The sequence below is a fragment of the Saimiri boliviensis genome, chromosome X (genome assembly GCF_048565385.1).
Source record: "Saimiri boliviensis isolate mSaiBol1 chromosome X, mSaiBol1.pri, whole genome shotgun sequence".
Taxonomy (NCBI): domain Eukaryota; kingdom Metazoa; phylum Chordata; class Mammalia; order Primates; family Cebidae; genus Saimiri; species Saimiri boliviensis.
Genome location: NC_133470.1, coordinates 81842159 through 81986337, shown reverse-complemented (window position 1 = coordinate 81986337; position 144179 = coordinate 81842159).

Sequence of the window (144179 nt, the reverse complement as noted above, 5' to 3'; positions counted from 1 at the left end):
CGTTTCTTTTAAAAGCTGCGTTTGGACATACCAGAATGGATGGGAGAACAGGCTGTAAAGAGAAATACCTTGCTCTAAAACCAAAACGGAGCTATCTAGCAGAATGGTTGTCAATATGTGTATTCAACTTCCAGAGTTAAACTGATGTGTGTTTGCAGCAGTTCAGAAACCCTTTTTTGGAAAATGTTGAAACAGTCATTTCTAGCCCTAGAGACGCATATAAGAGTTAGCAGTAAGAATGCGTTTAAAACACAGAAGACTCGCTTCGTACAAACTCATCTGCTGTGTGTTGGTTCCTTTTAGGAAGTTGCATCTATGTTTAGATTCTGTGAGGTAGAAACACGTTTCTTCTAAAAGCTAAGTTTGGACATTCCAGAGTGGATGGGAGAACAGGCTATAAAGAGAAATACCTTGCTCTAAAACCAAAAAGGAGCTATCTAGCTGAATGGTTTTCAATGTTTGTATTCAACTTCCAGAGATAAACTGATGTGTGTTTGCAGTAGTTCAGAAACCCTTTCTTTGGAGAATGAAGAAACAGTTATTTCCAGCACTAGAGACGCATATAAGAGTTAGCAGTAAGAATGCATTTAAAACACAGAAGACCCGCTTCGTACAAACTCATCTGCTGTGTATTGGTTCCTATTAGGAGGTTGCATCTATGTTTAGAATCAGCGAGGTTGCAACACGTTTCTTTTAAAGGCTGCGTTTGGACATTCCAGAGTGGATGGGAGAACAGGCTGTATAGAGAAATACCTTGCTCTAAAACCAAAACGGAGCTATCTAGCAGAATGGTTTTCAATGTTTGTATTCAACTTCCAGAGATAAACTGATGTGTGTTTGCAGCAGTTCAGAAACCCTTTTTTGGAAAATGTAGAAACAGTCATTTCCAGCCATAGAGATGCATATAAGAGTTAGCAGTAAGAATGCCTTGAAAACACAGAAGACCCGCTTCGTACAAACTCATCTGCTGTGTGTTGGGTCCTTTTAGGAAGTTGCATCTATGTTTAGATTCAGCGAGGTAGAAACACGTTTTTTCTAAAAGCTGCGTTTGGACCTTCCAGAGTGGATGGGAGAACAGGCTGTGAAGAGAAATACCTTTCTCTGAAACCAAAACGCAGCTATCTAGCTGAATGGTTTTCAATGTGTATATTCAACTTCCAGAGATAAACTGATGTGGGTTTGCAGCAGTTCACAAACCCTTTCTTTGGAGAATGTAGAAACAGTCATTTCCAGTCATAGAGACACATATAAGAGTTAGAAATAAGAAAGCGTTTAAAACACAGAAGACCCGATTCGTACTTACTCATATGCTGTGTGTTGGTTTTCTTTAGGAAGTTGCATCTATGTTTAGATTCAGCGAGGTTGCAACCCGATTCTTCTGAAAGCTGCGTTTGGACATTCCAGAGTGGATGGGAGAAAAGGATGTAAAGAGAAATACCTTGCTCTAAATCCAAAACGGAGGTATCTAGCAGAATGGTTTTCAATATGTGTATTCAACTTCCAGAGTTAAACTGATGTGTGTTTGCAGCAGTTCAGAAACCCTTTTTTGGAAAATGTTGAAACAGTCATTTCTAGCCCTAGAGACGCATATAAGAGTTAGCAGTAAGAATGCGTTTAAAACACAGAAGACTCGCTTCGTACAAACTCATCTGCTGTGTGTTGGTTCCTTTTAGGAAGTTGCATCTATGTTTAGATTCTGTGAGGTAGAAACACGTTTCTTCTAAAAGCTAAGTTTGGACATTCCAGAGTGGATGGGAGAACAGGCTATAAAGAGAAATACCTTGCTCTAAAACCAAAAAGGAGCTATCTAGCTGAATGGTTTTCAATGTGTGTATTCAACTTCCAGAGATAAACTGATGTGTGTTTGCAGTAGTTCAGAAACCCTTTCTTTGGAGAATGAAGAAACAGTTATTTCCAGCACTAGAGACGCATATAAGAGTTAGCAGTAAGAATGCATTTAAAACACAGAAGACCCGCTTCGTACAAACTCATCTGCTGTGTATTGGTTCCTATTAGGAGGTTGCATCTATGTTTAGAATCAGCGAGGTTGCAACACGTTTCTTTTAAAGGCTGCGTTTGGACATTCCAGAGTGGATGGGAGAACAGGCTGTATAGAGAAATACCTTGCTCTAAAACCAAAACGGAGCTATCTAGCAGAATGGTTTTCAATGTTTGTATTCAACTTCCAGAGATAAACTGATGTGTGTTTGCAGCAGTTCAGAAACCCTTTTTTGGAAAATGTAGAAACAGTCATTTCCAGCCATAGAGATGCATATAAGAGTTAGCAGTAAGAATGCCTTGAAAACACAGAAGACCCGCTTCGTACAAACTCATCTGCTGTGTGTTGGGTCCTTTTAGGAAGTTGCATCTATGTTTAGATTCAGCGAGGTAGAAACACGTTTTTTCTAAAAGCTGCGTTTGGACCTTCCAGAGTGGATGGGAGAACAGGCTGTAAAGAGAAATACCTTTCTCTGAAACCAAAACGGAGCTATCTAGCTGAATGGTTTTCAATGTGTATATTCAACTTCCAGAGATAAACTGATGTGGGTTTGCAGCAGTTCACAAACCCTTTCTTTGGAGAATGTAGAAACAGTCATTTCCAGTCATAGAGACACATATAAGAGTTAGAAATAAGAAAGCGTTTAAAACACAGAAGACCCGATTCGTAGAAACTCATCTGCTGTGTATTGGTTCCTATTAGGAAGTTGCATCTATGTTTAGATTCAGCGAGGTTGCAACCCGTTTCTTCTGAAAGCTGCGTTTGGACATTCCAGAGTGGATGGGAGAAAAGGATGTAAAGAGAAATACCTTGCTCTAAATCCAAAACGGTGGTATCTAGCAGAATGGTTTTCAATGTGTGTATTCTACTTCCAGAGATAAACTGATGTGTGTTTGCAGAAGTTGAGAAACCCTTTCTTTGGAGAATGTAGAAACAGTCATTTCCAGCCCTAGAGACGCATATAAGAGTTAGCAGTAAGAATGCGTTTAAAACACAGAAGACCCGCTTCGTACAAACTCATCTGCTGTGTATTGGTTTCTATTAGGAAGTTGCATATATGTTTAGAATCAGCGAGGTTGCAACACGTTTCTTCTAAAAGCTGCATTTGGACATTCCAGAGTGGATGGGAGAACAGGCTGTAAAGAGAAATACCTTGCTCTAAAACCAAAACGGAGCTATCTAGCAGAATGGTTTTCAATGTGTATATTCAAATCCGGAGATAAAGTGATGTGTGTTTGCAGCAGTTCAGAAACCCTTTCTTTGGAGAATGTAGAAACAGTCATTTCCAGCCATAGAGACGCATATAAGAGTTAGCAGTAAGAATGCGTTTAAAACACAGAAGACTCGCTTCGTACAAACTCATCTGCTGTGTGTTGGTTCCTTTTAGGAAGTTGCATCTATGTTTAGATTCTGTGAGGTAGAAACACGTTTCTTCTAAAAGCTGCGTTTGGACATTCCAGAGTGGATGGGAGAACAGGCTATAAAGAGAAATACCTTGCTCTAAAACCAAAAAGGAGCTATCTAGCAGAATGGTTTTCAATGTGTGTATTCAACTTCCAGAGATAAACTGATGTGTGTTTGCAGTAGTTCAGAAACCCTTTCTTTGGAGAATGAAGAAACAGTTATTTCCAGCACTAGAGACCCATATAAGAGTTAGCAGTAAGAATGCGTTTAAAACACAGAAGACCCGCTTCGTACAAAATCATCTGCTGTGTGTTGGTTACATTTAGGAAGTTGCATCTATGTTTAGATTCAGCGAGGTAGAAACACGTTTCTTCAAAAAGCCGCGTTTGGACATTCCAGAGTGGATGGGAGAACAGGCTGTAAAGAGAAATACCTTGCTCTAAAACCAAAACGGAGCTATCTAGCAGAATGGTTGTCAATATGTGTATTCAACTTCCAGAGTTAAACTGATGTGTGTTTGCAGCAGTTCAGAAACCCTTTTTTGGAAAATGTTGAAACAGTCATTTCTAGCCCTAGAGACGCATATAAGAGTTAGCAGTAAGAATGCGTTTAAAACACAGAAGACTCGCTTCGTACAAACTCATCTGCTGTGTGTTGGTTCCTTTTAGGAAGTTGCATCTATGTTTAGATTCTGTGAGGTAGAAACACGTTTCTTCTAAAAGCTAAGTTTGGACATTCCAGAGTGGATGGGAGAACAGGCTATAAAGAGAAATACCTTGCTCTAAAACCAAAAAGGAGCTATCTAGCTGAATGGTTTTCAATGTTTGTATTCAACTTCCAGAGATAAACTGATGTGTGTTTGCAGTAGTTCAGAAACCCTTTCTTTGGAGAATGAAGAAACAGTTATTTCCAGCACTAGAGACGCATATAAGAGTTAGCAGTAAGAATGCATTTAAAACACAGAAGACCCGCTTCGTACAAACTCATCTGCTGTGTATTGGTTCCTATTAGGAGGTTGCATCTATGTTTAGAATCAGCGAGGTTGCAACACGTTTCTTTTAAAGGCTGCGTTTGGACATTCCAGAGTGGATGGGAGAACAGGCTGTATAGAGAAATACCTTGCTCTAAAACCAAAACGGAGCTATCTAGCAGAATGGTTTTCAATGTTTGTATTCAACTTCCAGAGATAAACTGATGTGTGTTTGCAGCAGTTCAGAAACCCTTTTTTGGAAAATGTAGAAACAGTCATTTCCAGCCATAGAGATGCATATAAGAGTTAGCAGTAAGAATGCCTTGAAAACACAGAAGACCCGCTTCGTACAAACTCATCTGCTGTGTGTTGGGTCCTTTTAGGAAGTTGCATCTATGTTTAGATTCAGCGAGGTAGAAACACGTTTTTTCTAAAAGCTGCGTTTGGACCTTCCAGAGTGGATGGGAGAACAGGCTGTGAAGAGAAATACCTTTCTCTGAAACCAAAACGGAGCTATCTAGCTGAATGGTTTTCAATGTGTATATTCAACTTCCAGAGATAAACTGATGTGGGTTTGCAGCAGTTCACAAACCCTTTCTTTGGAGAATGTAGAAACAGTCATTTCCAGTCATAGAGACACATATAAGAGTTAGAAATAAGAAAGCGTTTAAAACACAGAAGACCCGATTCGTAGAAACTCATCTGCTGTGTATTGGTTCCTATTAGGAAGTTGCATCTATGTTTAGATTCAGCGAGGTTGCAACCCGTTTCTTCTGAAAGCTGCGTTTGGACATTCCAGAGTGGATGGGAGAAAAGGATGTAAAGAGAAATACCTTGCTCTAAATCCAAAACGGAGGTATCTAGCAGAATGGTTTTCAATGTGTGTATTCTACTTCCAGAGATAAACTGATGTGTGTTTGCAGAAGTTGAGAAACCCTTTCTTTGGAGAATGTAGAAACAGTCATTTCCAGCCCTAGAGACGCATATAAGAGTTAGCAGTAAGAATGCGTTTAAAACACAGAAGACCCGCTTCGTACAAACTCATCTGCTGTGTATTGGTTTCTATTAGGAAGTTGCATATATGTTTAGAATCAGCGAGGTTGCAACACGTTTCTTCTAAAAGCTGCATTTGGACATTCCAGAGTGGATGGGAGAACAGGCTGTAAAGAGAAATACCTTGCTCTAAAACCAAAACGGAGCTATCTAGCAGAATGGTTTTCAATGTGTATATTCAAATCCGGAGATAAAGTGATGTGTGTTTGCAGCAGTTCAGAAACCATTTCTTTGGAGAATGTAGAAAAAATTATTTCCAGCCATAGAGATGCATATAAGAGTTAGCAGTAAGAATGCGTTTAAAACACAGAAGACCCGATTCGTACAAACTCATCTGCTGTGTATTGGTTCCTATTAGGAAGTTGCATCTATGTTTAGAGTCAGCGAGGTTGCAACCCGTTTCTTCTGAAAGCTGCGTTTGGACATTCCAGAGTGGAAGGGAGAAAAGGATGTAAAGAGAAATACCTTGCTCTAAATCCAAAACTGAGATATCTAGCAGAATGGTTGTCAATGTGTGTATTCTACTTCCAGAGATAAACTGATGAGTGTTTGCAGAAGTTGAGAAACCCTTTCTTTGGAGAATGTAGAAACAGTCATTTCCAGCCCTAGAGACGCATATAAGAGTTAGCAGTAAGAATGCGTTTAAAACACAGAAGACCCGCTTCGTACTTACTCATATGCTGTGTGTTGGTTTTCTTTAGGAAGTTGCATCTATGTTTAGATTCAGAGAGGTAGAAACACGTTTCTTTTAAAAGCTGCGTTTGGACATACCAGAATGGATGGGAGAACAGGCTGTAAAGAGAAATACCTTGCTCTAAAACCAAAACGGAGCTATCTAGCAGAATGGTTGTCAATATGTGTATTCAACTTCCAGAGTTAAACTGATGTGTGTTTGCAGCAGTTCAGAAACCCTTTTTTGGAAAATGTTGAAACAGTCATTTCTAGCCCTAGAGACGCATATAAGAGTTAGCAGTAAGAATGCGTTTAAAACACAGAAGACTCGCTTCGTACAAACTCATCTGCTGTGTGTTGGTTCCTTTTAGGAAGTTGCATCTATGTTTAGATTCTGTGAGGTAGAAACACGTTTCTTCTAAAAGCTAAGTTTGGACATTCCAGAGTGGATGGGAGAACAGGCTATAAAGAGAAATACCTTGCTCTAAAACCAAAAAGGAGCTATCTAGCTGAATGGTTTTCAATGTTTGTATTCAACTTCCAGAGATAAACTGATGTGTGTTTGCAGTAGTTCAGAAACCCTTTCTTTGGAGAATGAAGAAACAGTTATTTCCAGCACTAGAGACGCATATAAGAGTTAGCAGTAAGAATGCATTTAAAACACAGAAGACCCGCTTCGTACAAACTCATCTGCTGTGTATTGGTTCCTATTAGGAGGTTGCATCTATGTTTAGAATCAGCGAGGTTGCAACACGTTTCTTTTAAAGGCTGCGTTTGGACATTCCAGAGTGGATGGGAGAACAGGCTGTATAGAGAAATACCTTGCTCTAAAACCAAAACGGAGCTATCTAGCAGAATGGTTTTCAATGTTTGTATTCAACTTCCAGAGATAAACTGATGTGTGTTTGCAGCAGTTCAGAAACCCTTTTTTGGAAAATGTAGAAACAGTCATTTCCAGCCATAGAGATGCATATAAGAGTTAGCAGTAAGAATGCCTTGAAAACACAGAAGACCCGCTTCGTACAAACTCATCTGCTGTGTGTTGGGTCCTTTTAGGAAGTTGCATCTATGTTTAGATTCAGCGAGGTAGAAACACGTTTTTTCTAAAAGCTGCGTTTGGACCTTCCAGAGTGGATGGGAGAACAGGCTGTGAAGAGAAATACCTTTCTCTGAAACCAAAACGCAGCTATCTAGCTGAATGGTTTTCAATGTGTATATTCAACTTCCAGAGATAAACTGATGTGGGTTTGCAGCAGTTCACAAACCCTTTCTTTGGAGAATGTAGAAACAGTCATTTCCAGTCATAGAGACACATATAAGAGTTAGAAATAAGAAAGCGTTTAAAACACAGAAGACCCGATTCATAGAAACTCATCTACTGTGTATTGGTTCCTATTAGGAAGTTGCATCTATGTTTAGATTCAGCGAGGTTGCAACCCGTTTCTTCTGAAAGCTGCGTTTGGACATTCCAGAGTGGATGGGAGAAAAGGATGTAAAGAGAAATACCTTGCTCTAAATCCAAAACGGAGGTATATAGCAGAATGGTTTTCAATATGTGTATTCAACTTCCAGAGTTAAACTGATGTGTGTTTGCAGCAGTTCAGAAACCCTTTTTTGGAAAATGTTGAAACAGTCATTTCTAGCCCTAGAGACGCATATAAGAGTTAGCAGTAAGAATGCGTTTAAAACACAGAAGACTCGCTTCGTACAAACTCATCTGCTGTGTGTTGGTTCCTTTTAGGAAGTTGCATCTATGTTTAGATTCTGTGAGGTAGAAACACGTTTCTTCTAAAAGCTAAGTTTGGACATTCCAGAGTGGATGGGAGAACAGGCTATAAAGAGAAATACCTTGCTCTAAAACCAAAAAGGAGCTATCTAGCTGAATGGTTTTCAATGTGTGTATTCAACTTCCAGAGATAAACTGATGTGTGTTTGCAGTAGTTCAGAAACCCTTTCTTTGGAGAATGAAGAAACAGTTATTTCCAGCACTAGAGACGCATATAAGAGTTAGCAGTAAGAATGCATTTAAAACACAGAAGACCCGCTTCGTACAAACTCATCTGCTGTGTATTGGTTCCTATTAGGAGGTTGCATCTATGTTTAGAATCAGCGAGGTTGCAACACGTTTCTTTTAAAGGCTGCGTTTGGACATTCCAGAGTGGATGGGAGAACAGGCTGTATAGAGAAATACCTTGCTCTAAAACCAAAACGGAGCTATCTAGCAGAATGGTTTTCAATGTTTCTATTCAACTTCCAGAGATAAACTGATGTGTGTTTGCAGCAGTTCAGAAACCCTTTTTTGGAAAATGTAGAAACAGTCATTTCCAGCCATAGAGATGCATATAAGAGTTAGCAGTAAGAATGCCTTGAAAACACAGAAGACCCGCTTCGTACAAACTCATCTGCTGTGTGTTGGGTCCTTTTAGGAAGTTGCATCTATGTTTAGATTCAGCGAGGTAGAAACACGTTTTTTCTAAAAGCTGCGTTTGGACCTTCCAGAGTGGATGGGAGAACAGGCTGTAAAGAGAAATACCTTTCTCTGAAACCAAAACGGAGCTATCTAGCTGAATGGTTTTCAATGTGTATATTCAACTTCCAGAGATAAACTGATGTGGGTTTGCAGCAGTTCACAAACCCTTTCTTTGGAGAATGTAGAAACAGTCATTTCCAGTCATAGAAACACATATAAGAGTTAGAAATAAGAAAGCGTTTAAAACACAGAAGACCCGATTCGTAGAAACTCATCTGCTGTGTATTGGTTCCTATTAGGAAGTTGCATCTATGTTTAGATTCAGCGAGGTTGCAACCCGTTTCTTCTGAAAGCTGCGTTTGGACATTCCAGAGTGGATGGGAGAAAAGGATGTAAAGAGAAATACCTTGCTCTAAATCCAAAACGGTGGTATCTAGCAGAATGGTTTTCAATGTGTGTATTCTACTTCCAGAGATAAACTGATGTGTGTTTGCAGAAGTTGAGAAACCCTTTCTTTGGAGAATGTAGAAACAGTCATTTCCAGCCCTAGAGACGCATATAAGAGTTAGCAGTAAGAATGCGTTTAAAACACAGAAGACCCGCTTCGTACAAACTCATCTGCTGTGTATTGGTTTCTATTAGGAAGTTGCATATATGTTTAGAATCAGCGAGGTTGCAACACGTTTCTTCTAAAAGCTGCATTTGGACATTCCAGAGTGGATGGGAGAACAGGCTGTAAAGAGAAATACCTTGCTCTAAAACCAAAACGGAGCTATCTAGCAGAATGGTTTTCAATGTGTATATTCAAATCCGGAGATAAAGTGATGTGTGTTTGCAGCAGTTCAGAAACCCTTTCTTTGGAGAATGTAGAAACAGTCATTTCCAGCCATAGAGACGCATATAAGAGTTAGCAGTAAGAATGCGTTTAAAACACAGAAGACTCGCTTCGTACAAACTCATCTGCTGTGTGTTGGTTCCTTTTAGGAAGTTGCATCTATGTTTAGATTCTGTGAGGTAGAAACACGTTTCTTCTAAAAGCTAAGTTTGGACATTCCAGAGTGGATGGGAGAACAGGCTATAAAGAGAAATACCTTGCTCTAAAACCAAAAAGGAGCTATCTAGCAGAATGGTTTTCAATGTGTGTATTCAACTTCCAGAGATAAACTGATGTGTGTTTGCAGTAGTTCAGAAACCCTTTCTTTGGAGAATGAAGAAACAGTTATTTCCAGCACTAGAGACCCATATAAGAGTTAGCAGTAAGAATGCGTTTAAAACACAGAAGACCCGCTTCGTACAAAATCATCTGCTGTGTGTTGGTTACATTTAGGAAGTTGCATCTATGTTTAGATTCAGCGAGGTAGAAACACGTTTCTTCAAAAAGCCGCGTTTGGACATTCCAGAGTGGATGGGAGAACAGGCTGTAAAGAGAAATACCTTGCTCTAAAACCAAAACGGAGCTATCTAGCAGAATGGTTGTCAATATGTGTATTCAACTTCCAGAGTTAAACTGATGTGTGTTTGCAGCAGTTCAGAAACCCTTTTTTGGAAAATGTTGAAACAGTCATTTCTAGCCCTAGAGACGCATATAAGAGTTAGCAGTAAGAATGCGTTTAAAACACAGAAGACTCGCTTCGTACAAACTCATCTGCTGTGTGTTGGTTCCTTTTAGGAAGTTGCATCTATGTTTAGATTCTGTGAGGTAGAAACACGTTTCTTCTAAAAGCTAAGTTTGGACATTCCAGAGTGGATGGGAGAACAGGCTATAAAGAGAAATACCTTGCTCTAAAACCAAAAAGGAGCTATCTAGCTGAATGGTTTTCAATGTGTGTATTCAACTTCCAGAGATAAACTGATGTGTGTTTGCAGTAGTTCAGAAACCCTTTCTTTGGAGAATGAAGAAACAGTTATTTCCAGCACTAGAGACGCATATAAGAGTTAGCAGTAAGAATGCATTTAAAACACAGAAGACCCGCTTCGTACAAACTCATCTGCTGTGTATTGGTTCCTATTAGGAGGTTGCATCTATGTTTAGAATCAGCGAGGTTGCAACACGTTTCTTTTAAAGGCTGCGTTTGGACATTCCAGAGTGGATGGGAGAACAGGCTGTATAGAGAAATACCTTGCTCTAAAACCAAAACGGAGCTATCTAGCAGAATGGTTTTCAATGTTTCTATTCAACTTCCAGAGATAAACTGATGTGTGTTTGCAGCAGTTCAGAAACCCTTTTTTGGAAAATGTAGAAACAGTCATTTCCAGCCATAGAGATGCATATAAGAGTTAGCAGTAAGAATGCCTTGAAAACACAGAAGACCCGCTTCGTACAAACTCATCTGCTGTGTGTTGGGTCCTTTTAGGAAGTTGCATCTATGTTTAGATTCAGCGAGGTAGAAACACGTTTTTTCTAAAAGCTGCGTTTGGACCTTCCAGAGTGGATGGGAGAACAGGCTGTGAAGAGAAATACCTTTCTCTGAAACCAAAACGGAGCTATCTAGCTGAATGGTTTTCAATGTGTATATTCAACTTCCAGAGATAAACTGATGTGGGTTTGCAGCAGTTCACAAACCCTTTCTTTGGAGAATGTAGAAACAGTCATTTCCAGTCATAGAGACACATATAAGAGTTAGAAATAAGAAAGCGTTTAAAACACAGAAGACCCGATTCGTAGAAACTCATCTGCTGTGTATTGGTTCCTATTAGGAAGTTGCATCTATGTTTAGATTCAGCGAGGTTGCAACCCGTTTCTTCTGAAAGCTGCGTTTGGACATTCCAGAGTGGATGGGAGAAAAGGATGTAAAGAGAAATACCTTGCTCTAAATCCAAAACGGAGGTATCTAGCAGAATGGTTTTCAATGTGTGTATTCTACTTCCAGAGATAAACTGATGTGTGTTTGCAGAAGTTGAGAAACCCTTTCTTTGGAGAATGTAGAAACAGTCATTTCCAGCCCTAGAGACGCATATAAGAGTTAGCAGTAAGAATGCGTTTAAAACACAGAAGACCCGCTTCGTACAAACTCATCTGCTGTGTATTGGTTTCTATTAGGAAGTTGCATATATGTTTAGAATCAGCGAGGTTGCAACACGTTTCTTCTAAAAGCTGCATTTGGACATTCCAGAGTGGATGGGAGAACAGGCTGTAAAGAGAAATACCTTGCTCTAAAACCAAAACGGAGCTATCTAGCAGAATGGTTTTCAATGTGTATATTCAAATCCGGAGATAAAGTGATGTGTGTTTGCAGCAGTTCAGAAACCCTTTCTTTGGAGAATGTAGAAACAGTCATTTCCAGCCATAGAGACGCATATAACAGTTAGCAGTAAGAATGCGTTTAAAACACAGAAGACTCGCTTCGTACAAACTCATCTGCTGTGTGTTGGTTCCTTTTAGGAAGTTGCATCTATGTTTAGATTCTGTGAGGTAGAAACACGTTTCTTCTAAAAGCTAAGTTTGGACATTCCAGAGTGGATGGGAGAACAGGCTATAAAGAGAAATACCTTGCTCTAAAACAAAAAAGGAGCTATCTAGCAGAATGGTTTTCAATGTGTGTATTCAACTTCCAGAGATAAACTGATGTGTGTTTGCAGTAGTTCAGAAACCCTTTCTTTGGAGAATGAAGAAACAGTTATTTCCAGCACTAGAGACCCATATAAGAGTTAGCAGTAAGAATGCGTTTAAAACACAGAAGACCCGCTTCGTACAAAATCATCTGCTGTGTGTTGGTTACATTTAGGAAGTTGCATCTATGTTTAGATTCAGCGAGGTAGAAACACGTTTCTTCAAAAAGCCGCGTTTGGACATTCCAGAGTGGATGGGAGAACAGGCTGTAAAGAAAAATAACTTGCTCTAAAACCAAAACGGAGCTATCTAGCAGAATGGTTGTCAATGTGTGTATTCAACTTCCAGAGTTAAACTGATTTATGTTTGCCGCAGTTCAGAAACCCTTTCTTTGGAGAATGAAGAAACAGTTATTTCCAGCACTAGAGACGCATATAAGAGTTAGCAGTAAGAATGCATTTAAAACACAGAAGACCCGCTTCGTACAAACTCATCTGCTGTGTATTGGTTCCTATTAGGAGGTTGCATCTATGTTTAGAATCAGCGAGGTTGCAACACGTTTCTTTTAAAGGCTGCGTTTGGACATTCCAGAGTGGATGGGAGAACAGGCTGTATAGAGAAATACCTTGCTCTAAAACCAAAACGGAGCTATCTAGCAGAATGGTTTTCAATGTTTGTATTCAACTTCCAGAGATAAACTGATGTGTGTTTGCAGCAGTTCAGAAACCCTTTTTTGGAAAATGTAGAAACAGTCATTTCCAGCCATAGAGATGCATATAAGAGTTAGCAGTAAGAATGCCTTGAAAACACAGAAGACCCGCTTCGTACAAACTCATCTGCTGTGTGTTGGGTCCTTTTAGGAAGTTGCATCTATGTTTAGATTCAGCGAGGTAGAAACACGTTTTTTCTAAAAGCTGCGTTTGGACCTTCCAGAGTGGATGGGAGAACAGGCTGTGAAGAGAAATACCTTTCTCTGAAACCAAAACGGAGCTATCTAGCTGAATGGTTTTCAATGTGTATATTCAACTTCCAGAGATAAACTGATGTGGGTTTGCAGCAGTTCACAAACCCTTTCTTTGGAGAATGTAGAAACAGTCATTTCCAGTCATAGAGACACATATAAGAGTTAGAAATAAGAAAGCGTTTAAAACACAGAAGACCCGATTCGTAGAAACCCATCTGCTGTGTATTGGTTCCTATTAGGAAGTTGCATCTATGTTTAGATTCAGCGAGGTTGCAACCCGTTTCTTCTGAAAGCTGCGTTTGGACATTCCAGAGTGGATGGGAGAAAAGGATGTAAAGAGAAATACCTTGCTCTAAATCCAAAACGGAGGTATCTAGCAGAATGGTTTTCAATGTGTGTATTCTACTTCCAGAGATAAACTGATGTGTGTTTGCAGAAGTTGAGAAACCCTTTCTTTGGAGAATGTAGAAACAGTCATTTCCAGCCCTAGAGACGCATATAAGAGTTAGCAGTAAGAATGCGTTTAAAACACAGAAGACCCGCTTCGTACAAACTCATCTGCTGTGTATTGGTTTCTATTACGAAGTTGCATATATGTTTAGAATCAGCGAGGTTGCAACACGTTTCTTCTAAAAGCTGCATTTGGACATTCCAGAGTGGATGGGAGAACAGGCTGTAAAGAGAAATACCTTGCTCTAAAACCAAAACGGAGCTATCTAGCAGAATGGTTTTCAATGTGTATATTCAAATCCGGAGATAAAGTGATGTGTGTTTGCAGCAGTTCAGAAACCCTTTCTTTGGAGAATGTAGAAACAGTCATTTCCAGCCATAGAGACGCATATAAGAGTTAGCAGTAAGAATGCGTTTAAAACACAGAAGACTCGCTTCGTACAAACTCATCTGCTGTGTGTTGGTTCCTTTTAGGAAGTTGCATCTATGTTTAGATTCTGTGAGGTAGAAACACGTTTCTTCTAAAAGCTGCGTTTGGACATTCCAGAGTGGATGGGAGAACAGGCTATAAAGAGAAATACCTTGCTCTAAAACCAAAAAGGAGCTATCTAGCAGAATGGTTTTCAATGTGTGTATTCAACTTCCAGAGATAAACTGATGTGTGTTTGCAGTAGTTCAGAAACCCTTTCTTTGGAGAATGAAGAAACAGTTATTTCCAGCACTAGAGACCCATATAAGAGTTAGCATTAAGAATGCGTTTAAAACACAGAAGACCCGCTTCGTACAAAATCATCTGCTGTGTATTGGTTCCTATTAGGAGGTTGCATCTATGTTTAGAATCAGCGAGGTTGAAACACGTTTCTTTTAAAGGCTGCGTTTGGACATTCCAGAGTGGATGGGAGAACAGGCTGTATAGAGAAATACCTTGCTCTAAAACCAAAACGGAGCTATCTAGCAGAATGGTTTTCAATGTTTCTATTCAACTTCCAGAGATAAACTGATGTGTGTTTGCAGCAGTTCAGAAACCCTTTTTTGGAAAATGTAGAAACAGTCATTTCCAGCCATAGAGATGCATATAAGAGTTAGCAGTAAGTTTGCCTTGAAAACACAGAAGACCCGCTTCGTACAAACTCATCTGCTGTGTGTTGGGTCCTTTTAGGAAGTTGCATCTATGTTTAGATTCAGCGAGGTAGAAACACGTTTTTTCTAAAAGCTGCGTTTGGACCTTCCAGAGTGGATGGGAGAACAGGCTGTGAAGAGAAATACCTTTCTCTGAAACCAAAACGGAGCTATCTAGCTGAATGGTTTTCAATGTGTATATTCAACTTCCAGAGATAAACTGATGTGGGTTTGCAGCAGTTCACAAACCCTTTCTTTGGAGAATGTAGAAACAGTCATTTCCAGTCATAGAGACACATATAAGAGTTAGAAATAAGAAAGCGTTTAAAACACAGAAGACCCGATTCGTAGAAACTCATCTGCTGTGTATTGGTTCCTATTAGGAAGTTGCATCTATGTTTAGATTCAGCGAGGTTGCAACCCGTTTCTTCTGAAAGCTGCGTTTGGACATTCCAGAGTGGATGGGAGAAAAGGATGTAAAGAGAAATACCTTGCTCTAAATCCAAAACGGAGGTATCTAGCAGAATGGTTTTCAATGTGTGTATTCTACTTCCAGAGATAAACTGATGTGTGTTTGCAGAAGTTGAGAAACCCTTTCTTTGGAGAATGTAGAAACAGTCATTTCCAGCCCTAGAGACGCATATAAGAGTTAGCAGTAAGAATGCGTTTAAAACACAGAAGACCCGCTTCGTACAAACTCATCTGCTGTGTATTGGTTTCTATTAGGAAGTTGCATATATGTTTAGAATCAGCGAGGTTGCAACACGTTTCTTCTAAAAGCTGCATTTGGACATTCCAGAGTGGATGGGAGAACAGGCTGTAAAGAGAAATACCTTGCTCTAAAACCAAAACGGAGCTATCTAGCAGAATGGTTTTCAATGTGTATATTCAAATCCGGAGATAAAGTGATGTGTGTTTGCAGCAGTTCAGAAACCCTTTCTTTGGAGAATGTAGAAACAGTCATTTCCAGCCATAGAGACGCATATAACAGTTAGCAGTAAGAATGCGTTTAAAACACAGAAGACTCGCTTCGTACAAACTCATCTGCTGTGTGTTGGTTCCTTTTAGGAAGTTGCATCTATGTTTAGATTCTGTGAGGTAGAAACACGTTTCTTCTAAAAGCTAAGTTTGGACATTCCAGAGTGGATGGGAGAACAGGCTATAAAGAGAAATACCTTGCTCTAAAACAAAAAAGGAGCTATCTAGCAGAATGGTTTTCAATGTGTGTATTCAACTTCCAGAGATAAACTGATGTGTGTTTGCAGTAGTTCAGAAACCCTTTCTTTGGAGAATGAAGAAACAGTTATTTCCAGCACTAGAGACCCATATAAGAGTTAGCAGTAAGAATGCGTTTAAAACACAGAAGACCCGCTTCGTACAAAATCATCTGCTGTGTGTTGGTTACATTTAGGAAGTTGCATCTATGTTTAGATTCAGCGAGGTAGAAACACGTTTCTTCAAAAAGCCGCGTTTGGACATTCCAGAGTGGATGGGAGAACAGGCTGTAAAGAAAAATAACTTGCTCTAAAACCAAAACGGAGCTATCTAGCAGAATGGTTGTCAATGTGTGTATTCAACTTCCAGAGTTAAACTGATTTATGTTTGCCGCAGTTCAGAAACCCTTTCTTTGGAGAATGAAGAAACAGTTATTTCCAGCACTAGAGACGCATATAAGAGTTAGCAGTAAGAATGCATTTAAAACACAGAAGACCCGCTTCGTACAAACTCATCTGCTGTGTATTGGTTCCTATTAGGAGGTTGCATCTATGTTTAGAATCAGCGAGGTTGCAACACGTTTCTTTTAAAGGCTGCGTTTGGACATTCCAGAGTGGATGGGAGAACAGGCTGTATAGAGAAATACCTTGCTCTAAAACCAAAACGGAGCTATCTAGCAGAATGGTTTTCAATGTTTGTATTCAACTTCCAGAGATAAACTGATGTGTGTTTGCAGCAGTTCAGAAACCCTTTTTTGGAAAATGTAGAAACAGTCATTTCCAGCCATAGAGATGCATATAAGAGTTAGCAGTAAGAATGCCTTGAAAACACAGAAGACCCGCTTCGTACAAACTCATCTGCTGTGTGTTGGGTCCTTTTAGGAAGTTGCATCTATGTTTAGATTCAGCGAGGTAGAAACACGTTTTTTCTAAAAGCTGCGTTTGGACCTTCCAGAGTGGATGGGAGAACAGGCTGTGAAGAGAAATACCTTTCTCTGAAACCAAAACGGAGCTATCTAGCTGAATGGTTTTCAATGTGTATATTCAACTTCCAGAGATAAACTGATGTGGGTTTGCAGCAGTTCACAAACCCTTTCTTTGGAGAATGTAGAAACAGTCATTTCCAGTCATAGAGACACATATAAGAGTTAGAAATAAGAAAGCGTTTAAAACACAGAAGACCCGATTCGTAGAAACCCATCTGCTGTGTATTGGTTCCTATTAGGAAGTTGCATCTATGTTTAGATTCAGCGAGGTTGCAACCCGTTTCTTCTGAAAGCTGCGTTTGGACATTCCAGAGTGGATGGGAGAAAAGGATGTAAAGAGAAATACCTTGCTCTAAATCCAAAACGGAGGTATCTAGCAGAATGGTTTTCAATGTGTGTATTCTACTTCCAGAGATAAACTGATGTGTGTTTGCAGAAGTTGAGAAACCCTTTCTTTGGAGAATGTAGAAACAGTCATTTCCAGCCCTAGAGACGCATATAAGAGTTAGCAGTAAGAATGCGTTTAAAACACAGAAGACCCGCTTCGTACAAACTCATCTGCTGTGTATTGGTTTCTATTACGAAGTTGCATATATGTTTAGAATCAGCGAGGTTGCAACACGTTTCTTCTAAAAGCTGCATTTGGACATTCCAGAGTGGATGGGAGAACAGGCTGTAAAGAGAAATACCTTGCTCTAAAACCAAAACGGAGCTATCTAGCAGAATGGTTTTCAATGTGTATATTCAAATCCGGAGATAAAGTGATGTGTGTTTGCAGCAGTTCAGAAACCCTTTCTTTGGAGAATGTAGAAACAGTCATTTCCAGCCATAGAGACGCATATAAGAGTTAGCAGTAAGAATGCGTTTAAAACACAGAAGACTCGCTTCGTACAAACTCATCTGCTGTGTGTTGGTTCCTTTTAGGAAGTTGCATCTATGTTTAGATTCTGTGAGGTAGAAACACGTTTCTTCTAAAAGCTGCGTTTGGACATTCCAGAGTGGATGGGAGAACAGGCTATAAAGAGAAATACCTTGCTCTAAAACCAAAAAGGAGCTATCTAGCAGAATGGTTTTCAATGTGTGTATTCAACTTCCAGAGATAAACTGATGTGTGTTTGCAGTAGTTCAGAAACCCTTTCTTTGGAGAATGAAGAAACAGTTATTTCCAGCACTAGAGACCCATATAAGAGTTAGCATTAAGAATGCGTTTAAAACACAGAAGACCCGCTTCGTACAAAATCATCTGCTGTGTATTGGTTCCTATTAGGAGGTTGCATCTATGTTTAGAATCAGCGAGGTTGAAACACGTTTCTTTTAAAGGCTGCGTTTGGACATTCCAGAGTGGATGGGAGAAAAGGCTGTATAGAGAAATACATTGCTCTAAAACCAAAACGGAGCTATCTAGCAGAATGGTTTTCAATGTTTCTATTCGACTTCCAGAGATAAACTGATGTGTGTTTGCAGCAGTTCAGAAACCCTTTTTTGGAAAATGTAGAAACAGTCATTTCCAGCCATAGAGATGCATATAAGAGTTAGCAGTAAGAATCCCTTGAAAACACAGAAGACCCGCTTCGTACAAACTCATCTGCTGTGTGTTGGGTCCTTTTAGGAAGTTGCATCTATGTTTAGATTCAGCGAGGTAGAAACACGTTTTTTCTAAAAGCTGCGTTTGGACCTTCCAGAGTGGATGGGAGAACAGGCTGTAAAGAGAAATACCTTTCTCTGAAACCAAAACGGAGCTATATAGCTGAATGGTTTTCAATGTGTATATTCAACTTCCAGAGATAAACTGATGTGGGTTTGCAGCAGTTCACAAACCCTTTCTTTGGAGAATGTAGAAACAGTCATTTCCAGTCATAGAGACACATATAAGAGTTAGAAATAAGAAAGCGTTTAAAACACAGAAGACCCGATTCGTAGAAACTCATCTGCTGTGTATTGGTTCCTATTAGGAAGTTGCATCTATGTTTAGATTCAGCGAGGTTGCAACCCGTTTCTTCTGAAAGCTGCGTTTGGACATTCCAGAGTGGATGGGAGAAAAGGATGTAAAGAGAAATACCTTGCTCTAAATCCAAAACGGTGGTATCTAGCAGAATGGTTTTCAATGTGTGTATTCTACTTCCAGAGATAAACTGATGTGTGTTTGCAGAAGTTGAGAAACCCTTTCTTTGGAGAATGTAGAAACAGTCATTTCCAGCCCTAGAGACGCATATAAGAGTTAGCAGTAAGAATGCGTTTAAAACACAGAAGACCCGCTTCGTACAAACTCATCTGCTGTGTATTGGTTTCTATTAGGAAGTTGCATATATGTTTAGAATCAGCGAGGTTGCAACACGTTTCTTCTAAAAGCTGCATTTGGACATTCCAGAGTGGATGGGAGAACAGGCTGTAAAGAGAAATACCTTGCTCTAAAACCAAAACGGAGCTATCTAGCAGAATGGTTTTCAATGTGTATATTCAAATCCGGAGATAAAGTGATGTGTGTTTGCAGCAGTTCAGAAACCCTTTCTTTGGAGAATGTAGAAACAGTCATTTCCAGCCATAGAGACGCATATAAGAGTTAGCAGTAAGAATGCGTTTAAAACACAGAAGACTCGCTTCGTACAAACTCATCTGCTGTGTGTTGGTTCCTTTTAGGAAGTTGCATCTATGTTTAGATTCTGTGAGGTAGAAACACGTTTCTTCTAAAAGCTAACTTTGGACATTCCAGAGTGGATGGGAGAACAGGCTATAAAGAGAAATACCTTGCTCTAAAACCAAAAAGGAGCTATCTAGCAGAATGGTTTTCAATGTGTGTATTCAACTTCCAGAGATAAACTGATGTGTGTTTGCAGTAGTTCAGAAACCCTTTCTTTGGAGAATGAAGAAACAGTTATTTCCAGCACTAGAGACCCATATAAGAGTTAGCAGTAAGAATGCGTTTAAAACACAGAAGACCCGCTTCGTACAAAATCATCTGCTGTGAGTTGGTTACATTTAGGAAGTTGCATCTATGTTTAGATTCAGCGAGGTAGAAACACGTTTCTTCAAAAAGCCGCGTTTGGACATTCCAGAGTGGATGGGAGAACAGGCTGTAAAGAAAAATAACTTGCTCTAAAACCAAAACGGAGCTATCTAGCAGAATGGTTGTCAATGTGTGTATTCAACTTCCAGAGATAAACTGATTTATGTTTGCCGCAGTTCAGAAACCCTTTCTTTGGTGAATGTAGAAAAAGTCATTTCCAGCCCTAGAGACGCATATAAGAGTTAGCAGTAAGAATGCGTTTAAAACACAGAAGACTCGCTTCGTACAAACTCATCTGCTGTGTGTTGGTTCCTTTTAGGAAGTTGCATCTATGTTTAGATTCTGTGAGGTAGAAACACGTTTCTTCTAAAAGCTAAGTTTGGACATTCCAGAGTGGATGGGAGAACAGGCTATAAAGAGAAATACCTTGCTCTAAAACCAAAAAGGAGCTATCTAGCTGAATGGTTTTCAATGTGTGTATTCAACTTCCAGAGATAAACTGATGTGTGTTTGCAGTAGTTCAGAAACCCTTTCTTTGGAGAATGAAGAAACAGTTATTTCCAGCACTAGAGACCCATATAAGAGTTAGCAGTAAGAATGCGTTTAAAACACAGAAGACCCGCTTCGTACAAAATCATCTGCTGTGTATTGGTTCCTATTAGGAGGTTGCATCTATGTTTAGAATCAGCGAGGTTGAAACACGTTTCTTTTAAAGGCTGCGTTTGGACATTCCAGAGTGGATGGGAGAAAAGGCTGTATAGAGAAATACATTGCTCTAAAACCAAAACGGAGCTATCTAGCAGAATGGTTTTCAATGTTTCTATTCAACTTCCAGAGATAAACTGATGTGTGTTTGCAGCAGTTCAGAAACCCTTTTTTGGAAAATGTAGAAACAGTCATTTCCAGCCATAGAGATGCATATAAGAGTTAGCAGTAAGAATGCCTTGAAAACACAGAAGACCCGCTTCGTACAAACTCATCTGCTGTGTGTTGGGTCCTTTTAGGAAGTTGCATCTATGTTTAGATTCAGCGAGGTAGAAACACGTTTTTTCTAAAAGCTGCGTTCGGACCTTCCAGAGTGGATGGGAGAACAGGATGTAAAGAGAAATACCTTTCTCTGAAACCAAAACGGAGCTATCTAGCTGAATGGTTTTCAATGTGTATATTCAACTTCCAGAGATAAACTGATGTGGGTTTGCAGCAGTTCACAAACCCTTTCTTTGGAGAATGTAGAAACAGTCATTTCCAGTCATAGAGACACATATAAGAGTTAGAAATAAGAAAGCGTTTAAAACACAGAAGACCCGATTCGTAGAAACTCATCTGCTGTGTATTGGTTCCTATTAGGAAGTTGCATCTATGTTTAGATTCAGCGAGGTTGCAACCCGTTTCTTCTGAAAGCTGCGTTTGGACATTCCAGAGTGGATGGGAGAAAAGGATGTAAAGAGAAATACCTTGCTCTAAATCCAAAACGGTGGTATCTAGCAGAATGGTTTTCAATGTGTGTATTCTACTTCCAGAGATAAACTGATGTGTGTTTGCAGAAGTTGAGAAACCCTTTCTTTGGAGAATGTAGAAACAGTCATTTCCAGCCCTAGAGACGCATATAAGAGTTAGCAGTAAGAATGCGTTTAAAACACAGAAGACCCGCTTCGTACAAACTCATCTGCTGTGTATTGGTTTCTATTAGGAAGTTGCATATATGTTTAGAATCAGCGAGGTTGCAACACGTTTCTTCTAAAAGCTGCATTTGGACATTCCAGAGTGGATGGGAGAACAGGCTGTAAAGAGAAATACCTTGCTCTAAAACCAAAACGGAGCTATCTAGCAGAATGGTTTTCAATGTGTATATTCAAATCCGGAGATAAAGTGATGTGTGTTTGCAGCAGTTCAGAAACCCTTTCTTTGGAGAATGTAGAAACAGTCATTTCCAGCCATAGAGACGCATATAAGAGTTAGCAGTAAGAATGCGTTTAAAACACAGAAGACTCGCTTCGTACAAACTCATCTGCTGTGTGTTGGTTCCTTTTAGGAAGTTGCATCTATGTTTAGATTCTGTGAGGTAGAAACACGTTTCTTCTAAAAGCTAACTTTGGACATTCCAGAGTGGATGGGAGAACAGGCTATAAAGAGAAATACCTTGCTCTAAAACCAAAAAGGAGCTATCTAGCAGAATGGTTTTCAATGTGTGTATTCAACTTCCAGAGATAAACTGATGTGTGTTTGCAGTAGTTCAGAAACCCTTTCTTTGGAGAATGAAGAAACAGTTATTTCCAGCACTAGAGACCCATATAAGAGTTAGCAGTAAGAATGCGTTTAAAACACAGAAGACCCGCTTCGTACAAAATCATCTGCTGTGAGTTGGTTACATTTAGGAAGTTGCATCTATGTTTAGATTCAGCGAGGTAGAAACACGTTTCTTCAAAAAGCCGCGTTTGGACATTCCAGAGTGGATGGGAGAACAGGCTGTAAAGAAAAATAACTTGCTCTAAAACCAAAACGGAGCTATCTAGCAGAATGGTTGTCAATGTGTGTATTCAACTTCCAGAGTTAAACTGATTTATGTTTGCCGCAGTTCAGAAACCCTTTCTTTGGTGAATGTAGAAAAAGTCATTTCCAGCCCTAGAGACGCATATAAGAGTTAGCAGTAAGAATGCGTTTAAAACACAGAAGACTCGCTTCGTACAAACTCATCTGCTGTGTGTTGGTTCCTTTTAGGAAGTTGCATCTATGTTTAGATTCTGTGAGGTAGAAACACGTTTCTTCTAAAAGCTAAGTTTGGACATTCCAGAGTGGATGGGAGAACAGGCTATAAAGAGAAATACCTTGCTCTAAAACCAAAAAGGAGCTATCTAGCTGAATGGTTTTCAATGTGTGTATTCAACTTCCAGAGATAAACTGATGTGTGTTTGCAGTAGTTCAGAAACCCTTTCTTTGGAGAATGAAGAAACAGTTATTTCCAGCACTAGAGACGCATATAAGAGTTAGCAGTAAGAATGCATTTAAAACACAGAAGACCCGCTTCGTACAAACTCATCTGCTGTGTATTGGTTCCTATTAGGAGGTTGCATCTATGTTTAGAATCAGCGAGGTTGCAACACGTTTCTTTTAAAGGCTGCGTTTGGACATTCCAGAGTGGATGGGAGAACAGGCTGTATAGAGAAATACCTTGCTCTAAAACCAAAACGGAGCTATCTAGCAGAATGGTTTTCAATGTTTGTATTCAACTTCCAGAGATAAACTGATGTGTGTTTGCAGCAGTTCAGAAACCCTTTTTTGGAAAATGTAGAAACAGTCATTTCCAGCCATAGAGATGCATATAAGAGTTAGCAGTAAGAATGCCTTGAAAACACAGAAGACCCGCTTCGTACAAACTCATCTGCTGTGTGTTGGGTCCTTTTAGGAAGTTGCATCTATGTTTAGATTCAGCGAGGTAGAAACACGTTTTTTCTAAAAGCTGCGTTTGGACCTTCCAGAGTGGATGGGAGAACAGGCTGTGAAGAGAAATACCTTTCTCTGAAACCAAAACGGAGCTATCTAGCTGAATGGTTTTCAATGTGTATATTCAACTTCCAGAGATAAACTGATGTGGGTTTGCAGCAGTTCACAAACCCTTTCTTTGGAGAATGTAGAAACAGTCATTTCCAGTCATAGAGACACATATAAGAGTTAGAAATAAGAAAGCGTTTAAAACACAGAAGACCCGATTCGTAGAAACTCATCTGCTGTGTATTGGTTCCTATTAGGAAGTTGCATCTATGTTTAGATTCAGCGAGGTTGCAACCCGTTTCTTCTGAAAGCTGCGTTTGGACATTCCAGAGTGGATGGGAGAAAAGGATGTAAAGAGAAATACCTTGCTCTAAATCCAAAACGGAGGTATCTAGCAGAATGGTTTTCAATGTGTGTATTCTACTTCCAGAGATAAACTGATGTGTGTTTGCAGAAGTTGAGAAACCCTTTCTTTGGAGAATGTAGAAACAGTCATTTCCAGCCCTAGAGACGCATATAAGAGTTAGCAGTAAGAATGCGTTTAAAACACAGAAGACCCGCTTCGTACAAACTCATCTGCTGTGTATTGGTTTCTATTAGGAAGTTGCATATATGTTTAGAATCAGCGAGGTTGCAACACGTTTCTTCTAAAAGCTGCAATTGGACTTTCCAGAGTGGATGGGAGAACAGGCTGTAAAGAGAAATACCTTGCTCTAAAACCAAAACGGAGCTATCTAGCAGAATGGTTTTCAATGTGTATATTCAAATCCGGAGATAAAGTGATGTGTGTTTGCAGCAGTTCAGAAACCCTTTCTTTGGAGAATGTAGAAACAGTCATTTCCAGCCATAGAGAGGCATATAAGAGTTAGCAGTAAGAATGCGTTTAAAACACAGAAGACTCGCTTCGTACAAACTCATCTGCTGTGTGTTGGTTCCTTTTAGGAAGTTGCATCTATGTTTAGATTCTGTGAGGTAGAAACACGTTTCTTCTAAAAGCTGCGTTTGGACATTCCAGAGTGGAAGGGAGAAAAGGATGTAAAGAGAAATACCTTGCTCTAAATCCAAAACTGAGATATCTAGCAGAATGGTTGTCAATGTGTGTATTCTACTTCCAGAGATAAACTGATGAGTGTTTGCAGAAGTTGAGAAACCCTTTCTTTGGAGAATGTAGAAACAGTCATTTCCAGCCCTAGAGACGCATATAAGAGTTAGCAGTAAGAATGCGTTTAAAACACAGAAGACCCGCTTCGTACTTACTCATATGCTGTGTGTTGGTTTTCTTTAGGAAGTTGCATCTATGTTTAGATTCAGAGAGGTAGAAACACGTTTCTTTTAAAAGCTGCGTTTGGACATACCAGAATGGATGGGAGAACAGGCTGTAAAGAGAAATACTTTGCTCTAAAACCAAAACGGAGCTATCTAGCAGAATGGTTGTCAATATGTGTATTCAACTTCCAGAGTTAAACTGATGTGTGTTTGCAGCAGTTCAGAAACCCTTTCTTTGGAGAATGTAGAAACAGTCATTTCCAGCCATAGAGACGCATATAAGAGTTAGCAGTAAGAATGCGTTTAAAACACAGAAGACTCGCTTCGTACAAACTCATCTGCTGTGTGTTGGTTCCTTTTAGGAAGTTGCATCTATGTTTAGATTCTGTGAGGTAGAAACACGTTTCTTCTAAAAGCTGCGTTTGGACATTCCAGAGTGGATGGGAGAACAGGCTATAAAGAGAAATACCTTGCTCTAAAACCAAAAAGGAGCTATCTAGCAGAATGGTTTTCAATGTGTGTATTCAACTTCCAGAGATAAACTGATGTGTGTTTGCAGTAGTTCAGAAACCCTTTCTTTGGAGAATGAAGAAACAGTTATTTCCAGCACTAGAGACCCATATAAGAGTTAGCAGTAAGAATGCGTTTAAAACACAGAAGACCCGCTTCGTACAAAATCATCTGCTGTGTATTGGTTCCTATTAGGAGGTTGCATCTATGTTTAGAATCAGCGAGGTTGAAACACGTTTCTTTTAAAGGCTGCGTTTGGACATTCCAGAGTGGATGGGAGAACAGGCTGTATAGAGAAATACCTTGCTCTAAAACCAAAACGGAGCTATCTAGCAGAATGGTTTTCAATGTTTGTATTCAACTTCCAGAGATAAACTGATGTGTGTTTGCAGCAGTTCAGAAACCCTTTTTTGGAAAATGTAGAAACAGTCATTTCCAGCCATAGAGATGCATATAAGAGTTAGCAGTAAGAATGCCTTGAAAACACAGAAGACCCGCTTCGTACAGACTCATCTGCTGTGGGTTGGGTCCTTTTAGGAAGTTGCATCTATGTTTCGATTCAGCGAGGTAGAAACACGTTTTTTCTAAAAGCTGCGTTTGGACCTTCCAGAGTGGATGGGAGAACAGGCTGTGAAGAGAAATACCTTTCTCTGAAACCAAAACGGAGCTATCTAGCTGAATGGTTTTCAATGTGTATATTCAACTTCCAGAGATAAACTGATGTGGGTTTGCAGCAGTTCACAAACCCTTTCTTTGGAGAATGTAGAAACAGTCATTTCCAGTCATAGAGACACATATAAGAGTTAGAAATAAGAAAGCGTTTAAAACACAGAAGACCCGATTCGTAGAAACCCATCTGCTGTGTATTGGTTCCTATTAGGAAGTTGCATTTATGTTTAGATTCAGCGAGGTTGCAACCCGTTTCTTCTGAAAGCTGCGTTTGGACATTCCAGAGTGGAAGGGAGAAAAGGATGTAAAGAGAAATACCTTGCTCTAAATCCAAAACGGAGGTAGCTAGCAGAATGGTTTTCAATGTGTGTATTCTACTTCCAGAGATAAACTGATGTGTGTTTGCAGAAGTTGAGAAACCCTTTCTTTGGAGAATGTAGAAACAGTCATTTCCAGCCCTAGAGACGCATATAAGAGTTAGCAGTAAGAATGCGTTTAAAACACAGAAGACCCGCTTCGTACAAACTCATCTGCTGTGTATTGGTTTCTATTAGGAAGTTGCATATATGTTTAGAATCAGCGAGGTTGCAACACGTTTCTTCTAAAAGCTGCATTTGGACATTCCAGAGTGGATGGGAGAACAGGCTGTAAAGAGAAATACCTTGCTCTAAAACCAAAACGGAGCTATCTAGCAGAATGGTTTTCAATGTGTATATTCAAATCCGGAGATAAAGTGATGTGTGTTTGCAGCAGTTCAGAAACCCTTTCTTTGGAGAATGTAGAAACAGTCATTTCCAGCCATAGAGACGCATATAAGAGTTAGCAGTAAGAATGCGTTTAAAACACAGAAGACTCGCTTCGTACAAACTCATCTGCTGTGTGTTGGTTCCTTTTAGGAAGTTGCATCTATGTTTAGATTCTGTGAGGTAGAAACACGTTTCTTCTAAAAGCTGCGTTTGGACATTCCAGAGTGGATGGGAGAACAGGCTATAAAGAGAAATACCTTGCTCTAAAACCAAAAAGGAGCTATCTAGCAGAATGGTTTTCAATGTGTGTATTCAACTTCCAGAGATAAACTGATGTGTGTTTGCAGCAGTTCAGAAACCATTTCTTTGGAGAATGTAGAAAAAATTATTTCCAGCCATAGAGATGCATATAAGAGTTAGCAGTAAGAATGCGTTTAAAACACAGAAGACCCGATTCGTACAAACTCATCTGCTGTGTATTGGTTCCTATTAGGAAGTTGCATCTATGTTTAGAGTCAGCGAGGTTGCAACCCGTTTCTTCTGAAAGCTGCGTTTGGACATTCCAGAGTGGAAGGGAGAAAAGGATGTAAAGAGAAATACATTGCTCTAAATCCAAAACTGAGATATCTAGCAGAATGGTTGTCAATGTGTGTATTCTACTTCCAGAGATAAACTGATGAGTGTTTGCAGAAGTTGAGAAACCCTTTCTTTGGAGAATGTAGAAACAGTCATTTCCAGCCCTAGAGACGCATATAAGAGTTAGCAGTAAGAATGCGTTTAAAACACAGAAGACCCGCTTCGTACTTACTCATATGCTGTGTGTTGGTTTTCTTTAGGAAGTTGCATCTATGTTTAGATTCAGAGAGGTAGAAACACGTTTCTTTTAAAAGCTGCGTTTGGACATACCAGAATGGATGGGAGAACAGGCTGTAAAGAGAAATACCTTGCTCTAAAACCAAAACGGAGCTATCTAGCAGAATGGTTGTCAATATGTGTATTCAACTTCCAGAGTTAAACTGATGTGTGTTTGCAGCAGTTCAGAAACCCTTTTTTGGAAAATGTTGAAACAGTCATTTCTAGCCCTAGAGACGCATATAAGAGTTAGCAGTAAGAATGCGTTTAAAACACAGAAGACTCGCTTCGTACAAACTCATCTGCTGTGTGTTGGTTCCTTTTAGGAAGTTGCATCTATGTTTAGATTCTGTGAGGTAGAAACACGTTTCTTCTAAAAGCTAAGTTTGGACATTCCAGAGTGGATGGGAGAACAGGCTATAAAGAGAAATACCTTGCTCTAAAACCAAAAAGGAGCTATCTAGCTGAATGGTTTTCAATGTGTGTATTCAACTTCCAGAGATAAACTGATGTGTGTTTGCAGTAGTTCAGAAACCCTTTCTTTGGAGAATGAAGAAACAGTTATTTCCAGCACTAGAGACGCATATAAGAGTTAGCAGTAAGAATGCATTTAAAACACAGAAGACCCGCTTCGTACAAACTCATCTGCTGTGTATTGGTTCCTATTAGGAGGTTGCATCTATGTTTAGAATCAGCGAGGTTGCAACACGTTTCTTTTAAAGGCTGCGTTTGGACATTCCAGAGTGGATGGGAGAACAGGCTGTATAGAGAAATACCTTGCTCTAAAACCAAAACGGAGCTATCTAGCAGAATGGTTTTCAATGTTTGTATTCAACTTCCAGAGATAAACTGATGTGTGTTTGCAGCAGTTCAGAAACCCTTTTTTGGAAAATGTAGAAACAGTCATTTCCAGCCATAGAGATGCATATAAGAGTTAGCAGTAAGAATGCCTTGAAAACACAGAAGACCCGCTTCGTACAGACTCATCTGCTGTGGGTTGGGTCCTTTTAGGAAGTTGCATCTATGTTTCGATTCAGCGAGGTAGAAACACGTTTTTTCTAAAAGCTGCGTTTGGACCTTCCAGAGTGGATGGGAGAACAGGCTGTGAAGAGAAATACCTTTCTCTGAAACCAAAACGGAGCTATCTAGCTGAATGGTTTTCAATGTGTATATTCAACTTCCAGAGATAAACTGATGTGGGTTTGCAGCAGTTCACAAACCCTTTCTTTGGAGAATGTAGAAACAGTCATTTCCAGTCATAGAGACACATATAAGAGTTAGAAATAAGAAAGCGTTTAAAACACAGAAGACCCGATTCGTAGAAACCCATCTGCTGTGTATTGGTTCCTATTAGGAAGTTGCATTTATGTTTAGATTCAGCGAGGTTGCAACCCGTTTCTTCTGAAAGCTGCGTTTGGACATTCCAGAGTGGAAGGGAGAAAAGGATGTAAAGAGAAATACCTTGCTCTAAATCCAAAACGGAGGTAGCTAGCAGAATGGTTTTCAATGTGTGTATTCTACTTCCAGAGATAAACTGATGTGTGTTTGCAGAAGTTGAGAAACCCTTTCTTTGGAGAATGTAGAAACAGTCATTTCCAGCCCTAGAGACGCATATAAGAGTTAGCAGTAAGAATGCGTTTAAAACACAGAAGACCCGATTCGTACAAACTCATCTGCTGTGTATTGGTTTCTATTAGGAAGTTGCATATATGTTTAGAATCAGCGAGGTTGCAACACGTTTCTTCTACAAGCTGCATTTGGACATTCCAGAGTGGATGGGAGAACAGGCTGTAAAGAGAAATACCTTGCTCTAAAACCAAAACGGAGCTATCTAGCAGAATGGTTTTCAATGTGTATATTCAAATTCCGGAGATAAAGTGATGTGTGTTTGCAGCAGTTCAGAAACCCTTTCTTTGGAGAATGTAGAAACAGTCATTTCCAGCCATAGAGACGCATATAAGAGTTAGCAGTAAGAATGCGTTTAAAACACAGAAGACTCGCTTCGTACAAACTCATCTGCTGTGTGTTGGTTCCTTTTAGGAAGTTGCATCTATGTTTAGATTCTGTGAGGTAGAAACACGTTTCTTCTAAAAGCTGCGTTTGGACATTCCAGAGTGGATGGGAGAACAGGCTATAAAGAGAAATACCTTGCTCTAAAACCAAAAAGGAGCTATCTAGCAGAATGGTTTTCAATGTGTGTATTCAACTTCCAGAGATAAACTGATGTGTGTTTGCAGTAGTTCAGAAACCCTTTCTTTGGAGAAGGAAGAAACAGTTATTTCCAGCACTAGAGACCCATATAAGAGTTAGCAGTAAGAATGCGTTTAAAACACAGAAGACTCGCTTCGTACAAACTCATCTGCTGTGTGTTGGTTCCTTTTAGGAAGTTGCATCTATGTTTAGATTCTGTGAGGTAGAAACACGTTTCTTCTAAAAGCTAAGTTTGGACATTCCAGAGTGGATGGGAGAACAGGCTATAAAGAGAAATACCTTGCTCTAAAACCAAAAAGGAGCTATCTAGCTGAATGGTTTTCAATGTGTGTATTCAACTTCCAGAGATAAACTGATGTGTGTTTGCAGTAGTTCAGAAACCCTTTCTTTGGAGAATGAAGAAACAGTTATTTCCAGCACTAGAGACGCATATAAGAGTTAGCAGTAAGAATGCATTTAAAACACAGAAGACCCGCTTCGTACAAACTCATCTGCTGTGTATTGGTTCCTATTAGGAGGTTGCATCTATGTTTAGAATCAGCGAGGTTGCAACACGTTTCTTTGAAAGGCTGCGTTTGGACATTCCAGAGTGGATGGGAGAACAGGCTGTATAGAGAAATACCTTGCTCTAAAACCAAAACGGAGCTATCTAGCAGAATGGTTTTCAATGTTTGTATTCAACTTCCAGAGATAAACTGATGTGTGTTTGCAGCAGTTCAGAAACCCTTTTTTTGGAAAATATAGAAACAGTCATTTCCAGCCATAGAGATGCATATAAGAGTTAGCAGTAAGAATGCCTTGAAAACACAGAAGACCCGCTTCGTACAGACTCATCTGCTGTGGGTTGGGTCCTTTTAGGAAGTTGCATCTATGTTTCGATTCAGCGAGGTAGAAACACGTTTTTTCTAAAAGCTGCGTTTGGACCTTCCAGAGTGGATGGGAGAACAGGCTGTGAAGAGAAATACCTTTCTCTGAAACCAAAACGGAGCTATCTAGCTGAATGGTTTTCAATGTGTATATTCAACTTCCAGAGATAAACGGATGTGGGTTTGCAGCAGTTCACAAACCCTTTCTTTGGAGAATGTAGAAACAGTCATTTCCAGTCATAGAGACACATATAAGAGTTAGAAATAAGAAAGCGTTTAAAACACAGAAGACCCGATTCGTAGAAACTCATCTGCTGTGTATTGGTTCCTATTAGGAAGTTGCATCTATGTTTAGATTCAGCGAGGTTGCAACCCGTTTCTTCTGAAAGCTGCGTTTGGACATTCCAGAGTGGATGGGAGAAAAGGATGTAAAGAGAAATACCTTGCTCTAAATCCAAAACGGAGGTATCTAGCAGAATGGTTTTCAATGTGTGTATTCTACTTCCAGAGATAAACTGATGTGTGTTTGCAGAAGTTGAGAAACCCTTTCTTTGGAGAATGTAGAAACAGTCATTTCCAGCCCTAGAGACGCATATAAGAGTTAGCAGTAAGAATGCGTTTAAAACACAGAAGACCCGCTTCGTACAAACTCATCTGCTGTGTATTGGTTTCTATTAGGAAGTTGCATATATGTTTAGAATCAGCGAGGTTGCAACACGTTTCTTCTAAAAGCTGCATTTGGACTTTCCAGAGTGGATGGGAGAACAGGCTGTAAAGAGAAATACCTTGCTCTAAAACCAAAACGGAGCTATCTAGCAGAATGGTTTTCAATGTGTATATTCAAATCCGGAGATAAAGTGATGTGTGTTTGCAGCAGTTCAGAAACCCTTTCTTTGGAGAATGTAGAAACAGTCATTTCCAGCCATAGAGAGGCATATAAGAGTTAGCAGTAAGAATGCGTTTAAAACACAGAAGACTCGCTTCGTACAAACTCATCTGCTGTGTGTTGGTTCCTTTTAGGAAGTTGCATCTATGTTTAGATTCTGTGAGGTAGAAACACGTTTCTTCTAAAAGCTGAGTTTGGACATTCCAGAGTGGAAGGGAGAAAAGGATGTAAAGAGAAATACCTTGCTCTAAATCCAAAACTGAGATATCTAGCAGAATGGTTGTCAATGTGTGTATTCTACTTCCAGAGATAAACTGATGAGTGTTTGCAGAAGTTGAGAAACCCTTTCTTTGGAGAATGTAGAAACAGTCATTTCCAGCCCTAGAGACGCATATAAGAGTTAGCAGTAAGAATGCGTTTAAAACACAGAAGACCCGCTTCCTACTTACTCATATGCTGTGTGTTGGTTTTCTTTAGGAAGTTGCATCTATGTTTAGATTCAGAGAGGTAGAAACACGTTTCTTTTAAAAGCTGCGTTTGGACATACCAGAATGGATGGGAGAACAGGCTGTAAAGAGAAATACTTTGCTCTAAAACCAAAACGGAGCTATCTAGCAGAATGGTTGTCAATATGTGTATTCAACTTCCAGAGTTAAACTGATGTGTGTTTGCAGCAGTTCAGAAACCCTTTCTTTGGAGAATGTAGAAACAGTCATTTCCAGCCATAGAGACGCATATAAGAGTTAGCAGTAAGAATGCGTTTAAAACACAGAAGACTCGCTTCGTACAAACTCATCTGCTGTGTGTTGGTTCCTTTTAGGAAGTTGCATCTATGTTTAGATTCTGTGAGGTAGAAACACGTTTCTTCTAAAAGCTGCGTTTGGACATTCCAGAGTGGATGGGAGAACAGGCTATAAAGAGAAATACCTTGCTCTAAAACCAAAAAGGAGCTATCTAGCAGAATGGTTTTCAATGTGTGTATTCAACTTCCAGAGATAAACTGATGTGTGTTTGCAGTAGTTCAGAAACCCTTTCTTTGGAGAATGAAGAAACAGTTATTTCCAGCACTAGAGACCCATATAAGAGTTAGCAGTAAGAATGCGTTTAAAACACAGAAGACCCGCTTCGTACAAAATCATCTGCTGTGTATTGGTTCCTATTAGGAGGTTGCATCTATGTTTAGAATCAGCGAGGTTGAAACACGTTTCTTTTAAAGGCTGCGTTTGGACATTCCAGAGTGGATGGGAGAAAAGGCTGTATAGAGAAATACATTGCTCTAAAACCAAAACGGAGCTATCTAGCAGAATGGTTTTCAATGTTTCTATTCAACTTCCAGAGATAAACTGATGTGTGTTTGCAGCAGTTCAGAAACCCTTTTTTGGAAAATGTAGAAACAGTCATTTCCAGCCATAGAGATGCATATAAGAGTTAGCAGTAAGAATGCCTTGAAAACACAGAAGACCCGCTTCGTACAAACTCATCTGCTGTGTGTTGGGTCCTTTTAGGAAGTTGCATCTATGTTTAGATTCAGCGAGGTAGAAACACGTTTTTTCTAAAAGCTGCGTTTGGACCTTCCAGAGTGGATGGGAGAACAGGCTGTAAAGAGAAATACCTTTCTCTGAAACCAAAACGGAGCTATCTAGCTGAATGGTTTTCAATGTGTATATTCAAATTCCAGAGATAAACTGATGTGGGTTTGCAGCAGTTCACAAACCCTTTCTTTGGAGAATGTAGAAACAGTCATTTCCAGTCATAGAGACACATATAAGAGTTAGAAATAAGAAAGCGTTTAAAACACAGAAGACCCGATTCGTAGAAACTCATCTGCTGTGTATTGGTTCCTATTAGGAAGTTGCATCTATGTTTAGATTCAGCGAGGTTGCAACCCGTTTCTTCTGAAAGCTGCGTTTGGACATTCCAGAGTGGATGGGAGAAAAGGATGTAAAGAGAAATACCTTGCTCTAAATCCAAAACGGTGGTATCTAGCAGAATGGTTTTCAATGTGTGTATTCTACTTCCAGAGATAAACTGATGTGTGTTTGCAGAAGTTGAGAAACCCTTTCTTTGGAGAATGTAGAAACAGTCATTTCCAGCCCTAGAGACGCATATAAGAGTTAGCAGTAAGAATGCGTTTAAAACACAGAAGACCCGCATCGTACAAACTCATCTGCTGTGTATTGGTTTCTATTACGAAGTTGCATATATGTTTAGAATCAGCGAGGTTGCAACACGTTTCTTCTAAAAGCTGCATTTGGACATTCCAGAGTGGATGGGAGAACAGGCTGTAAAGAGAAATACCTTGCTCTAAAACCAAAACGGAGCTATCTAGCAGAATGGTTTTCAATGTGTATATTCAAATCCGGAGATAAAGTGATGTGTGTTTGCAGCAGTTCAGAAACCCTTTCTTTGGAGAATGTAGAAACAGTCATTTCCAGCCATAGAGACGCATATAAGAGTTAGCAGTAAGAATGCGTTTAAAACACAGAAGACTCGCTTCGTACAAACTCATCTGCTGTGTGTTGGTTCCTTTTAGGAAGTTGCATCTATGTTTAGATTCTGTGAGGTAGAAACACGTTTCTTCTAAAAGCTAACTTTGGACATTCCAGAGTGGATGGGAGAACAGGCTATAAAGAGAAATACCTTGCTCTAAAACCAAAAAGGAGCTATCTAGCAGAATGGTTTTCAATGTGTGTATTCAACTTCCAGAGATAAACTGATGTGTGTTTGCAGTAGTTCAGAAACCCTTTCTTTGGAGAATGAAGAAACAGTTATTTCCAGCACTAGAGACCCATATAAGAGTTAGCAGTAAGAATGCGTTTAAAACACAGAAGACCCGCTTCGTACAAAATCATCTGCTGTGAGTTGGTTACATTTAGGAAGTTGCATCTATGTTTAGATTCAGCGAGGTAGAAACACGTTTCTTCAAAAAGCCGCGTTTGGACATTCCAGAGTGGATGGGAGAACAGGCTGTAAAGAAAAATAACTTGCTCTAAAACCAAAACGGAGCTATCTAGCAGAATGGTTGTCAATGTGTGTATTCAACTTCCAGAGTTAAACTGATTTATGTTTGCCGCAGTTCAGAAACCCTTTCTTTGGTGAATGTAGAAAAAGTCATTTCCAGCCCTAGAGACGCATATAAGAGTTAGCAGTAAGAATGCGTTTAAAACACAGAAGACTCGCTTCGTACAAACTCATCTGCTGTGTGTTGGTTCCTTTTAGGAAGTTGCATCTATGTTTAGATTCTGTGAGGTAGAAACACGTTTCTTCTAAAAGCTAAGTTTGGACATTCCAGAGTGGATGGGAGAACAGGCTATAAAGAGAAATACCTTGCTCTAAAACCAAAAAGGAGCTATCTAGCTGAATGGTTTTCAATGTGTGTATTCAACTTCCAGAGATAAACTGATGTGTGTTTGCAGTAGTTCAGAAACCCTTTCTTTGGAGAATGAAGAAACAGTTATTTCCAGCACTAGAGACGCATATAAGAGTTAGCAGTAAGAATGCATTTAAAACACAGAAGACCCGCTTCGTACAAACTCATCTGCTGTGTATTGGTTCCTATTAGGAGGTTGCATCTATGTTTAGAATCAGCGAGGTTGCAACACGTTTCTTTTAAAGGCTGCGTTTGGACATTCCAGAGTGGATGGGAGAACAGGCTGTATAGAGAAATACCTTGCTCTAAAACCAAAACGGAGCTATCTAGCAGAATGGTTTTCAATGTTTGTATTCAACTTCCAGAGATAAACTGATGTGTGTTTGCAGCAGTTCAGAAACCCTTTTTTGGAAAATGTAGAAACAGTCATTTCCAGCCATAGAGATGCATATAAGAGTTAGCAGTAAGAATGCCTTGAAAACACAGAAGACCCGCTTCGTACAAACTCATCTGCTGTGTGTTGGGTCCTTTTAGGAAGTTGCATCTATGTTTAGATTCAGCGAGGTAGAAACACGTTTTTTCTAAAAGCTGCGTTTGGACCTTCCAGAGTGGATGGGAGAACAGGCTGTGAAGAGAAATACCTTTCTCTGAAACCAAAACGGAGCTATCTAGCTGAATGGTTTTCAATGTGTATATTCAACTTCCAGAGATAAACTGATGTGGGTGTGCAGCAGTTCACAAACCCTTTCTTTGGAGAATGTAGAAACAGTCATTTCCAGTCATAGAGACACATATAAGAGTTAGAAATAAGAAAGCGTTTAAAACACAGAAGACCCGATTCGTAGAAACTCATCTGCTGTGTATTGGTTCCTATTAGGAAGTTGCATCTATGTTTAGATTCAGCGAGGTTGCAACCCGTTTCTTCTGAAAGCTGCGTTTGGACATTCCAGAGTGGATGGGAGAAAAGGATGTAAAGAGAAATACCTTGCTCTAAATCCAAAACGGAGGTATCTAGCAGAATGGTTTTCAATGTGTGTATTCTACTTCCAGAGATAAACTGATGTGTGTTTGCAGAAGTTGAGAAACCCTTTCTTTGGAGAATGTAGAAACAGTCATTTCCAGCCCTAGAGACGCATATAAGAGTTAGCAGTAAGAATGCGTTTAAAACACAGAAGACCCGCTTCGTACAAACTCATCTGCTGTGTATTGGTTTCTATTAGGAAGTTGCATATATGTTTAGAATCAGCGAGGTTGCAACACGTTTCTTCTACAAGCTGCATTTGGACATTCCAGAGTGGATGGGAGAACAGGCTGTAAAGAGAAATACCTTGCTCTAAAACCAAAACGGAGCTATCTAGCAGAATGGTTTTCAATGTGTATATTCAAATCCGGAGATAAAGTGATGTGTGTTTGCAGCAGTTCAGAAACCCTTTCTTTGGAGAATGTAGAAACAGTCATTTCCAGCCATAGAGACGCATATAAGAGTTAGCAGTAAGAATGCGTTTAAAACACAGAAGACTCGCTTCGTACAAACTCATCTGCTGTGTGTTGGTTCCTTTTAGGAAGTTGCATCTATGTTTAGATTCTGTGAGGTAGAAACACGTTTCTTCTAAAAGCTGCGTTTGGACATTCCAGAGTGGATGGGAGAACAGGCTATAAAGAGAAATACCTTGCTCTAAAACCAAAAAGGAGCTATCTAGCAGAATGGTTTTCAATGTGTGTATTCAACTTCCAGAGATAAACTGATGTGTGTTTGCAGCAGTTCAGAAACCATTTCTTTGGAGAATGTAGAAACAGTCATTTCCAGCCCTAGAGACGCATATAAGAGTTAGCAGTAAGAATGCGTTTAAAACACAGAAGACCCGCTTCGTACTTACTCATATGCTGTGTGTTGGTTTTCTTTAGGAAGTTGCATCTATGTTTAGATTCAGAGAGGTAGAAACACGTTTCTTTTAAAAGCTGCGTTTGGACATACCAGAATGGATGGGAGAACAGGCTGTAAAGAGAAATACTTTGCTCTAAAACCAAAACGGAGCTATCTAGCAGAATGGTTGTCAATATGTGTATTCAACTTCCAGAGTTAAACTGATGTGTGTTTGCAGCAGTTCAGAACCCCTTTTTTGGAAAATGTTGAAACAGTCATTTCTAGCCCTAGAGACGCATATAAGAGTTAGCAGTAAGAATGCGTTTAAAACACAGAAGACTCGCTTCGTACAAACTCATCTGCTGTGTGTTGGTTCCTTTTAGGAAGTTGCATCTATGTTTAGATTCTGTGAGGTAGAAACACGTTTCTTCTAAAAGCTAAGTTTGGACATTCCAGAGTGGATGGGAGAACAGGCTATAAAGAGAAATACCTTGCTCTAAAACCAAAAAGGAGCTATCTAGCTGAATGGTTTTCAATGTGTGTATTCAACTTCCAGAGATAAACTGATGTGTGTTTGCAGTAGTTCAGAAACCCTTTCTTTGGAGAATGAAGAAACAGTTATTTCCAGCACTAGAGACGCATATAAGAGTTAGCAGTAAGAATGCATTTAAAACACAGAAGACCCGCTTCGTACAAACTCATCTGCTGTGTATTGGTTCCTATTAGGAGGTTGCATCTATGTTTAGAATCAGCGAGGTTGCAACACGTTTCTTTGAAAGGCTGCGTTTGGACATTCCAGAGTGGATGGGAGAACAGGCTGTATAGAGAAATACCTTGCTCTAAAACCAAAACGGAGCTATCTAGCAGAATGGTTTTCAATGTTTGTATTCAACTTCCAGAGATAAACTGATGTGTGTTTGCAGCAGTTCAGAAACCCTTTTTTTGGAAAATATAGAAACAGTCATTTCCAGCCATAGAGATGCATATAAGAGTTAGCAGTAAGAATGCCTTGAAAACACAGAAGACCCGCTTCGTACAGACTCATCTGCTGTGGGTTGGGTCCTTTTAGGAAGTTGCATCTATGTTTCGATTCAGCGAGGTAGAAACACGTTTTTTCTAAAAGCTGCGTTTGGACCTTCCAGAGTGGATGGGAGAACAGGCTGTGAAGAGAAATACCTTTCTCTGAAACCAAAACGGAGCTATCTAGCTGAATGGTTTTCAATGTGTATATTCAACTTCCAGAGATAAACGGATGTGGGTTTGCAGCAGTTCACAAACCCTTTCTTTGGAGAATGTAGAAACAGTCATTTCCAGTCATAGAGACACATATAAGAGTTAGAAATAAGAAAGCGTTTAAAACACAGAAGACCCGATTCGTAGAAACTCATCTGCTGTGTATTGGTTCCTATTAGGAAGTTGCATCTATGTTTAGATTCAGCGAGGTTGCAACCCGTTTCTTCTGAAAGCTGCGTTTGGACATTCCAGAGTGGATGGGAGAAAAGGATGTAAAGAGAAATACCTTGCTCTAAATCCAAAACGGAGGTATCTAGCAGAATGGTTTTCAATGTGTGTATTCTACTTCCAGAGATAAACTGATGTGTGTTTGCAGAAGTTGAGAAACCCTTTCTTTGGAGAATGTAGAAACAGTCATTTCCAGCCCTAGAGACGCATATAAGAGTTAGCAGTAAGAATGCGTTTAAAACACAGAAGACCCGCTTCGTACAAACTCATCTGCTGTGTATTGGTTTCTATTAGGAAGTTGCATATATGTTTAGAATCAGCGAGGTTGCAACACGTTTCTTCTAAAAGCTGCATTTGGACTTTCCAGAGTGGATGGGAGAACAGGCTGTAAAGAGAAATACCTTGCTCTAAAACCAAAACGGAGCTATCTAGCAGAATGGTTTTCAATGTGTATATTCAAATCCGGAGATAAAGTGATGTGTGTTTGCAGCAGTTCAGAAACCCTTTCTTTGGAGAATGTAGAAACAGTCATTTCCAGCCATAGAGAGGCATATAAGAGTTAGCAGTAAGAATGCGTTTAAAACACAGAAGACTCGCTTCGTACAAACTCATCTGCTGTGTGTTGGTTCCTTTTAGGAAGTTGCATCTATGTTTAGATTCTGTGAGGTAGAAACACGTTTCTTCTAAAAGCTGAGTTTGGACATTCCAGAGTGGAAGGGAGAAAAGGATGTAAAGAGAAATACCTTGCTCTAAATCCAAAACTGAGATATCTAGCAGAATGGTTGTCAATGTGTGTATTCTACTTCCAGAGATAAACTGATGAGTGTTTGCAGAAGTTGAGAAACCCTTTCTTTGGAGAATGTAGAAACAGTCATTTCCAGCCCTAGAGACGCATATAAGAGTTAGCAGTAAGAATGCGTTTAAAACACAGAAGACCCGCTTCCTACTTACTCATATGCTGTGTGTTGGTTTTCTTTAGGAAGTTGCATCTATGTTTAGATTCAGAGAGGTAGAAACACGTTTCTTTTAAAAGCTGCGTTTGGACATACCAGAATGGATGGGAGAACAGGCTGTAAAGAGAAATACTTTGCTCTAAAACCAAAACGGAGCTATCTAGCAGAATGGTTGTCAATATGTGTATTCAACTTCCAGAGTTAAACTGATGTGTGTTTGCAGCAGTTCAGAAACCCTTTCTTTGGAGAATGTAGAAACAGTCATTTCCAGCCATAGAGACGCATATAAGAGTTAGCAGTAAGAATGCGTTTAAAACACAGAAGACTCGCTTCGTACAAACTCATCTGCTGTGTGTTGGTTCCTTTTAGGAAGTTGCATCTATGTTTAGATTCTGTGAGGTAGAAACACGTTTCTTCTAAAAGCTGCGTTTGGACATTCCAGAGTGGATGGGAGAACAGGCTATAAAGAGAAATACCTTGCTCTAAAACCAAAAAGGAGCTATCTAGCAGAATGGTTTTCAATGTGTGTATTCAACTTCCAGAGATAAACTGATGTGTGTTTGCAGTAGTTCAGAAACCCTTTCTTTGGAGAATGAAGAAACAGTTATTTCCAGCACTAGAGACCCATATAAGAGTTAGCAGTAAGAATGCGTTTAAAACACAGAAGACCCGCTTCGTACAAAATCATCTGCTGTGTATTGGTTCCTATTAGGAGGTTGCATCTATGTTTAGAATCAGCGAGGTTGAAACACGTTTCTTTTAAAGGCTGCGTTTGGACATTCCAGAGTGGATGGGAGAAAAGGCTGTATAGAGAAATACATTGCTCTAAAACCAAAACGGAGCTATCTAGCAGAATGGTTTTCAATGTTTCTATTCAACTTCCAGAGATAAACTGATGTGTGTTTGCAGCAGTTCAGAAACCCTTTTTTGGAAAATGTAGAAACAGTCATTTCCAGCCATAGAGATGCATATAAGAGTTAGCAGTAAGAATGCCTTGAAAACACAGAAGACCCGCTTCGTACAAACTCATCTGCTGTGTGTTGGGTCCTTTTAGGAAGTTGCATCTATGTTTAGATTCAGCGAGGTAGAAACACGTTTTTTCTAAAAGCTGCGTTTGGACCTTCCAGAGTGGATGGGAGAACAGGCTGTAAAGAGAAATACCTTTCTCTGAAACCAAAACGGAGCTATCTAGCTGAATGGTTTTCAATGTGTATATTCAAATTCCAGAGATAAACTGATGTGGGTTTGCAGCAGTTCACAAACCCTTTCTTTGGAGAATGTAGAAACAGTCATTTCCAGTCATAGAGACACATATAAGAGTTAGAAATAAGAAAGCGTTTAAAACACAGAAGACCCGATTCGTAGAAACTCATCTGCTGTGTATTGGTTCCTATTAGGAAGTTGCATCTATGTTTAGATTCAGCGAGGTTGCAACCCGTTTCTTCTGAAAGCTGCGTTTGGACATTCCAGAGTGGATGGGAGAAAAGGATGTAAAGAGAAATACCTTGCTCTAAATCCAAAACGGTGGTATCTAGCAGAATGGTTTTCAATGTGTGTATTCTACTTCCAGAGATAAACTGATGTGTGTTTGCAGAAGTTGAGAAACCCTTTCTTTGGAGAATGTAGAAACAGTCATTTCCAGCCCTAGAGACGCATATAAGAGTTAGCAGTAAGAATGCGTTTAAAACACAGAAGACCCGCATCGTACAAACTCATCTGCTGTGTATTGGTTTCTATTACGAAGTTGCATATATGTTTAGAATCAGCGAGGTTGCAACACGTTTCTTCTAAAAGCTGCATTTGGACATTCCAGAGTGGATGGGAGAACAGGCTGTAAAGAGAAATACCTTGCTCTAAAACCAAAACGGAGCTATCTAGCAGAATGGTTTTCAATGTGTATATTCAAATCCGGAGATAAAGTGATGTGTGTTTGCAGCAGTTCAGAAACCCTTTCTTTGGAGAATGTAGAAACAGTCATTTCCAGCCATAGAGACGCATATAAGAGTTAGCAGTAAGAATGCGTTTAAAACACAGAAGACTCGCTTCGTACAAACTCATCTGCTGTGTGTTGGTTCCTTTTAGGAAGTTGCATCTATGTTTAGATTCTGTGAGGTAGAAACACGTTTCTTCTAAAAGCTAACTTTGGACATTCCAGAGTGGATGGGAGAACAGGCTATAAAGAGAAATACCTTGCTCTAAAACCAAAAAGGAGCTATCTAGCAGAATGGTTTTCAATGTGTGTATTCAACTTCCAGAGATAAACTGATGTGTGTTTGCAGTAGTTCAGAAACCCTTTCTTTGGAGAATGAAGAAACAGTTATTTCCAGCACTAGAGACCCATATAAGAGTTAGCAGTAAGAATGCGTTTAAAACACAGAAGACCCGCTTCGTACAAAATCATCTGCTGTGAGTTGGTTACATTTAGGAAGTTGCATCTATGTTTAGATTCAGCGAGGTAGAAACACGTTTCTTCAAAAAGCCGCGTTTGGACATTCCAGAGTGGATGGGAGAACAGGCTGTAAAGAAAAATAACTTGCTCTAAAACCAAAACGGAGCTATCTAGCAGAATGGTTGTCAATGTGTGTATTCAACTTCCAGAGTTAAACTGATTTATGTTTGCCGCAGTTCAGAAACCCTTTCTTTGGTGAATGTAGAAAAAGTCATTTCCAGCCCTAGAGACGCATATAAGAGTTAGCAGTAAGAATGCGTTTAAAACACAGAAGACTCGCTTCGTACAAACTCATCTGCTGTGTGTTGGTTCCTTTTAGGAAGTTGCATCTATGTTTAGATTCTGTGAGGTAGAAACACGTTTCTTCTAAAAGCTAAGTTTGGACATTCCAGAGTGGATGGGAGAACAGGCTATAAAGAGAAATACCTTGCTCTAAAACCAAAAAGGAGCTATCTAGCTGAATGGTTTTCAATGTGTGTATTCAACTTCCAGAGATAAACTGATGTGTGTTTGCAGTAGTTCAGAAACCCTTTCTTTGGAGAATGAAGAAACAGTTATTTCCAGCACTAGAGACGCATATAAGAGTTAGCAGTAAGAATGCATTTAAAACACAGAAGACCCGCTTCGTACAAACTCATCTGCTGTGTATTGGTTCCTATTAGGAGGTTGCATCTATGTTTAGAATCAGCGAGGTTGCAACACGTTTCTTTTAAAGGCTGCGTTTGGACATTCCAGAGTGGATGGGAGAACAGGCTGTATAGAGAAATACCTTGCTCTAAAACCAAAACGGAGCTATCTAGCAGAATGGTTTTCAATGTTTGTATTCAACTTCCAGAGATAAACTGATGTGTGTTTGCAGCAGTTCAGAAACCCTTTTTTGGAAAATGTAGAAACAGTCATTTCCAGCCATAGAGATGCATATAAGAGTTAGCAGTAAGAATGCCTTGAAAACACAGAAGACCCGCTTCGTACAAACTCATCTGCTGTGTGTTGGGTCCTTTTAGGAAGTTGCATCTATGTTTAGATTCAGCGAGGTAGAAACACGTTTTTTCTAAAAGCTGCGTTTGGACCTTCCAGAGTGGATGGGAGAACAGGCTGTGAAGAGAAATACCTTTCTCTGAAACCAAAACGGAGCTATCTAGCTGAATGGTTTTCAATGTGTATATTCAACTTCCAGAGATAAACTGATGTGGGTGTGCAGCAGTTCACAAACCCTTTCTTTGGAGAATGTAGAAACAGTCATTTCCAGTCATAGAGACACATATAAGAGTTAGAAATAAGAAAGCGTTTAAAACACAGAAGACCCGATTCGTAGAAACTCATCTGCTGTGTATTGGTTCCTATTAGGAAGTTGCATCTATGTTTAGATTCAGCGAGGTTGCAACCCGTTTCTTCTGAAAGCTGCGTTTGGACATTCCAGAGTGGATGGGAGAAAAGGATGTAAAGAGAAATACCTTGCTCTAAATCCAAAACGGAGGTATCTAGCAGAATGGTTTTCAATGTGTGTATTCTACTTCCAGAGATAAACTGATGTGTGTTTGCAGAAGTTGAGAAACCCTTTCTTTGGAGAATGTAGAAACAGTCATTTCCAGCCCTAGAGACGCATATAAGAGTTAGCAGTAAGAATGCGTTTAAAACACAGAAGACCCGCTTCGTACAAACTCATCTGCTGTGTATTGGTTTCTATTAGGAAGTTGCATATATGTTTAGAATCAGCGAGGTTGCAACACGTTTCTTCTACAAGCTGCATTTGGACATTCCAGAGTGGATGGGAGAACAGGCTGTAAAGAGAAATACCTTGCTCTAAAACCAAAACGGAGCTATCTAGCAGAATGGTTTTCAATGTGTATATTCAAATCCGGAGATAAAGTGATGTGTGTTTGCAGCAGTTCAGAAACCCTTTCTTTGGAGAATGTAGAAACAGTCATTTCCAGCCATAGAGACGCATATAAGAGTTAGCAGTAAGAATGCGTTTAAAACACAGAAGACTCGCTTCGTACAAACTCATCTGCTGTGTGTTGGTTCCTTTTAGGAAGTTGCATCTATGTTTAGATTCTGTGAGGTAGAAACACGTTTCTTCTAAAAGCTGCGTTTGGACATTCCAGAGTGGATGGGAGAACAGGCTATAAAGAGAAATACCTTGCTCTAAAACCAAAAAGGAGCTATCTAGCAGAATGGTTTTCAATGTGTGTATTCAACTTCCAGAGATAAACTGATGTGTGTTTGCAGCAGTTCAGAAACCATTTCTTTGGAGAATGTAGAAACAGTCATTTCCAGCCCTAGAGACGCATATAAGAGTTAGCAGTAAGAATGCGTTTAAAACACAGAAGACCCGCTTCGTACTTACTCATATGCTGTGTGTTGGTTTTCTTTAGGAAGTTGCATCTATGTTTAGATTCAGAGAGGTAGAAACACGTTTCTTTTAAAAGCTGCGTTTGGACATACCAGAATGGATGGGAGAACAGGCTGTAAAGAGAAATACTTTGCTCTAAAACCAAAACGGAGCTATCTAGCAGAATGGTTGTCAATATGTGTATTCAACTTCCAGAGTTAAACTGATGTGTGTTTGCAGCAGTTCAGAACCCCTTTTTTGGAAAATGTTGAAACAGTCATTTCTAGCCCTAGAGACGCATATAAGAGTTAGCAGTAAGAATGCGTTTAAAACACAGAAGACTCGCTTCGTACAAACTCATCTGCTGTGTGTTGGTTCCTTTTAGGAAGTTGCATCTATGTTTAGATTCTGTGAGGTAGAAACACGTTTCTTCTAAAAGCTAAGTTTGGACATTCCAGAGTGGATGGGAGAACAGGCTATAAAGAGAAATACCTTGCTCTAAAACCAAAAAGGAGCTATCTAGCTGAATGGTTTTCAATGTTTGTATTCAACTTCCAGAGATAAACTGATGTGTGTTTGCAGTAGTTCAGAAACCCTTTCTTTGGAGAATGAAGAAACAGTTATTTCCAGCACTAGAGACGCATATAAGAGTTAGCAGTAAGAATGCATTTAAAACACAGAAGACCCGCTTCGTACAAACTCATCTGCTGTGTATTGGTTCCTATTAGGAGGTTGCATCTATGTTTAGAATCAGCGAGGTTGCAACACGTTTCTTTTAAAGGCTGCGTTTGGACCTTCCAGAGTGGATGGGAGAACAGGCTGTGAAGAGAAATACCTTTCTCTGAAACCAAAACGGAGCTATCTAGCTGAATGGTTTTCAATGTGTATATTCAACTTCCAGAGATAAACTGATGTGGGTTTGCAGCAGTTCACAAACCCTTTCTTTGGAGAATGTAGAAACAGTCATTTCCAGTCATAGAGACACATATAAGAGTTAGAAATAAGAAAGCGTTTAAAACACAGAAGACCCGATTCGTAGAAACTCATCTGCTGTGTATTGGTTCCTATTAGGAAGTTGCATCTATGTTTAGATTCAGCGAGGTTGCAACCCGTTTCTTCTGAAAGCTGCGTTTGGACATTCCAGAGTGGATGGGAGAAAAGGATGTGAAGAGAAATACCTTGCTCTAAATCCAAAACGGAGGTATCTAGCAGAATGGTTTTCAATGTGTGTATTCTACTTCCAGAGATAAACTGATGTGTGTTTGCAGAAGTTGAGAAACCCTTTCTTTGGAGAATGTAGAAACAGTCATTTCCAGCCCTAGAGACGCATATAAGAGTTAGCAGTAAGAATGCGTTTAAAACACAGAAGACCCGCTTCGTACAAACTCATCTGCTGTGTATTGGTTTCTATTAGGAAGTTGCATATATGTTTAGAATCAGCGAGGTTGCAACACGTTTTTCTAAAAGTTGCATTTGGACATTCCAGAGTGGATGGGAGAACAGGCTGTAAAGAGAAATACCTTGCTCTAAAACCAAAACGGAGCTATCTAGCAGAATGGTTTTCAATGTGTATATTCAAATCCGGAGATAAAGTGATGTGTGTTTGCAGCAGTTCAGAAACCCTTTCTTTGGAGAATGTAGAAACAGTCATTTCCAGCCATAGAGACGCATATAAGAGTTAGCAGTAAGAATGCGTTTAAAACACAGAAGACTCGCTTCGTACAAACTCATCTGCTGTGTGTTGGTTCCTTTTAGGAAGTTGCATCTATGTTTAGATTCTGTGAGGTAGAAACACGTTTCTTCTAAAAGCTGCGTTTGGACATTCCAGAGTGGATGGGAGAACAGGCTATAAAGAGAAATACCTTGCTCTAAAACCAAAAAGGAGCTATATAGCAGAATGGTTTTCAATGTGTGTATTCAACTTCCAGAGATAAACTGATGTGTGTTTGCAGTAGTTCAGAAACCCTTTCTTTGGAGAATGAAGAAACAGTTATTTCCAGCACTAGAGACGCATATAAGAGTTAGCAGTAAGAATGCGTTTAAAACACAGAAGACCCGCTTCGTACAAAATCATCTGCTGTGTGTTGGTTACATTTAGGAAGTTGCATCTATGTTTAGATTCAGCGAGGTAGAAACACGTTTCTTCAAAAAGCCGCGTTTGGACATTCCAGAGTGGATGGGAGAACAGGCTGTAAAGAAAAATAACTAGCTCTAAAACCAAAACGGAGCTATCTAGCAGAATGGTTGTCAATGTGTGTATTCAACTTCCAGAGTTAAACTGATTTATGTTTGCCGCAGTTCAGAAACCCTTTCTTTGGTGAATGTAGAAACAGTCATTTCCAGCCCTAGAGACGCATATAAGAGTTAGCAGTAAGAATGCGTTTAAAACACAGAAGTCCCGCTTCGTACTTACTCATATGCTGTGTGTTGGTTTTCTTTAGGAAGTTGCATCTATGTTTAGATTCAGAGAGGTAGAAACACGTTTCTTTTAAAAGCTGTGTTTGGACATACCAGAATGGATGGGAGAACAGGCTGTAAAGAGAAATACCTTGCTCTAAAACCAAAACGGAACTATCTAGCAGAATGGTTGTCAATATGTGTATTCAACTTCCAGAGTTAAACTGATGTGTGTGTGCAGCAGTTCAGAAACCCTTTTTTGGAAAATGTTGAAACAGTCATTTCTAGCCCTAGAGACGCATATAAGAGTTAGCAGTAAGAATGCGTTTAAAACACAGAAGACTCGCTTCGTACAAACTCATCTGCTGTGTGTTGGTTCCTTTTAGGAAGTTGCATCTATGTTTAGATTCTGTGAGGTAGAAACACGTTTCTTCTAAAAGCTAAGTTTGGACATTCCAGAGTGGATGGGAGAACAGGCTATAAAGAGAAATACCTTGCTCTGAAACCAAAAAGGAGCTATCTAGCTGAATTGTTTTCAATGTTTGTATTCAACTTCCAGAGATAAACTGATGTGTGTTTGCAGTAGTTCAGAAACCCTTTCTTTGGAGAATGAAGAAACAGTTATTTCCAGCACTAGAGACGCATATAAGAGTTAGCAGTAAGAATGCATTTAAAACACAGAAGACCCGCTTCGTACAAACTCATCTGCTGTGTATTGGTTCCTATTAGGAGGTTGCATCTATGTTTAGAATCAGCGAGGTTGCAACACGTTTCTTTTAAAGGCTGCGTTTGGACATTCCAGAGTGGATGGGAGAACAGGCTGTATAGAGAAATACCTTGCTCTAAAACCAAAACGGAGCTATCTAGCAGAATGGTTTTCAATGTTTGTATTCAACTTCCAGAGATAAACTGATGTGTGTTTGCAGCAGTTCAGAAACCCTTTTTTGGAAAATGTAGAAACAGTCATTTCCAGCCATAGAGATGCATATAAGAGTTAGCAGTAAGAATGCCTTGAAAACACAGAAGACCCGCTTCGTACAAACTCATCTGCTGTGTGTTGGGTCCTTTTAGGAAGTTGCATCTATGTTTAGATTCAGCGAGGTAGAAACACGTTTTTTCTAAAAGCTGCGTTTGGACCTTCCAGAGTGGATGGGAGAACAGGCTGTGAAGAGAAATACCTTTCTCTGAAACCAAAACGCAGCTATCTAGCTGAATGGTTTTCAATGTGTATATTCAACTTCCAGAGATAAACTGATGTGGGTTTGCAGCAGTTCACAAACCCTTTCTTTGGAGAATGTAGAAACAGTCATTTCCAGTCATAGAGACACATATAAGAGTTAGAAATAAGAAAGCGTTTAAAACACAGAAGACCCGATTCATAGAAACTCATCTGCTGTGTATTGGTTCCTATTAGGAAGTTGCATCTATGTTTAGATTCAGCGAGGTTGCAACCCGTTTCTTCTGAAAGCTGCGTTTGGACATTCCAGAGTGGATGGGAGAAAAGGATGTAAAGAGAAATACCTTGCTCTAAATCCAAAACGGAGGTATCTAGCAGAATGGTTTTCAATATGTGTATTCAACTTCCAGAGTTAAACTGATGTGTGTTTGCAGCAGTTCAGAAACCCTTTTTTGGAAAATGTTGAAACAGTCATTTCTAGCCCTAGAGACGCATATAAGAGTTAGCAGTAAGAATGCGTTTAAAACACAGAAGACTCGCTTCGTACAAACTCATCTGCTGTGTGTTGGTTCCTTTTAGGAAGTTGCATCTATGTTTAGATTCTGTGAGGTAGAAACACGTTTCTTCTAAAAGCTAAGTTTGGACATTCCAGAGTGGATGGGAGAACAGGCTATAAAGAGAAATACCTTGCTCTAAAACCAAAAAGGAGCTATCTAGCTGAATGGTTTTCAATGTGTGTATTCAACTTCCAGAGATAAACTGATGTGTGTTTGCAGTAGTTCAGAAACCCTTTCTTTGGAGAATGAAGAAACAGTTATTTCCAGCACTAGAGACGCATATAAGAGTTAGCAGTAAGAATGCATTTAAAACACAGAAGACCCGCTTCGTACAAACTCATCTGCTGTGTATTGGTTCCTATTAGGAGGTTGCATCTATGTTTAGAATCAGCGAGGTTGCAACACGTTTCTTTTAAAGGCTGCGTTTGGACATTCCAGAGTGGATGGGAGAACAGGCTGTATAGAGAAATACCTTGCTCTAAAACCAAAACGGAGCTATCTAGCAGAATGGTTTTCAATGTTTGTATTCAACTTCCAGAGATAAACTGATGTGTGTTTGCAGCAGTTCAGAAACCCTTTTTTGGAAAATGTAGAAACAGTCATTTCCAGCCATAGAGATGCATATAAGAGTTAGCAGTAAGAATGCCTTGAAAACACAGAAGACCCGCTTCGTACAAACTCATCTGCTGTGTGTTGGGTCCTTTTAGGAAGTTGCATCTATGTTTAGATTCAGCGAGGTAGAAACACGTTTTTTCTAAAAGCTGCGTTTGGACCTTCCAGAGTGGATGGGAGAACAGGCTGTGAAGAGAAATACCTTTCTCTGAAACCAAAACGGAGCTATCTAGCTGAATGGTTTTCAATGTGTATATTCAACTTCCAGAGATAAACTGATGTGGGTTTGCAGCAGTTCACAAACCCTTTCTTTGGAGAATGTAGAAACAGTCATTTCCAGTCATAGAGACACATATAAGAGTTAGAAATAAGAAAGCGTTTAAAACACAGAAGACCCGATTCGTAGAAACTCATCTGCTGTGTATTGGTTCCTATTAGGAAGTTGCATCTATGTTTAGATTCAGCGAGGTTGCAACCCGTTTCTTCTGAAAGCTGCGTTTGGACATTCCAGAGTGGATGGGAGAAAAGGATGTAAAGAGAAATACCTTGCTCTAAATCCAAAACGGAGGTATCTAGCAGAATGGTTTTCAATGTGTGTATTCTACTTCCAGAGATAAACTGATGTGTGTTTGCAGAAGTTGAGAAACCCTTTCTTTGGAGAATGTAGAAACAGTCATTTCCAGCCCTAGAGACGCATATAAGAGTTAGCAGTAAGAATGCGTTTAAAACACAGAAGACCCGCTTCGTACAAACTCATCTGCTGTGTATTGGTTTCTATTAGGAAGTTGCATATATGTTTAGAATCAGCGAGGTTGCAACACGTTTCTTCTACAAGCTGCATTTGGACATTCCAGAGTGGATGGGAGAACAGGCTGTAAAGAGAAATACCTTGCTCTAAAACCAAAACGGAGCTATCTAGCAGAATGGTTTTCAATGTGTATATTCAAATCCGGAGATAAAGTGATGTGTGTTTGCAGCAGTTCAGAAACCCTTTCTTTGGAGAATGTAGAAACAGTCATTTCCAGCCATAGAGACGCATATAAGAGTTAGCAGTAAGAATGCGTTTAAAACACAGAAGACTCGCTTCGTACAAACTCATCTGCTGTGTGTTGGTTCCTTTTAGGAAGTTGCATCTATGTTTAGATTCTGTGAGGTAGAAACACGTTTCTTCTAAAAGCTGCGTTTGGACATTCCAGAGTGGATGGGAGAACAGGCTATAAAGAGAAATACCTTGCTCTAAAACCAAAAAGGAGCTATATAGCAGAATGGTTTTCAATGTGTGTATTCAACTTCCAGAGATAAACTGATGTGTGTTTGCAGAAGTTGAGAAACCCTTTCTTTGGAGAATGTAGAAACAGTCATTTCCAGCCCTAGAGACGCATATAAGAGTTAGCAGTAAGAATGCGTTTAAAACACAGAAGACCCGCTTCGTACAAACTCATCTGCTGTGTATTGGTTTCTATTAGGAAGTTGCATATATGTTTAGAATCAGCGAGGTTGCAACACGTTTCTTCTACAAGCTGCATTTGGACATTCCAGAGTGGATGGGAGAACAGGCTGTAAAGAGAAATACCTTGCTCTAAAACCAAAACGGAGCTATCTAGCAGAATGGTTTTCAATGTGTATATTCAAATCCGGAGATAAAGTGATGTGTGTTTGCAGCAGTTCAGAAACCCTTTCTTTGGAGAATGTAGAAACAGTCATTTCCAGCCATAGAGACGCATATAAGAGTTAGCAGTAAGAATGCGTTTAAAACACAGAAGACTCGCTTCGTACAAACTCATCTGCTGTGTGTTGGTTCCTTTTAGGAAGTTGCATCTATGTTTAGATTCTGTGAGGTAGAAACACGTTTCTTCTAAAAGCTGCGTTTGGACATTCCAGAGTGGATGGGAGAACAGGCTATAAAGAGAAATACCTTGCTCTAAAACCAAAAAGGAGCTATCTAGCAGAATGGTTTTCAATGTGTGTATTCAACTTCCAGAGATAAACTGATGTGTGTTTGCAGCAGTTCAGAAACCATTTCTTTGGAGAATGTAGAAACAGTCATTTCCAGCCCTAGAGACGCATATAAGAGTTAGCAGTAAGAATGCGTTTAAAACACAGAAGACCCGCTTCGTACTTACTCATATGCTGTGTGTTGGTTTTCTTTAGGAAGTTGCATCTATGTTTAGATTCAGAGAGGTAGAAACACGTTTCTTTTAAAAGCTGCGTTTGGACATACCAGAATGGATGGGAGAACAGGCTGTAAAGAGAAATACTTTGCTCTAAAACCAAAACGGAGCTATCTAGCAGAATGGTTGTCAATATGTGTATTCAACTTCCAGAGTTAAACTGATGTGTGTTTGCAGCAGTTCAGAACCCCTTTTTTGGAAAATGTTGAAACAGTCATTTCTAGCCCTAGAGACGCATATAAGAGTTAGCAGTAAGAATGCGTTTAAAACACAGAAGACTCGCTTCGTACAAACTCATCTGCTGTGTGTTGGTTCCTTTTAGGAAGTTGCATCTATGTTTAGATTCTGTGAGGTAGAAACACGTTTCTTCTAAAAGCTAAGTTTGGACATTCCAGAGTGGATGGGAGAACAGGCTATAAAGAGAAATACCTTGCTCTAAAACCAAAAAGGAGCTATCTAGCTGAATGGTTTTCAATGTTTGTATTCAACTTCCAGAGATAAACTGATGTGTGTTTGCAGTAGTTCAGAAACCCTTTCTTTGGAGAATGAAGAAACAGTTATTTCCAGCACTAGAGACGCATATAAGAGTTAGCAGTAAGAATGCATTTAAAACACAGAAGACCCGCTTCGTACAAACTCATCTGCTGTGTATTGGTTCCTATTAGGAGGTTGCATCTATGTTTAGAATCAGCGAGGTTGCAACACGTTTCTTTTAAAGGCTGCGTTTGGACCTTCCAGAGTGGATGGGAGAACAGGCTGTGAAGAGAAATACCTTTCTCTGAAACCAAAACGGAGCTATCTAGCTGAATGGTTTTCAATGTGTATATTCAACTTCCAGAGATAAACTGATGTGGGTTTGCAGCAGTTCACAAACCCTTTCTTTGGAGAATGTAGAAACAGTCATTTCCAGTCATAGAGACACATATAAGAGTTAGAAATAAGAAAGCGTTTAAAACACAGAAGACCCGATTCGTAGAAACTCATCTGCTGTGTATTGGTTCCTATTAGGAAGTTGCATCTATGTTTAGATTCAGCGAGGTTGCAACCCGTTTCTTCTGAAAGCTGCGTTTGGACATTCCAGAGTGGATGGGAGAAAAGGATGTGAAGAGAAATACCTTGCTCTAAATCCAAAACGGAGGTATCTAGCAGAATGGTTTTCAATGTGTGTATTCTACTTCCAGAGATAAACTGATGTGTGTTTGCAGAAGTTGAGAAACCCTTTCTTTGGAGAATGTAGAAACAGTCATTTCCAGCCCTAGAGACGCATATAAGAGTTAGCAGTAAGAATGCGTTTAAAACACAGAAGACCCGCTTCGTACAAACTCATCTGCTGTGTATTGGTTTCTATTAGGAAGTTGCATATATGTTTAGAATCAGCGAGGTTGCAACACGTTTTTCTAAAAGCTGCATTTGGACATTCCAGAGTGGATGGGAGAACAGGCTGTAAAGAGAAATACCTTGCTCTAAAACCAAAACGGAGCTATCTAGCAGAATGGTTTTCAATGTGTATATTCAAATCCGGAGATAAAGTGATGTGTGTTTGCAGCAGTTCAGAAACCCTTTCTTTGGAGAATGTAGAAACAGTCATTTCCAGCCATAGAGACGCATATAAGAGTTAGCAGTAAGAATGCGTTTAAAACACAGAAGACTCGCTTCGTACAAACTCATCTGCTGTGTGTTGGTTCCTTTTAGGAAGTTGCATCTATGTTTAGATTCTGTGAGGTAGAAACACGTTTCTTCTAAAAGCTGCGTTTGGACATTCCAGAGTGGATGGGAGAACAGGCTATAAAGAGAAATACCTTGCTCTAAAACCAAAAAGGAGCTATATAGCAGAATGGTTTTCAATGTGTGTATTCAACTTCCAGAGATAAACTGATGTGTGTTTGCAGTAGTTCAGAAACCCTTTCTTTGGAGAATGAAGAAACAGTTATTTCCAGCACTAGAGACGCATATAAGAGTTAGCAGTAAGAATGCGTTTAAAACACAGAAGACCCGCTTCGTACAAAATCATCTGCTGTGTGTTGGTTACATTTAGGAAGTTGCATCTATGTTTAGATTCAGCGAGGTAGAAACACGTTTCTTCAAAAAGCCGCGTTTGGACATTCCAGAGTGGATGGGAGAACAGGCTGTAAAGAAAAATAACTAGCTCTAAAACCAAAACGGAGCTATCTAGCAGAATGGTTGTCAATGTGTGTATTCAACTTCCAGAGTTAAACTGATTTATGTTTGCCGCAGTTCAGAAACCCTTTCTTTGGTGAATGTAGAAACAGTCATTTCCAGCCCTAGAGACGCATATAAGAGTTAGCAGTAAGAATGCGTTTAAAACACAGAAGTCCCGCTTCGTACTTACTCATATGCTGTGTGTTGGTTTTCTTTAGGAAGTTGCATCTATGTTTAGATTCAGAGAGGTAGAAACACGTTTCTTTTAAAAGCTGTGTTTGGACATACCAGAATGGATGGGAGAACAGGCTGTAAAGAGAAATACCTTGCTCTAAAACCAAAACGGAACTATCTAGCAGAATGGTTGTCAATATGTGTATTCAACTTCCAGAGTTAAACTGATGTGTGTTTGCAGCAGTTCAGAAACCCTTTTTTGGAAAATGTTGAAACAGTCATTTCTAGCCCTAGAGACGCATATAAGAGTTAGCAGTAAGAATGCGTTTAAAACACAGAAGACTCGCTTCGTACAAACTCATCTGCTGTGTGTTGGTTCCTTTTAGGAAGTTGCATCTATGTTTAGATTCTGTGAGGTAGAAACACGTTTCTTCTAAAAGCTAAGTTTGGACATTCCAGAGTGGATGGGAGAACAGGCTATAAAGAGAAATACCTTGCTCTGAAACCAAAAAGGAGCTATCTAGCTGAATGGTTTTCAATGTTTGTATTCAACTTCCAGAGATAAACTGATGTGTGTTTGCAGTAGTTCAGAAACCCTTTCTTTGGAGAATGAAGAAACAGTTATTTCCAGCACTAGAGACGCATATAAGAGTTAGCAGTAAGAATGCATTTAAAACACAGAAGACCCGCTTCGTACAAACTCATCTGCTGTGTATTGGTTCCTATTAGGAGGTTGCATCTATGTTTAGAATCAGCGAGGTTGCAACACGTTTCTTTTAAAGGCTGCGTTTGGACATTCCAGAGTGGATGGGAGAACAGGCTGTATAGAGAAATACCTTGCTCTAAAACCAAAACGGAGCTATCTAGCAGAATGGTTTTCAATGTTTGTATTCAACTTCCAGAGATAAACTGATGTGTGTTTGCAGCAGTTCAGAAACCCTTTTTTGGAAAATGTAGAAACAGTCATTTCCAGCCATAGAGATGCATATAAGAGTTAGCAGTAAGAATGCCTTGAAAACACAGAAGACCCGCTTCGTACAAACTTATCTGCTGTGTGTTGGGTCCTTTTAGGAAGTTGCATCTATGTTTAGATTCAGCGAGGTAGAAACACGTTTTTTCTAAAAGCTGCGTTTGGACCTTCCAGAGTGGATGGGAGAACAGGCTGTGAAGAGAAATACCTTTCTCTGAAACCAAAACGCAGCTATCTAGCTGAATGGTTTTCAATGTGTATATTCAACTTCCAGAGATAAACTGATGTGGGTTTGCAGCAGTTCACAAACCCTTTCTTTGGAGAATGTAGAAACAGTCATTTCCAGTCATAGAGACACATATAAGAGTTAGAAATAAGAAAGCGTTTAAAACACAGAAGACCCGATTCATAGAAACTCATCTGCTGTGTATTGGTTCCTATTAGGAAGTTGCATCTATGTTTAGATTCAGCGAGGTTGCAACCCGTTTCTTCTGAAAGCTGCGTTTGGACATTCCAGAGTGGATGGGAGAAAAGGATGTAAAGAGAAATACCTTGCTCTAAATCCAAAACGGAGGTATCTAGCAGAATGGTTTTCAATATGTGTATTCAACTTCCAGAGTTAAACTGATGTGTGTTTGCAGCAGTTCAGAAACCCTTTTTTGGAAAATGTTGAAACAGTCATTTCTAGCCCTAGAGACGCATATAAGAGTTAGCAGTAAGAATGCGTTTAAAACACAGAAGACTCGCTTCGTACAAACTCATCTGCTGTGTGTTGGTTCCTTTTAGGAAGTTGCATCTATGTTTAGATTCTGTGAGGTAGAAACACGTTTCTTCTAAAAGCTAAGTTTGGACATTCCAGAGTGGATGGGAGAACAGGCTATAAAGAGAAATACCTTGCTCTAAAACCAAAAAGGAGCTATCTAGCTGAATGGTTTTCAATGTGTGTATTCAACTTCCAGAGATAAACTGATGTGTGTTTGCAGTAGTTCAGAAACCCTTTCTTTGGAGAATGAAGAAACAGTTATTTCCAGCACTAGAGACGCATATAAGAGTTAGCAGTAAGAATGCATTTAAAACACAGAAGACCCGCTTCGTACAAACTCATCTGCTGTGTATTGGTTCCTATTAGGAGGTTGCATCTATGTTTAGAATCAGCGAGGTTGCAACACGTTTCTTTTAAAGGCTGCGTTTGGACATTCCAGAGTGGATGGGAGAACAGGCTGTATAGAGAAATACCTTGCTCTAAAACCAAAACGGAGCTATCTAGCAGAATGGTTTTCAATGTTTGTATTCAACTTCCAGAGATAAACTGATGTGTGTTCGCAGCAGTTCAGAAACCCTTTTTTGGAAAATGTAGAAACAGTCATTTCCAGCCATAGAGATGCATATAAGAGTTAGCAGTAAGAATGCCTTGAAAACACAGAAGACCCGCTTCGTACAAACTCATCTGCTGTGTGTTGGGTCCTTTTAGGAAGTTGCATCTATGTTTAGATTCAGCGAGGTAGAAACACGTTTTTTCTAAAAGCTGCGTTTGGACCTTCCAGAGTGGATGGGAGAACAGGCTGTGAAGAGAAATACCTTTCTCTGAAACCAAAACGGAGCTATCTAGCTGAATGGTTTTCAATGTGTATATTCAACTTCCAGAGATAAACTGATGTGGGTTTGCAGCAGTTCACAAACCCTTTCTTTGGAGAATGTAGAAACAGTCATTTCCAGTCATAGAGACACATATAAGAGTTAGAAATAAGAAAGCGTTTAAAACACAGAAGACCCGATTCGTAGAAACTCATCTGCTGTGTATTGGTTCCTATTAGGAAGTTGCATCTATGTTTAGATTCAGCGAGGTTGCAACCCGTTTCTTCTGAAAGCTGCGTTTGGACATTCCAGAGTGGATGGGAGAAAAGGATGTAAAGAGAAATACCTTGCTCTAAATCCAAAACGGAGGTATCTAGCAGAATGGTTTTCAATGTGTGTATTCTACTTCCAGAGATAAACTGATGTGTGTTTGCAGAAGTTGAGAAACCCTTTCTTTGGAGAATGTAGAAACAGTCATTTCCAGCCCTAGAGACGCATATAAGAGTTAGCAGTAAGAATGCGTTTAAAACACAGAAGACCCGCTTCGTACAAACTCATCTGCTGTGTATTGGTTTCTATTAGGAAGTTGCATATATGTTTAGAATCAGCGAGGTTGCAACACGTTTCTTCTAAAAGCTGCATTTGGACATTCCAGAGTGGATGGGAGAACAGGCTGTAAAGAGAAATACCTTGCTCTAAAACCAAAACGGAGCTATCTAGCAGAATGGTTTTCAATGTGTATATTCAAATCCGGAGATAAAGTGATGTGTGTTTGCAGCAGTTCAGAAACCCTTTCTTTGGAGAATGTAGAAACAGTCATTTCCAGCCATAGAGACGCATATAAGAGTTAGCAGTAAGAATGCGTTTAAAACACAGAAGACTCGCTTCGTACAAACTCATCTGGTGTGTGTTGGTTCCTTTTAGGAAGTTGCATCTATGTTTAGATTCTGTGAGGTAGAAACACGTTTCTTCTAAAAGCTAACTTTGGACATTCCAGAGTGGATGGGAGAACAGGCTATAAAGAGAAATACCTTGCTCTAAAACCAAAAAGGAGCTATCTAGCAGAATGGTTTTCAATGTGTGTATTAAACTTCCAGAGATAAACTGATGTGTGTTTGCAGTAGTTCAGAAACCCTTTCTTTGGAGAATGAAGAAACAGTTATTTCCAGCACTAGAGACCCATATAAGAGTTAGCAGTAAGAATGCGTTTAAAACACAGAAGACCCGCTTCGTACAAAATCATCTGCTGTGTGTTGGTTACATTTAGGAAGTTGCATCTATGTTTAGATTCAGCGAGGTAGAAACACGTTTCTTCAAAAAGCCGCGTTTGGACATTCCAGAGTGGATGGGAGAACAGGCTGTAAAGAAAAATAACTTGCTCTAAAACCAAAACGGAGCTATCTAGCAGAATGGTTGTCAATGTGTGTATTCAACTTCCAGAGATAAACTGATTTATGTTTGCCGCAGTTCAGAAACCCTTTCTTTGGTGAATGTAGAAACAGTCATTTCCAGCCATAGAGACGCATATAAGAGTTAGCAGTAAGAATGCGTTTAAAACACAGAAGACTCGCTTCGTACAAACTCATCTGCTGTGTGTTGGTTCCTTTTAGGAAGTTGCATCTATGTTTAGATTCTGTGAGGTAGAAACACGTTTCTTCTAAAAGCTAAGTTTGGACATTCCAGAGTGGATGGGAGAACAGGCTATAAAGAGAAATACCTTGCTCTAAAACCAAAAAGGAGCTATCTAGCTGAATGGTTTTCAATGTTTGTATTCAACTTCCAGAGATAAACTGATGTGTGTTTGCAGTAGTTCAGAAACCCTTTCTTTGGAGAATGAAGAAACAGTTATTTCCAGCACTAGAGACGCATATAAGAGTTAGCAGTAAGAATGCATTTAAAACACAGAAGACCCGCTTCGTACAAACTCATCTGCTGTGTATTGGTTCCTATTAGAAGGTTGCATCTATGTTTAGAATCAGCGAGGTTGCAACACGTTTCTTTTAAAGGCTGCGTTTGGACATTCCAGAGTGGATGGGAGAACAGGCTGTATAGAGAAATACCTTGCTCTAAAACCAAAACGGAGCTATCTAGCAGAATGGTTTTCAATGTTTGTATTCAACTTCCAGAGATAAACTGATGTGTGTTTGCAGCAGTTCAGAAACCCTTTTTTGGAAAATGTAGAAACAGTCATTTCCAGCCATAGAGATGCATATAAGAGTTAGCAGTAAGAATGCCTTGAAAACACAGAAGACCCGCTTCGTACAAACTCATCTGCTGTGTGTTGGGTCCTTTTAGGAAGTTGCATCTATGTTTAGATTCAGCGAGGTAGAAACACGTTTTTTCTAAAAGCTGCGTTTGGACCTTCCAGAGTGGATGGGAGAACAGGCTGTGAAGAGAAATACCTTTCTCTGAAACCAAAACGGAGCTATCTAGCTGAATGGTTTTCAATGTGTATATTCAACTTCCAGAGATAAACGGATGTGGGTTTGCAGCAGTTCACAAACCCTTTCTTTGGAGAATGTAGAAACAGTCATTTCCAGTCATAGAGACACATATAAGAGTTAGAAATAAGAAAGCGTTTAAAACACAGAAGACCCGATTCGTAGAAACTCATCTGCTGTGTATTGGTTCCTATTAGGAAGTTGCATCTATGTTTAGATTCAGCGAGGTTGCAACCCGTTTCTTCTGAAAGCTGCGTTTGGACATTCCAGAGTGGATGGGAGAAAAGGATGTAAAGAGAAATACCTTGCTCTAAATCCAAAACGGAGGTATCTAGCAGAATGGTTTTCAATGTGTGTATTCTACTTCCAGAGATAAACTGATGTGTGTTTGCAGAAGTTGAGAAACCCTTTCTTTGGAGAATGTAGAAACAGTCATTTCCAGCCCTAGAGACGCATATAAGAGTTAGCAGTAAGAATGCGTTTAAAACACAGAAGACCCGCTTCGTACAAACTCATCTGCTGTGTATTGGTTTCTATTAGGAAGTTGCATATATGTTTAGAATCAGCGAGGTTGCAACACGTTTCTTCTAAAAGCTGCATTTGGACATTCCAGAGTGGATGGGAGAACAGGCTGTAAAGAGAAATACCTTGCTCTAAAACCAAAACGGAGCTATCTAGCAGAATGGTTTTCAATGTGTATATTCAAATCCGGAGATAAAGTGATGTGTGTTTGCAGCAGTTCAGAAACCCTTTCTTTGGAGAATGTAGAAACAGTCATTTCCAGCCATAGAGACGCATATAAGAGTTAGCAGTAAGAATGCGTTTAAAACACAGAAGACTCGCTTCGTACAAACTCATCTGGTGTGTGTTGGTTCCTTTTAGGAAGTTGCATCTATGTTTAGATTCTGTGAGGTAGAAACACGTTTCTTCTAAAAGCTGCGTTTGGACATTCCAGAGTGGATGGGAGAACAGGCTATAAAGAGAAATACCTTGCTCTAAAACCAAAAAGGAGCTATCTAGCAGAATGGTTTTCAATGTGTGTATTCAACTTCCAGAGATAAACTGATGTGTGTTTGCAGTAGTTCAGAAACCCTTTCTTTGGAGAATGAAGAAACATTATTTCCAGCACTAGAGACCCATATAAGAGTTAGCAGTAAGAATGCGTTTAAAACACAGAAGACCCGCTTCGTACAAAATCATCTGCTGTGTGTTGGTTACATTTAGGAAGTTGCATCTATGTTTACATTCAGCGAGGTAGAAACACGTTTCTTCAAAAAGCCGCGTTTGGACATTCCAGAGTGGATGGGAGAACAGGCTGTAAAGAAAAATAACTTGCTCTAAAACCAAAACGGAGCTATCTAGCAGAATGGTTGTCAATGTGTGTATTCAACTTCCAGAGTTAAACTGATTTATGTTTGCCGCAGTTCAGAAACCCTTTCTTTGGTGAATGTAGAAACAGTCATTTCCAGCCCTAGAGACGCATATAAGAGTTAGCAGTAAGAATGCGTTTAAAACACAGAAGACCCGCTTCGTACTTACTCATATGCTGTGTGTTGGTTTTCTTTAGGAAGTTGCATCTATGTTTAGATTCAGAGAGGTAGAAACACGTTTCTTTTAAAAGCTGCGTTTGGACATACCAGAATGGATGGGAGAACAGGCTGTAAAGAGAAATACCTTGCTCTAAAACCAAAACGGAGCTATCTAGCAGAATGGTTGTCAATATGTGTATTCAACTTCCAGAGTTAAACTGATGTGTGTTTGCAGCAGTTCAGAAACCCTTTTTTGGAAAATGTTGAAACAGTCATTTCTAGCCCTAGAGACGCATATAAGAGTTAGCAGTAAGAATGCGTTTAAAACACAGAAGACTCGCTTCGTCCAAACTCATCTGCTGTGTGTTGGTTCCTTTTAGGAAGTTGCATCTATGTTTAGATTCTGTGAGGTAGAAACACGTTTCTTCTAAAAGCTAAGTTTGGACATTCCAGAGTGGATGGGAGAACAGGCTATAAAGAGAAATACCTTGCTCTAAAACCAAAAAGGAGCTATCTAGCTGAATGGTTTTCAATGTTTGTATTCAACTTCCAGAGATAAACTGATGTGTGTTTGCAGTAGTTCAGAAACCCTTTCTTTGGAGAATGAAGAAACAGTTATTTCCAGCACTAGAGACGCATATAAGAGTTAGCAGTAAGAATGCATTTAAAACACAGAAGACCCGCTTCGTACAAACTCATCTGCTGTGTATTGGTTCCTATTAGGAGGTTGCATCTATTTTTAGAATCAGCGAGGTTGCAACACGTTTCTTTTAAAGGCTGCGTTTGGACATTCCAGAGTGGATGGGAGAACAGGCTGTATAGAGAAATACCTTGCTCTAAAACCAAAACGGAGCTATCTAGCAGAATGGTTTTCAATGTTTGTATTCAACTTCCAGAGATAAACTGATGTGTGTTTGCAGCAGTTCAGAAACCCTTTTTTGGAAAATGTAGAAACAGTCATTTCCAGCCATAGAGATGCATATAAGAGTTAGCAGTAAGAATGCCTTGAAAACACAGAAGACCCGCTTCGTACAAACTCATCTGCTCTGTGTTGGGTCCTTTTAGGAAGTTGCATCTATGTTTAGATTCAGCGAGGTAGAAACACGTTTTTTCTAAAAGCTGCGTTTGGACCTTCCAGAGTGGATGGGAGAACAGGCTGTGAAGAGAAATACCTTTCTCTGAAACCAAAACGGAGCTATCTAGCTGAATGGTTTTCAATGTGTATATTCAACTTCCAGAGATAAACGGATGTGGGTTTGCAGCAGTTCACAAACCCTTTCTTTGGAGAATGTAGAAACAGTCATTTCCAGTCATAGAGACACATATAAGAGTTAGAAATAAGAAAGCGTTTAAAACACAGAAGACCCGATTCGTAGAAACTCATCTGCTGTGTATTGGTTCCTATTAGGAAGTTGCATCTATGTTTAGATTCAGCGAGGTTGCAACCCGTTTCTTCTGAAAGCTGCGTTTGGACATTCCAGAGTGGATGGGAGAAAAGGATGTAAAGAGAAATACCTTGCTCTAAATCCAAAACGGAGGTATCTAGCAGAATGGTTTTCAATGTGTGTATTCTACTTCCAGAGATAAACTGATGTGTGTTTGCAGAAGTTGAGAAACCCTTTCTTTGGAGAATGTAGAAACAGTCATTTCCAGCCCTAGAGACGCATATAAGAGTTAGCAGTAAGAATGCGTTTAAAACACAGAAGACCCGCTTCGTACAAACTCATCTGCTGTGTATTGGTTTCTATTAGGAAGTTGCATATATGTTTAGAATCAGCGAGGTTGCAACACGTTTCTTCTAAAAGCTGCATTTGGACATTCCAGAGTGGATGGGAGAACAGGCTGTAAAGAGAAATACCTTGCTCTAAAACCAAAACGGAGCTATCTAGCAGAATGGTTTTCAATGTGTATATTCAAATCCGGAGATAAAGTGATGTGTGTTTGCAGCAGTTCAGAAACCCTTTCTTTGGAGAATGTAGAAACAGTCATTTCCAGCCATAGAGACGCATATAAGAGTTAGCAGTAAGAATGCGTTTAAAACACAGAAGACTCGCTTCGTACAAACTCATCTGGTGTGTGTTGGTTCCTTTTAGGAAGTTGCATCTATGTTTAGATTCTGTGAGGTAGAAACACGTTTCTTCTAAAAGCTGCGTTTGGACATTCCAGAGTGGATGGGAGAACAGGCTATAAAGAGAAATACCTTGCTCTAAAACCAAAAAGGAGCTATCTAGCAGAATGGTTTTCAATGTGTGTATTCAACTTCCAGAGATAAACTGATGTGTGTTTGCAGTAGTTCAGAAACCCTTTCTTTGGAGAATGAAGAAACATTATTTCCAGCACTAGAGACCCATATAAGAGTTAGCAGTAAGAATGCGTTTAAAACACAGAAGACCCGCTTCGTACAAAATCATCTGCTGTGTGTTGGTTACATTTAGGAAGTTGCATCTATGTTTAGATTCAGCGAGGTAGAAACACGTTTCTTCAAAAAGCCGCGTTTGGACATTCCAGAGTGGATGGGAGAACAGGCTGTAAAGAAAAATAACTTGCTCTAAAACCAAAACGGAGCTATCTAGCAGAATGGTTGTCAATGTGTGTATTCAACTTCCAGAGTTAAACTGATTTATGTTTGCCGCAGTTCAGAAACCCTTTCTTTGGTGAATGTAGAAACAGTCATTTCCAGCCCTAGAGACGCATATAAGAGTTAGCAGTAAGAATGCGTTTAAAACACAGAAGACCCGCTTCGTACTTACTCATATGCTGTGTGTTGGTTTTCTTTAGGAAGTTGCATCTATGTTTAGATTCAGAGAGGTAGAAACACGTTTCTTTTAAAAGCTGCGTTTGGACATACCAGAATGGATGGGAGAACAGGCTGTAAAGAGAAATACCTTGCTCTAAAACCAAAACGGAGCTATCTAGCAGAATGGTTGTCAATATGTGTATTCAACTTCCAGAGTTAAACTGATGTGTGTTTGCAGCAGTTCAGAAACCCTTTTTTGGAAAATGTTGAAACAGTCATTTCTAGCCCTAGAGACGCATATAAGAGTTAGCAGTAAGAATGCGTTTAAAACACAGAAGACTCGCTTCGTCCAAACTCATCTGCTGTGTGTTGGTTCCTTTTAGGAAGTTGCATCTATGTTTAGATTCTGTGAGGTAGAAACACGTTTCTTCTAAAAGCTAAGTTTGGACATTCCAGAGTGGATGGGAGAACAGGCTATAAAGAGAAATACCTTGCTCTAAAACCAAAAAGGAGCTATCTAGCTGAATGGTTTTCAATGTTTGTATTCAACTTCCAGAGATAAACTGATGTGTGTTTGCAGTAGTTCAGAAACCCTTTCTTTGGAGAATGAAGAAACAGTTATTTCCAGCACTAGAGACGCATATAAGAGTTAGCAGTAAGAATGCATTTAAAACACAGAAGACCCGCTTCGTACAAACTCATCTGCTGTGTATTGGTTCCTATTAGAAGGTTGCATCTATTTTTAGAATCAGCGAGGTTGCAACACGTTTCTTTTAAAGGCTGCGTTTGGACATTCCAGAGTGGATGGGAGAACAGGCTGTATAGAGAAATACCTTGCTCTAAAACCAAAACGGAGCTATCTAGCAGAATGGTTTTCAATGTTTGTATTCAACTTCCAGAGATAAACTGATGTGTGTTTGCAGCAGTTCAGAAACCCTTTTTTGGAAAATGTAGAAACAGTCATTTCCAGCCATAGAGATGCATATAAGAGTTAGCAGTAAGAATGCCTTGAAAACACAGAAGACCCGCTTCGTACAAACTCATCTGCTGTGTGTTGGGTCCTTTTAGGAAGTTGCATCTATGTTTAGATTCAGCGAGGTAGAAACACGTTTTTTCTAAAAGCTGCGTTTGGACCTTCCAGAGTGGATGGGAGAACAGGCTGTGAAGAGAAATACCTTTCTCTGAAACCAAAACGGAGCTATCTAGCTGAATGGTTTTCAATGTGTATATTCAACTTCCAGAGATAAACTGATGTGGGTTTGCAGCAGTTCACAAACCCTTTCTTTGGAGAATGTAGAAACAGTCATTTCCAGTCATAGAGACACATATAAGAGTTAGAAATAAGAAAGCGTTTAAAACACAGAAGACCCGATTCGTAGAAACTCATCTGCTGTGTATTGGTTCCTATTAGGAAGTTGCATCTATGTTTAGATTCAGCGAGGTTGCAACCCGTTTCTTCTGAAAGCTGCGTTTGGACATTCCAGAGTGGATGGGAGAAAAGGATGTAAAGAGAAATACCTTGCTCTAAATCCAAAACGGAGGTATCTAGCAGAATGGTTTTCAATGTGTGTATTCTACTTCCAGAGATAAACTGATGTGTGTTTGCAGAAGTTGAGAAACCCTTTCTTTGGAGAATGTAGAAACAGTCATTTCCAGCCCTAGAGACGCATATAAGAGTTAGCAGTAAGAATGCGTTTAAAACACAGAAGACCCGCTTCGTACAAACTCATCTGCTGTGTATTGGTTTCTATTAGGAAGTTGCATATATGTTTAGAATCAGCGAGGTTGCAACACGTTTCTTCTAAAAGCTGCATTTGGACATTCCAGAGTGGATGGGAGAACAGGCTGTAAAGAGAAATACCTTGCTCTAAAACCAAAACGGAGCTATCTAGCAGAATGGTTTTCAATGTGTATATTCAAATCCGGAGATAAAGTGATGTGTGTTTGCAGCAGTTCAGAAACCCTTTCTTTGGAGAATGTAGAAACAGTCATTTCCAGCCATAGAGACGCATATAAGAGTTAGCAGTAAGAATGCGTTTAAAACACAGAAGACTCGCTTCGTACAAACTCATCTGCTGTGTGTTGGTTCCTTTTAGGAAGTTGCATCTATGTTTAGATTCTGTGAGGTAGAAACACGTTTCTTCTAAAAGCTGCGTTTGGACATTCCAGAGTGGATGGGAGAACAGGCTATAAAGAGAAATACCTTGCTCTAAAACCAAAAAGGAGCTATCTAGCAGAATGGTTTTCAATGTGTGTATTCAACTTCCAGAGATAAACTGATGTGTGTTTGCAGTAGTTCAGAAACCCTTTCTTTGGAGAATGAAGAAACATTATTTCCAGCACTAGAGACCCATATAAGAGTTAGCAGTAAGAATGCGTTTAAAACACAGAAGACCCGCTTCGTACAAAATCATCTGCTGTGTGTTGGTTACATTTAGGAAGTTGCATCTATGTTTAGATTCAGCGAGGTAGAAACACGTTTCTTCAAAAAGCCGCGTTTGGACATTCCAGAGTGGATGGGAGAACAGGCTGTAAAGAAAAATAACTTGCTCTAAAACCAAAACGGAGCTATCTAGCAGAATGGTTGTCAATGTGTGTATTCAACTTCCAGAGTTAAACTGATTTATGTTTGCCGCAGTTCAGAAACCCTTTCTTTGGTGAATGTAGAAACAGTCATTTCCAGCCCTAGAGACGCATATAAGAGTTAGCAGTAAGAATGCGTTTAAAACACAGAAGACCCGCTTCGTACTTACTCATATGCTGTGTGTTGGTTTTCTTTAGGAAGTTGCATCTATGTTTAGATTCAGAGAGGTAGAAACACGTTTCTTTTAAAAGCTGCGTTTGGACATACCAGAATGGATGGGAGAACAGGCTGTAAAGAGAAATACCTTGCTCTAAAACCAAAACGGAGCTATCTAGCAGAATGGTTGTCAATATGTGTATTCAACTTCCAGAGTTAAACTGATGTGTGTTTGCAGCAGTTCAGAAACCCTTTTTTGGAAAATGTTGAAACAGTCATTTCTAGCCCTAGAGACGCATATAAGAGTTAGCAGTAAGAATGCGTTTAAAACACAGAAGACTCGCTTCGTACAAACTCATCTGCTGTGTGTTGGTTCCTTTTAGGAAGTTGCATCTATGTTTAGATTCTGTGAGGTAGAAACACGTTTCTTCTAAAAGCTAAGTTTGGACATTCCAGAGTGGATGGGAGAACAGGCTATAAAGAGAAATACCTTGCTCTGAAACCAAAAAGGAGCTATCTAGCTGAATGGTTTTCAATGTTTGTATTCAACTTCCAGAGATAAACTGATGTGTGTTTGCAGTAGTTCAGAAACCCTTTCTTTGGAGAATGAAGAAACAGTTATTTCCAGCACTAGAGACGCATATAAGAGTTAGCAGTAAGAATGCATTTAAAACACAGAAGACCCGCTTCGTACAAACTCATCTGCTGTGTATTGGTTCCTATTAGGAGGTTGCATCTATGTTTAGAATCAGCGAGGTTGCAACACGTTTCTTTTAAAGGCTGCGTTTGGACATTCCAGAGTGGATGGGAGAACAGGCTGTATAGAGAAATACCTTGCTCTAAAACCAAAACGGAGCTATCTAGCAGAATGGTTTTCAATGTTTGTATTCAACTTCCAGAGATAAACTGATGTGTGTTTGCAGCAGTTCAGAAACCCTTTTTTGGAAAATGTAGAAACAGTCATTTCCAGCCATAGAGATGCATATAAGAGTTAGCAGTAAGAATGCCTTGAAAACACAGAAGACCCGCTTCGTACAAACTCATCTGCTGTGTGTTGGGTCCTTTTAGGAAGTTGCATCTATGTTTAGATTCAGCGAGGTAGAAACACGTTTTTTCTAAAAGCTGCGTTTGGACCTTCCAGAGTGGATGGGAGAACAGGCTGTGAAGAGAAATACCTTTCTCTGAAACCAAAACGCAGCTATCTAGCTGAATGGTTTTCAATGTGTATATTCAACTTCCAGAGATAAACTGATGTGGGTTTGCAGCAGTTCACAAACCCTTTCTTTGGAGAATGTAGAAACAGTCATTTCCAGTCATAGAGACACATATAAGAGTTAGAAATAAGAAAGCGTTTAAAACACAGAAGACCCGATTCATAGAAACTCATCTGCTGTGTATTGGTTCCTATTAGGAAGTTGCATCTATGTTTAGATTCAGCGAGGTTGCAACCCGTTTCTTCTGAAAGCTGCGTTTGGACATTCCAGAGTGGATGGGAGAAAAGGATGTAAAGAGAAATACCTTGCTCTAAATCCAAAACGGAGGTATCTAGCAGAATGGTTTTCAATATGTGTATTCAACTTCCAGAGTTAAACTGATGTGTGTTTGCAGCAGTTCAGAAACCCTTTTTTGGAAAATGTTGAAACAGTCATTTCTAGCCCTAGAGACGCATATAAGAGTTAGCAGTAAGAATGCGTTTAAAACACAGAAGACTCGCTTCGTACAAACTCATCTGCTGTGTGTTGGTTCCTTTTAGGAAGTTGCATCTATGTTTAGATTCTGTGAGGTAGAAACACGTTTCTTCTAAAAGCTAAGTTTGGACATTCCAGAGTGGATGGTAGAACAGGCTATAAAGAGAAATACCTTGCTCTAAAACCAAAAAGGAGCTATCTAGCTGAATGGTTTTCAATGTGTGTATTCAACTTCCAGAGATAAACTGATGTGTGTTTGCAGTAGTTCAGAAACCCTTTCTTTGGAGAATGAAGAAACAGTTATTTCCAGCACTAGAGACGCATATAAGAGTTAGCAGTAAGAATGCATTTAAAACACAGAAGACCCGCTTCGTACAAACTCATCTGCTGTGTATTGGTTCCTATTAGGAGGTTGCATCTATGTTTAGAATCAGCGAGGTTGCAACACGTTTCTTTTAAAGGCTGCGTTTGGACATTCCAGAGTGGATGGGAGAACAGGCTGTATAGAGAAATACCTTGCTCTAAAACCAAAACGGAGCTATCTAGCAGAATGGTTTTCAATGTTTGTATTCAACTTCCAGAGATAAACTGATGTGTGTTCGCAGCAGTTCAGAAACCCTTTTTTGGAAAATGTAGAAACAGTCATTTCCAGCCATAGAGATGCATATAAGAGTTAGCAGTAAGAATGCCTTGAAAACACAGAAGACCCGCTTCGTACAAACTCATCTGCTGTGTGTTGGGTCCTTTTAGGAAGTTGCATCTATGTTTAGATTCAGCGAGGTAGAAACACGTTTTTTCTAAAAGCTGCGTTTGGACCTTCCAGAGTGGATGGGAGAACAGGCTGTGAAGAGAAATACCTTTCTCTGAAACCAAAACGGAGCTATCTAGCTGAATGGTTTTCAATGTGTATATTCAACTTCCAGAGATAAACTGATGTGGGTTTGCAGCAGTTCACAAACCCTTTCTTTGGAGAATGTAGAAACAGTCATTTCCAGTCATAGAGACACATATAAGAGTTAGAAATAAGAAAGCGTTTAAAACACAGAAGACCCGATTCGTAGAAACTCATCTGCTGTGTATTGGTTCCTATTAGGAAGTTGCATCTATGTTTAGATTCAGCGAGGTTGCAACCCGTTTCTTCTGAAAGCTGCGTTTGGACATTCCAGAGTGGATGGGAGAAAAGGATGTAAAGAGAAATACCTTGCTCTAAATCCAAAACGGAGGTATCTAGCAGAATGGTTTTCAATGTGTGTATTCTACTTCCAGAGATAAACTGATGTGTGTTTGCAGAAGTTGAGAAACCCTTTCTTTGGAGAATGTAGAAACAGTCATTTCCAGCCCTAGAGACGCATATAAGAGTTAGCAGTAAGAATGCGTTTAAAACACAGAAGACCCGCTTCGTACAAACTCATCTGCTGTGTATTGGTTTCTATTAGGAAGTTGCATATATGTTTAGAATCAGCGAGGTTGCAACACGTTTCTTCTAAAAGCTGCATTTGGACATTCCAGAGTGGATGGGAGAACAGGCTGTAAAGAGAAATACCTTGCTCTAAAACCAAAACGGAGCTATCTAGCAGAATGGTTTTCAATGTGTATATTCAAATCCGGAGATAAAGTGATGTGTGTTTGCAGCAGTTCAGAAACCCTTTCTTTGGAGAATGTAGAAACAGTCATTTCCAGCCATAGAGACGCATATAAGAGTTAGCAGTAAGAATGCGTTTAAAACACAGAAGACTCGCTTCGTACAAACTCATCTGGTGTGTGTTGGTTCCTTTTAGGAAGTTGCATCTATGTTTAGATTCTGTGAGGTAGAAACACGTTTCTTCTAAAAGCTAACTTTGGACATTCCAGAGTGGATGGGAGAACAGGCTATAAAGAGAAATACCTTGCTCTAAAACCAAAAAGGAGCTATCTAGCAGAATGGTTTTCAATGTGTGTATTCAACTTCCAGAGATAAACTGATGTGTGTTTGCAGTAGTTCAGAAACCCTTTCTTTGGAGAATGAAGAAACAGTTATTTCCAGCACTAGAGACCCATATAAGAGTTAGCAGTAAGAATGCGTTTAAAACACAGAAGACCCGCTTCGTACAAAATCATCTGCTGTGTGTTGGTTACATTTAGGAAGTTGCATCTATGTTTAGATTCAGCGAGGTAGAAACACGTTTCTTCAAAAAGCCGCGTTTGGACATTCCAGAGTGGATGGGAGAACAGGCTGTAAAGAAAAATAACTTGCTCTAAAACCAAAACGGAGCTATCTAGCAGAATGGTTGTCAATGTGTGTATTCAACTTCCAGAGTTAAACTGATTTATGTTTGCCGCAGTTCAGAAACCCTTTCTTTGGTGAATGTAGAAACAGTCATTTCCAGCCCTAGAGACGCATATAAGAGTTAGCAGTAAGAATGCGTTTAAAACACAGAAGACTCGCTTCGTACAAACTCATCTGCTGTGTGTTGGTTCCTTTTAGGAAGTTGCATCTATGTTTAGATTCTGTGAGGTAGAAACACGTTTCTTCTAAAAGCTAAGTTTGGACATTCCAGAGTGGATGGGAGAACAGGCTATAAAGAGAAATACCTTGCTCTAAAACCAAAAAGGAGCTATCTAGCTGAATGGTTTTCAATGTTTGTATTCAACTTCCAGAGATAAACTGATGTGTGTTTGCAGTAGTTCAGAAACCCTTTCTTTGGAGAATGAAGAAACAGTTATTTCCAGCACTAGAGACGCATATAAGAGTTAGCAGTAAGAATGCATTTAAAACACAGAAGACCCGCTTCGTACAAACTCATCTGCTGTGTATTGGTTCCTATTAGAAGGTTGCATCTATGTTTAGAATCAGCGAGGTTGCAACACGTTTCTTTTAAAGGCTGCGTTTGGACATTCCAGAGTGGATGGGAGAACAGGCTGTATAGAGAAATACCTTGCTCTAAAACCAAAACGGAGCTATCTAGCAGAATGGTTTTCAATGTTTGTATTCAACTTCCAGAGATAAACTGATGTGTGTTTGCAGCAGTTCAGAAACCCTTTTTTGGAAAATGTAGAAACAGTCATTTCCAGCCATAGAGATGCATATAAGAGTTAGCAGTAAGAATGCCTTGAAAACACAGAAGACCCGCTTCGTACAAACTCATCTGCTGTGTGTTGGGTCCTTTTAGGAAGTTGCATCTATGTTTAGATTCAGCGAGGTAGAAACACGTTTTTTCTAAAAGCTGCGTTTGGACCTTCCAGAGTGGATGGGAGAACAGGCTGTGAAGAGAAATACCTTTCTCTGAAACCAAAACGGAGCTATCTAGCTGAATGGTTTTCAATGTGTATATTCAACTTCCAGAGATAAACGGATGTGGGTTTGCAGCAGTTCACAAACCCTTTCTTTGGAGAATGTAGAAACAGTCATTTCCAGTCATAGAGACACATATAAGAGTTAGAAATAAGAAAGCGTTTAAAACACAGAAGACCCGATTCGTAGAAACTCATCTGCTGTGTATTGGTTCCTATTAGGAAGTTGCATCTATGTTTAGATTCAGCGAGGTTGCAACCCGTTTCTTCTGAAAGCTGCGTTTGGACATTCCAGAGTGGATGGGAGAAAAGGATGTAAAGAGAAATACCTTGCTCTAAATCCAAAACGGAGGTATCTAGCAGAATGGTTTTCAATGTGTGTATTCTACTTCCAGAGATAAACTGATGTGTGTTTGCAGAAGTTGAGAAACCCTTTCTTTGGAGAATGTAGAAACAGTCATTTCCAGCCCTAGAGACGCATATAAGAGTTAGCAGTAAGAATGCGTTTAAAACACAGAAGACCCGCTTCGTACAAACTCATCTGCTGTGTATTGGTTTCTATTAGGAAGTTGCATATATGTTTAGAATCAGCGAGGTTGCAACACGTTTCTTCTAAAAGCTGCATTTGGACATTCCAGAGTGGATGGGAGAACAGGCTGTAAAGAGAAATACCTTGCTCTAAAACCAAAACGGAGCTATCTAGCAGAATGGTTTTCAATGTGTATATTCAAATCCGGAGATAAAGTGATGTGTGTTTGCAGCAGTTCAGAAACCCTTTCTTTGGAGAATGTAGAAACAGTCATTTCCAGCCATAGAGACGCATATAAGAGTTAGCAGTAAGAATGCGTTTAAAACACAGAAGACTCGCTTCGTACAAACTCATCTGGTGTGTGTTGGTTCCTTTTAGGAAGTTGCATCTATGTTTAGATTCTGTGAGGTAGAAACACGTTTCTTCTAAAAGCTGCGTTTGGACATTCCAGAGTGGATGGGAGAACAGGCTATAAAGAGAAATACCTTGCTCTAAAACCAAAAAGGAGCTATCTAGCAGAATGGTTTTCAATGTGTGTATTCAACTTCCAGAGATAAACTGATGTGTGTTTGCAGTAGTTCAGAAACCCTTTCTTTGGAGAATGAAGAAACATTATTTCCAGCACTAGAGACCCATATAAGAGTTAGCAGTAAGAATGCGTTTAAAACACAGAAGACCCGCTTCGTACAAAATCATCTGCTGTGTGTTGGTTACATTTAGGAAGTTGCATCTATGTTTAGATTCAGCGAGGTAGAAACACGTTTCTTCAAAAAGCCGCGTTTGGACATTCCAGAGTGGATGGGAGAACAGGCTGTAAAGAAAAATAACTTGCTCTAAAACCAAAACGGAGCTATCTAGCAGAATGGTTGTCAATGTGTGTATTCAACTTCCAGAGTTAAACTGATTTATGTTTGCCGCAGTTCAGAAACCCTTTCTTTGGTGAATGTAGAAACAGTCATTTCCAGCCCTAGAGACGCATATAAGAGTTAGCAGTAAGAATGCGTTTAAAACACAGAAGACCCGCTTCGTACTTACTCATATGCTGTGTGTTGGTTTTCTTTAGGAAGTTGCATCTATGTTTAGATTCAGAGAGGTAGAAACACGTTTCTTTTAAAAGCTGCGTTTGGACATTCCAGAGTGGATGGGAGAACAGGCTGTATAGAGAAATACCTTGCTCTAAAACCAAAACGGAGCTATCTAGCAGAATGGTTTTCAATGTTTGTATTCAACTTCCAGAGATAAACTGATGTGTGTTTGCAGCAGTTCAGAAACCCTTTTTTGGAAAATGTAGAAACAGTCATTTCCAGCCATAGAGATGCATATAAGAGTTAGCAGTAAGAATGCATTGAAAACACAGAAGACCCGCTTCGTACAAACTCATCTGCTGTGTGTTGGGTCCTTTTAGGAAGTTGCATCTATGTTTAGATTCTGTGAGGTAGAAACACGTTTCTTCTAAAAGCTAAGTTTGGACATTCCAGAGTGGATGGGAGAACAGGCTATAAAGAGAAATACCTTGCTCTAAAACCAAAAAGGAGCTATCTAGCTGAATGGTTTTCAATGTTTGTATTCAACTTCCAGAGATAAACTGATGTGTGTTTGCAGTAGTTCAGAAACCCTTTCTTTGGAGAATGAAGAAACAGTTATTTCCAGCACTAGAGACGCATATAAGAGTTAGCAGTAAGAATGCATTTAAAACACAGAAGACCCGCTTCGTACAAACTCATCTGCTGTGTATTGGTTCCTATTAGGAGGTTGCATCTATTTTTAGAATCAGCGAGGTTGCAACACGTTTCTTTTAAAGGCTGCGTTTGGACATTCCAGAGTGGATGGGAGAACAGGCTGTATAGAGAAATACCTTGCTCTAAAACCAAAACGGAGCTATCTAGCAGAATGGTTTTCAATGTTTGTATTCAACTTCCAGAGATAAACTGATGTGTGTTTGCAGCAGTTCAGAAACCCTTTTTTGGAAAATGTAGAAACAGTCATTTCCAGCCATAGAGATGCATATAAGAGTTAGCAGTAAGAATGCCTTGAAAACACAGAAGACCCGCTTCGTACAAACTCATCTGCTGTGTGTTGGGTCCTTTTAGGAAGTTGCATCTATGTTTAGATTCAGCGAGGTAGAAACACGTTTTTTCTAAAAGCTGCGTTTGGACCTTCCAGAGTGGATGGGAGAACAGGCTGTGAAGAGAAATACCTTTCTCTGAAACCAAAACGGAGCTATCTAGCTGAATGGTTTTCAATGTGTATATTCAACTTCCAGAGATAAACTGATGTGGGTTTGCAGCAGTTCACAAACCCTTTCTTTGGAGAATGTAGAAACAGTCATTTCCAGTCATAGAGACACATATAAGAGTTAGAAATAAGAAAGCGTTTAAAACACAGAAGACCCGATTCGTAGAAACTCATCTGCTGTGTATTGGTTCCTATTAGGAAGTTGCATCTATGTTTAGATTCAGCGAGGTTGCAACCCGTTTCTTCTGAAAGCTGCGTTTGGACATTCCAGAGTGGATGGGAGAAAAGGATGTAAAGAGAAATACCTTGCTGTAAATCCAAAACGGAGGTATCTAGCAGAATGGTTTTCAATGTGTGTATTCTACTTCCAGAGATAAACTGATGTGTGTTTGCAGAAGTTGAGAAACCCTTTCTTTGGAGAATGTAGAAACAGTCATTTCCAGCCCTAGAGACGCATATAAGAGTTAGCAGTAAGAATGCGTTTAAAACACAGAAGACCCGCTTCGTACAAACTCATCTGCTGTGTATTGGTTTCTATTAGGAAGTTGCATATATGTTTAGAATCAGCGAGGTTGCAACACGTTTCTTCTAAAAGCTGCATTTGGACATTCCAGAGTGGATGGGAGAACAGGCTGTAAAGAGAAATACCTTGCTCTAAAACCAAAACGGAGCTATCTAGCAGAATGGTTTTCAATGTGTATATTCAAATCCGGAGATAAAGTGATGTGTGTTTGCAGCAGTTCAGAAACCCTTTCTTTGGAGAATGTAGAAACAGTCATTTCCAGCCATAGAGACGCATATAAGAGTTAGCAGTAAGAATGCGTTTAAAACACAGAAGACTCGCTTCGTACAAACTCATCTGGTGTGTGTTGGTTCCTTTTAGGAAGTTGCATCTATGTTTAGATTCTGTGAGGTAGAAACACGTTTCTTCTAAAAGCTGCGTTTGGACATTCCAGAGTGGATGGGAGAACAGGCTATAAAGAGAAATACCTTGCTCTAAAACCAAAAAGGAGCTATCTAGCAGAATGGTTTTCAATGTGTGTATTCAACTTCCAGAGATAAACTGATGTGTGTTTGCAGTAGTTCAGAAACCCTTTCTTTGGAGAATGAAGAAACATTATTTCCAGCACTAGAGACCCATATAAGAGTTAGCAGTAAGAATGCGTTTAAAACACAGAAGACCCGCTTCGTACAAAATCATCTGCTGTGTGTTGGTTACATTTAGGAAGTTGCATCTATGTTTAGATTCAGCGAGGTAGAAACACGTTTCTTCAAAAAGCCGCGTTTGGACATTCCAGAGTGGATGGGAGAACAGGCTGTAAAGAAAAATAACTTGCTCTAAAACCAAAACGGAGCTATCTAGCAGAATGGTTGTCAATGTGTGTATTCAACTTCCAGAGTTAAACTGATTTATGTTTGCCGCAGTTCAGAAACCCTTTCTTTGGTGAATGTAGAAACAGTCATTTCCAGCCCTAGAGACGCATATAAGAGTTAGCAGTAAGAATGCGTTTAAAACACAGAAGACCCGCTTCGTACTTACTCATATGCTGTGTGTTGGTTTTCTTTAGGAAGTTGCATCTATGTTTAGATTCAGAGAGGTAGAAACACGTTTCTTTTAAAAGCTGCGTTTGGACATTCCAGAGTGGATGGGAGAACAGGCTGTATAGAGAAATACCTTGCTCTAAAACCAAAACGGAGCTATCTAGCAGAATGGTTTTCAATGTTTGTATTCAACTTCCAGAGATAAACTGATGTGTGTTTGCAGCAGTTCAGAAACCCTTTTTTGGAAAATGTAGAAACAGTCATTTCCAGCCATAGAGATGCATATAAGAGTTAGCAGTAAGAATGCATTGAAAACACAGAAGACCCGCTTCGTACAAACTCATCTGCTGTGTGTTGGGTCCTTTTAGGAAGTTGCATCTATGTTTAGATTCAGCGAGGTAGAAACACGTTTTTTCTAAAAGCTGCGTTTGGACCTTCCAGAGTGGATGGGAGAACAGGCTGTGAAGAGAAATACCTTTCTCTGAAACCAAAACGCAGCTATCTAGCTGAATGGTTTTCAATGTGTATATTCAACTTCCAGAGATAAACTGATGTGGGTTTGCAGCAGTTCACAAACCCTTTCTTTGGAGAATGTAGAAACAGTCATTTCCAGTCATAGAGACACATATAAGAGTTAGAAATAAGAAAGCGTTTAAAACACAGAAGACCCGATTCATAGAAACTCATCTGCTGTGTATTGGTTCCTATTAGGAAGTTGCATCTATGTTTAGATTCAGCGAGGTTGCAACCCGTTTCTTCTGAAAGCTGCGTTTGGACATTCCAGAGTGGATGGGAGAAAAGGATGTAAAGAGAAATACCTTGCTCTAAATCCAAAACGGAGGTATCTAGCAGAATGGTTTTCAATATGTGTATTCAACTTCCAGAGTTAAACTGATGTGTGTTTGCAGCAGTTCAGAAACCCTTTTTTGGAAAATGTTGAAACAGTCATTTCTAGCCCTAGAGACGCATATAAGAGTTAGCAGTAAGAATGCGTTTAAAACACAGAAGACTCGCTTCGTACAAACTCATCTGCTGTGTGTTGGGTCCTTTTAGGAAGTTGCATCTATGTTTAGATTCAGCGAGGTAGAAACACGTTTTTTCTAAAAGCTGCGTTTGGACCTTCCAGAGTGGATGGGAGAACAGGCTGTGAAGAGAAATACCTTTCTCTGAAACCAAAACGCAGCTATCTAGCTGAATGGTTTTCAATGTGTATATTCAACTTCCAGAGATAAACTGATGTGGGTTTGCAGCAGTTCACAAACCCTTTCTTTGGAGAATGTAGAAACAGTCATTTCCAGTCATAGAGACACATATAAGAGTTAGAAATAAGAAAGCGTTTAAAACACAGAAGACCCGATTCGTAGAAACTCATCTGCTGTGTATTGGTTCCTATTAGGAAGTTGCATCTATGTTTAGATTCAGCGAGGTTGCAACCCGTTTCTTCTGAAAGCTGCGTTTGGACATTCCAGAGTGGATGGGAGAAAAGGATGTAAAGAGAAATACCTTGCTCTAAATCCAAAACGGAGGTATCTAGCAGAATGGTTTTCAATGTGTGTATTCTACTTCCAGAGATAAACTGATGTGTGTTTGCAGAAGTTGAGAAACCCTTTCTTTGGAGAATGTAGAAACAGTCATTTCCAGCCCTAGAGACGCATATAAGAGTTAGCAGTAAGAATGCGTTTAAAACACAGAAGACCCGCTTCGTACAAACTCATCTGCTGTGTATTGGTTTCTATTAGGAAGTTGCATATATGTTTAGAATCAGCGAGGTTGCAACACGTTTCTTCTAAAAGCTGCATTTGGACATTCCAGAGTGGATGGGAGAACAGGCTGTAAAGAGAAATACCTTGCTCTAAAACCAAAACGGAGCTATCTAGCAGAATGGTTTTCAATGTGTATATTCAAATCCGGAGATAAAGTGATGTGTGTTTGCAGCAGTTCAGAAACCCTTTCTTTGGAGAATGTAGAAACAGTCATTTCCAGCCATAGAGACGCATATAAGAGTTAGCAGTAAGAATGCGTTTAAAACACAGAAGACTCGCTTCGTACAAACTCATCTGGTGTGTGTTGGTTCCTTTTAGGAAGTTGCATCTATGTTTAGATTCTGTGAGGTAGAAACACGTTTCTTCTAAAAGCTGCGTTTGGACATTCCAGAGTGGATGGGAGAACAGGCTATAAAGAGAAATACCTTGCTCTAAAACCAAAAAGGAGCTATCTAGCAGAATGGTTTTCAATGTGTGTATTCAACTTCCAGAGATAAACTGATGTGTGTTTGCAGTAGTTCAGAAACCCTTTCTTTGGAGAATGAAGAAACATTATTTCCAGCACTAGAGACCCATATAAGAGTTAGCAGTAAGAATGCGTTTAAAACACAGAAGACCCGCTTCGTACAAAATCATCTGCTGTGTGTTGGTTACATTTAGGAAGTTGCATCTATGTTTAGATTCAGCGAGGTAGAAACACGTTTCTTCAAAAAGCCGCGTTTGGACATTCCAGAGTGGATGGGAGAACAGGCTGTAAAGAAAAATAACTTGCTCTAAAACCAAAACGGAGCTATCTAGCAGAATGGTTGTCAATGTGTGTATTCAACTTCCAGAGTTAAACTGATTTATGTTTGCCGCAGTTCAGAAACCCTTTCTTTGGAGAATGTAGAAACAGTCATTTCCAGCCCTAGAGACGCATATAAGAGTTAGCAGTAAGAATGCGTTTAAAACACAGAAGACCCGCTTCGTACTTACTCATATGCTGTGTGTTGGTTTTCTTTAGGAAGTTGCATCTATGTTTAGATTCAGAGAGGTAGAAACACGTTTCTTTTAAAAGCTGCGTTTGGACATTCCAGAGTGGATGGGAGAACAGGCTGTATAGAGAAATACCTTGCTCTAAAACCAAAACGGAGCTATCTAGCAGAATGGTTTTCAATGTTTGTATTCAACTTCCAGAGATAAACTGATGTGTGTTTGCAGCAGTTCAGAAACCCTTTTTTGGAAAATGTAGAAACAGTCATTTCCAGCCATAGAGATGCATATAAGAGTTAGCAGTAAGAATGCCTTGAAAACACAGAAGACCCGCTTCGTACAAACTCATCTGCTGTGTGTTGGGTCCTTTTAGGAAGTTGCATCTATGTTTAGATTCAGCGAGGTAGAAACACGTTTTTTCTAAAAGCTGCGTTTGGACCTTCCAGAGTGGATGGGAGAACAGGCTGTGAAGAGAAATACCTTTCTCTGAAACCAAAACGCAGCTATCTAGCTGAATGGTTTTCAATGTGTATATTCAACTTCCAGAGATAAACTGATGTGGGTTTGCAGCAGTTCACAAACCCTTTCTTTGGAGAATGTAGAAACAGTCATTTCCAGTCATAGAGACACATATAAGAGTTAGAAATAAGAAAGCGTTTAAAACACAGAAGACCCGATTCATAGAAACTCATCTGCTGTGTATTGGTTCCTATTAGGAAGTTGCATCTATGTTTAGATTCAGCGAGGTTGCAACCCGTTTCTTCTGAAAGCTGCGTTTGGACATTCCAGAGTGGATGGGAGAAAAGGATGTAAAGAGAAATACCTTGCTCTAAATCCAAAACGGAGGTATCTAGCAGAATGGTTTTCAATATGTGTATTCAACTTCCAGAGTTAAACTGATGTGTGTTTGCAGCAGTTCAGAAACCCTTTTTTGGAAAATGTTGAAACAGTCATTTCTAGCCCTAGAGACGCATATAAGAGTTAGCAGTAAGAATGCGTTTAAAACACAGAAGACTCGCTTCGTACAAACTCATCTGCTGTGTGTTGGTTCCTTTTAGGAAGTTGCATCTATGTTTAGATTCTGTGAGGTAGAAACACGTTTCTTCTAAAAGCTAAGTTTGGACATTCCAGAGTGGATGGGAGAACAGGCTATAAAGAGAAATACCTTGCTCTAAAACCAAAAAGGAGCTATCTAGCTGAATGGTTTTCAATGTGTGTATTCAACTTCCAGAGATAAACTGATGTGTGTTTGCAGTAGTTCAGAAACCCTTTCTTTGGAGAATGAAGAAACAGTTATTTCCAGCACTAGAGACGCATATAAGAGTTAGCAGTAAGAATGCATTTAAAACACAGAAGACCCGCTTCGTACAAACTCATCTGCTGTGTATTGGTTCCTATTAGGAGGTTGCATCTATGTTTAGAATCAGCGAGGTTGCAACACGTTTCTTTTAAAGGCTGCGTTTGGACATTCCAGAGTGGATGGGAGAACAGGCTGTATAGAGAAATACCTTGCTCTAAAACCAAAACGGAGCTATCTAGCAGAATGGTTTTCAATGTTTGTATTCAACTTCCAGAGATAAACTGATGTGTGTTTGCAGCAGTTCAGAAACCCTTTTTTGGAAAATGTAGAAACAGTCATTTCCAGCCATAGAGATGCATATAAGTGTTAGCAGTAAGAATGACTTGAAAACACAGAAGACCCGCTTCGTACAAACTCATCTGCTGTGTGTTTGGTCCTTTTAGGAAGTTACATCTATGTTTAGATTCAGCGAGGTAGAAACACGTTTTTTCTAAAAGCTGCGTTTGGACCTTCCAGAGTGGATGGGAGAACAGGCTGTGAAGAGAAATACCTTTCTCTGAAACCAAAACGGAGCTATCTAGCTGAATGGTTTTCAATGTGTATATTCAACTTCCAGAGATAAACTGATGTGGGTTTGCAGCAGTTCACAAACCCTTTCTTTGGAGAATGTAGAAACAGTCATTTCCAGTCATAGAGACACATATAAGAGTTAGAAATAAGAAAGCGTTTAAAACACAGAAGACCCGATTCGTAGAAACTCATCTGCTGTGTATTGGTTCCTATTAGGAAGTTGCATCTATGTTTAGATTCAGCGAGGTTGCAACCCGTTTCTTCTGAAAGCTGCGTTTGGACATTCCAGAGTGGATGGGAGAAAAGGATGTAAAGAGAAATACCTTGCTCTAAATCCAAAACGGAGGTATCTAGCAGAATGGTTTTCAATGTGTGTATTCTACTTCCAGAGATAAACTGATGTGTGTTTGCAGAAGTTGAGAAACCCTTTCTTTGGAGAATGTAGAAACAGTCATTTCCAGCCCTAGAGACGCATATAAGAGTTAGCAGTAAGAATGCGTTTAAAACACAGAAGACCCGCTTCGTACAAACTCATCTGCTGTGTATTGGTTTCTATTAGGAAGTTGCATATATGTTTAGAATCAGCGAGGTTGCAACACGTTTCTTCTACAAGCTGCATTTGGACATTCCAGAGTGGATGGGAGAACAGGCTGTAAAGAGAAATACCTTGCTCTAAAACCAAAACGGAGCTATCTAGCAGAATGGTTTTCAATGTGTATATTCAAATCCGGAGATAAAGTGATGTGTGTTTGCAGCAGTTCAGAAACCCTTTCTTTGGAGAATGTAGAAACAGTCATTTCCAGCCATAGAGACGCATATAAGAGTTAGCAGTAAGAATGCGTTTAAAACACAGAAGACTCGCTTCGTACAAACTCATCTGCTGTGTGTTGGTTCCTTTTAGGAAGTTGCATCTATGTTTAGATTCTGTGAGGTAGAAACACGTTTCTTCTAAAAGCTGCGTTTGGACATTCCAGAGTGGATGGGAGAACAGGCTATAAAGAGAAATACCTTGCTCTAAAACCAAAAAGGAGCTATCTAGCAGAATGGTTTTCAATGTGTGTATTCAACTTCCAGAGATAAACTGATGTGTGTTTGCAGCAGTTCAGAAACCATTTCTTTGGAGAATGTAGAAAAAATTATTTCCAGCCATAGAGATGCATATAAGAGTTAGCAGTAAGAATGCGTTTAAAACACAGAAGACCCGATTCGTACAAACTCATCTGCTGTGTATTGGTTCCTATTAGGAAGTTGCATCTATGTTTAGAGTCAGCGAGGTTGCAACCCGTTTCTTCTGAAAGCTGCGTTTGGACATTCCAGAGTGGAAGGGAGAAAAGGATGTAAAGAGAAATACCTTGCTCTAAATCCAAAACTGAGATATCTAGCAGAATGGTTGTCAATGTGTGTATTCTACTTCCAGAGATAAACTGATGAGTGTTTGCAGAAGTTGAGAAACCCTTTCTTTGGAGAATGTAGAAACAGTCATTTCCAGCCCTAGAGACGCATATAAGAGTTAGCAGTAAGAATGCGTTTAAAACACAGAAGACCCGCTTCGTACTTACTCATATGCTGTGTGTTGGTTTTCTTTAGGAAGTTGCATCTATGTTTAGATTCAGAGAGGTAGAAACACGTTTCTTTTAAAAGCTGCGTTTGGACATACCAGAATGGATGGGAGAACAGGCTGTAAAGAGAAATACCTTGCTCTAAAACCAAAACGGAGCTATTTAGCAGAATGGTTGTCAATATGTGTATTCAACTTCCAGAGTTAAACTGATGTGTGTTTGCAGCAGTTCAGAAACCCTTTTTTGGAAAATGTTGAAACAGTCATTTCTAGCCCTAGAGACGCATATAAGAGTTAGCAGTAAGAATGCGTTTAAAACACAGAAGACTCGCTTCGTACCAACTCATCTGCTGTGTGTTGGTTCCTTTTAGGAAGTTGCATCTATGTTTAGATTCTGTGAGGTAGAAACACGTTTCTTCTAAAAGCTAAGTTTGGACATTCCAGAGTGGATGGGAGAACAGGCTATAAAGAGAAATACCTTGCTCTAAAACCAAAAAGGAGCTATCTAGCTGAATGGTTTTCAATGTGTGTATTCAACTTCCAGAGATAAACTGATGTGTGTTTGCAGTAGTTCAGAAACCCTTTCTTTGGAGAATGAAGAAACAGTTATTTCCAGCACTAGAGACGCATATAAGAGTTAGCAGTAAGAATGCATTTAAAACACAGAAGACCCGCTTCGTACAAACTCATCTGCTGTGTATTGGTTCCTATTAGGAGGTTGCATCTATGTTTAGAATCAGCGAGGTTGCAACACGTTTCTTTTAAAGGCTGCGTTTGGACATTCCAGAGTGGATGGGAGAAAAGGCTGTATAGAGAAATACCTTGCTCTAAAACCAAAACGGAGCTATCTAGCAGAATGGTTTTCAATGTTTGTATTCAACTTCCGGAGATAAACTGATGTGTGTTTGCAGCAGTTCAGAAACCCTTTTTTGGAAAATGTAGAAACAGTCATTTCCAGCCATAGAGATGCATATAAGAGTTAGCAGTAAGAATGCCTTGAAAACACAGAAGACCCGCTTCGTACAAACTCATCTGCTGTGTGTTTGGTCCTTTTAGGAAGTTGCATCTATGTTTAGATTCAGCGAGGTAGAAACACGTTTTTTCTAAAAGCTGCGTTTGGACCTTCCAGAGTGGATGGGAGAACAGGCTGTGAAGAGAAATACCTTTCTCTGAAACCAAAACGGAGCTATCTAGCTGAATGGTTTTCAATGTGTATATTCAACTTCCAGAGATAAACTGATGTGGGTTTGCAGCAGTTCACAAACCCTTTCTTTGGAGAATGTAGAAACAGTCATTTCCAGTCATAGAGACACATATAAGAGTTAGAAATAAGAAAGCGTTTAAAACACAGAAGACCCGATTCGTAGAAACTCATCTGCTGTGTATTGGTTCCTATTAGGAAGTTGCATCTATGTTTAGATTCAGCGAGGTTGCAACCCGTTTCTTCTGAAAGCTGCGTTTGGACATTCCAGAGTGGATGGGAGAAAAGGATGTGAAGAGAAATACCTTGCTCTAAATCCAAAACGGAGGTATCTAGCAGAATGGTTTTCAATGTGTGTATTCTACTTCCAGAGATAAACTGATGTGTGTTTGCAGAAGTTGAGAAACCCTTTCTTTGGAGAAAGTAGAAACAGTCATTTCCAGCCCTAGAGACGCATATAAGAGTTAGCAGTAAGAATGCGTTTAAAACACAGAAGACCCGCTTCGTACAAACTCATCTGCTGTGTATTGGTTTCTATTAGGAAGTTGCATATATGTTTAGAATCAGCGAGGTTGCAACACGTTTCTTCTAAAAGCTGCATTTGGACATTCCAGAGTGGATGGGAGAACAGGCTGTAAAGAGAAATACCTTGCTCTAAAACCAAAACGGAGCTATCTAGCAGAATGGTTTTCAATGTGTATATTCAAATCCGGAGATAAAGTGATGTGTGTTTGCAGCAGTTCAGAAACCCTTTCTTTGGAGAATGTAGAAACAGTCATTTCCAGCCATAGAGACGCATATAAGAGTTAGCAGTAAGAATGCGTTTAAAACACAGAAGACTCGCTTCGTACAAACTCATCTGCTGTGTGTTGGTTCCTTTTAGGAAGTTGCATCTATGTTTAGATTCTGTGAGGTAGAAACACGTTTCTTCTAAAAGCTGCGTTTGGACATTCCAGAGTGGATGGGAGAACAGGCTATAAAGAGAAATACCTTGCTCTAAAACCAAAAAGGAGCTATCTAGCAGAATGGTTTTCAATGTGTGTATTCAACTTCCAGAGATAAACTGATGTGTGTTTGCAGTAGTTCAGAAACCCTTTCTTTGGAGAATGAAGAAACAGTTATTTCCAGCACTAGAGACCCATATAAGAGTTAGCAGTAAGAATGCGTTTAAAACACAGAAGACCCGCTTCGTACAAAATCATCTGCTGTGTGTTGGTTACATTTAGGAAGTTGCATCTATGTTTAGATTCAGCGAGGTAGAAACACGTTTCTTCAAAAAGCCGCGTTTGGACATTCCAGAGTGGATGGGAGAACAGGCTGTAAAGAAAAATAACTTGCTCTAAAACCAAAACGGAGCTATCTAGCAGAATGGTTGTCAATGTGTGTATTCAACTTCCAGAGTTAAACTGATTTATGTTTGCCGCAGTTCAGAAACCCTTTCTTTGGTGAATGTAGAAACAGTCATTTCCAGCCCTAGAGACGCATATAAGAGTTAGCAGTAAGAATGCGTTTAAAACACAGAAGTCCCGCTTCGTACTTACTCATATGCTGTGTGTTGGTTTTCTTTAGGAAGTTGCATCTATGTTTAGATTCAGAGAGCTAGAAACACGTTTCTTTTAAAAGCTGTGTTTGGACATACCAGAATGGATGGGAGAACAGGCTGTAAAGAGAAATACCTTGCTCTAAAACCAAAACGGAGCTATCTAGCAGAATGGTTGTCAATATGTGTATTCAACTTCCAGAGTTAAACTGATGTGTGTTTGCAGCAGTTCAGAAACCCTTTTTTGGAAAATGTTGAAACAGTCATTTCTAGCCCTAGAGACGCATATAAGAGTTAGCAGTAAGAATGCGTTTAAAACACAGAAGACTCGCTTCGTACAAACTCATCTGCTGTGTGTTGGTTCCTTTTAGGAAGTTGCATCTATGTTTAGATTCTGTGAGGTAGAAACACGTTTCTTCTAAAAGCTAAGTTTGGACATTCCAGAGTGGATGGGAGAACAGGCTATAAAGAGAAATACCTTGCTCTAAAACCAAAAAGGAGCTATCTAGCTGAATGGTTTTCAATGTGTGTATTCAACTTCCAGAGATAAACTGATGTGTGTTTGCAGTAGTTCAGAAACCCTTTCTTTGGAGAATGAAGAAACAGTTATTTCCAGCACTAGAGACGCATATAAGAGTTAGCAGTAAGAATGCATTTAAAACACAGAAGACCCGCTTCGTACAAACTCATCTGCTGTGTATTGGTTCCTATTAGGAGGTTGCATCTATGTTTAGAATCAGCGAGGTTGCAACACGTTTCTTTTAAAGGCTGCGTTTGGACATTCCAGAGTGGATGGGAGAACAGGCTGTAAAGAGAAATACCTTGCTCTAAAACCAAAACGGAGCTATCTAGCAGAATGGTTTTCAATGTGTATATTCAAATCCGGAGATAAAGTGATGTGTGTTTGCAGCAGTTCAGAAACCCTTTCTTTGGAGAATGTAGAAACAGTCATTTCCAGCCATAGAGACGCATATAAGAGTTAGCACTAAGAATGCGTTTAAAACACAGAAGACTCGCTTCGTACAAACTCATCTGGTGTGTGTTGGTTCCTTTTAGGAAGTTGCATCTATGTTTAGATTCTGTGAGGTAGAAACACGTTTCTTCTAAAAGCTGCGTTTGGACATTCCAGAGTGGATGGGAGAACAGGCTATAAAGAGAAATACCTTGCTCTAAAACCAAAAAGGAGCTATCTAGCAGAATGGTTTTCAATGTGTGTATTCAACTTCCAGAGATAAACTGATGTGTGTTTGCAGCAGTTCAGAAACCATTTCTTTGGAGAATGTAGAAAAAATTATTTCCAGCCATAGAGATGCATATAAGAGTTAGCAGTAAGAATGCGTTTAAAACACAGAAGACCCGCTTCGTACTTACTCATATGCTGTGTGTTGGTTTTCTTTAGGAAGTTGCATCTATGTTTAGATTCAGAGAGGTAGAAACACGTTTCTTTTAAAAGCTGCGTTTGGACATACCAGAATGGATGGGAGAACAGGCTGTAAAGAGAAATACCTTGCTCTAAAACCAAAACGGAGCTATCTAGCAGAATGGTTGTCAATATGTGTATTCAACTTCCAGAGTTAAACTGATGTGTGTTTGCAGCAGTTCAGAAACCCTTTTTTGGAAAATGTTGAAACAGTCATTTCTAGCCCTAGAGACGCATATAAGAGTTAGCAGTAAGAATGCGTTTAAAACACAGAAGACTCGCTTCGTACAAACTCATCTGCTGTGTGTTGGTTCCTTTTAGGAAGTTGCATCTATGTTTAGATTCTGTGAGGTAGAAACACGTTTCTTCTAAAAGCTAAGTTTGGACATTCCAGAGTGGATGGGAGAACAGGCTATAAAGAGAAATACCTTGCTCTAAAACCAAAAAGGAGCTATCTAGCTGAATGGTTTTCAATGTTTGTATTCAACTTCCAGAGATAAACTGATGTGTGTTTGCAGTAGTTCAGAAACCCTTTCTTTGGAGAATGAAGAAACAGTTATTTCCAGCACCAGAGACGCATATAAGAGTTAGCAGTAAGAATGCATTTAAAACACAGAAGACCCGCTTCGTACAAACTCATCTGCTGTGTATTGGTTCCTATTAGGAGGTTGCATCTATGTTTAGAATCAGCGAGGTTGCAACAGGTTTCTTTTAAAGGCTGCGTTTGGACATTCCAGAGTGGATGGGAGAACAGGCTGTATAGAGAAATACCTTGCTCTAAAACCAAAACGGAGCTATCTAGCAGAATGGTTTTCAATGTTTGTATTCAACTTCCAGAGATAAACTGATGTGTGTTTGCAGCAGTTCAGAAACCCTTTTTTGGAAAATGTAGAAACAGTCATTTCCAGCCATAGAGATGCATATAAGAGTTAGCAGTAAGAATGCCTTGAAAACACAGAAGACCCGCTTCGTACAAACTCATCTGCTGTGTGTTTGGTCCTTTTAGGAAGTTGCATCTATGTTTAGATTCAGCGAGGTAGAAACACGTTTTTTCTAAAAGCTGCGTTTGGACCTTCCAGAGTGGATGGGAGAACAGGCTGTGAAGAGAAATACCTTTCTCTGAAACCAAAACGGAGCTATCTAGCTGAATGGTTTTCAATGTGTATATTCAACTTCCAGAGATAAACTGATGTGGGTTTGCAGCAGTTCACAAACCCTTTCTTTGGAGAATGTAGAAACAGTCATTTCCAGTCATAGAGACACATATAAGAGTTAGAAATAAGAAAGCGTTTAAAACACAGAAGACCCGATTCGTAGAAACTCATCTGCTGTGTATTGGTTCCTATTAGGAAGTTGCATCTATGTTTAGATTCAGCGAGGTTGCAACCCGTTTCTTCTGAAAGCTGCGTTTGGACATTCCAGAGTGGATGGGAGAAAAGGATGTGAAGAGAAATACCTTGCTCTAAATCCAAAACGGAGGTATCTAGCAGAATGGTTTTCAATGTGTGTATTCTACTTCCAGAGATAAACTGATGTGTGTTTGCAGAAGTTGAGAAACCCTTTCTTTGGAGAATGTAGAAACAGTCATTTCCAGCCCTAGAGACGCATATAAGAGTTAGCAGTAAGAATGCGTTTAAAACACAGAAGACCCGCTTCGTACAAACTCATCTGCTGTGTATTGGTTTCTATTAGGAAGTTTCATATATGTTTAGAATCAGCGAGGTTGCAACACGTTTCTTCTAAAAGCTGCATTTGGACATTCCAGAGTGGATGGGAGAACAGGCTGTAAAGAGAAATACCTTGCTCTAAAACCAAAACGGAGCTATCTAGCAGAATGGTTTTCAATGTGTATATTCAAATCCGGAGATAAAGTGATGTGTGTTTGCAGCAGTTCAGAAACCCTTTCTTTGGAGAATGTAGAAACAGTCATTTCCAGCCATAGAGACGCATATAAGAGTTAGCACTAAGAATGCGTTTAAAACACAGAAGACTCGCTTCGTACAAACTCATCTGGTGTGTGTTGGTTCCTTTTAGGAAGTTGCATCTATGTTTAGATTCTGTGAGGTAGAAACACGTTTCTTCTAAAAGCTGCGTTTGGACATTCCAGAGTGGATGGGAGAACAGGCTATAAAGAGAAATACCTTGCTCTAAAACCAAAAAGGAGCTATCTAGCAGAATGGTTTTCAATGTGTGTATTCAACTTCCAGAGATAAACTGATGTGTGTTTGCAGTAGTTCAGAAACCCTTTCTTTGGAGAATGAAGAAACAGTTATTTCCAGCACTAGAGACCCATATAAGAGTTAGCAGTAAGAATGCGTTTAAAACACAGAAGACCCGCTTCGTACAAAATCATCTGCTGTGTGTTGGTTACATTTAGGAAGTTGCATCTATGTTTAGATTCAGCGAGGTAGAAACACGTTTCTTCAAAAAGCCGCGTTTGGACATTCCAGAGTGGATGGGAGAACAGGCTGTAAAGAAAAATAACTTGCTCTAAAACCAAAACGGAGCTATCTAGCAGAATGGTTGTCAATGTGTGTATTCAACTTCCAGAGTTAAACTGATTTATGTTTGCCGCAGTTCAGAAACCCTTTCTTTGGTGAATGTAGAAACAGTCATTTCCAGCCCTAGAGACGCATATAAGAGTTAGCAGTAAGAATGCGTTTAAAACACAGAAGTCCCGCTTCGTACTTACTCATATGCTGTGTGTTGGTTTTCTTTAGGAAGTTGCATCTATGTTTAGATTCAGAGAGCTAGAAACACGTTTCTTTTAAAAGCTGTGTTTGGACATACCAGAATGGATGGGAGAACAGGCTGTAAAGAGAAATACCTTGCTCTAAAACCAAAACGGAGCTATCTAGCAGAATGGTTGTCAATATGTGTATTCAACTTCCAGAGTTAAACTGATGTGTGTTTGCAGCAGTTCAGAAACCCTTTTTTGGAAAATGTTGAAACAGTCATTTCTAGCCCTAGAGACGCATATAAGAGTTAGCAGTAAGAATGCGTTTAAAACACAGAAGACTCGCTTCGTACAAACTCATCTGCTGTGTGTTGGTTCCTTTTAGGAAGTTGCATCTATGTTTAGATTCTGTGAGGTAGAAACACGTTTCTTCTAAAAGCTAAGTTTGGACATTCCAGAGTGGATGGGAGAACAGGCTATAAAGAGAAATACCTTGCTCTAAAACCAAAAAGGAGCTATCTAGCTGAATGGTTTTCAATGTGTGTATTCAACTTCCAGAGATAAACTGATGTGTGTTTGCAGTAGTTCAGAAACCCTTTCTTTGGAGAATGAAGAAACAGTTATTTCCAGCACTAGAGACGCATATAAGAGTTAGCAGTAAGAATGCATTTAAAACACAGAAGACCCGCTTCGTACAAACTCATCTGCTGTGTATTGGTTCCTATTAGGAGGTTGCATCTATGTTTAGAATCAGCGAGGTTGCAACACGTTTCTTTTAAAGGCTGCGTTTGGACATTCCAGAGTGGATGGGAGAACAGGCTGTATAGAGAAATACCTTGCTCTAAAACCAAAACGGAGCTATCTAGCAGAATGGTTTTCAATGTTTGTATTCAACTTCCGGAGATAAACTGATGTGTGTTTGCAGCAGTTCAGAAACCCTTTTTTGGAAAATGTAGAAACAGTCATTTCCAGCCATAGAGATGCATATAAGAGTTAGCAGTAAGAATGCCTTGAAAACACAGAAGACCCGCTTCGTACAAACTCATCTGTTGTGTGTTGGGTCCTTTTAGGAAGTTGCATCTATGTTTAGATTCAGCGAGGTAGAAACACGTTTTTTCTAAAAGCTGCGTTTGGACCTTCCAGAGTGGATGGGAGAACAGGCTGTAAAGAGAAATACCTTTCTCTGAAACCAAAACGGAGCTATCTAGCTGAATGGTTTTCAATGTGTATATTCAACTTCCAGAGATAAACTGATGTGGGTTTGCAGCAGTTCACAAACCCTTTCTTTGGAGAATGTAGAAACAGTCATTTCCAGTCATAGAGACACATATAAGAGTTAGAAATAAGAAAGCGTTTAAAACACAGAAGACCCGATTCGTAGAAACTCATCTGCTGTGTATTGGTTCCTATTAGGAAGTTGCATCTATGTTTAGATTCAGCGAGGTTGCAACCCGTTTCTTCTGAAAGCTGCGTTTGGACATTCCAGAGTGGATGGGAGAAAAGGATGTAAAGAGAAATACCTTGCTCTAAATCCAAAACGGTGGTATCTAGCAGAATGGTTTTCAATGTGTGTATTCTACTTCCAGAGATAAACTGATGTGTGTTTGCAGAAGTTGAGAAACCCTTTCTTTGGAGAATGTAGAAACAGTCATTTCCAGCCCTAGAGACGCATATAAGAGTTAGCAGTAAGAATGCGTTTAAAACACAGAAGACCCGCTTCGTACAAACTCATCTGCTGTGTATTGGTTTCTATTAGGAAGTTGCATATATGTTTAGAATCAGCGAGGTTGCAACACGTTTCTTCTAAAAGCTGCATTTGGACATTCCAGAGTGGATGGGAGAACAGGCTGTAAAGAGAAATACCTTGCTCTAAAACCAAAACGGAGCTATCTAGCAGAATGGTTTTCAATGTGTATATTCAAATCCGGAGATAAAGTGATGTGTGTTTGCAGCAGTTCAGAAACCCTTTCTTTGGAGAATGTAGAAACAGTCATTTCCAGCCATAGAGACGCATATAAGAGTTAGCAGTAAGAATGCGTTTAAAACACAGAAGACTCGCTTCGTACAAACTCATCTGGTGTGTGTTGGTTCCTTTTAGGAAGTTGCATCTATGTTTAGATTCTGTGAGGTAGAAACACGTTTCTTCTAAAAGCTGCGTTTGGACATTCCAGAGTGGATGGGAGAACAGGCTATAAAGAGAAATACCTTGCTCTAAAACCAAAAAGGAGCTATCTAGCAGAATGGTTTTCAATGTGTGTATTCAACTTCCAGAGATAAACTGATGTGTGTTTGCAGCAGTTCAGAAACCATTTCTTTGGAGAATGTAGAAAAAATTATTTCCAGCCATAGAGATGCATATAAGAGTTAGCAGTAAGAATGCGTTTAAAACACAGAAGACCCGATTCGTACAAACTCATCTGCTGTGTATTGGTTCCTATTAGGAAGTTGCATCTATGTTTAGAGTCAGCGAGGTTGCAACCCGTTTCTTCTGAAAGCTGCGTTTGGACATTCCAGAGTGGAAGGGAGAAAAGGATGTAAAGAGAAATACCTTGCTCTAAATCCAAAACTGAGATATCTAGCAGAATGGTTGTCAATGTGTGTATTCTACTTCCAGAGATAAACTGATGAGTGTTTGCAGAAGTTGAGAAACCCTTTCTTTGGAGAATGTAGAAACAGTCATTTCCAGCCCTAGAGACGCATATAAGAGTTAGCAGTAAGAATGCGTTTAAAACACAGAAGACCCGCTTCGTACTTACTCATATGCTGTGTGTTGGTTTTCTTTAGGAAGTTGCATCTATGTTTAGATTCAGAGAGGTAGAAACACGTTTCTTTTAAAAGCTGCGTTTGGACATACCAGAATGGATGGGAGAACAGGCTGTAAAGAGAAATACCTTGCTCTAAAACCAAAACGGAGCTATCTAGCAGAATGGTTGTCAATATGTGTATTCAACTTCCAGAGTTAAACTGATGTGTGTTTGCAGCAGTTCAGAAACCCTTTTTTGGAAAATGTTGAAACAGTCATTTCTAGCCCTAGAGACGCATATAAGAGTTAGCAGTAAGAATGCGTTTAAAACACAGAAGACTCGCTTCGTACAAACTCATCTGCTGTGTGTTGGTTCCTTTTAGGAAGTTGCATCTATGTTTAGATTCTGTGAGGTAGAAACACGTTTCTTCTAAAAGCTAAGTTTGGACATTCCAGAGTGGATGGGAGAACAGGCTATAAAGAGAAATACCTTGCTCTAAAACCAAAAAGGAGCTATCTAGCTGAATGGTTTTCAATGTTTGTATTCAACTTCCAGAGATAAACTGATGTGTGTTTGCAGTAGTTCAGAAACCCTTTCTTTGGAGAATGAAGAAACAGTTATTTCCAGCACTAGAGACGCATATAAGAGTTAGCAGTAAGAATGCATTTAAAACACAGAAGACCCGCTTCGTACAAACTCATCTGCTGTGTATTGGTTCCTATTAGGAGGTTGCATCTATGTTTAGAATCAGCGAGGTTGCAACACGTTTCTTTTAAGGGCTGCGTTTGGACATTCCAGAGTGGATGGGAGAACAGGCTGTATAGAGAAATACCTTGCTCTAAAACCAAAACGGAGCTATCTAGCAGAATGGTTTTCAATGTTTGTATTCAACTTCCAGAGATAAACTGATGTGTGTTTGCAGCAGTTCAGAAACCCTTTTTTGGAAAATGTAGAAACAGTCATTTCCAGCCATAGAGATGCATATAAGAGTTAGCAGTAAGAATGCCTTGAAAACACAGAAGACCCGCTTCGTACAAACTCATCTGCTGTGTGTTGGGTCCTTTTAGGAAGTTGCATCTATGTTTAGATTCAGCGAGGTAGAAACACGTTTTTTCTAAAAGCTGCGTTTGGACCTTCCAGAGTGGATGGGAGAACAGGCTGTGAAGAGAAATACCTTTCTCTGAAACCAAAACGCAGCTATCTAGCTGAATGGTTTTCAATGTGTATATTCAACTTCCAGAGATAAACTGATGTGGGTTTGCAGCAGTTCACAAACCCTTTCTTTGGAGAATGTAGAAACAGTCATTTCCAGTCATAGAGACACATATAAGAGTTAGAAATAAGAAAGCGTTTAAAACACAGAAGACCCGATTCGTAGAAACTCATCTGCTGTGTATTGGTTCCTATTAGGAAGTTGCATCTATGTTTAGATTCAGCGAGGTTGCAACCCGTTTCTTCTGAAAGCTGCGTTTGGACATTCCAGAGTGGATGGGAGAAAAGGATGTGAAGAGAAATACCTTGCTCTAAATCCAAAACGGAGGTATCTAGCAGAATGGTTTTCAATGTGTGTATTCTACTTCCAGAGATAAACTGATGTGTGTTTGCAGAAGTTGAGAAACCCTTTCTTTGGAGAATGTAGAAACAGTCATTTCCAGCCCTAGAGACGCATATAAGAGTTAGCAGTAAGAATGCGTTTAAAACACAGAAGACCCGCTTCGTACAAACTCATCTGCTGTGTATTGGTTTCTATTAGGAAGTTGCATATATGTTTAGAATCAGCGAGGTTGCAACACGTTTCTTCTAAAAGCTGCATTTGGACATTCCAGAGTGGATGGGAGAACAGGCTGTAAAGAGAAATACCTTGCTCTAAAACCAAAACGGATCTATCTAGCAGAATGGTTTTCAATGTGTATATTCAAATCCGGAGATAAAGTGATGTGTGTTTGCAGCAGTTCAGAAACCCTTTCTTTGGAGAATGTAGAAACAGTCATTTCCAGCCATAGAGACGCATATAAGAGTTAGCAGTAAGAATGCGTTTAAAACACAGAAGACTCGCTTCGTACAAACTCATCTGCTGTGTGTTGGTTCCTTTTAGGAAGTTGCATCTATGTTTAGATTCTGTGAGGTAGAAACACGTTTCTTCTAAAAGCTGCGTTTGGACATTCCAGAGTGGATGGGAGAACAGGCTATAAAGAGAAATACCTTGCTCTAAAACCAAAAAGGAGCTATCTAGCAGAATGGTTTTCAATGTGTGTATTCAACTTCCAGAGATAAACTGATGTGTGTTTGCAGTAGTTCAGAAACCCTTTCTTTGGAGAATGAAGAAACAGTTATTTCCAGCACTAGAGACCCATATAAGAGTTAGCAGTAAGAATGCGTTTAAAACACAGAAGACCCGCTTCGTACAAAATCATCTGCTGTGTGTTGGTTACATTTAGGAAGTTGCATCTATGTTTAGATTCAGCGAGGTAGAAACACGTTTCTTCAAAAAGCCGCGTTTGGACATTCCAGAGTGGATGGGAGAACAGGCTGTAAAGAAAAATAACTTGCTCTAAAACCAAAACGGAGCTATCTAGCAGAATGGTTGTCAATGTGTGTATTCAACTTCCAGAGTTAAACTGATTTATGTTTGCCGCAGTTCAGAAACCCTTTCTTTGGTGAATGTAGAAACAGTCATTTCCAGCCCTAGAGACGCATATAAGAGTTAGCAGTAAGAATGCGTTTAAAACACAGAAGTCCCGCTTCGTACTTACTCATATGCTGTGTGTTGGTTTTCTTTAGGAAGTTGCATCTATGTTTAGATTCAGAGAGGTAGAAACACGTTTCTTTTAAAAGCTGTGTTTGGACATACCAGAATGGATGGGAGAACAGGCTGTAAAGAGAAATACCTTGCTCTAAAACCAAAACGGAGATATCTAGCAGAATGGTTGTCAATATGTGTATTCAACTTCCAGAGTTAAACTGATGTGTGTTTGCAGCAGTTCAGAAACCCTTTTTTGGAAAATGTTGAAACAGTCATTTCTAGCCCTAGAGACGCATATAAGAGTTAGCAGTAAGAATGCGTTTAAAACACAGAAGACTCGCTTCGTACAAACTCATCTGCTGTGTGTTGGTTCCTTTTAGGAAGTTGCATCTATGTTTAGATTCTGTGAGGTAGAAACACGTTTCTTCTAAAAGCTAAGTTTGGACATTCCAGAGTGGATGGGAGAACAGGCTATAAAGAGAAATACCTTGCTCTAAAACCAAAAAGGAGCTATCTAGCTGAATGGTTTTCAATGTGTGTATTCAACTTCCAGAGATAAACTGATGTGTGTTTGCAGTAGTTCAGAAACCCTTTCTTTGGAGAATGAAGAAACAGTTATTTCCAGCACTAGAGACGCATATAAGAGTTAGCAGTAAGAATGCATTTAAAACACAGAAGACCCGCTTCGTACAAACTCATCTGCTGTGTATTGGTTCCTATTAGGAGGTTGCATCTATGTTTAGAATCAGCGAGGTTGCAACACGTTTCTTTTAAGGGCTGCGTTTGGACATTCCAGAGTGGATGGGAGAACAGGCTGTATAGAGAAATACCTTGCTCTAAAACCAAAACGGAGCTATCTAGCAGAATGGTTTTCAATGTTTGTATTCAACTTCCAGAGATAAACTGATGTGTGTTTGCAGCAGTTCAGAAACCCTTTTTTGGAAAATGTAGAAACAGTCATTTCCAGCCATAGAGATGCATATAAGAGTTAGCAGTAAGAATGCCTTGAAAACACAGAAGACCCGCTTCGTACAAACTCATCTGCTGTGTGTTGGGTCCTTTTAGGAAGTTGCATCTATGTTTAGATTCAGCGAGGTAGAAACACGTTTTTTCTAAAAGCTGCCTTTGGACCTTCCAGAGTGGATGGGAGAACAGGCTGTGAAGAGAAATACCTTTCTCTGAAACCAAAACGCAGCTATCTAGCTGAATGGTTTTCAATGTGTATATTCAACTTCCAGAGATAAACTGATGTGGGTTTGCAGCAGTTCACAAACCCTTTCTTTGGAGAATGTAGAAACAGTCATTTCCAGTCATAGAGACACATATAAGAGTTAGAAATAAGAAAGCGTTTAAAACACAGAAGACCCGATTCATAGAAACTCATCTGCTGTGTATTGGTTCCTATTAGGAAGTTGCATCTATGTTTAGATTCAGCGAGGTTGCAACCCGTTTCTTCTGAAAGCTGCGTTTGGACATTCCAGAGTGGATGGGAGAAAAGGATGTAAAGAGAAATACCTTGCTCTAAATCCAAAACGGAGGTATCTAGCAGAATGGTTTTCAATATGTGTATTCAACTTCCAGAGTTAAACTGATGTGTGTTTGCAGCAGTTCAGAAACCCTTTTTTGGAAAATGTTGAAACAGTCATTTCTAGCCCTAGAGACGCATATAAGAGTTAGCAGTAAGAATGCGTTTAAAACACAGAAGACTCGCTTCGTACAAACTCATCTGCTGTGTGTTGGTTCCTTTTAGGAAGTTGCATCTATGTTTAGATTCTGTGAGGTAGAAACACGTTTCTTCTAAAAGCTAAGTTTGGACATTCCAGAGTGGATGGGAGAACAGGCTATAAAGAGAAATACCTTGCTCTAAAACCAAAAAGGAGCTATCTAGCTGAATGGTTTTCAATGTTTGTATTCAACTTCCAGAGATAAACTGATGTGTGTTTGCAGTAGTTCAGAAACCCTTTCTTTGGAGAATGAAGAAACAGTTATTTCCAGCACTAGAGACGCATATAAGAGTTAGCAGTAAGAATGCATTTAAAACACAGAAGACCCGCTTCGTACAAACTCATCTGCTGTGTATTGGTTCCTATTAGGAGGTTGCATCTATGTTTAGAATCAGCGAGGTTGCAACACGTTTCTTTTAAAGGCTGCGTTTGGACATTCCAGAGTGGATGGGAGAACAGGCTGTATAGAGAAATACCTTGCTCTAAAACCAAAACGGAGCTATCTAGCAGAATGGTTTTCAATGTTTGTATTCAACTTCCAGAGATAAACTGATGTGTGTTTGCAGCAGTTCAGAAACCCTTTTTTGGAAAATGTAGAAACAGTCATTTCCAGCCATAGAGATGCATATAAGAGTTAGCAGTAAGAATGCCTTGAAAACACAGAAGACCCGCTTCGTACAAACTCATCTGCTGTGTGTTGGGTCCTTTTAGGAAGTTGCATCTATGTTTAGATTCAGCGAGGTAGAAACACGTTTTTTCTAAAAGCTGCGTTTGGACCTTCCAGAGTGGATGGGAGAACAGGCTGTGAAGAGAAATACCTTTCTCTGAAACCAAAACGGAGCTATCTAGCTGAATGGTTTTCAATGTGTATATTCAACTTCCAGAGATAAACTGATGTGGGTTTGCAGCAGTTCACAAACCCTTTCTTTGGAGAATGTAGAAACAGTCATTTCCAGTCATAGAGACACATATAAGAGTTAGAAATAAGAAAGCGTTTAAAACACAGAAGACCCGATTCGTAGAAACTCATCTGCTGTGTATTGGTTCCTATTAGGAAGTTGCATCTATGTTTAGATTCAGCGAGGTTGCAACCCGTTTCTTCTGAAAGCTGCGTTTGGACATTCCAGAGTGGATGGGAGAAAAGGATGTGAAGAGAAATACCTTGCTCTAAATCCAAAACGGAGGTATCTAGCAGAATGGTTTTCAATGTGTGTATTCTACTTCCAGAGATAAACTGATGTGTGTTTGCAGAAGTTGAGAAACCCTTTCTTTGGAGAATGTAGAAACAGTCATTTCCAGCCCTAGAGACGCATATAAGAGTTAGCAGTAAGAATGCGTTTAAAACACAGAAGACCCGCTTCGTACAAACTCATCTGCTGTGTATTGGTTTCTATTAGGAAGTTGCATATATGTTTAGAATCAGCGAGGTTGCAACACGTTTCTTCTAAAAGCTGCATTTGGACATTCCAGAGTGGATGGGAGAACAGGCTGTAAAGAGAAATACCTTGCTCTAAAACCAAAACGGATCTATCTAGCAGAATGGTTTTCAATGTGTATATTCAAATCCGGAGATAAAGTGATGTGTGTTTGCAGCAGTTCAGAAACCCTTTCTTTGGAGAATGTAGAAACAGTCATTTCCAGCCATAGAGACGCATATAAGAGTTAGCAGTAAGAATGCGTTTAAAACACAGAAGACTCGCTTCGTACAAACTCATCTGCTGTGTGTTGGTTCCTTTTAGGAAGTTGCATCTATGTTTAGATTCTGTGAGGTAGAAACACGTTTCTTCTAAAAGCTGCGTTTGGACATTCCAGAGTGGATGGGAGAACAGGCTATAAAGAGAAATACCTTGCTCTAAAACCAAAAAGGAGCTATCTAGCAGAATGGTTTTCAATGTGTGTATTCAACTTCCAGAGATAAACTGATGTGTGTTTGCAGTAGTTCAGAAACCCTTTCTTTGGAGAATGAAGAAACAGTTATTTCCAGCACTAGAGACCCATATAAGAGTTAGCAGTAAGAATGCGTTTAAAACACAGAAGACCCGCTTCGTACAAAATCATCTGCTGTGTGTTGGTTACATTTAGGAAGTTGCATCTATGTTTAGATTCAGCGAGGTAGAAACACGTTTCTTCAAAAAGCCGCGTTTGGACATTCCAGAGTGGATGGGAGAACAGGCTGTAAAGAAAAATAACTTGCTCTAAAACCAAAACGGAGCTATCTAGCAGAATGGTTGTCAATGTGTGTATTCAACTTCCAGAGTTAAACTGATTTATGTTTGCCGCAGTTCAGAAACCCTTTCTTTGGTGAATGTAGAAACAGTCATTTCCAGCCCTAGAGACGCATATAAGAGTTAGCAGTAAGAATGCGTTTAAAACACAGAAGTCCCGCTTCGTACTTACTCATATGCTGTGTGTTGGTTTTCTTTAGGAAGTTGCATCTATGTTTAGATTCAGAGAGGTAGAAACACGTTTCTTTTAAAAGCTGTGTTTGGACATACCAGAATGGATGGGAGAACAGGCTGTAAAGAGAAATACCTTGCTCTAAAACCAAAACGGAGCTATCTAGCAGAATGGTTGTCAATATGTGTATTCAACTTCCAGAGTTAAACTGATGTGTGTTTGCAGCAGTTCAGAAACCCTTTTTTGGAAAATGTTGAAACAGTCATTTCTAGCCCTAGAGACGCATATAAGAGTTAGCAGTAAGAATGCGTTTAAAACACAGAAGACTCGCTTCGTACAAACTCATCTGCTGTGTGTTGGTTCCTTTTAGGAAGTTGCATCTATGTTTAGATTCTGTGAGGTAGAAACACGTTTCTTCTAAAAGCTAAGTTTGGACATTCCAGAGTGGATGGGAGAACAGGCTATAAAGAGAAATACCTTGCTCTAAAACCAAAAAGGAGCTATCTAGCTGAATGGTTTTCAATGTGTGTATTCAACTTCCAGAGATAAACTGATGTGTGTTTGCAGTAGTTCAGAAACCCTTTCTTTGGAGAATGAAGAAACAGTTATTTCCAGCACTAGAGACGCATATAAGAGTTAGCAGTAAGAATGCATTTAAAACACAGAAGACCCGCTTCGTACAAACTCATCTGCTGTGTATTGGTTCCTATTAGGAGGTTGCATCTATGTTTAGAATCAGCGAGGTTGCAACACGTTTCTTTTAAGGGCTGCGTTTGGACATTCCAGAGTGGATGGGAGAACAGGCTGTATAGAGAAATACCTTGCTCTAAAACCAAAACGGAGCTATCTAGCAGAATGGTTTTCAATGTTTGTATTCAACTTCCAGAGATAAACTGATGTGTGTTTGCAGCAGTTCAGAAACCCTTTTTTGGAAAATGTAGAAACAGTCATTTCCAGCCATAGAGATGCATATAAGAGTTAGCAGTAAGAATGCCTTGAAAACACAGAAGACCCGCTTCGTACAAACTCATCTGCTGTGTGTTGGGTCCTTTTAGGAAGTTGCATCTATGTTTAGATTCAGCGAGGTAGAAACACGTTTTTTCTAAAAGCTGCGTTTGGACCTTCCAGAGTGGATGGGAGAACAGGCTGTGAAGAGAAATACCTTTCTCTGAAACCAAAACGCAGCTATCTAGCTGAATGGTTTTCAATGTGTATATTCAACTTCCAGAGATAAACTGATGTGGGTTTGCAGCAGTTCACAAACCCTTTCTTTGGAGAATGTAGAAACAGTCATTTCCAGTCATAGAGACACATATAAGAGTTAGAAATAAGAAAGCGTTTAAAACACAGAAGACCCGATTCATAGAAACTCATCTGCTGTGTATTGGTTCCTATTAGGAAGTTGCATCTATGTTTAGATTCAGCGAGGTTGCAACCCGTTTCTTCTGAAAGCTGCGTTTGGACATTCCAGAGTGGATGGGAGAAAAGGATGTAAAGAGAAATACCTTGCTCTAAATCCAAAACGGAGGTATCTAGCAGAATGGTTTTCAATATGTGTATTCAACTTCCAGAGTTAAACTGATGTGTGTTTGCAGCAGTTCAGAAACCCTTTTTTGGAAAATGTTGAAACAGTCATTTCTAGCCCTAGAGACGCATATAAGAGTTAGCAGTAAGAATGCGTTTAAAACACAGAAGACTCGCTTCGTACAAACTCATCTGCTGTGTGTTGGTTCCTTTTAGGAAGTTGCATCTATGTTTAGATTCTGTGAGGTAGAAACACGTTTCTTCTAAAAGCTAAGTTTGGACATTCCAGAGTGGATGGGAGAACAGGCTATAAAGAGAAATACCTTGCTCTAAAACCAAAAAGGAGCTATCTAGCTGAATGGTTTTCAATGTTTGTATTCAACTTCCAGAGATAAACTGATGTGTGTTTGCAGTAGTTCAGAAACCCTTTCTTTGGAGAATGAAGAAACAGTTATTTCCAGCACTAGAGACGCATATAAGAGTTAGCAGTAAGAATGCATTTAAAACACAGAAGACCCGCTTCGTACAAACTCATCTGCTGTGTATTGGTTCCTATTAGGAGGTTGCATCTATGTTTAGAATCAGCGAGGTTGCAACAGGTTTCTTTTAAAGGCTGCGTTTGGACATTCCAGAGTGGATGGGAGAACAGGCTGTATAGAGAAATACCTTGCTCTAAAACCAAAACGGAGCTATCTAGCAGAATGGTTTTCAATGTTTGTATTCAACTTCCAGAGATAAACTGATGTGTGTTTGCAGCAGTTCAGAAACCCTTTTTTGGAAAATGTAGAAACAGTCATTTCCAGCCATAGAGATGCATATAAGAGTTAGCAGTAAGAATGCCTTGAAAACACAGAAGACCCGCTTCGTACAAACTCATCTGCTGTGTGTTGGGTCCTTTTAGGAAGTTGCATCTATGTTTAGATTCAGCGAGGTAGAAACACGTTTTTTCTAAAAGCTGCGTTTGGACCTTCCAGAGTGGATGGGAGAACAGGCTGTGAAGAGAAATACCTTTCTCTGAAACCAAAACGGAGCTATCTAGCTGAATGGTTTTCAATGTGTATATTCAACTTCCAGAGATAAACTGATGTGGGTTTGCAGCAGTTCACAAACCCTTTCTTTGGAGAATGTAGAAACAGTCATTTCCAGTCATAGAGACACATATAAGAGTTAGAAATAAGAAAGCGTTTAAAACACAGAAGACCCGATTCGTAGAAACTCATCTGCTGTGTATTGGTTCCTATTAGGAAGTTGCATCTATGTTTAGATTCAGCGAGGTTGCAACCCGTTTCTTCTGAAAGCTGCGTTTGGACATTCCAGAGTGGATGGGAGAAAAGGATGTGAAGAGAAATACCTTGCTCTAAATCCAAAACGGAGGTATCTAGCAGAATGGTTTTCAATGTGTGTATTCTACTTCCAGAGATAAACTGATGTGTGTTTGCAGAAGTTGAGAAACCCTTTCTTTGGAGAATGTAGAAACAGTCATTTCCAGCCCTAGAGACGCATATAAGAGTTAGCAGTAAGAATGCGTTTAAAACACAGAAGACCCGCTTCGTACAAACTCATCTGCTGTGTATTGGTTTCTATTAGGAAGTTGCATATATGTTTAGAATCAGCGAGGTTGCAACACGTTTCTTCTAAAAGCTGCATTTGGACATTCCAGAGTGGATGGGAGAACAGGCTGTAAAGAGAAATACCTTGCTCTAAAACCAAAACGGATCTATCTAGCAGAATGGTTTTCAATGTGTATATTCAAATCCGGAGATAAAGTGATGTGTGTTTGCAGCAGTTCAGAAACCCTTTCTTTGGAGAATGTAGAAACAGTCATTTCCAGCCATAGAGACGCATATAAGAGTTAGCAGTAAGAATGCGTTTAAAACACAGAAGACTCGCTTCGTACAAACTCATCTGCTGTGTGTTGGTTCCTTTTAGGAAGTTGCATCTATGTTTAGATTCTGTGAGGTAGAAACACGTTTCTTCTAAAAGCTGCGTTTGGACATTCCAGAGTGGATGGGAGAACAGGCTATAAAGAGAAATACCTTGCTCTAAAACCAAAAAGGAGCTATCTAGCAGAATGGTTTTCAATGTGTGTATTCAACTTCCAGAGATAAACTGATGTGTGTTTGCAGTAGTTCAGAAACCCTTTCTTTGGAGAATGAAGAAACAGTTATTTCCAGCACTAGAGACCCATATAAGAGTTAGCAGTAAGAATGCGTTTAAAACACAGAAGACCCGCTTCGTACAAAATCATCTGCTGTGTGTTGGTTACATTTAGGAAGTTGCATCTATGTTTAGATTCAGCGAGGTAGAAACACGTTTCTTCAAAAAGCCGCGTTTGGACATTCCAGAGTGGATGGGAGAACAGGCTGTAAAGAAAAATAACTTGCTCTAAAACCAAAACGGAGCTATCTAGCAGAATGGTTGTCAATGTGTGTATTCAACTTCCAGAGTTAAACTGATTTATGTTTGCCGCAGTTCAGAAACCCTTTCTTTGGTGAATGTAGAAACAGTCATTTCCAGCCCTAGAGACGCATATAAGAGTTAGCAGTAAGAATGCGTTTAAAACACAGAAGTCCCGCTTCGTACTTACTCATATGCTGTGTGTTGGTTTTCTTTAGGAAGTTGCATCTATGTTTAGTTTCAGAGAGGTAGAAACACGTTTCTTTTAAAAGCTGTGTTTGGACATACCAGAATGGATGGGAGAACAGGCTGTAAAGAGAAATACCTTGCTCTAAAACCAAAACGGAGCTATCTAGCAGAATGGTTGTCAATATGTGTATTCAACTTCCAGAGTTAAACTGATGTGTGTTTGCAGCAGTTCAGAAACCCTTTTTTGGAAAATGTTGAAACAGTCATTTCTAGCCCTAGAGACGCATATAAGAGTTAGCAGTAAGAATGCGTTTAAAACACAGAAGACTCGCTTCGTACAAACTCATCTGCTGTGTGTTGGTTCCTTTTAGGAAGTTGCATCTATGTTTAGATTCTGTGAGGTAGAAACACGTTTCTTCTAAAAGCTAAGTTTGGACATTCCAGAGTGGATGGGAGAACAGGCTATAAAGAGAAATACCTTGCTCTAAAACCAAAAAGGAGCTATCTAGCTGAATGGTTTTCAATGTGTGTATTCAACTTCCAGAGATAAACTGATGTGTGTTTGCAGTAGTTCAGAAACCCTATCTTTGGAGAATGAAGAAACAGTTATTTCCAGCACTAGAGACGCATATAAGAGTTAGCAGTAAGAATGCATTTAAAACACAGAAGACCCGCTTCGTACAAACTCATCTGCTGTGTATTGGTTCCTATTAGGAGGTTGCATCTATGTTTAGAATCAGCGAGGTTGCAACACGTTTCTTTTAAAGGCTGCGTTTGGACATTCCAGAGTGGATGGGAGAACAGGCTGTAAAGAGAAATACCTTGCTCTAAAACCAAAACGGAGCTATCTAGCAGAATGGTTTTCAATGTGTATATTCAAATCCGGAGATAAAGTGATGTGTGTTTGCAGCAGTTCAGAAACCCTTTCTTTGGAGAATGTAGAAACAGTCATTTCCAGCCATAGAGACGCATATAAGAGTTAGCAGTAAGAATGCGTTTAAAACACAGAAGACTCGCTTCGTACAAACTCATCTGGTGTGTGTTGGTTCCTTTTAGGAAGTTGCATCTATGTTTAGATTCTGTGAGGTAGAAACACGTTTCTTCTAAAAGCTGCGTTTGGACATTCCAGAGTGGATGGGAGAACAGGCTATAAAGAGAAATACCTTGCTCTAAAACCAAAAAGGAGCTATCTAGCAGAATGGTTTTCAATGTGTGTATTCAACTTCCAGAGATAAACTGATGTGTGTTTGCAGCAGTTCAGAAACCATTTCTTTGGAGAATGTAGAAAAAATTATTTCCAGCCATAGAGATGCATATAAGAGTTAGCAGTAAGAATGCGTTTAAAACACAGAAGACCAGATTCGTACAAACTCATCTGCTGTGTATTGGTTCCTATTAGGAAGTTGCATCTATGTTTAGAGTCAGCGAGGTTGCAACCCGTTTCTTCTGAAAGCTGCGTTTGGACATTCCAGAGTGGAAGGGAGAAAAGGATGTAAAGAGAAATACCTTGCTCTAAATCCAAAACTGAGATATCTAGCAGAATGGTTGTCAATGTGTGTATTCTACTTCCAGAGATAAACTGATGAGTGTTTGCAGAAGTTGAGAAACCCTTTCTTTGGAGAATGTAGAAACAGTCATTTCCAGCCCTAGAGACGCATATAAGAGTTAGCAGTAAGAATGCGTTTAAAACACAGAAGACCCGCTTCGTACTTACTCATATGCTGTGTGTTGGTTTTCTTTAGGAAGTTGCATCTATGTTTAGATTCAGAGAGGTAGAAACACGTTTCTTTTAAAAGCTGCGTTTGGACATACCAGAATGGATGGGAGAACAGGCTGTAAAGAGAAATACCTTGCTCTAAAACCAAAACGGAGCTATCTAGCAGAATGGTTGTCAATATGTGTATTCAACTTCCAGAGTTAAACTGATGTGTGTTTGCAGCAGTTCAGAAACCCTTTTTTGGAAAATGTTGAAACAGTCATTTCTAGCCCTAGAGAGGCATATAAGAGTTAGCAGTAAGAATGCGTTTAAAACACAGAAGACTCGCTTCGTACAAACTCATCTGCTGTGTGTTGGTTCCTTTTAGGAAGTTGCATCTATGTTTAGATTCTGTGAGGTAGAAACACGTTTCTTCTAAAAGCTAAGTTTGGACATTCCAGAGTGGATGGGAGAACAGGCTATAAAGAGAAATACCTTGCTCTAAAACCAAAAAGGAGCTATCTAGCTGAATGGTTTTCAATGTTTTTATTCAACTTCCAGAGATAAACTGATGTGTGTTTGCAGTAGTTCAGAAACCCTTTCTTTGGAGAATGAAGAAACAGTTATTTCCAGCACTAGAGACGCATATAAGAGTTAGCAGTAAGAATGCATTTAAAACACAGAAGACCCGCTTCGTACAAACTCATCTGCTGTGTATTGGTTCCTATTAGGAAGTTGCATCTATGTTTAGATTCAGCGAGGTTGCAACCCGTTTCTTCTGAAAGCTGCGTTTGGACATTCCAGAGTGGATGGGAGAAAAGGATGTAAAGAGAAATACCTTGCTCTAAATCCAAAACGGAGGTATCTAGCAGAATGGTTTTCAATGTGTGTATTCTACTTCCAGAGATAAACTGATGTGTGTTTGCAGAAGTTGAGAAACCCTTTCTTTGGAGAATGTAGAAACAGTCATTTCCAGCCCTAGAGACGCATATAAGAGTTAGCAGTAAGAATGCGTTTAAAACACAGAAGACCCGCTTCGTACAAACTCATCTGCTGTGTATTGGTTTCTATTAGGAAGTTGCATATATGTTTAGAATCAGCGAGGTTGCAACACGTTTCTTCTAAAAGCTGCATTTGGACATTCCAGAGTGGATGGGAGAACAGGCTGTAAAGAGAAATACCTTGCTCTAAAACCAAAACGGAGCTATCTAGCAGAATGGTTTTCAATGTGTATATTCAAATCCGGAGATAAAGTGATGTGTGTTTGCAGCAGTTCAGAAACCCTTTCTTTGGAGAATGTAGAAACAGTCATTTCCAGCCATAGAGACGCATATAAGAGTTAGCAGTAAGAATGCGTTTAAAACACAGAAGACTCGCTTCGTACAAACTCATCTGCTGTGTGTTGGTTCCTTTTAGGAAGTTGCATCTATGTTTAGATTCTGTGAGGTAGAAACACGTTTCTTCTAAAAGCTAAGTTTGGACATTCCAGAGTGGATGGGAGAACAGGCTATAAAGAGAAATACCTTGCTCTAAAACCAAAAAGGAGCTATCTAGCTGAATGGTTTTCAATGTGTGTATTCAACTTCCAGAGATAAACTGATGTGTGTTTGCAGTAGTTCAGAAACCCTATCTTTGGAGAATGAAGAAACAGTTATTTCCAGCACTAGAGACGCATATAAGAGTTAGCAGTAAGAATGCATTTAAAACACAGAAGACCCGCTTCGTACAAACTCATCTGCTGTGTATTGGTTCCTATTAGGAGGTTGCATCTATGTTTAGAATCAGCGAGGTTGCAACACGTTTCTTTTAAAGGCTGCGTTTGGACATTCCAGAGTGGATGGGAGAACAGGCTGTAAAGAGAAATACCTTGCTCTAAAACCAAAACGGAGCTATCTAGCAGAATGGTTTTCAATGTGTATATTCAAATCCGGAGATAAAGTGATGTGTGTTTGCAGCAGTTCAGAAACCCTTTCTTTGGAGAATGTAGAAACAGTCATTTCCAGCCATAGAGACGCATATAAGAGTTAGCAGTAAGAATGCGTTTAAAACACAGAAGACTCGCTTCGTACAAACTCATCTGGTGTGTGTTGGTTCCTTTTAGGAAGTTGCATCTATGTTTAGATTCTGTGAGGTAGAAACACGTTTCTTCTAAAAGCTGCGTTTGGACATTCCAGAGTGGATGGGAGAACAGGCTATAAAGAGAAATACCTTGCTCTAAAACCAAAAAGGAGCTATCTAGCAGAATGGTTTTCAATGTGTGTATTCAACTTCCAGAGATAAACTGATGTGTGTTTGCAGCAGTTCAGAAACCATTTCTTTGGAGAATGTAGAAAAAATTATTTCCAGCCATAGAGATGCATATAAGAGTTAGCAGTAAGAATGCGTTTAAAACACAGAAGACCCGATTCGTACAAACTCATCTGCTGTGTATTGGTTCCTATTAGGAAGTTGCATCTATGTTTAGAGTCAGCGAGGTTGCAACCCGTTTCTTCTGAAAGCTGCGTTTGGACATTCCAGAGTGGAAGGGAGAAAAGGATGTAAAGAGAAATACCTTGCTCTAAATCCAAAACTGAGATATCTAGCAGAATGGTTGTCAATGTGTGTATTCTACTTCCAGAGATAAACTGATGAGTGTTTGCAGAAGTTGAGAAACCCTTTCTTTGGAGAATGTAGAAACAGTCATTTCCAGCCCTAGAGACGCATATAAGAGTTAGCAGTAAGAATGCGTTTAAAACACAGAAGACCCGCTTCGTACTTACTCATATGCTGTGTGTTGGTTTTCTTTAGGAAGTTGCATCTATGTTTAGATTCAGAGAGGTAGAAACACGTTTCTTTTAAAAGCTGCGTTTGGACATACCAGAATGGATGGGAGAACAGGCTGTAAAGAGAAATACCTTGCTCTAAAACCAAAACGGAGCTATCTAGCAGAATGGTTGTCAATATGTGTATTCAACTTCCAGAGTTAAACTGATGTGTGTTTGCAGCAGTTCAGAAACCCTTTTTTGGAAAATGTTGAAACAGTCATTTCTAGCCCTAGAGAGGCATATAAGAGTTAGCAGTAAGAATGCGTTTAAAACACAGAAGACTCGCTTCGTACAAACTCATCTGCTGTGTGTTGGTTCCTTTTAGGAAGTTGCATCTATGTTTAGATTCTGTGAGGTAGAAACACGTTTCTTCTAAAAGCTAAGTTTGGACATTCCAGAGTGGATGGGAGAACAGGCTATAAAGAGAAATACCTTGCTCTAAAACCAAAAAGGAGCTATCTAGCTGAATGGTTTTCAATGTTTTTATTCAACTTCCAGAGATAAACTGATGTGTGTTTGCAGTAGTTCAGAAACCCTTTCTTTGGAGAATGAAGAAACAGTTATTTCCAGCACTAGAGACGCATATAAGAGTTAGCAGTAAGAATGCATTTAAAACACAGAAGACCCGCTTCGTACAAACTCATCTGCTGTGTATTGGTTCCTATTAGGAAGTTGCATCTATGTTTAGATTCAGCGAGGTTGCAACCCGTTTCTTCTGAAAGCTGCGTTTGGACATTCCAGAGTGGATGGGAGAAAAGGATGTAAAGAGAAATACCTTGCTCTAAATCCAAAACGGAGGTATCTAGCAGAATGGTTTTCAATGTGTGTATTCTACTTCCAGAGATAAACTGATGTGTGTTTGCAGAAGTTGAGAAACCCTTTCTTTGGAGAATGTAGAAACAGTCATTTCCAGCCCTAGAGACGCATATAAGAGTTAGCAGTAAGAATGCGTTTAAAACACAGAAGACCCGCTTCGTACAAACTCATCTGCTGTGTATTGGTTTCTATTAGGAAGTTGCATATATGTTTAGAATCAGCGAGGTTGCAACACGTTTCTTCTAAAAGCTGCATTTGGACATTCCAGAGTGGATGGGAGAACAGGCTGTAAAGAGAAATACCTTGCTCTAAAACCAAAACGGAGCTATCTAGCAGAATGGTTTTCAATGTGTATATTCAAATCCGGAGATAAAGTGATGTGTGTTTGCAGCAGTTCAGAAACCCTTTCTTTGGAGAATGTAGAAACAGTCATTTCCAGCCATAGAGACGCATATAAGAGTTAGCAGTAAGAATGCGTTTAAAACACAGAAGACTCGCTTCGTACAAACTCATCTGCTGTGTGTTGGTTCCTTTTAGGAAGTTGCATCTATGTTTAGATTCTGTGAGGTAGAAACACGTTTCTTCTAAAAGCTAAGTTTGGACATTCCAGAGTGGATGGGAGAACAGGCTATAAAGAGAAATACCTTGCTCTAAAACCAAAAAGGAGCTATCTAGCTGAATGGTTTTCAATGTGTGTATTCAACTTCCAGAGATAAACTGATGTGTGTTTGCAGTAGTTCAGAAACCCTATCTTTGGAGAATGAAGAAACAGTTATTTCCAGCACTAGAGACGCATATAAGAGTTAGCAGTAAGAATGCATTTAAAACACAGAAGACCCGCTTCGTACAAACTCATCTGCTGTGTATTGGTTCCTATTAGGAGGTTGCATCTATGTTTAGAATCAGCGAGGTTGCAACACGTTTCTTTTAAAGGCTGCGTTTGGACATTCCAGAGTGGATGGGAGAACAGGCTGTAAAGAGAAATACCTTGCTCTAAAACCAAAACGGAGCTATCTAGCAGAATGGTTTTCAATGTGTATATTCAAATCCGGAGATAAAGTGATGTGTGTTTGCAGCAGTTCAGAAACCCTTTCTTTGGAGAATGTAGAAACAGTCATTTCCAGCCATAGAGACGCATATAAGAGTTAGCAGTAAGAATGCGTTTAAAACACAGAAGACTCGCTTCGTACAAACTCATCTGGTGTGTGTTGGTTCCTTTTAGGAAGTTGCATCTATGTTTAGATTCTGTGAGGTAGAAACACGTTTCTTCTAAAAGCTGCGTTTGGACATTCCAGAGTGGATGGGAGAACAGGCTATAAAGAGAAATACCTTGCTCTAAAACCAAAAAGGAGCTATCTAGCAGAATGGTTTTCAATGTGTGTATTCAACTTCCAGAGATAAACTGATGTGTGTTTGCAGCAGTTCAGAAACCATTTCTTTGGAGAATGTAGAAAAAATTATTTCCAGCCATAGAGATGCATATAAGAGTTAGCAGTAAGAATGCGTTTAAAACACAGAAGACCCGATTCGTACAAACTCATCTGCTGTGTATTGGTTCCTATTAGGAAGTTGCATCTATGTTTAGAGTCAGCGAGGTTGCAACCCGTTTCTTCTGAAAGCTGCGTTTGGACATTCCAGAGTGGAAGGGAGAAAAGGATGTAAAGAGAAATACCTTGCTCTAAATCCAAAACTGAGATATCTAGCAGAATGGTTGTCAATGTGTGTATTCTACTTCCAGAGATAAACTGATGAGTGTTTGCAGAAGTTGAGAAACCCTTTCTTTGGAGAATGTAGAAACAGTCATTTCCAGCCCTAGAGACGCATATAAGAGTTAGCAGTAAGAATGCGTTTAAAACACAGAAGACCCGCTTCGTACTTACTCATATGCTGTGTGTTGGTTTTCTTTAGGAAGTTGCATCTATGTTTAGATTCAGAGAGGTAGAAACACGTTTCTTTTAAAAGCTGCGTTTGGACATACCAGAATGGATGGGAGAACAGGCTGTAAAGAGAAATACCTTGCTCTAAAACCAAAACGGAGCTATCTAGCAGAATGGTTGTCAATATGTGTATTCAACTTCCAGAGTTAAACTGATGTGTGTTTGCAGCAGTTCAGAAACCCTTTTTTGGAAAATGTTGAAACAGTCATTTCTAGCCCTAGAGACGCATATAAGAGTTAGCAGTAAGAATGCGTTTAAAACACAGAAGACTCGCTTCGTACAAACTCATCTGCTGTGTGTTGGTTCCTTTTAGGAAGTTGCATCTATGTTTAGATTCTGTGAGGTAGAAACACGTTTCTTCTAAAAGCTAAGTTTGGACATTCCAGAGTGGATGGGAGAACAGGCTATAAAGAGAAATACCTTGCTCTAAAACCAAAAAGGAGCTATCTAGCTGAATGGTTTTCAATGTTTTTATTCAACTTCCAGAGATAAACTGATGTGTGTTTGCAGTAGTTCAGAAACCCTTTCTTTGGAGAATGAAGAAACAGTTATTTCCAGCACTAGAGACGCATATAAGAGTTAGCAGTAAGAATGCATTTAAAACACAGAAGACCCGCTTCGTACAAACTCATCTGCTGTGTATTGGTTCCTATTAGGAAGTTGCATCTATGTTTAGATTCAGCGAGGTTGCAACCCGTTTCTTCTGAAAGCTGCGTTTGGACATTCCAGAGTGGATGGGAGAAAAGGATGTAAAGAGAAATACCTTGCTCTAAATCCAAAACGGAGGTATCTAGCAGAATGGTTTTCAATGTGTGTATTCTACTTCCAGAGATAAACTGATGTGTGTTTGCAGAAGTTGAGAAACCCTTTCTTTGGAGAATGTAGAAACAGTCATTTCCAGCCCTAGAGACGCATATAAGAGTTAGCAGTAAGAATGCGTTTAAAACACAGAAGACCCGCTTCGTACAAACTCATCTGCTGTGTATTGGTTTCTATTAGGAAGTTGCATATATGTTTAGAATCAGCGAGGTTGCAACACGTTTCTTCTAAAAGCTGCATTTGGACATTCCAGAGTGGATGGGAGAACAGGCTGTAAAGAGAAATACCTTGCTCTAAAACCAAAACGGAGCTATCTAGCAGAATGGTTTTCAATGTGTATATTCAAATCCGGAGATAAAGTGATGTGTGTTTGCAGCAGTTCAGAAACCCTTTCTTTGGAGAATGTAGAAACAGTCATTTCCAGCCATAGAGACGCATATAAGAGTTAGCAGTAAGAATGCGTTTAAAACACAGAAGACTCGCTTCGTACAAACTCATCTGGTGTGTGTTGGTTCCTTTTAGGAAGTTGCATCTATGTTTAGATTCTGTGAGGTAGAAACACGTTTCTTCTAAAAGCTGCGTTTGGACATTCCAGAGTGGATGGGAGAACAGGCTATAAAGAGAAATACCTTGCTCTAAAACCAAAAAGGAGCTATCTAGCAGAATGGTTTTCAATGTGTGTATTCAACTTCCAGAGATAAACTGATGTGTGTTTGCAGTAGTTCAGAAACCCTTTCTTTGGAGAATGAAGAAACAGTTATTTCCAGCACTAGAGACCCATATAAGAGTTAGCAGTAAGAATGCGTTTAAAACACAGAAGTCCCGCTTCGTACTTACTCATATGCTGTGTGTTGGTTTTCTTTAGGAAGTTGCATCTATGTTTAGATTCAGAGAGCTAGAAACACGTTTCTTTTAAAAGCTGTGTTTGGACATACCAGAATGGATGGGAGAACAGGCTGTAAAGAGAAATACCTTGCTCTAAAACCAAAACGGAGCTATCTAGCAGAATGGTTGTCAATATGTGTATTCAACTTCCAGAGTTAAACTGATGTGTGTTTGCAGCAGTTCAGAAACCCTTTTTTGGAAAATGTTGAAACAGTCATTTCCAGCCCTAGAGACGCATATAAGAGTTAGCAGTAAGAATGCGTTTAAAACACAGAAGACTCGCTTCGTACAAACTCATCTGCTGTGTGTTGGTTCCTTTTAGGAAGTTGCATCTATGTTTAGATTCTGTGAGGTAGAAACACGTTTCTTCTAAAAGCTAAGTTTGGACATTCCAGAGTGGATGGGAGAACAGGCTATAAAGAGATATACCTTGCTCTAAAACCAAAAAGGAGCTATCTAGCTGAATGGTTTTCAATGTGTGTATTCAACTTCCAGAGATAAACTGATGTGTGTTTGCAGTAGTTCAGAAACCCTTTCTTTGGAGAATGAAGAAACAGTTATTTCCAGCACTAGAGACGCATATAAGAGTTAGCAGTAAGAATGCATTTAAAACACAGAAGACCCGCGTCGTACAAACTCATCTGCTGTGTATTGGTTCCTATTAGGAGGTTGCATCTATGTTTAGAATCAGCGAGGTTGCAACACGTTTCTTTTAAAGGCTGCGTTTGGACATTCCAGAGTGGATGGGAGAACAGGCTGTAAAGAGAAATACCTTGCTCTAAAACCAAAACGGAGCTATCTAGCAGAATGGTTTTCAATGTGTATATTCAAATCCGGAGATAAAGTGATGTGTGTTTGCAGCAGTTCAGAAACCCTTTCTTTGGAGAATGTAGAAACAGTCATTTCCAGCCATAGAGACGCATATAAGAGTTAGCAGTAAGAATGCGTTTAAAACACAGAAGACTCGCTTCGTACAAACTCATCTGGTGTGTGTTGGTTCCTTTTAGGAAGTTGCATCTATGTTTAGATTCTGTGAGGTAGAAACACGTTTCTTCTAAAAGCTGCGTTTGGACATTCCAGAGTGGATGGGAGAACAGGCTATAAAGAGAAATACCTTGCTCTAAAACCAAAAAGGAGCTATCTAGCAGAATGGTTTACAATGTGTGTATTCAACTTCCAGAGATAAACTGATGTGTGTTTGCAGCAGTTCAGAAACCATTTCTTTGGAGAATGTAGAAAAAATTATTTCCAGCCATAGAGATGCATATAAGAGTTAGCAGTAAGAATGCGTTTAAAACACAGAAGACCCGATTCGTACAAACTCATCTGCTGTGTATTGGTTCCTATTAGGAAGTTGCATCTATGTTTAGAGTCAGCGAGGTTGCAACCCGTTTCTTCTGAAAGCTGCGTTTGGACATTCCAGAGTGGAAGGGAGAAAAGGATGTAAAGAGAAATACCTTGCTCTAAATCCAAAACTGAGATATCTAGCAGAATGGTTGTCAATGTGTGTATTCTACTTCCAGAGATAAACTGATGAGTGTTTGCAGAAGTTGAGAAACCCTTTCTTTGGAGAATGTAGAAACAGTCATTTCCAGCCCTAGAGACGCATATAAGAGTTAGCAGTAAGAATGCGTTTAAAACACAGAAGACCCGCTTCGTACTTACTCATATGCTGTGTGTTGGTTTTCTTTAGGAAGTTGCATCTATGTTTAGATTCAGAGAGGTAGAAACACGTTTCTTTTAAAAGCTGCGTTTGGACATACCAGAATGGATGGGAGAACAGGCTGTAAAGAGAAATACCTTGCTCTAAAACCAAAACGGAGCTATCTAGCAGAATGGTTGTCAATATGTGTATTCAACTTCCAGAGTTAAACTGATGTGTGTTTGCAGCAGTTCAGAAACCCTTTTTTGGAAAATGTTGAAACAGTCATTTCTAGCCCTAGAGACGCATATACGAGTTAGCAGTAAGAATGCGTTTAAAACACAGAAGACTCGCTTCGTACAAACTCATCTGCTGTGTGTTGGTTCCTTTTAGGAAGTTGCATCTATGTTTAGATTCTGTGAGGTAGAAACACGTTTCTTCTAAAAGCTAAGTTTGGACATTCCAGAGTGGATGGGAGAACAGGCTATAAAGAGAAATACCTTGCTCTAAAACCAAAAAGGAGCTATCTAGCTGAATGGTTTTCAATGTTTGTATTCAACTTCCAGAGATAAACTGATGTGTGTTTGCAGTAGTTCAGAAACCCTTTCTTTGGAGAATGAAGAAACAGTTATTTCCAGCACTAGAGACGCATATAAGAGTTAGCAGTAAGAATGCATTTAAAACACAGAAGACCCGCTTCGTACAAACTCATCTGCTGTGTATTGGTTCCTATTAGGAGGTTGCATCTATGTTTAGAATCAGCGAGGTTGCAACACGTTTCTTTTAAGGGCTGCGTTTGGACATTCCAGAGTGGATGGGAGAACAGGCTGTATAGAGAAATACCTTGCTCTAAAACCAAAACGGAGCTATCTAGCAGAATGGTTTTCAATGTTTGTATTCAACTTCCAGAGATAAACTGATGTGTGTTTGCAGCAGTTCAGAAACCCTTTTTTGGAAAATGTAGAAACAGTCATTTCCAGCCATAGAGATGCATATAAGAGTTAGCAGTAAGAATGCCTTGAAAACACAGAAGACCCGCTTCGTACAAACTCATCTGCTGTGTGTTGGGTCCTTTTAGGAAGTTGCATCTATGTTTAGATTCAGCGAGGTAGAAACACGTTTTTTCTAAAAGCTGCGTTTGGACCTTCCAGAGTGGATGGGAGAACAGGCTGTGAAGAGAAATACCTTTCTCTGAAACCAAAACGGAGCTATCTAGCTGAATGGTTTTCAATGTGTATATTCAACTTCCAGAGATAAACTGATGTGGGTTTGCAGCAGTTCACAAACCCTTTCTTTGGAGAATGTAGAAACAGTCATTTCCAGTCATAGAGACACATATAAGAGTTAGAAATAAGAAAGCGTTTAAAACACAGAAGACCCGATTCGTAGAAACTCATCTGCTGTGTATTGGTTCCTATTAGGAAGTTGCATCTATGTTTAGATTCAGCGAGGTTGCAACCCGTTTCTTCTGAAAGCTGCGTTTGGACATTCCAGAGTGGATGGGAGAAAAGGATGTGAAGAGAAATACCTTGCTCTAAATCCAAAACGGAGGTATCTAGCAGAATGGTTTTCAATGTGTGTATTCTACTTCCAGAGATAAACTGATGTGTGTTTGCAGAAGTTGAGAAACCCTTTCTTTGGAGAATGTAGAAACAGTCATTTCCAGCCCTAGAGACGCATATAAGAGTTAGCAGTAAGAATGCGTTTAAAACACAGAAGACCCGCTTCGTACAAACTCATCTGCTGTGTATTGGTTTCTATTAGGAAGTTGCATATATGTTTAGAATCAGCGAGGTTGCAACACGTTTCTTCTAAAAGCTGCATTTGGACATTCCAGAGTGGATGGGAGAACAGGCTGTAAAGAGAAATACCTTGCTCTAAAACCAAAACGGAGCTATCTAGCAGAATGGTTTTCAATGTGTATATTCAAATCCGGAGATAAAGTGATGTGTGTTTGCAGCAGTTCAGAAACCCTTTCTTTGGAGAATGTAGAAACAGTCATTTCCAGCCATAGAGACGCATATAAGAGTTAGCAGTAAGAATGCGTTTAAAACACAGAAGACTCGCTTCGTACAAACTCATCTGCTGTGTGTTGGTTCCTTTTAGGAAGTTGCATCTATGTTTAGATTCTGTGAGGTAGAAACACGTTTCTTCTAAAAGCTAAGTTTGGACATTCCAGAGTGGATGGGAGAACAGGCTATAAAGAGAAATACCTTGCTCTAAAACCAAAAAGGAGCTATCTAGCAGAATGGTTTTCAATGTGTGTATTCTACTTCCAGAGATAAACTGATGTGTGTTTGCAGTAGTTCAGAAACCCTTTCTTTGGAGAATGAAGAAACAGTTATTTCCAGCACTAGAGACCCATATAAGAGTTAGCAGTAAGAATGCGTTTAAAACACAGAAGACCCGCTTCGTACAAAATCATCTGCTGTGTGTTGGTTACATTTAGGAAGTTGCATCTATGTTTAGATTCTGTGAGGTAGAAACACGTTTCTTCTAAAAGCTAAGTTTGGACATTCCAGAGTGGATGGGAGAACAGGCTATAAAGAGATATACCTTGCTCTAAAACCAAAAAGGAGCTATCTAGCTGAATGGTTTTCAATGTGTGTATTCAACTTCCAGAGATAAACTGATGTGTGTTTGCAGTAGTTCAGAAACCCTTTCTTTGGAGAATGAAGAAACAGTTATTTCCAGCACTAGAGACGCATATAAGAGTTAGCAGTAAGAATGCATTTAAAACACAGAAGACCCGCGTCGTACAAACTCATCTGCTGTGTATTGGTTCCTATTAGGAGGTTGCATCTATGTTTAGAATCAGCGAGGTTGCAACACGTTTCTTTTAAAGGCTGCGTTTGGACATTCCAGAGTGGATGGGAGAACAGGCTGTAAAGAGAAATACCTTGCTCTAAAACCAAAACGGAGCTATCTAGCAGAATGGTTTTCAATGTGTATATTCAAATCCGGAGATAAAGTGATGTGTGTTTGCAGCAGTTCAGAAACCCTTTCTTTGGAGAATGTAGAAACAGTCATTTCCAGCCATAGAGACGCATATAAGAGTTAGCAGTAAGAATGCGTTTAAAACACAGAAGACTCGCTTCGTACAAACTCATCTGGTGTGTGTTGGTTCCTTTTAGGAAGTTGCATCTATGTTTAGATTCTGTGAGGTAGAAACACGTTTCTTCTAAAAGCTGCGTTTGGACATTCCAGAGTGGATGGGAGAACAGGCTATAAAGAGAAATACCTTGCTCTAAAACCAAAAAGGAGCTATCTAGCAGAATGGTTTACAATGTGTGTATTCAACTTCCAGAGATAAACTGATGTGTGTTTGCAGCAGTTCAGAAACCATTTCTTTGGAGAATGTAGAAAAAATTATTTCCAGCCATAGAGATGCATATAAGAGTTAGCAGTAAGAATGCGTTTAAAACACAGAAGACCCGATTCGTACAAACTCATCTGCTGTGTATTGGTTCCTATTAGGAAGTTGCATCTATGTTTAGAGTCAGCGAGGTTGCAACCCGTTTCTTCTGAAAGCTGCGTTTGGACATTCCAGAGTGGAAGGGAGAAAAGGATGTAAAGAGAAATACCTTGCTCTAAATCCAAAACTGAGATATCTAGCAGAATGGTTGTCAATGTGTGTATTCTACTTCCAGAGATAAACTGATGAGTGTTTGCAGAAGTTGAGAAACCCTTTCTTTGGAGAATGTAGAAACAGTCATTTCCAGCCCTAGAGACGCATATAAGAGTTAGCAGTAAGAATGCGTTTAAAACACAGAAGACCCGCTTCGTACTTACTCATATGCTGTGTGTTGGTTTTCTTTAGGAAGTTGCATCTATGTTTAGATTCAGAGAGGTAGAAACACGTTTCTTTTAAAAGCTGCGTTTGGACATACCAGAATGGATGGGAGAACAGGCTGTAAAGAGAAATACCTTGCTCTAAAACCAAAACGGAGCTATCTAGCAGAATGGTTGTCAATATGTGTATTCAACTTCCAGAGTTAAACTGATGTGTGTTTGCAGCAGTTCAGAAACCCTTTTTTGGAAAATGTTGAAACAGTCATTTCTAGCCCTAGAGACGCATATACGAGTTAGCAGTAAGAATGCGTTTAAAACACAGAAGACTCGCTTCGTACAAACTCATCTGCTGTGTGTTGGTTCCTTTTAGGAAGTTGCATCTATGTTTAGATTCTGTGAGGTAGAAACACGTTTCTTCTAAAAGCTAAGTTTGGACATTCCAGAGTGGATGGGAGAACAGGCTATAAAGAGAAATACCTTGCTCTAAAACCAAAAAGGAGCTATCTAGCTGAATGGTTTTCAATGTTTGTATTCAACTTCCAGAGATAAACTGATGTGTGTTTGCAGTAGTTCAGAAACCCTTTCTTTGGAGAATGAAGAAACAGTTATTTCCAGCACTAGAGACGCATATAAGAGTTAGCAGTAAGAATGCATTTAAAACACAGAAGACCCGCTTCGTACAAACTCATCTGCTGTGTATTGGTTCCTATTAGGAGGTTGCATCTATGTTTAGAATCAGCGAGGTTGCAACACGTTTCTTTTAAGGGCTGCGTTTGGACATTCCAGAGTGGATGGGAGAACAGGCTGTATAGAGAAATACCTTGCTCTAAAACCAAAACGGAGCTATCTAGCAGAATGGTTTTCAATGTTTGTATTCAACTTCCAGAGATAAACTGATGTGTGTTTGCAGCAGTTCAGAAACCCTTTTTTGGAAAATGTAGAAACAGTCATTTCCAGCCATAGAGATGCATATAAGAGTTAGCAGTAAGAATGCCTTGAAAACACAGAAGACCCGCTTCGTACAAACTCATCTGCTGTGTGTTGGGTCCTTTTAGGAAGTTGCATCTATGTTTAGATTCAGCGAGGTAGAAACACGTTTTTTCTAAAAGCTGCGTTTGGACCTTCCAGAGTGGATGGGAGAACAGGCTGTGAAGAGAAATACCTTTCTCTGAAACCAAAACGGAGCTATCTAGCTGAATGGTTTTCAATGTGTATATTCAACTTCCAGAGATAAACTGATGTGGGTTTGCAGCAGTTCACAAACCCTTTCTTTGGAGAATGTAGAAACAGTCATTTCCAGTCATAGAGACACATATAAGAGTTAGAAATAAGAAAGCGTTTAAAACACAGAAGACCCGATTCGTAGAAACTCATCTGCTGTGTATTGGTTCCTATTAGGAAGTTGCATCTATGTTTAGATTCAGCGAGGTTGCAACCCGTTTCTTCTGAAAGCTGCGTTTGGACATTCCAGAGTGGATGGGAGAAAAGGATGTGAAGAGAAATACCTTGCTCTAAATCCAAAACGGAGGTATCTAGCAGAATGGTTTTCAATGTGTGTATTCTACTTCCAGAGATAAACTGATGTGTGTTTGCAGAAGTTGAGAAACCCTTTCTTTGGAGAATGTAGAAACAGTCATTTCCAGCCCTAGAGACGCATATAAGAGTTAGCAGTAAGAATGCGTTTAAAACACAGAAGACCCGCTTCGTACAAACTCATCTGCTGTGTATTGGTTTCTATTAGGAAGTTGCATATATGTTTAGAATCAGCGAGGTTGCAACACGTTTCTTCTAAAAGCTGCATTTGGACATTCCAGAGTGGATGGGAGAACAGGCTGTAAAGAGAAATACCTTGCTCTAAAACCAAAACGGAGCTATCTAGCAGAATGGTTTTCAATGTGTATATTCAAATCCGGAGATAAAGTGATGTGTGTTTGCAGCAGTTCAGAAACCCTTTCTTTGGAGAATGTAGAAACAGTCATTTCCAGCCATAGAGACGCATATAAGAGTTAGCAGTAAGAATGCGTTTAAAACACAGAAGACTCGCTTCGTACAAACTCATCTGCTGTGTGTTGGTTCCTTTTAGGAAGTTGCATCTATGTTTAGATTCTGTGAGGTAGAAACACGTTTCTTCTAAAAGCTAAGTTTGGACATTCCAGAGTGGATGGGAGAACAGGCTATAAAGAGAAATACCTTGCTCTAAAACCAAAAAGGAGCTATCTAGCAGAATGGTTTTCAATGTGTGTATTCTACTTCCAGAGATAAACTGATGTGTGTTTGCAGTAGTTCAGAAACCCTTTCTTTGGAGAATGAAGAAACAGTTATTTCCAGCACTAGAGACCCATATAAGAGTTAGCAGTAAGAATGCGTTTAAAACACAGAAGACCCGCTTCGTACAAAATCATCTGCTGTGTGTTGGTTACATTTAGGAAGTTGCATCTATGTTTAGATTCAGCGAGGTAGAAACACGTTTCTTCAAAAAGCCGCGTTTGGACATTCCAGAGTGGATGGGAGAACAGGCTGTAAAGAAAAATAACTTGCTCTAAAACCAAAACGGAGCTATCTAGCAGAATGGTTGTCAATGTGTGTATTCAACTTCCAGAGTTAAACTGATTTATGTTTGCCGCAGTTCAGAAACCCTTTCTTTGGTGAATGTAGAAACAGTCATTTCCAGCCCTAGAGACGCATATAAGAGTTAGCAGTAAGAATGCTTTTAAAACACAGAAGTCCCGCTTCGTACTTACTCATATGCTGTGTGTTGGTTTTCTTTAGGAAGTTGCATCTATGTTTAGATTCAGAGAGCTAGAAACACGTTTCTTTTAAAAGCTGTGTTTGGACATACCAGAATGGATGGGAGAACAGGCTGTAAAGAGAAATACCTTGCTCTAAAACCAAAACGGAGCTATCTAGCAGAATGGTTGTCAATATGTGTATTCAACTTCCAGAGTTAAACTGACGTGTGTTTGCAGCAGTTCAGAAACCCTTTTTTGGAAAATGTTGAAACAGTCATTTCTAGCCCTAGAGACGCATATAAGAGTTAGCAGTAAGAATGCGTTTAAAACACAGAAGACTCGCTTCGTACAAACTCATCTGCTGTGTGTTGGTTCCTTTTAGGAAGTTGCATCTATGTTTAGATTCTGTGAGGTAGAAACACGTTTCTTCTAAAAGCTAAGTTTGGACATTCCAGAGTGGATGGGAGAACAGGCTATAAAGAGAAATACCTTGCTCTAAAACCAAAAAGGAGCTATCTAGCTGAATGGTTTTCAATGTTTGTATTCAACTTCCAGAGATAAACTGATGTGTGTTTGCAGTAGTTCAGAAACCCTTTCTTTGGAGAATGAAGAAACAGTTATTTCCAGCACTAGAGACGCATATAAGAGTTAGCAGTAAGAATGCATTTAAAACACAGAAGACCCGCTTCGTACAAACTCATCTGCTGTGTATTGGTTCCTATTAGGAGGTTGCATCTATGTTTAGAATCAGCGAGGTTGCAACACGTTTCTTTTAAAGGCTGCGTTTGGACATTCCAGAGTGGATGGGAGAACAGGCTGTATAGAGAAATACCTTGCTCTAAAACCAAAACGGAGCTATCTAGCAGAATGGTTTTCAATGTTTGTATTCAACTTCCAGAGATAAACTGATGTGTGTTTGCAGCAGTTCAGAAACCCTTTTTTGGAAAATGTAGAAACAGTCATTTCCAGCCATAGAGATGCATATAAGAGTTAGCAGTAAGAATGCCTTGAAAACACAGAAGACCCGCTTCGTACAAACTCATCTGCTGTGTGTTGGGTCCTTTTAGGAAGTTGCATCTATGTTTAGATTCAGCGAGGTAGAAACACGTTTTTTCTAAAAGCTGCGTTTGGACCTTCCAGAGTGGATGGGAGAACAGGCTGTAAAGAGAAATACCTTTCTCTGAAACCAAAACGGAGCTATCTAGCTGAATGGTTTTCAATGTGTATATTCAACTTCCAGAGATAAACTGATGTGGGTTTGCAGCAGTTCACAAACCCTTTCTTTGGAGAATGTAGAAACAGTCATTTCCAGTCATAGAGACACATATAAGAGTTAGAAATAAGAAAGCGTTTAAAACACAGAAGACCCGATTCGTAGAAACTCATCTGCTGTGTATTGGTTCCTATTAGGAAGTTGCATCTATGTTTAGATTCAGCGAGGTTGCAACCCGTTTCTTCTGAAAGCTGCGTTTGGACATTCCAGAGTGGATGGGAGAAAAGGATGTAAAGAGAAATACCTTGCTCTAAATCCAAAACGGAGGTATCTAGCAGAATGGTTTTCAATGTGTGTATTCTACTTCCAGAGATAAACTGATGTGTGTTTGCAGAAGTTGAGAAACCCTTTCTTTGGAGAATGTAGAAACAGTCATTTCCAGCCCTAGAGACGCATATAAGAGTTAGCAGTAAGAATGCGTTTAAAACACAGAAGACCCGCTTCGTACAAACTCATCTGCTGTGTATTGGTTTCTATTAGGAAGTTGCATATATGTTTAGAATCAGCGAGGTTGCAACACGTTTCCTCTAAAAGCTGCATTTGGACATTCCAGAGTGGATGGGAGAACAGGCTGTAAAGAGAAATACCTTGCTCTAAAACCAAAACGGAGCTATCTAGCAGAATGGTTTTCAATGTGTATATTCAAATCCGGAGATAAAGTGATGTGTGTTTGCAGCAGTTCAGAAACCCTTTCTTTGGAGAATGTAGAAACAGTCATTTCCAGCCATAGAGACGCATATAAGAGTTAGCAGTAAGAATGCGTTTAAAACACAGAAGACTCGCTTCGTACAAACTCATCTGGTGTGTGTTGGTTCCTTTTAGGAAGTTGCATCTATGTTTAGATTCTGTGAGGTAGAAACACGTTTCTTCTAAAAGCTGCGTTTGGACATTCCAGAGTGGATGGGAGAACAGGCTATAAAGAGAAATACCTTGCTCTAAAACCAAAAAGGAGCTATCTAGCAGAATGGTTTTCAATGTGTGTATTCAACTTCCAGAGATAAACTGATGTGTGTTTGCAGTAGTTCAGAAACCCTTTCTTTGGAGAATGAAGAAACAGTTATTTCCTGCACTAGAGACCCATATAAGAGTTAGCAGTAAGAATGCGTTTAAAACACAGAAGTCCCGCTTCGTACTTACTCATATGCTGTGTGTTGGTTTTCTTTAGGAAGTTGCATCTATGTTTAGATTCAGAGAGCTAGAAACACGTTTCTTTTAAAAGCTGTGTTTGGACATACCAGAATGGATGGGAGAACAGGCTGTAAAGAGAAATACCTTGCTCTAAAACCAAAACGGAGCTATCTAGCAGAATGGTTGTCAATATGTGTATTCAACTTCCAGAGTTAAACTGATGTGTGTTTGCAGCAGTTCAGAAACCCTTTTTTGGAAAATGTTGAAACAGTCATTTCCAGCCCTAGAGACGCATATAAGAGTTAGCAGTAAGAATGCGTTTAAAACACAGAAGACTCGCTTCGTACAAACTCATCTGCTGTGTGTTGGTTCCTTTTAGGAAGTTGCATCTATGTTTAGATTCTGTGAGGTAGAAACACGTTTCTTCTAAAAGCTAAGTTTGGACATTCCAGAGTGGATGGGAGAACAGGCTATAAAGAGAAATACCTTGCTCTAAAACCAAAAAGGAGCTATCTAGCTGAATGGTTTTCAATGTGTGTATTCAACTTCCAGAGATAAACTGATGTGTGTTTGCAGTAGTTCAGAAACCCTTTCTTTGGAGAATGAAGAAACAGTTATTTCCAGCACTAGAGACGCATATAAGAGTTAGCAGTAAGAATGCATTTAAAACACAGAAGACCCGCTTCGTACAAACTCATCTGCTGTGTATTGGTTCCTATTAGGAGGTTGCATCTATGTTTAGAATCAGCGAGGTTGCAACACGTTTCTTTTAAAGGCTGCGTTTGGACATTCCAGAGTGGATGGGAGAACAGGCTGTAAAGAAAAATACCTTGCTCTAAAACCAAAACGGAGCTATCTAGCAGAATGGTTTTCAATGTGTATATTCAAATCCGGAGATAAAGTGATGTGTGTTTGCAGCAGTTCAGAAACCCTTTCTTTGGAGAATGTAGAAACAGTCATTTCCAGCCATAGAGACGCATATAAGAGTTAGCAGTAAGAATGCGTTTAAAACACAGAAGACTCGCTTCGTACAAACTCATCTGGTGTGTGTTGGTTCCTTTTAGGAAGTTGCATCTATGTTTAGATTCTGTGAGGTAGAAACACGTTTCTTCTAAAAGCTGCGTTTGGACATTCCAGAGTGGATGGGAGAACAGGCTATAAAGAGAAATACCTTGCTCTAAAACCAAAAAGGAGCTATCTAGCAGAATGGTTTACAATGTGTGTATTCAACTTCCAGAGATAAACTGATGTGTGTTTGCAGCAGTTCAGAAACCATTTCTTTGGAGAATGTAGAAAAAATTATTTCCAGCCATAGAGATGCATATAAGAGTTAGCAGTAAGAATGCGTTTAAAACACAGAAGACCCGATTCGTACAAACTCATCTGCTGTGTATTGGTTCCTATTAGGAAGTTGCATCTATGTTTAGAGTCAGCGAGGTTGCAACCCGTTTCTTCTGAAAGCTGCGTTTGGACATTCCAGAGTGGAAGGGAGAAAAGGATGTAAAGAGAAATACCTTGCTCTAAATCCAAAACTGAGATATCTAGCAGAATGGTTGTCAATGTGTGTATTCTACTTCCAGAGATAAACTGATGAGTGTTTGCAGAAGTTGAGAAACCCTTTCTTTGGAGAATGTAGAAACAGTCATTTCCAGCCCTAGAGACGCATATAAGAGTTAGCAGTAAGAATGCGTTTAAAACACAGAAGACCCGCTTCGTACTTACTCATATGCTGTGTGTTGGTTTTCTTTAGGAAGTTGCATCTATGTTTAGATTCAGAGAGGTAGAAACACGTTTCTTTTAAAAGCTGCGTTTGGACATACCAGAATGGATGGGAGAACAGGCTGTAAAGAGAAATACCTTGCTCTAAAACCAAAACGGAGCTATCTAGCAGAATGGTTGTCAATATGTGTATTCAACTTCCAGAGTTAAACTGATGTGTGTTTGCAGCAGTTCAGAAACCCTTTTTTGGAAAATGTTGAAACAGTCATTTCTAGCCCTAGAGACGCATATAAGAGTTAGCAGTAAGAATGCGTTTAAAACACAGAAGACTCGCTTCGTACAAACTCATCTGCTGTGTGTTGGTTCCTTTTAGGAAGTTGCATCTATGTTTAGATTCTGTGAGGTAGAAACACGTTTCTTCTAAAAGCTAAGTTTGGACATTCCAGAGTGGATGGGAGAACAGGCTATAAAGAGAAATACCTTGCTCTAAAACCAAAAAGGAGCTATCTAGCTGAATGGTTTTCAATGTGTGTATTCAACTTCCAGAGATAAACTGATGTGTGTTTGCAGTAGTTCAGAAACCCTTTCTTTGGAGAATGAAGAAACAGTTATTTCCAGCACTAGAGACGCATATAAGAGTTAGCAGTAAGAATGCATTTAAAACACAGAAGACCCGCTTCGTACAAACTCATCTGCTGTGTATTGGTTCCTATTAGGAGGTTGCATCTATGTTTAGAATCAGCGAGGTTGCAACACGTTTCTTTTAAAGGCTGCGTTTGGACATTCCAGAGTGGATGGGAGAACAGGCTGTATAGAGAAATACCTTGCTCTAAAACCAAAACGGAGCTATCTAGCAGAATGGTTTTCAATGTTTGTATTCAACTTCCAGAGATAAACTGATGTGTGTTTGCAGCAGTTCAGAAACCCTTTTTTGGAAAATGTAGAAACAGTCATTTCCAGCCATAGAGATGCATATAAGAGTTAGCAGTAAGAATGCCTTGAAAACACAGAAGACCCGCTTCGTACAAACTCATCTGCTGTGTGTTGGGTCCTTTTAGGAAGTTGCATCTATGTTTAGATTCAGCGAGGTAGAAACACGTTTTTTCTAAAAGCTGCGTTTGGACCTTCCAGAGTGGATGGGAGAACAGGCTGTAAAGAGAAATACCTTTCTCTGAAACCAAAACGGAGCTATCTAGCTGAATGGTTTTCAATGTGTATATTCAACTTCCAGAGATAAACTGATGTGTGTTTGCAGCAGTTCAGAAACCATTTCTTTGGAGAATGTAGAAAAAATTATTTCCAGCCATAGAGATGCATATAAGAGTTAGCAGTAAGAATGCGTTTAAAACACAGAAGACCCGATTCGTACAAACTCATCTGCTGTGTATTGGTTCCTATTAGGAAGTTGCATCTATGTTTAGAGTCAGCGAGGTTGCAACCCGTTTCTTCTGAAAGCTGCGTTTGGACATTCCAGAGTGGAAGGGAGAAAAGGATGTAAAGAGAAATACCTTGCTCTAAATCCAAAACTGAGATATCTAGCAGAATGGTTGTCAATGTGTGTATTCTACTTCCAGAGATAAACTGATGAGTGTTTGCAGAAGTTGAGAAACCCTTTCTTTGGAGAATGTAGAAACAGTCATTTCCAGCCCTAGAGACGCATATAAGAGTTAGCAGTAAGAATGCGTTTAAAACACAGAAGACCCGCTTCGTACTTACTCATATGCTGTGTGTTGGTTTTCTTTAGGAAGTTGCATCTATGTTTAGATTCAGAGAGGTAGAAACACGTTTCTTTTAAAAGCTGCGTTTGGACATACCAGAATGGATGGGAGAACAGGCTGTAAAGAGAAATACCTTGCTCTAAAACCAAAACGGAGCTATCTAGCAGAATGGTTGTCAATATGTGTATTCAACTTCCAGAGTTAAACTGATGTGTGTTTGCAGCAGTTCAGAAACCCTTTTTTGGAAAATGTTGAAACAGTCATTTCTAGCCCTAGAGACGCATATAAGAGTTAGCAGTAAGAATGCGTTTAAAACACAGAAGACTCGCTTCGTACAAACTCATCTGCTGTGTGTTGGTTCCTTTTAGGAAGTTGCATCTATGTTTAGATTCTGTGAGGTAGAAACACGTTTCTTCTAAAAGCTAAGTTTGGACATTCCAGAGTGGATGGGAGAACAGGCTATAAAGAGAAATACCTTGCTCTAAAACCAAAAAGGAGCTATCTAGCTGAATGGTTTTCAATGTTTGTATTCAACTTCCAGAGATAAACTGATGTGTGTTTGCAGTAGTTCAGAAACCCTTTCTTTGGAGAATGAAGAAACAGTTATTTCCAGCACTAGAGACGCATATAAGAGTTAGCAGTAAGAATGCATTTAAAACACAGAAGACCCGCTTCGTACAAACTCATCTGCTGTGTATTGGTTCCTATTAGGAGGTTGCATCTATGTTTAGAATCAGCGAGGTTGCAACACGTTTCTTTTAAAGGCTGCGTTTGGACATTCCAGAGTGGATGGGAGAACAGGCTGTATAGAGAAATACCTTGCTCTAAAACCAAAACGGAGCTATCTAGCAGAATGGTTTTCAATGTTTGTATTCAACTTCCAGAGATAAACTGATGTGTGTTTGCAGCAGTTCAGAAACCCTTTTTTGGAAAATGTAGAAACAGTCATTTCCAGCCATAGAGATGCATATAAGAGTTAGCAGTAAGAATGCCTTGAAAACACAGAAGACCCGCTTCGTACAAACTCATCTGCTGTGTGTTGGGTCCTTTTAGGAAGTTGCATCTATGTTTAGATTCAGCGAGGTAGAAACACGTTTTTTCTAAAAGCTGCGTTTGGACCTTCCAGAGTGGATGGGAGAACAGGCTGTGAAGAGAAATACCTTTCTCTGAAACCAAAACGCAGCTATCTAGCTGAATGGTTTTCAATGTGTATATTCAACTTCCAGAGATAAACTGATGTGGGTTTGCAGCAGTTCACAAACCCTTTCTTTGGAGAATGTAGAAACAGTCATTTCCAGTCATAGAGACACATATAAGAGTTAGAAATAAGAAAGCGTTTAAAACACAGAAGACCCGATTCGTACTTACTCATATGCTGTGTGTTGGTTTTCTTTAGGAAGTTGCATCTATGTTTAGATTCAGCGAGGTTGCAACCCGTTTCTTCTGAAAGCTGCGTTTGGACATTCCAGAGTGGATGGGAGAAAAGGATGTAAAGAGAAATACCTTGCTCTAAATCCAAAACGGAGGTATCTAGCAGAATGGTTTTCAATATGTGTATTCAACTTCCAGAGTTAAACTGATGTGTGTTTGCAGCAGTTCAGAAACCCTTTTTTGGAAAATGTTGAAACAGTCATTTCTAGCCCTAGAGACGCATATAAGAGTTAGCAGTAAGAATGCGTTTAAAACACAGAAGACTCGCTTCGTACAAACTCATCTGCTGTGTGTTGGTTCCTTTTAGGAAGTTGCATCTATGTTTAGATTCTGTGAGGTAGAAACACGTTTCTTCTAAAAGCTAAGTTTGGACATTCCAGAGTGGATGGGAGAACAGGCTATAAAGAGAAATACCTTGCTCTAAAACCAAAAAGGAGCTATCTAGCTGAATGGTTTTCAATGTGTGTATTCAACTTCCAGAGATAAACTGATGTGTGTTTGCAGTAGTTCAGAAACCCTTTCTTTGGAGAATGAAGAAACAGTTATTTCCAGCACTAGAGACGCATATAAGAGTTAGCAGTAAGAATGCATTTAAAACACAGAAGACCCGCTTCGTACAAACTCATCTGCTGTGTATTGGTTCCTATTAGGAGGTTGCATCTATGTTTAGAATCAGCGAGGTTGCAACACGTTTCTTTTAAAGGCTGCGTTTGGACATTCCAGAGTGGATGGGAGAACAGGCTGTATAGAGAAATACCTTGCTCTAAAACCAAAACGGAGCTATCTAGCAGAATGGTTTTCAATGTTTGTATTCAACTTCCAGAGATAAACTGATGTGTGTTTGCAGCAGTTCAGAAACCCTTTTTTGGAAAATGTAGAAACAGTCATTTCCAGCCATAGAGATGCATATAAGAGTTAGCAGTAAGAATGCCTTGAAAACACAGAAGACCCGCTTCGTACAAACTCATCTGCTGTGTGTTGGGTCCTTTTAGGAAGTTGCATCTATGTTTAGATTCAGCGAGGTAGAAACACGTTTTTTCTAAAAGCTGCGTTTGGACCTTCCAGAGTGGATGGGAGAACAGGCTGTAAAGAGAAATACCTTTCTCTGAAACCAAAACGGAGCTATCTAGCTGAATGGTTTTCAATGTGTATATTCAACTTCCAGAGATAAACTGATGTGGGTTTGCAGCAGTTCACAAACCCTTTCTTTGGAGAATGTAGAAACAGTCATTTCCAGTCATAGAGACACATATAAGAGTTAGAAATAAGAAAGCGTTTAAAACACAGAAGACCCGATTCGTAGAAACTCATCTGCTGTGTATTGGTTCCTATTAGGAAGTTGCATCTATGTTTAGATTCAGCGAGGTTGCAACCCGTTTCTTCTGAAAGCTGCGTTTGGACATTCCAGAGTGGATGGGAGAAAAGGATGTAAAGAGAAATACCTTGCTCTAAATCCAAAACGGTGGTATCTAGCAGAATGGTTTTCAATGTGTGTATTCTACTTCCAGAGATAAACTGATGTGTGTTTGCAGAAGTTGAGAAACCCTTTCTTTGGAGAATGTAGAAACAGTCATTTCCAGCCCTAGAGACGCATATAAGAGTTAGCAGTAAGAATGCGTTTAAAACACAGAAGACCCGCTTCGTACAAACTCATCTGCTGTGTATTGGTTTCTATTAGGAAGTTGCATATATGTTTAGAATCAGCGAGGTTGCAACACGTTTCTTCTAAAAGCTGCATTTGGACATTCCAGAGTGGATGGGAGAACAGGCTGTAAAGAGAAATACCTTGCTCTAAAACCAAAACGGAGCTATCTAGCAGAATGGTTTTCAATGTGTATATTCAAATCCGGAGATAAAGTGATGTGTGTTTGCAGCAGTTCAGAAACCCTTTCTTTGGAGAATGTAGAAACAGTCATTTCCAGCCATAGAGACGCATATAAGAGTTAGCAGTAAGAATGCGTTTAAAACACAGAAGACTCGCTTCGTACAAACTCATCTGCTGTGTGTTGGTTCCTTTTAGGAAGTTGCATCTATGTTTAGATTCTGTGAGGTAGAAACACGTTTCTTCTAAAAGCTGCGTTTGGACATTCCAGAGTGGATGGGAGAACAGGCTATAAAGAGAAATACCTTGCTCTAAAACCAAAAAGGAGCTATCTAGCAGAATGGTTTTCAATGTGTGTATTCAACTTCCAGAGATAAACTGATGTGTGTTTGCAGTAGTTCAGAAACCCTTTCTTTGGAGAATGAAGAAACAGTTATTTCCAGCACTAGAGACCCATATAAGAGTTAGCAGTAAGAATGCGTTTAAAACACAGAAGACCCGCTTCGTACAAAATCATCTGCTGTGTGTTGGTTACATTTAGGAAGTTGCATCTATGTTTAGATTCAGCGAGGTAGAAACACGTTTCTTCAAAAAGCCGCGTTTGGACATTCCAGAGTGGATGGGAGAACAGGCTATAAAGAGAAATACCTTGCTCTAAAACCAAAACGGAGCTATCTAGCAGAATGGTTGTCAATATGTGTATTCAACTTCCAGAGTTAAACTGATGTGTGTTTGCAGCAGTTCAGAAACCCTTTTTTGGAAAATGTTGAAACAGTCATTTCTAGCCCTAGAGACGCATATAAGAGTTAGCAGTAAGAATGCGTTTAAAACACAGAAGACTCGCTTCGTACAAACTCATCTGCTGTGTGTTGGTTCCTTTTAGGAAGTTGCATCTATGTTTAGATTCTGTGAGGTAGAAACACGTTTCTTCTAAAAGCTAAGTTTGGACATTCCAGAGTGGATGGGAGAACAGGCTATAAAGAGAAATACCTTGCTCTAAAACCAAAAAGGAGCTATCTAGCTGAATGGTTTTCAATGTTTGTATTCAACTTCCAGAGATAAACTGATGTGTGTTTGCAGTAGTTCAGAAACCCTTTCTTTGGAGAATGAAGAAACAGTTATTTCCAGCACTAGAGACGCATATAAGAGTTAGCAGTAAGAATGCATTTAAAACACAGAAGACCCGCTTCGTACAAACTCATCTGCTGTGTATTGGTTCCTATTAGGAGGTTGCATCTATGTTTAGAATCAGCGAGGTTGCAACACGTTTCTTTTAAAGGCTGCGTTTGGACATTCCAGAGTGGATGGGAGAACAGGCTGTATAGAGAAATACCTTGCTCTAAAACCAAAACGGAGCTATCTAGCAGAATGGTTTTCAATGTTTGTATTCAACTTCCAGAGATAAACTGATGTGTGTTTGCAGCAGTTCAGAAACCCTTTTTTGGAAAATGTAGAAACAGTCATTTCCAGCCATAGAGATGCATATAAGAGTTAGCAGTAAGAATGCCTTGAAAACACAGAAGACCCGCTTCGTACAAACTCATCTGCTGTGTGTTGGGTCCTTTTAGGAAGTTGCATCTATGTTTAGATTCAGCGAGGTAGAAACACGTTTTTTCTAAAAGCTGCGTTTGGACCTTCCAGAGTGGATGGGAGAACAGGCTGTGAAGAGAAATACCTTTCTCTGAAACCAAAACGGAGCTATCTAGCTGAATGGTTTTCAATGTGTATATTCAACTTCCAGAGATAAACTGATGTGGGTTTGCAGCAGTTCACAAACCCTTTCTTTGGAGAATGTAGAAACAGTCATTTCCAGTCATAGAGACACATATAAGAGTTAGAAATAAGAAAGCGTTTAAAACACAGAAGACCCGATTCGTAGAAACTCATCTGCTGTGTATTGGTTCCTATTAGGAAGTTGCATCTATGTTTAGATTCAGCGAGGTTGCAACCCGTTTCTTCTGAAAGCTGCGTTTGGACATTCCAGAGTGGATGGGAGAAAAGGATGTAAAGAGAAATACCTTGCTCTAAATCCAAAACGGAGGTATCTAGCAGAATGGTTTTCAATGTGTGTATTCTACTTCCAGAGATAAACTGATGTGTGTTTGCAGAAGTTGAGAAACCCTTTCTTTGGAGAATGTAGAAACAGTCATTTCCAGCCCTAGAGACGCATATAAGAGTTAGCAGTAAGAATGCGTTTAAAACACAGAAGACCCGCTTCGTACAAACTCATCTGCTGTGTATTGGTTTCTATTAGGAAGTTGCATATATGTTTAGAATCAGCGAGGTTGCAACACGTTTCTTCTAAAAGCTGCATTTGGACATTCCAGAGTGGATGGGAGAACAGGCTGTAAAGAGAAATACCTTGCTCTAAAACCAAAACGGAGCTATCTAGCAGAATGGTTTTCAATGTGTATATTCAAATCCGGAGATAAAGTGATGTGTGTTTGCAGCAGTTCAGAAACCCTTTCTTTGGAGAATGTAGAAACAGTCATTTCCAGCCATAGAGACGCATATAAGAGTTAGCAGTAAGAATGCGTTTAAAACACAGAAGACTCGCTTCGTACAAACTCATCTGGTGTGTGTTGGTTCCTTTTAGGAAGTTGCATCTATGTTTAGATTCTGTGAGGTAGAAACACGTTTCTTCTAAAAGCTGCGTTTGGACATTCCAGAGTGGATGGGAGAACAGGCTATAAAGAGAAATACCTTGCTCTAAAACCAAAAAGGAGCTATCTAGCAGAATGGTTTTCAATGTGTGTATTCAACTTCCAGAGATAAACTGATGTGTGTTTGCAGCAGTTCAGAAACCATTTCTTTGGAGAATGTAGAAAAAATTATTTCCAGCCATAGAGATGCATATAAGAGTTAGCAGTAAGAATGCGTTTAAAACACAGAAGACCCGATTCGTACAAACTCATCTGCTGTGTATTGGTTCCTATTAGGAAGTTGCATCTATGTTTAGAGTCAGCGAGGTTGCAACCCGTTTCTTCTGAAAGCTGCGTTTGGACATTCCAGAGTGGAAGGGAGAAAAGGATGTAAAGAGAAATACCTTGCTCTAAATCCAAAACTGAGATATCTAGCAGAATGGTTGTCAATGTGTGTATTCTACTTCCAGAGATAAACTGATGAGTGTTTGCAGAAGTTGAGAAACCCTTTCTTTGGAGAATGTAGAAACAGTCATTTCCAGCCCTAGAGACGCATATAAGAGTTAGCAGTAAGAATGCGTTTAAAACACAGAAGACCCGCTTCGTACTTACTCATATGCTGTGTGTTGGTTTTCTTTAGGAAGTTGCATCTATGTTTAGATTCAGAGAGGTAGAAACACGTTTCTTTTAAAAGCTGCGTTTGGACATACCAGAATGGATGGGAGAACAGGCTGTAAAGAGAAATACCTTGCTCTAAAACCAAAACGGAGCTATCTAGCAGAATGGTTGTCAATATGTGTATTCAACTTCCAGAGTTAAACTGATGTGTGTTTGCAGCAGTTCAGAAACCCTTTTTTGGAAAATGTTGAAACAGTCATTTCTAGCCCTAGAGACGCATATAAGAGTTAGCAGTAAGAATGCGTTTAAAACACAGAAGACTCGCTTCGTACAAACTCATCTGCTGTGTGTTGGTTCCTTTTAGGAAGTTGCATCTATGTTTAGATTCTGTGAGGTAGAAACACGTTTCTTCTAAAAGCTAAGTTTGGACATTCCAGAGTGGATGGGAGAACAGGCTATAAAGAGAAATACCTTGCTCTAAAACCAAAAAGGAGCTATCTAGCTGAATGGTTTTCAATGTTTGTATTCAACTTCCAGAGATAAACTGATGTGTGTTTGCAGTAGTTCAGAAACCCTTTCTTTGGAGAATGAAGAAACAGTTATTTCCAGCACTAGAGACGCATATAAGAGTTAGCAGTAAGAATGCATTTAAAACACAGAAGACCCGCTTCGTACAAACTCATCTGCTGTGTATTGGTTCCTATTAGGAGGTTGCATCTATGTTTAGAATCAGCGAGGTTGCAACACGTTTCTTTTAAAGGCTGCGTTTGGACATTCCAGAGTGGATGGGAGAACAGGCTGTATAGAGAAATACCTTGCTCTAAAACCAAAACGGAGCTATCTAGCAGAATGGTTTTCAATGTTTGTATTCAACTTCCAGAGATAAACTGATGTGTGTTTGCAGCAGTTCAGAAACCCTTTTTTGGAAAATGTAGAAACAGTCATTTCCAGCCATAGAGATGCATATAAGAGTTAGCAGTAAGAATGCCTTGAAAACACAGAAGACCCGCTTCGTACAAACTCATCTGCTGTGTGTTGGGTCCTTTTAGGAAGTTGCATCTATGTTTAGATTCAGCGAGGTAGAAACACGTTTTTTCTAAAAGCTGCGTTTGGACCTTCCAGAGTGGATGGGAGAACAGGCTGTGAAGAGAAATACCTTTCTCTGAAACCAAAACGCAGCTATCTAGCTGAATGGTTTTCAATGTGTATATTCAACTTCCAGAGATAAACTGATGTGGGTTTGCAGCAGTTCACAAACCCTTTCTTTGGAGAATGTAGAAACAGTCATTTCCAGTCATAGAGACACATATAAGAGTTAGAAATAAGAAAGCGTTTAAAACACAGAAGACCCGATTCATAGAAACTCATCTGCTGTGTATTGGTTCCTATTAGGAAGTTGCATCTATGTTTAGATTCAGCGAGGTTGCAACCCGTTTCTTCTGAAAGCTGCGTTTGGTCATTCCAGAGTGGATGGGAGAAAAGGATGTAAAGAGAAATACCTTGCTCTAAATCCAAAACGGAGGTATATAGCAGAATGGTTTTCAATATGTGTATTCAACTTCCAGAGTTAAACTGATGTGTGTTTGCAGCAGTTCAGAAACCCTTTTTTGGAAAATGTTGAAACAGTCATTTCTAGCCCTAGAGACGCATATAAGAGTTAGCAGTAAGAATGCGTTTAAAACACAGAAGACTCGCTTCGTACAAACTCATCTGCTGTGTGTTGGTTCCTTTTAGGAAGTTGCATCTATGTTTAGATTCTGTGAGGTAGAAACACGTTTCTTCTAAAAGCTAAGTTTGGACATTCCAGAGTGGATGGGAGAACAGGCTATAAAGAGAAATACCTTGCTCTAAAACCAAAAAGGAGCTATCTAGCTGAATGGTTTTCAATGTGTGTATTCAACTTCCAGAGATAAACTGATGTGTGTTTGCAGTAGTTCAGAAACCCTTTCTTTGGAGAATGAAGAAACAGTTATTTCCAGCACTAGAGACGCATATAAGAGTTAGCAGTAAGAATGCATTTAAAACACAGAAGACCCGCTTCGTACAAACTCATCTGCTGTGTATTGGTTCCTATTAGGAGGTTGCATCTATGTTTAGAATCAGCGAGGTTGCAACACGTTTCTTTTAAAGGCTGCGTTTGGACATTCCAGAGTGGATGGGAGAACAGGCTGTATAGAGAAATACCTTGCTCTAAAACCAAAACGGAGCTATCTAGCAGAATGGTTTTCAATGTTTCTATTCAACTTCCAGAGATAAACTGATGTGTGTTTGCAGCAGTTCAGAAACCCTTTTTTGGAAAATGTAGAAACAGTCATTTCCAGCCATAGAGATGCATATAAGAGTTAGCAGTAAGAATGCCTTGAAAACACAGAAGACCCGCTTCGTACAAACTCATCTGCTGTGTGTTGGGTCCTTTTAGGAAGTTGCATCTATGTTTAGATTCAGCGAGGTAGAAACACGTTTTTTCTAAAAGCTGCGTTTGGACCTTCCAGAGTGGATGGGAGAACAGGCTGTAAAGAGAAATACCTTTCTCTGAAACCAAAACGGAGCTATCTAGCTGAATGGTTTTCAATGTGTATATTCAACTTCCAGAGATAAACTGATGTGGGTTTGCAGCAGTTCACAAACCCTTTCTTTGGAGAATGTAGAAACAGTCATTTCCAGTCATAGAGACACATATAAGAGTTAGAAATAAGAAAGCGTTTAAAACACAGAAGACCCGATTCGTAGAAACTCATCTGCTGTGTATTGGTTCCTATTAGGAAGTTGCATCTATGTTTAGATTCAGCGAGGTTGCAACCCGTTTCTTCTGAAAGCTGCGTTTGGACATTCCAGAGTGGATGGGAGAAAAGGATGTAAAGAGAAATACCTTGCTCTAAATCCAAAACGGTGGTATCTAGCAGAATGGTTTTCAATGTGTGTATTCTACTTCCAGAGATAAACTGATGTGTGTTTGCAGAAGTTGAGAAACCCTTTCTTTGGAGAATGTAGAAACAGTCATTTCCAGCCCTAGAGACGCATATAAGAGTTAGCAGTAAGAATGCGTTTAAAACACAGAAGACCCGCTTCGTACAAACTCATCTGCTGTGTATTGGTTTCTATTAGGAAGTTGCATATATGTTTAGAATCAGCGAGGTTGCAACACGTTTCTTCTACAAGCTGCATTTGGACATTCCAGAGTGGATGGGAGAACAGGCTGTAAAGAGAAATACCTTGCTCTAAAACCAAAACGGAGCTATCTAGCAGAATGGTTTTCAATGTGTATATTCAAATCCGGAGATAAAGTGATGTGTGTTTGCAGCAGTTCAGAAACCCTTTCTTTGGAGAATGTAGAAACAGTCATTTCCAGCCATAGAGACGCATATAAGAGTTAGCAGTAAGAATGCGTTTAAAACACAGAAGACTCGCTTCGTACAAACTCATCTGCTGTGTGTTGGTTCCTTTTAGGAAGTTGCATCTATGTTTAGATTCTGTGAGGTAGAAACACGTTTCTTCTAAAAGCTAAGTTTGGACATTCCAGAGTGGATGGGAGAACAGGCTATAAAGAGAAATACCTTGCTCTAAAACCAAAAAGGAGCTATCTAGCAGAATGGTTTTCAATGTGTGTATTCAACTTCCAGAGATAAACTGATGTGTGTTTGCAGTAGTTCAGAAACCCTTTCTTTGGAGAATGAAGAAACAGTTATTTCCAGCACTAGAGACCCATATAAGAGTTAGCAGTAAGAATGCGTTTAAAACACAGAAGACCCGCTTCGTACAAAATCATCTGCTGTGTGTTGGTTACATTTAGGAAGTTGCATCTATGTTTAGATTCAGCGAGGTAGAAACACGTTTCTTCAAAAAGCCGCGTTTGGACATTCCAGAGTGGATGGGAGAACAGGCTGTAAAGAGAAATACCTTGCTCTAAAACCAAAACGGAGCTATCTAGCAGAATGGTTGTCAATATGTGTATTCAACTTCCAGAGTTAAACTGATGTGTGTTTGCAGCAGTTCAGAAACCCTTTTTTGGAAAATGTTGAAACAGTCATTTCTAGCCCTAGAGACGCATATAAGAGTTAGCAGTAAGAATGCGTTTAAAACACAGAAGACTCGCTTCGTACAAACTCATCTGCTGTGTGTTGGTTCCTTTTAGGAAGTTGCATCTATGTTTAGATTCTGTGAGGTAGAAACACGTTTCTTCTAAAAGCTAAGTTTGGACATTCCAGAGTGGATGGGAGAACAGGCTATAAAGAGAAATACCTTGCTCTAAAACCAAAAAGGAGCTATCTAGCTGAATGGTTTTCAATGTGTGTATTCAACTTCCAGAGATAAACTGATGTGTGTTTGCAGTAGTTCAGAAACCCTTTCTTTGGAGAATGAAGAAACAGTTATTTCCAGCACTAGAGACGCATATAAGAGTTAGCAGTAAGAATGCATTTAAAACACAGAAGACCCGCTTCGTACAAACTCATCTGCTGTGTATTGGTTCCTATTAGGAGGTTGCATCTATGTTTAGAATCAGCGAGGTTGCAACACGTTTCTTTTAAAGGCTGCGTTTGGACATTCCAGAGTGGATGGGAGAACAGGCTGTATAGAGAAATACCTTGCTCTAAAACCAAAACGGAGCTATCTAGCAGAATGGTTTTCAATGTTTGTATTCAACTTCCAGAGATAAACTGATGTGTGTTTGCAGCAGTTCAGAAACCCTTTTTTGGAAAATGTAGAAACAGTCATTTCCAGCCATAGAGATGCATATAAGAGTTAGCAGTAAGAATGCCTTGAAAACACAGAAGACCCGCTTCGTACAAACTCATCTGCTGTGTGTTGGGTCCTTTTAGGAAGTTGCATCTATGTTTAGATTCAGCGAGGTAGAAACACGTTTTTTCTAAAAGCTGCGTTTGGACCTTCCAGAGTGGATGGGAGAACAGGCTGTGAAGAGAAATACCTTTCTCTGAAACCAAAACGGAGCTATCTAGCTGAATGGTTTTCAATGTGTATATTCAACTTCCAGAGATAAACTGATGTGGGTTTGCAGCAGTTCACAAACCCTTTCTTTGGAGAATGTAGAAACAGTCATTTCCAGTCATAGAGACACATATAAGAGTTAGAAATAAGAAAGCGTTTAAAACACAGAAGACCCGATTCGTAGAAACTCATCTGCTGTGTATTGGTTCCTATTAGGAAGTTGCATCTATGTTTAGATTCAGCGAGGTTGCAACCCGTTTCTTCTGAAAGCTGCGTTTGGACATTCCAGAGTGGATGGGAGAAAAGGATGTAAAGAGAAATACCTTGCTCTAAATTCAAAACGGAGGTATCTAGCAGAATGGTTTTCAATGTGTGTATTCTACTTCCAGAGATAAACTGATGTGTGTTTGCAGAAGTTGAGAAACCCTTTCTTTGGAGAATGTAGAAACAGTCATTTCCAGCCCTAGAGACGCATATAAGAGTTAGCAGTAAGAATGCGTTTAAAACACAGAAGACCCGCTTCGTACAAACTCATCTGCTGTGTATTGGTTTCTATTAGGAAGTTGCATATATGTTTAGAATCAGCGAGGTTGCAACACGTTTCTTCTAAAAGCTGCATTTGGACATTCCAGAGTGGATGGGAGAACAGGCTGTAAAGAGAAATACCTTGCTCTAAAACCAAAACGGAGCTATCTAGCAGAATGGTTTTCAATGTGTATATTCAAATCCGGAGATAAAGTGATGTGTGTTTGCAGCAGTTCAGAAACCCTTTCTTTGGAGAATGTAGAAACAGTCATTTCCAGCCATAGAGACGCATATAAGAGTTAGCAGTAAGAATGCGTTTAAAACACAGAAGACTCGCTTCGTACAAACTCATCTGCTGTGTGTTGGTTCCTTTTAGGAAGTTGCATCTATGTTTAGATTCTGTGAGGTAGAAACACGTTTCTTCTAAAAGCTGCGTTTGGACATTCCAGAGTGGATGGGAGAACAGGCTATAAAGAGAAATACCTTGCTCTAAAACAAAAAAGGAGCTATCTAGCAGAATGGTTTTCAATGTGTGTATTCAACTTCCAGAGATAAACTGATGTGTGTTTGCAGTAGTTCAGAAACCCTTTCTTTGGAGAATGAAGAAACAGTTATTTCCAGCACTAGAGACCCATATAAGAGTTAGCAGTAAGAATGCGTTTAAAACACAGAAGACCCGCTTCGTACAAAATCATCTGCTGTGTGTTGGTTACATTTAGGAAGTTGCATCTATGTTTAGATTCAGCGAGGTAGAAACACGTTTCTTCAAAAAGCCGCGTTTGGACATTCCAGAGTGGATGGGAGAACAGGCTGTAAAGAAAAATAACTTGCTCTAAAACCAAAACGGAGCTATCTAGCAGAATGGTTGTCAATGTGTGTATTCAACTTCCAGAGTTAAACTGATTTATGTTTGCCGCAGTTCAGAAACCCTTTCTTTGGAGAATGAAGAAACAGTTATTTCCAGCACTAGAGACGCATATAAGAGTTAGCAGTAAGAATGCATTTAAAACACAGAAGACCCGCTTCGTACAAACTCATCTGCTGTGTATTGGTTCCTATTAGGAGGTTGCATCTATGTTTAGAATCAGCGAGGTTGCAACACGTTTCTTTTAAAGGCTGCGTTTGGACATTCCAGAGTGGATGGGAGAACAGGCTGTATAGAGAAATACCTTGCTCTAAAACCAAAACGGAGCTATCTAGCAGAATGGTTTTCAATGTTTGTATTCAACTTCCAGAGATAAACTGATGTGTGTTTGCAGCAGTTCAGAAACCCTTTTTTGGAAAATGTAGAAACAGTCATTTCCAGCCATAGAGATGCATATAAGAGTTAGCAGTAAGAATGCCTTGAAAACACAGAAGACCCGCTTCGTACAAACTCATCTGCTGTGTGTTGGGTCCTTTTAGGAAGTTGCATCTATGTTTAGATTCAGCGAGGTAGAAACACGTTTTTTCTAAAAGCTGCGTTTGGACCTTCCAGAGTGGATGGGAGAACAGGCTGTGAAGAGAAATACCTTTCTCTGAAACCAAAACGGAGCTATCTAGCTGAATGGTTTTCAATGTGTATATTCAACTTCCAGAGATAAACTGATGTGGGTTTGCAGCAGTTCACAAACCCTTTCTTTGGAGAATGTAGAAACAGTCATTTCCAGTCATAGAGACACATATAAGAGTTAGAAATAAGAAAGCGTTTAAAACACAGAAGACCCGATTCGTAGAAACTCATCTGCTGTGTATTGGTTCCTATTAGGAAGTTGCATCTATGTTTAGATTCAGCGAGGTTGCAACCCGTTTCTTCTGAAAGCTGCGTTTGGACATTCCAGAGTGGATGGGAGAAAAGGATGTAAAGAGAAATACCTTGCTCTAAATCCAAAACGGAGGTATCTAGCAGAATGGTTTTCAATGTGTGTATTCTACTTCCAGAGATAAACTGATGTGTGTTTGCAGAAGTTGAGAAACCCTTTCTTTGGAGAATGTAGAAACAGTCATTTCCAGCCCTAGAGACGCATATAAGAGTTAGCAGTAAGAATGCGTTTAAAACACAGAAGACCCGCTTCGTACAAACTCATCTGCTGTGTATTGGTTTCTATTACGAAGTTGCATATATGTTTAGAATCAGCGAGGTTGCAACACGTTTCTTCTAAAAGCTGCATTTGGACATTCCAGAGTGGATGGGAGAACAGGCTGTAAAGAGAAATACCTTGCTCTAAAACCAAAACGGAGCTATCTAGCAGAATGGTTTTCAATGTGTATATTCAAATCCGGAGATAAAGTGATGTGTGTTTGCAGCAGTTCAGAAACCCTTTCTTTGGAGAATGTAGAAACAGTCATTTCCAGCCATAGAGACGCATATAAGAGTTAGCAGTAAGAATGCGTTTAAAACACAGAAGACTCGCTTCGTACAAACTCATCTGCTGTGTGTTGGTTCCTTTTAGGAAGTTGCATCTATGTTTAGATTCTGTGAGGTAGAAACACGTTTCTTCTAAAAGCTGCGTTTGGACATTCCAGAGTGGATGGGAGAACAGGCTATAAAGAGAAATACCTTGCTCTAAAACCAAAAAGGAGCTATCTAGCAGAATGGTTTTCAATGTGTGTATTCAACTTCCAGAGATAAACTGATGTGTGTTTGCAGTAGTTCAGAAACCCTTTCTTTGGAGAATGAAGAAACAGTTATTTCCAGCACTAGAGACCCATATAAGAGTTAGCAGTAAGAATGCGTTTAAAACACAGAAGACCCGCTTCGTACAAAATCATCTGCTGTGTATTGGTTCCTATTAGGAGGTTGCATCTATGTTTAGAATCAGCGAGGTTGAAACACGTTTCTTTTAAAGGCTGCGTTTGGACATTCCAGAGTGGATGGGAGAAAAGGCTGTATAGAGAAATACATTGCTCTAAAACCAAAACGGAGGTATCTAGCAGAATGGTTTTCAATGTTTCTATTCGACTTCCAGAGATAAACTGATGTGTGTTTGCAGCAGTTCAGAAACCCTTTTTTGGAAAATTTAGAAACAGTCATTTCCAGCCATAGAGATGCATATAAGAGTTAGCAGTAAGGATCCCTTGAAAACACAGAAGACCCGCTTCGTACAAACTCATCTGCTGTGTGTTGGGTCCTTTTAGGAAGTTGCATCTATGTTTAGATTCAGCGAGGTAGAAACACGTTTTTTCTAAAAGCTGCGTTTGGACCTTCCAGAGTGGATGGGAGAACAGGCTGTAAAGAGAAATACCTTTCTCTGAAACCAAAACGGAGCTATCTAGCTGAATGGTTTTCAATGTGTATATTCAACTTCCAGAGATAAACTGATGTGGGTTTGCAGCAGTTCACAAACCCTTTCTTTGGAGAATGTAGAAACAGTCATTTCCAGTCATAGAGACACATATAAGAGTTAGAAATAAGAAAGCGTTTAAAACACAGAAGACCCGATTCGTAGAAACTCATCTGCTGTGTATTGGTTCCTATTAGGAAGTTGCATCTATGTTTAGATTCAGCGAGGTTGCAACCCGTTTCTTCTGAAAGCTGCGTTTGGACATTCCAGAGTGGATGGGAGAAAAGGATGTAAAGAGAAATACCTTGCTCTAAATCCAAAACGGTGGTATCTAGCAGAATGGTTTTCAATGTGTGTATTCTACTTCCAGAGATAAACTGATGTGTGTTTGCAGAAGTTGAGAAACCCTTTCTTTGGAGAATGTAGAAACAGTCATTTCCAGCCCTAGAGACGCATATAAGAGTTAGCAGTAAGAATGCGTTTAAAACACAGAAGACCCGCTTCGTACAAACTCATCTGCTGTGTATTGGTTTCTATTAGGAAGTTGCATATATGTTTAGAATCAGCGAGGTTGCAACACGTTTCTTCTAAAAGCTGCATTTGGACATTCCAGAGTGGATGGGAGAACAGGCTGTAAAGAGAAATACCTTGCTCTAAAACCAAAACGGAGCTATCTAGCAGAATGGCTTTCAATGTGTATATTCAAATCCGGAGATAAAGTGATGTGTGTTTGCAGCAGTTCAGAAACCCTTTCTTTGGAGAATGTAGAAACAGTCATTTCCAGCCATAGAGACGCATATAAGAGTTAGCAGTAAGAATGCGTTTAAAACACAGAAGACTCGCTTCGTACAAACTCATCTGGTGTGTGTTGGTTCCTTTTAGGAAGTTGCATCTATGTTTAGATTCTGTGAGGTAGAAACACGTTTCTTCTAAAAGCTGCGTTTGGACATTCCAGAGTGGATGGGAGAACAGGCTATAAAGAGAAATACCTTGCTCTAAAACCAAAAAGGAGCTATCTAGCAGAATGGTTTTCAATGTGTGTATTCAACTTCCAGAGATAAACTGATGTGTGTTTGCAGCAGTTCAGAAACCATTTCTTTGGAGAATGTAGAAAAAATTATTTCCAGCCATAGAGATGCATATAAGAGTTAGCAGTAAGAATGCGTTTAAAACACAGAAGACCCGATTCGTACAAACTCATCTGCTGTGTATTGGTTCCTATTAGGAAGTTGCATCTATGTTTAGAGTCAGCGAGGTTGCAACCCGTTTCTTCTGAAAGCTGCGTTTGGACATTCCAGAGTGGAAGGGAGAAAAGGATGTAAAGAGAAATACCTTGCTCTAAATCCAAAACTGAGATATCTAGCAGAATGGTTGTCAATGTGTGTATTCTACTTCCAGAGATAAACTGATGAGTGTTTGCAGAAGTTGAGAAACCCTTTCTTTGGAGAATGTAGAAACAGTCATTTCCAGCCCTAGAGACGCATATAAGAGTTAGCAGTAAGAATGCGTTTAAAACACAGAAGACCCGCTTCGTACTTACTCATATGCTGTGTGTTGGTTTTCTTTAGGAAGTTGCATCTATGTTTAGATTCAGAGAGGTAGAAACACGTTTCTTTTAAAAGCTGCGTTTGGACATACCAGAATGGATGGGAGAACAGGCTGTAAAGAGAAATACCTTGCTCTAAAACCAAAACGGAGCTATCTAGCAGAATGGTTGTCAATATGTGTATTCAACTTCCAGAGTTAAACTGATGTGTGTTTGCAGCAGTTCAGAAACCCTTTTTTGGAAAATGTTGAAACAGTCATTTCTAGCCCTAGAGACGCATATAAGAGTTAGCAGTAAGAATGCGTTTAAAACACAGAAGACTCGCTTCGTACAAACTCATCTGCTGTGTGTTGGTTCCTTTTAGGAAGTTGCATCTATGTTTAGATTCTGTGAGGTAGAAACACGTTTCTTCTAAAAGCTAAGTTTGGACATTCCAGAGTGGATGGGAGAACAGGCTATAAAGAGAAATACCTTGCTCTAAAACCAAAAAGGAGCTATCTAGCTGAATGGTTTTCAATGTGTGTATTCAACTTCCAGAGATAAACTGATGTGTGTTTGCAGTAGTTCAGAAACCCTTTCTTTGGAGAATGAAGAAACAGTTATTTCCAGCACTAGAGACGCATATAAGAGTTAGCAGTAAGAATGCATTTAAAACACAGAAGACCCGCTTCGTACAAACTCATCTGCTGTGTATTGGTTCCTATTAGGAGGTTGCATCTATGTTTAGAATCAGCGAGGTTGCAACACGTTTCTTTTAAAGGCTGCGTTTGGACATTCCAGAGTGGATGGGAGAACAGGCTGTATAGAGAAATACCTTGCTCTAAAACCAAAACGGAGCTATCTAGCAGAATGGTTTTCAATGTTTGTATTCAACTTCCAGAGATAAACTGATGTGTGTTTGCAGCAGTTCAGAAACCCTTTTTTGGAAAATGTAGAAACAGTCATTTCCAGCCATAGAGATGCATATAAGAGTTAGCAGTAAGAATGCCTTGAAAACACAGAAGACCCGCTTCGTACAGACTCATCTGCTGTGGGTTGGGTCCTTTTAGGAAGTTGCATCTATGTTTAGATTCAGCGAGGTAGAAACACGTTTTTTCTAAAAGCTGCGTTTGGACCTTCCAGAGTGGATGGGAGAACAGGCTGTGAAGAGAAATACCTTTCTCTGAAACCAAAACGGAGCTATCTAGCTGAATGGTTTTCAATGTGTATATTCAACTTCCAGAGATAAACTGATGTGGGTTTGCAGCAGTTCACAAACCCTTTCTTTGGAGAATGTAGAAACAGTCATTTCCAGTCATAGAGACACATATAAGAGTTAGAAATAAGAAAGCGTTTAAAACACAGAAGACCCGATTCGTAGAAACCCATCTGCTGTGTATTGGTTCCTATTAGGAAGTTGCATTTATGTTTAGATTCAGCGAGGTTGCAACCCGTTTCTTCTGAAAGCTGCGTTTGGACATTCCAGAGTGGAAGGGAGAAAAGGATGTAAAGAGAAATACCTTGCTCTAAATCCAAAACGGAGGTAGCTAGCAGAATGGTTTTCAATGTGTGTATTCTACTTCCAGAGATAAACTGATGTGTGTTTGCAGAAGTTGAGAAACCCTTTCTTTGGAGAATGTAGAAACAGTCATTTCCAGCCCTAGAGACGCATATAAGAGTTAGCAGTAAGAATGCGTTTAAAACACAGAAGACCCGATTCGTACAAACTCATCTGCTGTGTATTGGTTTCTATTAGGAAGTTGCATATATGTTTAGAATCAGCGAGGTTGCAACACGTTTCTTCTACAAGCTGCATTTGGACATTCCAGAGTGGATGGGAGAACAGGCTGTAAAGAGAAATACCTTGCTCTAAAACCAAAACGGAGCTATCTAGCAGAATGGTTTTCAATGTGTATATTCAAATTCCGGAGATAAAGTGATGTGTGTTTGCAGCAGTTCAGAAACCCTTTCTTTGGAGAATGTAGAAACAGTCATTTCCAGCCATAGAGACGCATATAAGAGTTAGCAGTAAGAATGCGTTTAAAACACAGAAGACTCGCTTCGTACAAACTCATCTGCTGTGTGTTGGTTCCTTTTAGGAAGTTGCATCTATGTTTAGATTCTGTGAGGTAGAAACACGTTTCTTCTAAAAGCTGCGTTTGGACATTCCAGAGTGGATGGGAGAACAGGCTATAAAGAGAAATACCTTGCTCTAAAACCAAAAAGGAGCTATCTAGCAGAATGGTTTTCAATGTGTGTATTCAACTTCCAGAGATAAACTGATGTGTGTTTGCAGTAGTTCAGAAACCCTTTCTTTGGAGAAGGAAGAAACAGTTATTTCCAGCACTAGAGACCCATATAAGAGTTAGCAGTAAGAATGCGTTTAAAACACAGAAGACTCGCTTCGTACAAACTCATCTGCTGTGTGTTGGTTCCTTTTAGGAAGTTGCATCTATGTTTAGATTCTGTGAGGTAGAAACACGTTTCTTCTAAAAGCTAAGTTTGGACATTCCAGAGTGGATGGGAGAACAGGCTATAAAGAGAAATACCTTGCTCTAAAACCAAAAAGGAGCTATCTAGCTGAATGGTTTTCAATGTGTGTATTCAACTTCCAGAGATAAACTGATGTGTGTTTGCAGTAGTTCAGAAACCCTTTCTTTGGAGAATGAAGAAACAGTTATTTCCAGCACTAGAGACGCATATAAGAGTTAGCAGTAAGAATGCATTTAAAACACAGAAGACCCGCTTCGTACAAACTCATCTGCTGTGTATTGGTTCCTATTAGGAGGTTGCATCTATGTTTAGAATCAGCGAGGTTGCAACACGTTTCTTTGAAAGGCTGCGTTTGGACATTCCAGAGTGGATGGGAGAACAGGCTGTATAGAGAAATACCTTGCTCTAAAACCAAAACGGAGCTATCTAGCAGAATGGTTTTCAATGTTTGTATTCAACTTCCAGAGATAAACTGATGTGTGTTTGCAGCAGTTCAGAAACCCTTTTTTGGAAAATGTAGAAACAGTCATTTCCAGCCATAGAGATGCATATAAGAGTTAGCAGTAAGAATGCCTTGAAAACACAGAAGACCCGCTTCGTACAAACTCATCTGCTGTGTGTTGGGTCCTTTTAGGAAGTTGCATCTATGTTTAGATTCAGCGAGGTAGAAACACGTTTTTTCTAAAAGCTGCGTTTGGACCTTCCAGAGTGGATGGGAGAACAGGCTGTAAAGAGAAATACCTTTCTCTGAAACCAAAACGGAGCTATCTAGCTGAATGGTTTTCAATGTGTATATTCAACTTCCAGAGATAAACTGATGTGGGTTTGCAGCAGTTCACAAACCCTTTCTTTGGAGAATGTAGAAACAGTCATTTCCAGTCATAGAGACACATATAAGAGTTAGAAATAAGAAAGCGTTTAAAACACAGAAGACCCGATTCGTAGAAACTCATCTG